Below are 144,179 nucleotides of genomic sequence, written 5' to 3'. Positions count from 1 at the left end.
CAAGCTTCACTGGGAAGGGGGGTTGGATAGATGAGCCTGGGCACCCCCATACTGTCACTTAGTATCAGTGTGGCCTTGGCAAGCAACTCACTCTCTTTAGGCCTCAGTAGCCTCATCTATAAAATGGGGACAATGGCATTACTTCCTAAGATCATCATGAATGTTAATGGACATGAAGTATGAGAAGCATTTAGTGTCATGTTGGGGCGTGATAGCTCAATAAATATTAGCTTCCTATTACTATTAGGGTGTGTGTCATTAGTCTCACTCTGGTAAAAGACCAACGTGGTTCGATAAAAATACATGACTAGGAAAATATATGGCCTGGAATGTTCTTTCTCTCTTCTCCCCTTTCCCCCCATGGCTGACTCCTGTTGATTTTTGAGGTCATGGCTGACATATCATCTCCTGAGAGAAACCTGCCCTTTGAGGCTGTTCTTCTCGACCTTGGCTGCCCACTGGAAGCACCTGGGGAGCGTTTGTAAGCACCGCCTGCTGCAGTCCCCTGAGGTTCTGGTTTAACTAAGTGCTGCCCAGACAGGGGGATGTTTAAATGCTCCCAGGAAACTCCAGTGTTCAGCTCAGGCTGAGAGTCACCACTTTCAGTGGCAGTGCAGCGGTAAGTGTGAGTACAGACCCCGGAGCTGGGGTCGGAAGCCTGGTTCTACAAGTCACTAGCTAGGGGACGTTGGACAACGTATCAAAACTCTTAGTGCCTCAGTTTCCTCACCTGTAAAACGGCTACACTGATAATAACAGAACCTACATCATCGAGTTGTAAAGAGTCATGAGTTTATATGTGATATACTTGGTACTGTGCTTAACACACACATAGACCTTCAGTTATAATTCCTGTTTCAGTTTTTATTTTTTCAATGTGGCAAAAGACACATACAAGCGACCATTGTAACCATTTTTAAGTATACAGTTCAGTGGCATTCAGTATATTTTCAATGTTGGGCAACCATCACTATTATCAATTTCCAAAACTTTTTCACTATTCCAAACAAAAACTCTGTACCCATTCATAACTCCCATGCCCTTCCTCCCAAGTCCCTGGGAATCTCTTTACACTCTCGGGCTCTGTGAATTTGCCTCTTGTATGTACTTCGTATAAGTGGACTCATACAATATTTGTCCTTTTGTGTCTGGTCACTCACCCAGCATAGGGTCTTCAGGGTTCATCCATATTATAGCATGTATCAGAATTTCATTCTTTTTTATGGCCAGATAATATTCCATTGGACAGTAAATCCCTGTCTATCCATTCATTTGTCGATGGACATTTGGGTTGTTTCCACATTTTGGCTCTTGTGACAAGAGCTACTATGAACATGGGTGTACCCAGATCCGAGTCTCATTCTAGCCTACACACCTAGAAGTGGAATTGCTGAATCATATAGTAAGTCTATGTTTAACTTTTCATTGTTTTCCACAGTGGCTGCACCATTTTACATTCCCACCAGCAGTGCACACGAGTTCCAATTTCTCCACATCTTCACCAATATTTGTGCTTTTTTTCTTTTTTTAAATAATAGCCATCTTAATGGGTGTGAAGTGATATCTTTGTGTGCTTTAGTTATAATTCCTTTTGATCTCATCCAAAGTAGATTATCCACTGCCTATTCTCTCACCCACAGACCACAGCTCTTTACTTTCATGGTGTGATCACAGTGTGTCCTTCTGTTTGTTGAATGTTTCTCTTGCTGAGTCGCCCAGGATTTGGCAAGCTCTGGCCTGAGGCTGCAGGTCAAATCTGGCTGCTGTTTGTTTTTGGATAGCCAACAAGCTAAAAATGATTTTTACATTTTTGACTGGTTTAAAAAAAAATCAGAAGCAGCATAATATTTTGTGCAATGTAAAAATTATATGAAATTCAAATTTCATCGTCCGTAAATAGTTTTATTGGTCCATGGCCATGCCCTGGTATTTACAGATGACCTCTGGCTGCTTTTGCATTACCAAGGCAAGGTTACGACAGGGACTGTGTGGCCTGTAAAGCCCCAAAATAGTCACTATGTGGTCCTATCTGTTTCTACATAAAGAGAGGACTTGCCAAATCCTGCACTAGTCCCTGATTTTAGGACAACTCTTCCCGCTATCGCTCCAGTATGGGCCAGGGCATTTGTTGGTCCCTTCTCCTACACTAAGTCCAGGTACAAAAATAAACCAGAGAACTAAATATAACAGTTCGAACTAGACATCTCCTAGAAGAAAACATTGAAGAATATGTCTGTAAACTTGGGCGAGGCGAAGATTTCTTAGGACACATAAAGCACTAACCATAAAGTAAATAAATTGGAACAACATTAAAATTTTAAATTTCTGCTCGTCCAAAGATATGGTTAGGAAAATGGACAAGCCACAGACGGGGAGAAAATTTCTGCTATATAAATATCTATGTATCTATACATATTTATATAGAGAGATATACCTCTCTCTCTCTCTCTCATATGTGTGTGTGTGTGTGTGTGTGTTAAAGCATTTGTATCCAGAATATGCAAAGACATTGTACAGATAATAATAAAAGACAAACACATATTTGAAAACTGAGCAAAAGGCCCAGATACTTCACAAAAGAAAATGTAGGAATGGCCAATAAGCACATGAAAAGGTCCTTAACATTATTAGTCATCAGGGAAATGCAATTAAAAAAACCACAAGGAGCTACAATTTCATACACATGAGAATCGCCAAAAACAACAACAAAGAAAGACAGTAGTAAGTGCTGGTGACGGGAGGAGCAACCCGAACATTTACTGGGCTGTGTGAGTTAACGGCTGAAGGAAGTACAACTACCTTGGAGCACAGTTTGGCAGTTTCTTATACATTCTACTCCTAGGCTTTACCCAAGAGAAATGAAAACAAATGTCCACACAAAGACTTATACATGAATGTTTATAGCAGCCTTATTCATAACAGCCACAAATTGGAAACCACCCAACCACAAAAAACACTTTTTTCTTTCCCCCCTTCTTCACCTCCCCCCACCCCCCCACTCTGGATCAAGCCGTTGTTTCTCAGACTAGTTGTGTAGCTCCCTGGCCCATGTTTGTAATATGGGCCTTGTCCCCCCTGTCCCCAGCTGAGGCAGTTGGTCACCACTCACAAAACACACTTTTAAAAATAAGGTACACTCCTATGATAGAAGGCTACTGAGTAATAAAATGGAATGAACTACTGACGTACGCAACAGCATGGATGAATCTCAAAATAATGCAAAGGGAAAGAAAACAGACACAAAGGAGCACAGGCCATATGATGCTATTTACATGAAATTCTGAAAAAGACGAATCTCATCTATAGCAACGGAAAGCAGATCAGTAGTTGCCTCTTGTGGGGTTGGGTGGTGTTCGTTGGGGTTGCCTAGAAAAGGGCATGGGGGAATTTTCTGGAGGGAATGAACACATTCCATAATTTGTTTGGGGGGGGGCATTCATTATTACGGGGTTGTATATAATTGTCAAAAGTGAGAAATAAAACACTTAAGATCTGTGCATTGTATTGTATGTCATTTATACTGCCATTTAAATTACAGAATGGAACAGCTGATGTTGAAAGGTAAGGAAATATCCCTGTAGAGATGGACGGTACTCGAAGTGTCAGCCTCTCCTTCTGTTCTTGATGAGCAAAGGAAAAGATTTGCAAAGGAAAAGAAGAAACCAGGGTGCCCTGACGTCTGTCAGCTGCAAATGGCCAGAGAACTTATTTCCTGTTTTAACTAGAGTGCTCCTCTGAAGGAAATAACAGCAATCACTCCTTATCCCTGGAACTTGGACACTACAAAGCCACTTCCTGGCCTTGCAAAAGGTCGGTACCCTCCACTCAGCTGGGATTGGCGTCCACCTGTTCCCTTGTGGAACCTGCTGGTGGCTGGGGCCCACCTCAGGGCTGTTACTCCCCATCTCTGACTAGCCAGAAGCCCACTCCTCCCAGCGGGTTGCAGAGACCCCGCGTGAGCACACCCCTCCCCGACTCGCAGGGGAGGTGGAGAAGCAGAAGCAGTGGGTGTTTTAGACTTAGTTTTATTTTTAGAGGGCGAGTGAAACAAAGCTGCCTCCATGAGACAAACTGTCAAGACCTCTGACTTCCTGATAAATCTGAGGTCAGAGTCTGAATCTCTCCTTGCCGTAGGAGTTTCTAATGACTGCTGTAAAAAATTACCTCCACCTGAGTGTCTTGAAACACTATAAACGCATTATCTTACAGTTCTGCAGGTCAGATGTCCAATGCAGGCCTCGCAGCGCTAAAATCCAGGTGTTGGCAGGGCTGGTTCCTTCTGGGGGAAAACCCACTTCCTGCCTTTTCCAGCTTCAGAGGCTGCCTTCACCCGTTAGTTTGTGGCCCCTTCCTCCATCTTCGAAGCCAGCAAAGTTGGATCTGTGTGCTTTCCTCCTGTAACCACACTTCCCCTGACTCCTCTTCTGCCGCTCTCTCCCACTTTTAAGGACCCCTGTGATGACATGGGGTCCACCTGGCTCATCCAGGTTGGTCGAGCTACTTGAAGTCAGCCAATGAGCAGGCTAGGTTCTGCCTGCAACTACAATTCCCGCTTGCCTTTCAAAGTAACATAGTCACAAGGTTTGGAGATTAGGATATAGGCCTCTTTGGGGGGTCATTATTCTGCCAACTACACTCCCTGATGGGCAAGTCTGACTTCAACGCACAAGGTCCTCACTCTCTTAAAATGGACCTGGATTGATAGTTTGGTGCTGAGATTTACACGTTGTATAAATAATAACAGCAAAGTAGCAACAGCGATAATTATAACGATCACACCACGAGAACATGAGAGAAAGCAGGCACAGGGGACACCCATGGTCTCACTTGACCCTGCTAGGACCCCTATGGCGTAGATATCATCCTCCTCATGACAGGTGGGGAAACTGAGGCCCAGGCAGTATAAATAACCAGCCCAAGCCTGCTCAGCTCTTAAATGGCAGATCCAAGACGGGAACCCTAGTTTTTCTGACCTTAGGGTCTCTGGTCTTCATAGCAAATGTCTTTTTTAAAATTTACTTTTAAAAAATTTAAAATTACAGTTGACATACAATATTACATTAGTTTCAGGTGTATAACTAGGCATTAGGCACTGATGTAATTTATGAAGTGGTCACCCTGATCAGTCTCATGCGCGTCTGGCCCATAGATAGTTATTACAGGATTATTGACAATATTCCCTGTTAACAGCAAACATCTTAATAACAAACCCCTACTACATTGCCAATCACCCTTTCTCTGAGCAGGGACTTTATATGAAGATTAAAGGTACTGTCTATGCAATGCCCAGCACGTAAGAGAACCCAAGACATGGACCTTCTTTGGGGAGCTCAGAGCGTTGCTCTTTACACCTCTCCTGTTCCTTCCTCCTTCCCTCCCTTTCTCCCCTTTCTTCCTCCCTTCCTCCCTCCCTCCCTCCCTCCCTCTTTCCTTTCTCCCATCCAAGATATCTTTTAAAGTGGATGCAATTGGTATAATTGCGAACATCTAGGCTTGAAGATCAGGCTACATGGGTTCAACCTCTAGTTTTCGCTGCTTCCACTTGGGCCCCTATTATCTCTGCAAGCTTGCAGTTCTTCCCCATTTGTAAAGATGGGCGTGTAATGACGCTCACTGTACCAAGCTGTTGGGAGGGCCAGAAGCAATTAGGCACGGACACAACAGGTGGCCCACTGTCATGATGAAGCCACTGCTGCCTGTCCCTTACGGAAGCAGGTAGTATCAGCAAAGAAAGGGTGACCCTTGCTCACACTCTTTCTTTCACCTCCCTTCCACCCCCCTCCACAAACACACCAGTCAATGACATAAAATGGGAAATTAGGAAGGACTGAAAGCTGGAGACCAAGACCGTTGATAATATGGTTCTCATTTGTGGTTAGGAAATCTATGAAGGACGAGGTCAACGTGTACTCAGAGAAAGGAAGGATTCACTAATAAAGAACGCAGGGTGAATCACACAAACCGTCATTGTCTGCAGACCTTGAAGAGGCCCCTGACCATCTCACTGAGCTGTTTTAATCACCAGATGTGGTTCGACCACAGCCTCTCTCACCCAGCTGCTCACCTGCGGACTTCACGATTTTCGCCATCTCTGTCACCGCCTTGTCCAGTCGTTACTTAATACTTTAAATCAACCCACTACTTACACTTAGCTGTATGTCACTGTAGTAAGTGGGCCACAGATCTGCTTGCCCCAGATAGAAGCTGTGGGAATAAATACATGGCTGTTAAAAGTACTAGAGTTTTGTCCATACACGGCCTAATGTCATCCTGGACCCCAACAGTGGTCGGCATAACCTCCTTTGGGAGGCACCATTCTTGTGGGAAGAGCAGAGGATTCTGCACCATGAGCAACTTCATGCCTCATTTTTCCATTTCTTGTCATTAGGATGGGAATGTACATCAAAATAGCCACCGTATTGCGAAACGACTTATCACTGTGAGTGGAGCAGTTTACGTCCAGCAGCTCCCTCAGTTCTCACAAAGGTTCCAGAATGACACATGCTTATTACTGAGGTTGTATCAACAAGGAAACTGAGGCACAGAGAGGGGAAGTGCTTCTGCCCCGTCACACAGCTCATGGCCGAAAGAGCAAGAATGTGAACGCAAACCCATCAGAATACAAAGCCTGGACTCGTGTGTACACAGGCTTTGCCTCTGTGCTATGCACTTTACAAGGGCTGAGAGCAATCAAATTAGCTGGGGCTTAAGAAGACGCACTGGGGGGAAAGAGGAGAGGCTCTTTAATGGGTCCTTAGTAAGGGCCAAACACTCTGAAGCACCTTTTCTGTGTTAACTCACCTTATCTTCACAGCAGCCTGTGCTGCAGGTCTTGTTATCATTCCCACTTTACAAATGAGGACGTTTGAGACACCAAATTTAATCAACTTGGCAGCTAGTAAATGGTGAACCTGGATTGGAACCTAAGGGGTCTGGCTCCAGAGCCTACGGACCCATAACCAATAAAGCCATCGTAGAGAGGGCACCCCTGTTTATGTCATTGCCTGTGACAGTTTCACCTCTGCAACTGAACATTTATTCGTAGGCCCCAGGTCTTATCTAGCTCCTGCCAAGCCCCACCATGCTTTCTTTCTTGTTTAAGATGGGATTCAGATGACCTTGGCCTTCTCAGAAATTATCCTGAGGCCAGGAGGGTGCACGTCCATTCATTTATCTAATCGATGTCACGGATAGCTACTTGATGCCGGGCGCTGTGCTATGAGTCACAGGAGCAAGAAAGCAGTTACGTGGGAAGGCTCAGGGGGGAGACACTGCAGCCCTGCAGACCCTAGGTCCATGCCCGGCACTAGCATGTGCCATTGTGGCACTTTTGGTTGAAAAGTCTGAGCATCTTTTCCTCATCTGTAAAGTAAGATTACTACAACTGTCCATAACTTATTTTTCCCCCTAGTTCACTTCTTTGGAGAGAGTTTTTTTTGGGGTTTACTCAATACATCCTTTATTCACTTTATTTTGTTGAGTAGAAAAGCTTCATGATTCTTTTCAAATGTTTTTGTTAGTTTGTTTTACTGACTGTAAAAGTAACGCAGGTTCATAATGCCACGTCCTCCAAGGGGCCAGATACATTTTGTCAGCCGGTATTTTTTCAGATTTGAGATGCGTTTTGTTTACACTGAATAGCAAATAACACATTACTATTTCTTCAGAGAAAGGTATGGCTAGCACCCCACCTGAGGTCATTAAAGCCCTCACATGAACTCAGAGGAGTCCAGATTTGCTGTCAAATGAACTTTGTGGATTTTGGAATTGTGAGTGAAGGATTATCAATGGGACCTGCACGTGGTTATGGTGGAAAATTTGGAAAAACACGGAGAAGCACTAAAAAGAAAAGAGTCACATTAACGAGAGATAATTACTGAAATTTCCATGTATCTTTCTTAATCCATTAAATCACTTGATATTATCAAACAATGGTATATATCAACTACGATATGTTCTAGGTCAGTGGTTCTCACCCAGGGATGATTTTGTCCCCCTAGGACACTTGGCAACATCTGGAGACATTTTGGTTGTCACAACTGGGTGGGGGGAGGGATACTACTGACATCTAGGGAGTAGAAGTCAAGGATGTTAAACATCCTATAATGCACAGGACAGGTCCCATAACCAAGAATTATCCATCCCCAAATGTCACTAGGGCCATGATTGAGAAAGCCAGGTCTGGGCAGACAGCAATGAACAAAACAATGAAAAATTAATCTGCTTACTCTGCATTTATAAAATGTGTAGGATATATAAATACAAATGTATGTTTTACAAATTTGGTATTATTCAGTACATAGTTTTTTACTTAACACTGCTTCATGCACATTTTACAATATTATCCAAAATTCTTCACACGCATGTTTTTATGCCTGTACAATCTTCCTTCAGAGAGATGTGAAATTATTTTGTGAGCCGTTCCTTGATATCAATATTGATTTTTTCCCCCCATGTTCCCTGTCATTTAAAATAATTCGGTGCTGAACACCCTTACGCTTATGTCATTGGTGGCATCTCTGATTGTGTCATTAGATTCTAAGGCTTGGGATTCATTCTAGAAGTGAAACGATCGAGCCAAAGGGCATCAACTTAAGAATATCCTTGATGTACATGAAATTGCTTTGCAAAAAGCTTGTCCCAAGTTTTACTTTGTGTAGGAGTTTACATTTAAACATCAGGAGTCTTGTGGTATTGAGTAACAAACAGCCTAGTTCAAGCTACCAATAACGCATCTAGAAAACTCTGATGACTGGAAGAGACCTTCAGAAAGAGCAGAGAAGTCTGTTGGGTTCAAATTCAACTTGCCATCTGAACCCGAATGGATTGGGTATATTTCCTCTCAGTCAGTCCCGTGGCACTCATTGTAGTTTAATCATCCCAGAATGCAAACAGATTGAATACAGTTCAAAGACTGGGTAACAAAACATAATTAAGAAGTGACTGACTTATGGGAAAAGATGAAAAGAATTCAAAGTCTGAAAGCTGTGTGGCAGAAAACCCTGGAAGGAGGTGATTACCGTTTCCAGGCATTGCAATTCTGTAAATAAAAGGCTGCAAGAGGAACTTCTTGGTGGGGGGGCAGGGGAGGGTTCAAAAGGTAATGGGATATAGCTGAACAATGAGAATTCCAGAGGGAAATCTCAAGAGGGAGCTTCCGTGTGGTTGTCTGTAAGAAGAATGTGTTGAGGAAACGATAGAATTCCTTTTAAAGAGCTTAGTAGGTGAAACAGCCAGGGCGATGCAGGCCCACCTTTTTGAACATCGCTTATCTTGACTCAAAAAAGGGGTTAATCGGAATAGCTACCTTATGAATTTGTTCTCAGAATCAAATAGAACAATGCCTAAATAATGTCCAGCATAGGTCTGGGCACATAGACGGACTGGAATAAGAGAGGGGTAAAGAAGGAATGTAGGTTTTGTTCCGGCTCTTATCCCATGGCTCGGGAGTTTGGGCAACTGTTTTCTCCACAAGCCTAAACTCCTTAAGTCCAAGGACCACATCTTGGTTTACAGGTATCCCAGTGTCTATGCCTCTGCACAAAGTGGGTGATTGATTGTCTTGTAGGGTCTTGAAAAGCAGAGGTGGGGATGGAGATTTGGATGCAGGCTGTTGAGCCAGAAGGGCAGGCAGGAGCAGGGGAGTGAGGGAAGCAGGACCAGGCAGGGGAAGTCGCGGAGCAGAGCTTTCTCTCGGCTGGAGTCTGGCACGAGCCTGGTCCTACAGGGTCTCTGAGCACACACTGCACCACTGCATCCGGCTCACCTGGAAGAAAGGGACCAGCCTTCCAGACCCTGGGACAGTCAGTTACTGGCTGCGGGCTGTCCCCATTAAGGGTGAGGGACAAACTCACTGGTTAATTGGCTCCTGTTGTGCTGAGGGCGATTTGGACAACAGGCAGCTGGGAGATGTTAGCCTGCGGCAGCAGCAGCTACACGGCAGCCCACGAGGGCGTCCTGCCCACAAGGGAGATCCGAGGGGGGACACAGACAGCCTTCCACACAGCGCCCAATTATTGCGGGCTACGTAACAGCCTACGTGTTCTGCGGTTATGCTCTAAGCCACCCATGAAACACAGCTGGCTTATACCAAAAGGGAGATGGGCAGAGCCAATGTGACTAAGTCATCATCTGTCACCCCAAAGACACATTGTTTAGCTTAGAGGCTGAACCCAGGGATGGTGAGAACCTTGGTGGTGAGGCTCTGGTCCTGCAGGGACAGGACGTGGCTTCTTTCCCAGTGGCCTGTGGCATTTCCTTTGCCCAGAGGAGTGAGTGGCATCATCCAGATGATCTAACACTGTGCTTGGCACAAGTGGCAGTAAGGTCACTCTTCACACTTGCCTGGGGTTCTGATGTCTAGTGGGAGTGGGGTTGAATCCTAGCTCTGCCACTTTAGCCATGTGACCCTGAGTCAATGACTTAGCATGACTAAGCCTCAGTTTTCTCATCTGTAAAATGGCAATAGCAATATTTCCTAATTCATAGTTTTTTCATGAGGGTTAGAGTTAAGGCTTATAAGAGAGCAGTGCAGTGCCTGGCACCAAATTAAGATTTGAAACATGGTAGTTTTTTTTTTTTAAATCCTTTTTACTTTCTTTGTTGTGCTTTCTTTTTTTTAATTTTATTTTTGAGAGATGGTGTTGTCCAGTGCACTGTTTCTCAATTGTTACTTGCATGTGACTTTGGACTTTTGCCATATCTGTTAGCACCTGCACTGTTATGTACTTAATATACATTAACTGACTCTAGAAAAAGAGAATCTTAAACGCTATAAATTTGCAAATAAGACTAGTGCAATCATGGTACAGATGAACTGCCTGGCTGGCACAGGGTAAGTTTGCTGTAAGTAAGACTTGTAATCACCATCTGCACTGATATTGAATGCCTGCCAGTTTTGTCTCCTACCTGAGAATCTGCATTGACCACGTTTCATTCCTTTTAGAATCGAGTCTCTTGCACCCCCTCCGTGGAGTGAGGTCACCTGCTTGCTCCTGCATGAGCTCATCAATGTATTCTTGCTTGGCTAGGAATTTTAGGCAGAAATATCAAGGGATTTTTTTTTTTTCTTTCTGTTAAATAACTCGGACTCTGACAGGTTACAAGGAAGTGGTTACTCAGACAAGTGTGCACCACTGATGGCAGGGAGCCGTGGAAATTCCCCTTCCTTGCCTAAAATAACTGGAACATGACAATATGAGCTTTGTCCAGACTTGAAACAATATCCTTTCCAAGTGAATTTTGTACGGAAGTCCTTACCAATATATGGCGGTAGTTTTCACTGACAGTCTAGAAAAGGTTTAGTCATTCTGTGTTCCACAGCTAAAAGGGCCATTGTTAGTAACATGTGTCCCAGAGGGGTGACATTTAAATATGTGGACACGGAAATATTGGATTCACCTGACTTCTCCCTGCCCCTTATCCCATTTGATTTCTTTACTATCACAACACAAAAATCCAATTCCGGAAATAGACGTGCTCTCCAAGGATTTGATTATTTTTATTGCCAGTCAGTTCATGACAGCCTTCCCCCCGACACTCCAAGCAGATTTTGAGGAAATGAGAGAAGGAAATGCCCAGATCCTTATGATGGAACAAAGTTCAGAGTGGCTGAGTCAGGACAAATGTCTGTGAGTTCAAATTCCATTGCAGTTTTTAATCCCATGGCTTGAGCTGGGTCAGAAGGTCCATAATTAGAATGAGGGCAGGTGTCCAGTGTGTGTCTGACTCAGGATGAAAAGGTCTGGGGGGAGGGGTGTAGGAAAGGGTAAAGGGAGTCAAATATATGGTGATGGAAGGAGAACTGACTGTGGGTGGTGAACACACACAATGCAACATACAGATGATATGTTATGGAATCATACACTTGAAACCTGTATGATTTTATTAACCAATGTCACCCCAATAAATTAATAAAAACATACTGAAAAAAAAAAAGACTTGGGATTTGGTTTGGATGAATATCTTGACATTGAAATATTATTCTGACTATTGTAAATCTTACCTGGGACTTTTGTTAGAGCTATTGCGAAAAGGTGTGTGTGTGTGTGTGTGTGTGTGTGTGTGTGTGTGTGTCCTTTGGACTCAGAATCCATGAAAATCATCTAGGCCTGAAACTATAGGTGATTGCTTTGCAGTGACATGGAGAGAGTCGACCTGAAAATAATGCCACCTGGAGGAAAAGAGAGCCAAGAAATGGAGAATGACGTACCCCTGCTAATCATATTTGACACCTAGATCCAGCTATGCCTGAAGTCAGCAGTAAATTTGAATGCTTCGGTTACATAAGACGATAAATTCCTTTTTATTCTTAACCCAGATTGAGTGAAGTTTCTGTCACTTGCAACTAAAGTAGTGTTGGCTATTTTACATTGTCCTCCTCCTGATCTGACTCTAAATGGATAGGTACATACTTATCTTGGTTAATGACCAGACTTTTCAAGAGAGAATATCCACCAATCCAATAGCCTCATCTATACTCAAGGTTGTACATTCATCCTAAGGATATAGCCTGTTTCAATTGCAGACAATTTATCCAAGGGGAATCAAACAGGTATTTTAATTGCTATTGAACAGTTTATGCACAACTTGGCATCAGTCAATGCTATAAAATGTTGCTATCTGTGACAGGCGCAAAGGATTTCTTTAACAAGTGGTTCCCATTACAGAAGTATAAACTCGCCCCCAAGTCACTGGTTGGCTAATAGTTCTTTACCCCCTTTGTGATGATCATTTACCCTCATTTTGTGTTTATGACAAACACACACTCTCAAATATCTGTCCTTAATGACCTTCTACGTAATGCTCTGGCATGTCTGGTTTTGTCTCATGGGTTGGGTTGAGCCCATTTCCCGTGGCTGCCCACTGAGCAAGAAGAGTGAAGTAACAGAACGATCACTTGATGGGGACCCAAAGGAATTCAATGTGTGTCTGTGCCTTCGTCCTAGCCAGCAGCGTGATCTTGAGGAAGTCACTTTTATTTCTCCATCAATAAAAATGCAAGTGTTGGGTGATAGTCTTGTAAGTTTCTCCTATAACTTTATGATTATATCAGTTCCATGTGACTGGTCTAGGTATGAGGGATACAGTGGTTGGAGAAAACAACAACACAACCCTCCACACATATCCAGTCCCTGCCTGGAGGGAGCTTACATTCTATGTGAGGATGGGGATGGGGAGGGGTGAGTGTGTGTGTGTGTGTAAGTGTGTTGGCAATCAGCAAAAATAATAAATATACAATGTCAGAGAGGGGGAATGTCATGCAGAACAATAGAGCTAAAGGATGGTCAAGGAAGGCCTCTCTGGAGAGATGGCCATTAGTGCTTCCCAACTGATGCGATACTGTTTTAGCAAGATGCTAATAAAGAATGTGCCATAGAGGTGGGTGGAGGACTCAGTGGGAAGAGGGGCCATTGAAGGATCTAATGGATACAAGAAATGACTCCCTGGTGAGTCAAGAATAGGAGAGGGGAAAGAAGAGAAAAGAGAGAGCAGTGATGATCAGAATTGGATTTCTGCAGCATTTCTGAGCATGCTTGAGTCAGGCAGGTCTGGATTTGAAACCTAACTCTAAATACCAGCTGTGTGACCTAATGTCCCCTACCAATCTGATCCTTAGCCTCCTTTTCTGTAAGAGGGGATTAAAAGTCCCCCCTTATGAGGGTGAAATGGAAGAATGTCTCTAAAGACAAAGCACAGAGCCAGGCACACTACTAAATGCCCAACCTGTGGTTAATATAATGCTTGCTAATATTTACTGAGCTTCAGCCACGTCATACTTAATCTGTATTACTTCCTCTCCCCCTCCCCCAGACAAGCCTAAGAGGCAGGCACTATTATGATCCCATTTAACAGAGGAGGAGGCTGAGAGAAGTGATTGGGTCAAAGCATGAGTGTTAGTCATCACTATTATTTGTCCTCTGGCAACCCCAAAAGAGGTTACAGTGACCCAACAGCTTAACAAGAATGTTAGCAGACAGGCGAAGGCTGCTGAGGCCGGCTCTTGTCTGGAGGTGGAAAGTAAAGAAATACTGTCTTTCACAGGAAGGCATTTCTGCATCCCCCATGCATGTGTTTTATTGAAGTGTAATTTACACACAACACAATTCACCAATGTTGTCTTGTTTCGAATCCTGACAGATACATACAGCCACGTAACCGTCACTGCAACCATGGCAATCGCTGATTTGTTTTCTGTCCCTACAGTTTTGCCTTCTTTAGAATTTCATGGAAATGAAATTGTACACTTCTTTCACTGAACATGTGCTTACTTGATATTATGTTTTTTTCTTGAAGTATCTGTGTAAATATTTTGCCCATTAAAAAATTGTTTGGCTTCTTATTGAGTGGTAAGGAGTTCCTTATATAGTCTGAACTTCCATCTGACAGGTATGCACTTTGCAAATATTTTGCCTGTTTCTGATTTGCTTTTTCCTTTTTCTTAATAGTGTCTTTTGAAGATCAAGAGTTTTAAATGTTTATGAGGACTAATCTGTCCATTGTTTTCTTTTATATGGGCAATCTTGTATCTTAAGAACTATTTGCCTAACCAAAGGTCACAGAAATTCTTCTCCTATGTTCTTCTAAGAGTTTTGTAAATTTCTCTCTCACATTTAGGTCTATTAGCTCCATTTCAAATTAATAGTTTATGTATACTGTGAAGAAAGGGTCAAGGGTCATTATTTTTGAATATGGATATCCAATTTTTTCAGCATCGTTGTGGAAAAGACTACCATTGTCCCATTAAATTAACTTGGCACCTTTTTATAAAATGAACTGATCATATCTGTGTGGGTGTATGTCTGGATGTTCCACTGGTCTGTAATTTATCCTTTCACCAATAATAATACACTGTCTTGGTTACAGTAACTTTACGGTAAATCTCGAACTCAGGTCATTGAAGTCTTCTAATTTTGTTCTTTTCAACATTCATTTATGGGGTACCAACTATGTATCCGGTCCTGCTCATTTGTTCACTGATTTATTCAAGAAATACATCTAGAGCATCTATTATGTGCCAGGCTTAGCTTTAGGTGCTGAGATACAGTGGTGATAAAAATATACACATTCCTCGCCCTTGCGGAGTTTAGAATCTATTGGGGTGTGGGGGTGGGGAGGTGGGATGATGATCAGAAATATATATTACATTTGTCAGATATAAATTCTGTGTGCATAAGTGATGTGAAGAAAAATAAAGCAACGGAAGGAGAGGCGTGTGGGACGGCGTCTCAGAGGAGGTGAGAATTGAGCATAACCCCACAGAAGTGAAGGGGTGAGCCATGCAACACATTCTCTTCAGGACAGAAGGGAAAAAAAGTACCCAGAGCCTGAGCAGGGTGGGAAATGCCCAGGTGAGGTGTCTGCACTATCTTTGTACGGAGGAAACAATGTAAGCTTTACAAAATTCCTCTTAGTGGTCATTTCTATGAACAAAATAAACAAAGAGAGCTGCACAATATTTGAGGTGAGACCTAAATGAGGGAATAAAGGCAGTTATGGGAAGCACTTATCAAGAGCTTTCCAGGAGCAGGAACAGCAGGTGCAAAGGCCCTGAGGTAAGAAAGGGCTTGGCGTGTTTAAGAACCAAAAAAGCAGGCTAATATGGGAGAGTCTTTGAGATGAAATCCCACAGATAAGCAGAGATAGAATGCCCACAGGATTTTGCGACCTCGAGTAAAAGTTTCGATTCTATTCTTTGGGGCAATGGAAACCACAGAAAAGCTTTAAGGAGGAAGAGTAACAACACTGTTTTCTGTTTTGAAAAGGGTGTGTGTGCTTCAGTGTAACTTAGTGGCCTGGATTTCAGAAACTTCTAGAATCCTGAAAAACCATTGGCTTGTGGCGGCGCCATCAGGCAGCTTCCTGTAAACCCCCAAATTTGGGAGAATTTATGAAAATTATAAAAAATTTATGATAGTTGTACCTCACATTTTGGCTGTTGAATTGTCTTGGGTGCAAACAGGAGCTTGTTCTATTAGAATGAAGAAAGAGTTTTGATATATGGGTGTGTGCGTGCGTGCGTTTGAAAGTCTTAACCTTACGAGTCATGAAGTGTATTTTCACATTTCAACTAAGTGAACATTCGGTTTATTGTTGATAGTCTTTCTCTGCCCTCCCCACTTTTAAACACACTTTTTATTTGAAAATAATTTCAAATTGACCGAGAAAGTTGCAAATATAGAAATATAAAGAATACCTGTATACCCTTTATCAGATTTATCTATTAATAATATACACTACTTGCTTGATCATTTGGGTTTCTCTCTCTCTCTCTCTTTCTACACACACACACACACACACACACACACACACACATTTATTTTCTGAATTATCTGTGGTTGTTATATTCATCATGGCCCCTTACTCCTAAACTCTCTCAATTTGTGTTTGCTCAGAATGAGGGTGGTCTCTTACATACGCCCAGTAGAGCTAACAATGCCATATATTTATATTAATGCTGCCCTTTGACCTAATTTATCATTCACACTCCCATTTCATCAGGTAACCATACACTATTCTTTACGACATGGCCCCCTCTAGTACAGGGTCTAGTCTAGGGGCAGGATTAGCATTTAATATTGATGCCTTTTTAGCCTCCTTTAGCCTGGAACATTTCCACCGCTTTTGTCTTTTGTGATATTAGCATTTTTGAATACAGTACCGCCCCTGACCCCTGTCCTATATAACAGAGTGTTTCTCATTTTGTGTTTGTCTGATGGTTTCTTGTGATTAGGTAGAGGTTATACGTTCTTGGCTGGAATGTGGGGCATAGAGGATGTTTTATCCTTCTCAGGATATCACCTCTGGAGGCACATGATATCTATCTGTCTGTCACTGGTGATATTAAATGCCCTCAAGCTTTTAGACAATGTTTGTGGATAACATGACATTGGGGGAGGGAGGAAGAAAATTGCAAAAAACAAAGAGGCATATGACTCAGCACTAGTTCCATTCCTGAGTCATCTGTGTTGCTGATTTCACCACCCAAAGCAAGTTTTTGTATAATCACAGGGGTGGGCGAATACACACACACACACTCCACACACACGCACAGACACAGACACAAGCTCAGTTCCACTTTGCATTTTTAAAGAACTATCACCAAAATCCAAAATCCTGCGTTAGTACGTGGGGCATCGGAGGAAATAATTTGGAGAGATTTTCAAATTCTGCATTAAGATTTGACATATAATCATTGTTTCCTAATAACTGCTTGGGTCTTAAAGGATCTGGTGCTATGGTTAGGAGGTTAGTGAGCACCAGGCAGGTGAACGCATTAGTTTAAAGCAGTGGTTTTCAGCCCTGGTAGTACGTTCAATTCTGTTGGGTACGTTTAACTCCAGTGCTGTGCAGTCCCCACCCCAGGTGCACTGAATCAGGACCTCTGAGGGTGGGCCTGGGGATGGAAGAGTTTCAAAAACTATGCAGGAATTTCTAGTGTCCTGCCAAGGTAAAGAACCACCAGCTCAAAGGTATGATTCAAGAGCGTCGGTGATCCCCAAACGGTCCTTCCCTTTTGGTCAAGGGCTTCGTTTAACAGATAAAGTGTATTGAGCACTTGCTGTGTGTCGTACACATCCACAGATTCTGTTTGTCCAGCATTCACTTTATTGTCTATGGGTAAAAAGCTCCCTGCTGTTCTCGGGCTAACCACCGCCCCCACCACGGCTCATGTGGTTTTGGGGGGGCTGACCTGGAATTCTGACTTCAAGGAAGGGTACTGATTCCTAGGCTTGGCAAACTGATCAGTTCACGAATGGTGTAAATTGTTCAGAGGAGACATGAGCCAAGACTTTGCTGCAATTATTGGCAAAGAGATGTTTTATTTTTGCTGGGGCTTAAAACTGAGAGAACTTAAATGTGCTATTACCAGGGGCTACTACGAAAAGGAGACCTATCCAAGAGTGAAGTCAACACAGAAGAAAGCAGAAAAAGAGATGATCTCGGGGGCTATGGTTTGAGCCCCAGTCCTGGATCCAGCCATGCCTGAAGCTATGAACTCCGAGATCTTTAAGTTATATGAGTTACTAAATTCATCTTTTGCTTAAGTCACTTTGAGTTGAGGTTTAAAAAGCAGGTAAGACCAATCTTAGCCAAAAGGCCTATAACTTCTCCTAAGGTGGGAAGTTATCAGAGGCAGGAAAACCTTCCAGAAGGAGGAGAGTTCAAATACTGGTTCTCTGGCTGGTGGCTGTGGGACGTCACCATCATTGAGTCTCCCTGGCTCCAGCTTCCTGTTTGGTTGGGGCAAGGGGTGGGGTGGGATAATGGGGTCAACCCCACAGGATTCAATTGCACGGCGTGGTATGGCCCTTTGCAGTGGGTGTTATTGATGCCTCTTTTAGGAGCCTGTCTAAAATTCAAGAGGGCATTAGGGATGTCGATGGAGCGGGAGATATGGAGGTTTCTAAAATGAAAACTGGGCCTCCTCCGGCCACTGCTGCATCCACCCCGTTTGGGGCATACGTGAGCAGGGCACGGGCAGGAGGTCTGGGCTCTCATTTGCAAGGCCCCTTTCCGTGCTCTGTCTCCCCTACCCCCAGCTTAGGCGGCAGCCGTTGCTCCATCACCTTTGCCCCTGTTGCATGGTGTTCTCGCTCCACTCAGCCCTCACCCTCCTGGCCTGATGTGTGGTTGTCACTTTCGGTGATGCCTAATCTAATAGTTGTTGGCAGGTTGAGCCCTAACCGTTTGCAAGGCCATCTGAGAGACCTTAATGTACTGATGGGGTCCTCTCCCAAACCCCAAAGGAGGTTCAAAAGCAAAAATAGATTAAAGCCTAAAATAGAATTACAGTTTTTGAAATGACACACATTATTTGCTATAACTAAGTGATTATTATTATTTTTTAGATGTTCTTTTTCTTTCTGGGGGAGGGTAATCCCTACTGCCTCCACTGTGGGACTAGTTAGCTGCCTGTTGGGAAATTCTGCACCCAGCACCAGCCATTCAGCCAGCTCAACAGCCCTGGAGGTAAGTGTACTCACTGATCCCTGAGTTCCAGATGAAGAAGTGGAGACGCAGAGAGGTGAGGTGATTTGTCCATGGTCACGTGGCTGCTCAGCTCTGGAAGCAGGATTTGATGCCAGGTCTTAATCTCCTGACCCCTCCCCCATCCATCTATCTACCTACCTACCGATCTATCAATCATCTGTCTATTCATTTATCAATCTATCCATCTATCTACCTACCTATCAATTATCTATCTATCTATCTATCTATCTATCTATCTATCTATCTATCTATCATCTTTTATTTATGTATCTTACCCCTGACTTTGAACTTACACCCAGGTCTGGTATTATATTTTCCATACAGTGACCTTATTTGTCATCTAATCTAGGACACTTTGGGGAGTGAAAGGAGTCCCTGTTGGTACTGAGGTGTATGCTGGCTGCCGCAGGCACGCTGGGATGTGTGTGGGGGTGGCCAGGTATATATTTCTCCCTGCTCCTTAGCTCGTCACAAGAACTACAAAAAATTGTATTGAGTGTGTTTTATTAACAGTCTCAGAGGAGGTAGTCGGTCAAGCTCCTTTGCTTTATTCAGAGAGAAACTGAATCACAAAGCGATGACTTACAAAATCACAGAGAGGAAGTCACAGGTGAGGTGGGGCCCAACCTCTCCCACCAGGTTCAGGTAGTCCAGAGCTCCCTCCAGCAAGCATTTGTGTGCAGAAACTAATCTCCAGACTTCCTGAAGGGAGCTCGTGGCAAAGAAATAATAAAATACTAATAGCTGGCATTCGCTGAACACATACCACTTGCCTCTGCTAAGCCCTTCACGTGCATTGTCTTATTTATTCCTCAAGGAAGGTGCAGTTATTACAGAAAAGGAAAACAAGGGTGCTGCAGACATATCACCTGCTGCTACACAGCTGCCAGAGCCCAACAGACCGGCCACAGTCTGTTCTCTTCCGGAAAGGTTTAGTGGAGTAATACTGGGTGTTTGCCATTCAGAAGCCACTTCAAAGTTTTCTGGCAATCTTTAAAAGATGAACATCCATTCAGAAGGAGCTTTTTAATCTCATAAATATGTTCAATGCATCAAAACAGGCAAACAAAATGACCCACGCTCAACTTGCCTCAGCACCTCACCCCTTCGCAAATCACAAATGATGCTCAGAAAGGAATTAGCTACACTGAGGAGCTGAGAGCAGGAATCAAGTTAGCTGGGACTTCAGCCCCCTTCTGTAGGGGGAGGAGAAGGCTACTGCAGAGGCTCTGGCAAGGAGAGTGAGGGGGAGGGGAAGGGGAGAGAGAGGGAGAGATGAGAAGGGGGAGAGGGAGAGAATGAAACAGAGAGATGGAAAAGTGGGGAGGGGGAGAAAGAGGAACAGAAAGAGAAATGGAGAGAGAGGGAGGGGGAGAGAGAGTGAGAGAGCGAAATAGAGTGGGGGAGAAAGAAACAGAAATTGAAAGAGACAGCTTGAGAGAGGGGCAGAAAGAGAGAGGCTGAGAGAGAAAGAGAGGGTGAGGGAGATAGATAGATGATAGATAAATAGATAGATAGATGATAGATAGATAGCTGGATGATAGATGATAGACAGATGGACAGACAGACAGGGAATGTTGACTCATGGTGTGGAGCAGAGCCGCCAAGTAAGCTGAACAAAAGTCCACCTCTGGTCCCCGTAGCCACCCCTTTCGAGTCACCACCATTTTGTTGCCTGGCAGGAGCGTGAGATGCAGGGCTGCTTCCCCGGCCCCCACAAAGAGCAGTGCCATCATCAGGGGGTACTTCCTGGGGGCAGCCCCTAAGTACCCTAGGCCCGACATGCTGGGCAGCACGGATTGTATCTAACACAGGTTAGACCTCGTTTCTAAAGACTTCTGCAAAATGGTGTCTGCCGGTGTTTACACTGGAGGCTGTTGTGTCCCTAAGCCGAGTGGGAGCCAGAGTGCGGTTCCCTAACGAGCTGGCTGCCGGCCGGAACGGCTCTTATCTCCAAGTTTTGACGACATGTCCTAAAAGTGACCTATATTATCTGGTACCTCGTATTGCTGCTCACACAAAAAAAGTATCACTGGAAGGAAAAAAAAAATCGCTAATGATTGTGTAAATATTCTTTCCTAAGAATATTAAACTCAGATGCCCTCTGCTGGGCGAGACAGGTAGGGGTGAAGGCCAGCGAGGGACCGCGCTGGTGGCCAGACGGCGGCGAGCTAACGTCCTGGAACAGAGGCTGTGCCTGGGAGCATAACGGAAAAGCCACAGCGCGGCCTGCCTCCTTCATCCACGACCCACGGGCGTCATTCGGGGCAAAGGGGCCAAGCTGAGCTCTTTCTGGCGAAGGGAAATAAAAAACAAAACTGAAACTGCTTACAAGTAAATCATGCATTTTGGGAGAACTGACATTTCCTTCACCTGTTCCCCCCCCCCCCTTCTGTTACTAATATTGTTAGATTTGATAGGTGGGAGAGAATCAGGAGAAAAAAAGGCAGAAGGATTGCTGACACTGTCAGGTTTTTCTTGAAGACAAAGGGTTTTGGGTCTCAGAAGTCCTGGCTGTGGGTGGCTCAGGGGGCTACACAGAGACGGTGGCCAAGTTCATTTTCATTATTAAATTATATTTCCCAACCAGGACATTTTGAGAGTGAATGAGGGTGATATTAATGATTACACCAGGTCAGTAGGTGTAATCTAGAAGTATCCCAGGCAAGTCAGACTGTCTAGTCAGATTGTCCCAAAAGAACTTTCTGTGATGTTAAAAATTCTAGATCTGTGCTGTTCAATAGTGTAACCACTAGCCATGTGTGGCTATTGACCTTTTGAGATTGTGGCTAATGAAACTGAGACGAAATTGTAACTTCCTTTAATTTTTGTTAATCTAAATTTAAACAGTTGCATGTGTTTAGTGGCTAGCGTACTGGACAGTAAAGCTCTCTGGTTATATTAGTCATAGGAAAAGACCAGAACCTGGATGACAGCAGCTAAGGCCCCAGGCATAGGACTGGCTCAGAGAGACCCTCAATGAGAATTTCTTGGACAAATAACTCAATAATCAAGTTACTATCATGTGTCTCCACAGTGGCGGAAATTCACACCACTTCTCAGAGACTTCCAGGAACTTCGAGAAACACACCTTCGCTGGGAAGACCCAAGAGCCCAGTGACATTTCCCGTCAAATGTCTAAGCCTAACTCCATGGCATGTGGCACTGGGACCAGCAGTCAGGAAGATTATTTGCCACTTGTTTTCACTACTTTCCTGGTAGTGTCCTGAAAGCCAGCAGGGTTTCTGTCTGTTCAGAAAAGACCTCTTTCATTTGGGACTTCACCAGCAACTTTTAAAATCTCTCCCGTTGTCTCTTGGTGTTATAGATTTGGAAAGAGGCATTTTTTGTTTCTAAGTTCCTTGGGTGACCTCATTCAGTCCCCAAACACCCAGTAGGGCTGAACAGGGAGAGACAATACGCTAAGCAGTTATCTTGAGGTGTCAGAGAGAAATGATGAAAAACAGTATAGTTTGGGGAAATGTTTTCCAGCTTTCTTTCTGGTTTTAGCAACTGCACTGGAAGAGATAAGATGCACATAGCTTTTATGGAGGCAGCGGGATCTCCAGGGGACATGAGGCAGGGGAAAGGAATTAGGTTGAAAACATCCAATCGTCACATATTCACTGAGAAACTGATTACAATACAGCAAAGGAAGCTTTTTAAGGAAGGGCTCCTATAGGGACCTTTGGGCCAAAGATTCAGTGGGCTCTGGGACAACTTGACTTCAACTGGATGGTATTTGAATAATCTGCCAGAGAGAAAACAGATATAGCACACACTGTCACATTTAGCGTTGAAACTCTCAGTTTGGTTATGAGTAATATTCAGTCATGCCCAGAGGTCAGGCCTACACTTACTCAGAAACAAATCGGGAATCGAAGCAATTATTCAGATATCCACAGATGTAGCTACTGGCCAGGGTTGCATCCCTAATTGAGCCCAGAAACAGTAACACTATTATAAGCTATTTGTGATTTGTGGAGCGATCTTGAATTTATTAAGGAAAGGAGATGACAGAAAAATCCAGAATGCCAATGGGAGTGCATTCGGATTGAGTCATACAAACAGAGTAAAGAAATTGAGGGCCTTTCACCACCCAAAGGAATCTCTTGCTTTCAGACAAAACGGAAATAAAGATTCGGGTTTCCATTTTTCAGATGGTTCAGGTCTCTATATCACTGTTTACTATATGCACAGTTGATAAATTTTATGTTGGTTTGCAATTGGGCCAATAAAGAGAAGACAATAAAATAGCACATTAAGGATCCTGAGATACTACGAATAAAGTAATAGTATTTATAGCAGTCCCTTAATTAGTCCCTTCCTGTAATTTCTGCTGGGCTAGCCAATTGGGGACATGTGTCCCCCTGCCCCAACCCTGTTGTTTAAAGTAGCTTTGAATAGAAGGCAATTTACTTCATTATAAGGGAAAACCCAAAGACCAGCAGCTTAAATAAGATTTATTTTTCCCATTCAGTAAGAAATCCAGAGGTAGGTGGCTGGCTGGTGGTGTTGTTATATGAACATTAAGGCCAGATTTTTTGGGGCCTTTTTCTCATAGTCATAAAGCTCCTTGGCCAGAGCCATGTTAAATGGTTATGTCTACTTGCAAAGGAGGCTGGGAAATGTAGTTTTAAAAGCTGATGGTTTTAAAGCTGCACCGCCTCAGTAAAGTTGATATTCTGTTAATAAGAAAGAAGGGAGACTGGATATGACGTCGAGTAGACTTTACCACTTCAAAGAATCTTAAAACAAAACAAATCAGAAATACTTTTTTTTCTTGTTTCATCAAAATAATTCTAACTCATAAAGAAAATTGTCTTTATGAACACCTTTTATTTATAACTGAATTACCATGCAATATGATAATGATCATGCCTATTATTAAACATGTATATCTCAAGGAAGAAAACCAGTTAGTTAAGGGGTGTGTGGCTGTGTGTATTCTCCACGCAGCATGCTTACTGGATGGGTGATCTTCAGTACATTTCTCCTGAGGGTTTACATGAATTAAGGGTGACTGCCCGTCAGCTGTACAGTCTCCCTCTATTAGAATCTGAGCTGAGTAGGGCACTCCTGAGAACTAAGTCAAGAGCTTCAGTGGAAGTTTCTTAAACCTCAAACGCACTGTCTAGAGCAAGTTCAATTTCATTAGCGATTTGAAGAGAGATGTATTGAGTCAAAGGGAAGACCTCTCTGAATGGAGTGTGTCTATTTTGATTTAAGTAATGAAAACAGTCGCTGCATTTGAGTGGTGGTTAGGTTCGGGTCTGAAACAATTTCTTTGTGAGTCAGCCATTATTAGTGGTAGGAAAAAGGAAAGGGGGGAAGGGAAGGGCTGGGGCCAGATCATGCAAGGTCTTACGTGCACATTAACAGGTTAAATTTTAGCCTGTGGTGCAGAGGTTGCAAATTCCTTTAGGGCCAGGCAGTAACACATGTGCGTGAGGCTGGCTGTGGTAAGGAAATAAAGAAGGGAGCAAAGCACCTAGTTCCCCAAGGCTACTGGGCTCCAGCCAATTGATTCTATGTGAGACTGCAGGCCCAGTGCTGTCAGCTGGTCAGATCTTTCAGGAAATATCTAAGTCCAGTATCTGAATGTTTATATGAAATCTGATTTGATAAGGTTGGATCACATTTTATAATGCTGGGCCAAGTGCTGCTCAAATGTGGCCATTGTTGGCAACTTTGCTTTATGGGCAATATGGCGCTAATAAGGCTATCTGAGCAGGGGAGGGACATGGATACTTGCCCCTCCTTCCTTCTCCTTCTCTCTCTCTAACAGCCCTGGTGAGAAAATTCTACAATGGAGAGGAAAGTAATGCAAAGGTGGGGGCGGGGAGGTATCAACCAACGGCAGGAAATGGCCAGTTAGGATGCTATAGTGCCAGCCAGGATGCAACTTGGTGAGCACTGGAATTAATGGCATGATGTGGTACATATATACAGGGGAATACTACTCTGCCATAAGGAAAGATGAGATACTTCCATTTGCGACAACATAGATGGATCTTAAGAATATCACGCTAAGTGAAATACGTCAGACGGAAAAAGTTGAGAACCATATGATTTCACTCATATGTGGGATATAAAACTGAAAGCAACAAACCAACAAGACAAACAAACAACAACTCAGAGACACAGACAACAGTTTAGTGGTTACCAGAGGGAAAAGGGGGAGGTAGAAAAGGGTGAAGGGGGTCAAATATATGGCAACAGAAGGAGATTTGACTTTGAGTGGTGAACACACAATGTAATATACAGATGATGTATTATGGAATTGTACATTTGAAACCTATGTAGTTTTATTAACCAATGTCACCCCAATAAATTTAATTGAAAACAAAAAAGACAGTGGCACTGAGGATGGAAGGGTGGGCTGAATTCTGGAACAAATTCTCAGGTTGAATCAAAGGATTAGGGATTGGATAAGGGACAGGCCCAATTTAGGGAAAGGGGAATTTGAAGAAGGGAGTGATTTTTTTTGAGATAGAAGTTACCAACTGACATTTTGGCAGCTGAATCTGTCTCATCAGTGTGTTTTATGGACCACATGGGATTCGTGTTTCTTTTAAACTTACTTCCAGCTATTAAAAAAACGTAAGCATTTACATACAAATCTAGATTTCCAACACCTATTGAAAAAAATATATCTGAGCACATTAGGCATAGATTCCAATAAAGGAGTTAGGGGGTAGGGGTGGGGTTCAGGTGGTGGAAGAGAGAGTGTTGCGAGGACTCACAGTATTTTTTTTATTCTCCCATCTCCTGTAAGTATTTGAGTTTATGCCTCTGAGGGAGTCGGTGGTGCAAGCCATAGAAATATACAAGATCACTCATTCAAAGCAGAATTCCAGGCTGCAACCACATTTCAGGACAGATAGAGGAGGGGAAGATTGCAAAGGAGACTTAGAAAAGATAGGCTGGGAGGATGAAAAAGCAGCAGGAAGGAGACATGGCATAAGAAATAGTAGCAGGTACTGCCCAGTGCTACTAAAGAAATCGGTAAAGGGAGGATTGACATAGGCCATCATGTAAATCTGTGCTGCCACCTTGAGGGGGACTTTCAATGCCCATGAAAGATAAAAGGAGAAAGTGCACACTCAGTGGCCTGGAGGTCCAGTGCTCTGTTGTCGCCTAGAGAAGTGAGAGTCCCACAGAAGTGCATGGAATATACTGCTCCTTGATGCACCCTTGTGTGTTAGTGACGTACTAGGAACACCCCAAGTGTTCATCAAGAGAGTTCCAGGTAAATGGTATACCTATACTGTGGAAACCCGAGGACCTGTTAAAAAGAAGATACACTGAAAAACTTCCCAGCAAGGACCCCCACCTCACTGACAACAGTAGAGGTCCTCATTGAAGGGAAAGTTTCCAAGACCAGGGATAAGTGGTTAAAGTGGTTAAAAGGAAACTACCTTTATGTTCAAGTTATTAATTATTTTAACCAGGAAAATGCATTGCTAGATCACTTATGCAATTAAAAGCTAATTGAAAGCATAGGACCCGGCATTTGGCAGTTTGCAAGGACTTTCTCAGCGGAGAAGTAGGAGTGAAAAACAGATTACAGCATCCTGCGGCGTAAATGGGAGGCAAAGAGTCAGAAATCCAGGCTAAGGGAAGGTTAAAGACAGGCTGCAGGGTAGAAAGAGAGCCCAGGGGAAGGTCTTTGTTGGTTTGCTTTTAACTAAGTGACTGAAAGGCTCGATATAAGGGCATTTTGGCTTCTCCTTACAGGGCCCTGCTTTTACAATAGAGCACTGGGGTTTGCTTCTGAGCGGAGATCACGTCTATGTTTTGCATCTTGACTCTTCTGATGTAGAAAAATCTAGAAGGATTTTGATGATAAATTACAATTGATTGGTGGGATAGGACCACAATACCTGTATAAAGCTGAAATATTCATATAGGGAAAATGCTGCTTGAAATAAGATAAAAGGAATGCCCACCAATGGAAAAATAATTAAATATATTATAATGACTGCTGGGGCAGACTATTAGGTGGTCATTAAAAATCATGTTTTCTAAGTTTTAAAATTGAAAACATAGGGAAATGCCGGTGATACAATGTTTGATTAAAAAATGCACGCTACAAGACTTTTTTGTGCAGTTGAGTCCAATTGCACTTACAAAAATATGTATCTATGCATAAGGAAAAAGGAAGAAGCACTCAATTATTAACAGTGCTTCTCTCTGGCTGATGGGGAAATGGGTGATTTTATTTTTTGTGCATTTCTGTTGACACAACAATTTTCTATCGAAAACATTATTGCTTTTATAATTCCCCAAAGGAACTGTTTTTTAAAACTGTAGTTTGAAAATCATTTATAAGGGAAGACAGCCAAGGAAGGATTCCTGTTTGGCAAAGAATCAGGCAGGCATGCCCAAAGCAGCCTTTTGGAGACTTTTTTTTTTTTGGCCTTTTATCCAAATGTCAAATGTCAGGCTTCCATATAGTTAAAAGGACCTAGAACTATGATAAACTTCCCCAATGCTGGGTGACAAATGTAAACTCCTCCCTCCCCCAACTCAAGGACTGCTGCGTGTTCTTAAATTTACAAGAGAAAACACAGCACTCAGGCTGGAGCCATAAGCGGGCAACTGTTTTGGCCCGTTTTCTGAGGCTGCCCCTGAAAGTGTGATGTAATGCACTGCTCCTGTGCCCCACACCGAATCCCCTTCCTTTCCACCAACATGGCAGGAAGTCATGCAGCCTCACGATTAAGCCTGTAAACTTCAGAATCAAACAAACCCGTATGGAATCCTTGCTCTTTTACTTAACAGCTCTGTGGCTTCCGGCAAATTCTGTAACTTCTTTGTATTTCAGTTTTCTCATGTGTAAAGAAGGGGAGGAAGATTTCCCCACCGCATTGGGTTCCTCTGAAGATGAAATGGAATAAAATACGTAGAGTGGACATGTAACAGTCATTGACCTGGTAGCTTTGTTCTTAGGTTACCTAATTTTATTTTCTTCTCACCCTACCTGACAGCCGTCATTCATGGGATGAACAAAGAAAGGACAGTTTGGGGAGAAAGTTTCTCTTGTTAACCTGCAGATTTTCCTGTGAAAAGCAAAGCCACCCAATTCCACGTGGGTATGATACCACGGGGAGCCAGTGACCCCATTTATTGGGCACTATGACCTTCCAGGCAGCACGCTTAAGGCCCCTTCAGGTACATGACTGGGTTTCATACAGATTATTCTGTCATGTTTTATTCAAATAAGACCTCAAAACATGCACTTCCTGCCACCTCTTAAGTAACCACGCTAATCTAAGCTACCATCTTCTCTCCGGAAGTCAGGGCGACAGCCTTCTCCCCGGCTATTCTTCCCATGGAACATTGGAATCAACCAAAATAGGAGAAGAACCACTCTGGAGAGCTAGCGTTATTGTGTGTGGAAGCCCAGAGACTGTGGAGGCTGGGAGACTTGGGATGGAACCCTGCCCTGGTCAGTTCCTAACTTACTTATAGTCACAAGGTAGCAAGGGGCAAAGCAGCTTTTCAGGCCCACGGCTGCCTGACTGCAGCGACCTCACCCTGCACCACCAGGCTTGCAGTCGCCATCACTACTATGAGAAGTGGGTATCCATGTCCCGCCGCCTTCCTTGTAATTCGCCCTTTCTCCCTGACTCCCCATCACCATCAGGGAGAAATTTACCCCCACCCCCCAAACACCTCATAAGCTGTCTGGGGTCCTGCTTCAGGAAACATAATACATTGCTGAACGTCTTTCTCTGCAGCTTTGTAAAGCTAATCTTGGAATGAACCACAGATCTGATGCGATCTTTCCTTATGTTTATCTCTACTCAGGCTAAATTTGTCTTTTTTGTTCACCAACACATCAAAATTTTTATTGATCTGTGTTGGGGAAGTTGTGGGTTTTAATACGCTTTTTTTCTTTTTTTGAAAGAGTGAAAAGCAATGCTTCAAATGAAAATAGGCTCACCCACCCCCAGGGTTTCATCATCCCGTGGAGTTCATTTTATTACAACCTGATTTTAAGGAAGGTGTCCCATTTTGGGTTCATCTTTTTGGGCTCCCTTCTCAGCTAACTTAAAGGTTTGTCTTCGCATGTTTAATTCCATATTCTATGATTGTCTTAAGAAATTTTTTTAAAAGGCCAAAGGTTTTGTAGAGAACTGTTTGCTATGGCGGTATGGTCTGAGAGTAATTCTATGTATAAAGGCACAGCAAAAGAGAAGTGGCTTAGCCAAAGGCTGCACTTTGATACAATGCCGTATCCTGGAGCCGTACCAATTATAATCATGTGGCTTATAAAACAATGTCAGGGTAATGTGTATGTTATAATTATACTATAATATATTATAACACATATCATATATTTATAACTCAGGTATACAAAGTATAAAAGAAAATAGTTTGCATTGAATTGGACCAACAGCATGGATTTTATTGAGCACCTGCTATGTGCCAGGCACTTTCATAACTATGAAATGAGCAATATAAAAAACATTTGAAGGGGCTATGTAAAAATAAGATTGAGTCAGGGAGTTGGAATTATGATGGACTGTTTCACCTATATTGTCCCCTAACATTAAAAAAAAAAAAGTTACAGGTTCGTAATAAAAAAAAAGGGAAAGAAATGTTTGCAACAGCATAATGATAAAAGTTGCAAATGCTAATTTTGTGCTGACTCAAACCCAAGCACTACCCTGAGCAGTCTGTACATGTTAACATTATCTGATTTCCTTCTATAATGGTGGTACTAGCCCTACCATCACTCCCATTTTACAGTGGAGAAAGTGAGACACGATGTTTCAATGAAGCCCAATGTCTTAGAGCTAGTTTGTAGAACTGGTTCCAAAATGTTCTTGACTACTATCCCAAACGTATCACACAAGGGTACATAACCCATGCATGTGTGATTCCTTACAGTACTTCCTTGATATTTGGCTTTTGGAGTGGATGCCTCCTCAGCTATATTGGAGTGGTCTCTGTTCCTCTTGTTTATCAATCTCCCAGAGCCAGACTCACAGCTGATACTCAGGCAGTGGATGAACCAGTCCCACTCTGATAAAAGAGGCCAGCAATTGGGTTGATGGTTTGTTTTTTTCAGTAATATATGTCAACTCCGTGGGACTTTCATGGAGTTTTTGTTCTGTGTGCCCACCATTCCAAATGGAAACAGATAATGCTAACCCAGTTCATAAGACAAGCAGACACTTAAACTGAGAAGAGGGTGATTAAAGCAGAAAATTATTTCACCATGGGAATATTCTAAAAACCAAGTTTCAATAATTGCTTCATGTTCAGTTGGACACAGGTTCACTCCCAGGTTGACTCACACATGTAAATAAATACTCCTGACTACCTTATGAGTGCTACACACACACACAAGTACCTGTCTATCTTTCCAAAATGCTAACTGTGCAGCATGAGTTAGTCCCTCTTGATTTCAGAGCTCTGATTCCATCATCATTAACCTTGACTCTTCTTTCTCTCACACTCACATCCAATCCGACAGCAAACGCTGCCCACCTCATCTTCTAAAATAGAGACCTACTCTATAGGCCAGCTCATGTCAGTTTTGGTAAATATTCCAGGTGCCGTTGAAAAAAGAATATATATTTTTCAGTTTTGGGTTGCTTTGTTCTATAACTGTCAATTAATTCAAGCGTATAAATAGGATTGGTCAAATATTTTCTATTCCTACTGATTTATTATTGTTGGTTTGTTTATTAGTTACTGATAGAGTACTGTTAAAGTTTACTACTATCATTGTACATTTCTTTATTTCTCCTTTTAGATCTAGTGGCTTCTGCTTTATATATATCAAGGCTATGTTAGCAAGTGTTTGTTGATTTAGAATTGTTCTCTTTCTGGTAGGACTGACCCTTTTTGTTATTATAAAATATCTCATCTATTATACTACTCCTTACCTTAAAATCTACTTCATCTGGTACTAGAATAATTAGCTTTTCTGTTGTTGTTGTTAGTGTGTGCACGCAATATTTTTTCCCACTCTTCTATTTGCATCCTTTCTGTATGCTTATATTTAAGATTTGCCTCTTGTAAGAAGAATATGATTGTTGGGTTTTTAAAAATTTTCATTTAGTATGACAAACTGTCTTTTAATTGAAGTATTTAGTCCATTTACATTTAATGTAATTACTAACATAATACTAATATATTATTAGCTGTTTTTAATTAGTTCCATCTGCTATGAGTTCCCTTTTCTCTCCTTTACGATCTTTTTTTTTCAGCCATTCTGTTGCTCCTATTAGCTTCTTATTGTCATATTTTTTTTCTTTCCTTTTTAAATTACCCTACAGAGTACAAGTATGATCCTTGACTTTTTAAAGTCTAATAAAATTAGTGCTTTTAGTACTTCTCAGGCAACACAAGGAACTTGGGACATGTTTAAGTTTCTTTTCTTTTTGCCTACATTTTGTGCTATTGCTGTCATACACTTTAATCCCACATATAGTTTAAACCCCACAATAAATGATTATCTTTTAGTACAGTCCATGTTTATTTAGATTTCCCAACATATTTATCCTTCTGCTGCTCTTCAGGCTTTCCTAAATGTTTATTGTTCCATCTGAGATCATTTTCTTTCTCCCTAAAGAACTTCCTTAGTCTTTTTTTAGTTAGAGGCTGTTTGTAATGTATTCACTAAGATTTTGTCTTACATGCATTTATTTCATTTTAAATGTTGATGGATATTTTTTACTGGGTGTAGAATTATAGGTTGGCAGGTATTTTCTTTCAGCCCTTATATATATTTTTAAAGAGTTGTATCATTAGATTTCCATCAGTGCTGCTGAAAAGTCAACTGTCAGTCTCCTTTTTGCTCTCCATTGTAGTGGAAGTGGAGCATTGTGTCTGTTCTAGCATGCTTTCAGACCTTTTTTTTTGGGGGGGGGGTGTCTAGCTTTTGTAGTTGTTTTCAGTAGGTGAGATGGTCTGCAACTAGCTTTTGGCTAATTTTCTAAAGAGAAGATTTACATACTACATGGCTTTGGTTTCCCCCAAAAGAGTAGCTGTAGTCTGGGGCCAAAGGAAAGATACAGGGGTCAGAATAGCACTTTTTGAAAATAAATGACCCCAGCACCTCAGAGATGGCAATATCCAATATCACATTTTATATTTCTCTTTATTGTGTTGTACTTCCCTGAAGTAATTGCGCTTTAGAGATGTTAATCAACGTGTCCAATCTCGCACAGCTAGTACACTTACTGAGATTTGAATCCATGCCAGTAGGCTCCAGAGTTGACACGTTTAGTGATTAATATTATCCATAGTGCCTGTAATACATCATGAGATATTCTATTCTAGTCCATTCCATCCCATCCCATCCCATTTCATTTTATATGCTGGATCAACATTAATGGTTTGGTCCCCAGTTTCGGATAAAAATCACTGCTAAAGATAATAAATTACCTTAAGGATTAATAAAGTATATAGCTCTGATTTGCCAGGGCAAGCTCAGAAAGTGAGAAGGAACGGCAAAGGAAGCCACTTATTATTGTCAACAAACAGCTTTGGATCACCCACTTTAGATTCTCATGGCAGGCAGCCTCCAGTAGGTACTTTAACTCTCAACTGACATTGAGAAAGCAGGGAAGTTTTTTGCCTGTTCAGGAGCCTATCTTAGTCTTGTTTACACAGTACAGGGGCAGAGTAAGCACTCAACACATGTTTGCTGCCTGAGTCAAACAAAGGGTCAGATGGGAACTCTCAGAGTCTTCTCTGCTCTGATATTCTCTGCTAAGGCCCCTGAATGAAGAAGACGACACATTTCCCTCTAGGTCAGTATCGACAGCAAAAGAATATCCTGGAATGGTCATTTCTTCCAGAGTTGCTATCTTGGGCTGCTGTGGCACTGAGGGATTAAAGAAAAATGCCCCCACCCCTAATTCCACAATTTCCTGTCCTGTCTTGTGGTTGACTTAAAACATTTTCAACTCCCGCCTCCCTCTTTCTCACCATTTCTTCTTCGTGGTTAAAGAGGTTGATACATTTGCAAAGGAAATGATTAAGCAGATCCAGAGATCTTGGCTAGGGAACCTGACTTTTCAAGGCCCTGGATTTTAAGAGCTGAAGAAATCTGTATGATGAAGGGTTTGCACATGAGTTTTTAGCCTTAGTCAGGACTGGTGCATAATTTCCTGTTTTTGTATCCTCAAAACTGCTAAGCTACTTGTGAACAGCTGGCCAGCCAGGAGAGGGCGGGGGTGAGGGTTGCAGAGAGAGGGTTGGGAGCCAAGAAGGGAGGAGAAGGCTGTTGTTCCTTCAGTGCTGGCAGAACTTCTGTGAAAGTGGATTTTTTTTTTTTTTTTTTTTTTTTTTTTAAGGCAATGAAGTAGAGACTAGAGGCAGATTCTAGACATTGGAGTTGGGGGTTTGAGTGGCAAAGAGAAGAAGAAACAAGTTTGAGCAGGAATTTTAATGGACTGCCAGATATTCACAGAGCAGTTGAAGTTCCAAATGTTCCGATAAGAATGAACATTTTATTAGGCGCTTATTGTGTGCCAGGCACAGTGCTAAGTGCCTCACATGGAACGTATCATTAAATCCCTATGGCAACCCCATGAGGTGGATTCCACTATCACCTCCATTTTATGGATGTGAAAGTAAAGCCTGAAGACATTAAGTGATTTGGGATTCTAACCAAGGCCTTTTGGAGCCAGAGCCCGTGTTCTGTTCTGAAGATAAAGGAGGTGACAGGATTGTCACTGGGACAATACGACACATGCTCATTTATTTAGATCCAGGGTAGGGGGGTGGGGCCCTAATTAAAGTTCCTCCCTGATTTTTTTCTTTTCTCTCAAAGCAGGGCTTCAGAATGTGCCAGCATTTGCCGCTATACTTCTAGCTCCTCTTCCCATGTTCCCCTTCAAACGGCATTACCCAGGTTCCATTGCTAACTGGCTTCTGGTTAGGTTCAGCCAGGGGAGGGCACTGGCATCCAGATATATTTCTCACACCAGCAGAAAGGCAGTATTTCTGGATAGCCCCCTCTGGTCCCAGGTACCCCCACGCAGCCCCCTGGGGCTCCATTTCTCAGAGGGCACCCAGGTTCTCTGGCTAGGGTAACATCACGGCTTCCTTTTGTCTGTCTGGCCCTAATGGTAGTTGTGTCTTCTTCTGTGTCTAATCTCTAGATGGTCTCCTTGTCACATGCTTGTCTTTTTGGCTCTTCCAGCACCTTTAAAACTCGTGTCCATATTGATTTCCCTCCTTTAAACTACTTGGCACGAGGCTAGGTTTTCCTGACAGGACCCTAAGTGAGACACAGACGTTTGTGTCTTAGACACAGACCCTGAGACAAGAACATGGATGCAGATAGTTTATTTTGGGAAGTGATCCCAGGAAGTACATAGGAGGGAGAGTGCATACATGAGTATGAAACTACTGTGGGCAGCTAGGGTTCCATCTTGCTGGGGACCCTGGTAGGAACATGTTGAGGACACCTCAAAATTGTCCTAGTGAGAGATGGGGAAGCTGAGATATTTATCTGCCACCTTCCATCCCTCATTGGTTGAGGATTGCCCCGGGGGTATAAAATGTCAGGCATTTCCAGGACATCCTGTATATGGACTGAACAAGTTCCCACAGCCCTCCGGAAAAAGCCATCAAGAAGGAAAGCAAATAACCAGGGGTGGGGGTGGGGGGGTCCTTTGAAGTGGGAAGCTCTCAGTGCTAAAGGTGAACTCAGAGGTGGGCTGAAGAGAAATGAGGCGGAGCAGCCACAGCCTCGGTTACTATGGCAACCTAATATTATACACAGATAGAACCAAAGGAAGCCAAAGGCAGTCCCCTTCCCGGAAATTCAACTACTTTAGAATGGGATGGACACCAGGGAAAATCAACATTGCTGCTTCTCTCCTCCCTTCTTTCTCGTGCTTTCGATCAGCTAGCCAGTCAACTGATTACCAGGATGGGGAGAGACTAGGACACAGTGTAAGGGTGTCCCAAAGATTGGGTGGTCTTTCAGCCCATGATAAAAAACACAGACAGTCCATCTTGGGCAAATGTCATCCGTATCCCATCAAATATGCTCAGCAAGCACTTATCACTCACCAGGCACTATACGTACAAGCTGTAAATCCATTGTCTCATTTACTCTTCTCAGTAACTCTCTAAGTACTATGATTATTCCCATCCTATGGAGGAACAAACTAAGGCTCTGAGGAATGAAGTAACTTGCTCAAGACCTCACAGCCTTGGGTCAAAGATGTGGGGGGATGGGCCAAACTCCACATGCACATTTATGACCCTTGGAAATAGGCATTTACGTATTCTCTTACGGGCAAAAGCCATGTAGAAGTTTTATGTAAGTGAGCATTTCTTATACTCTTTAAAGAGGTTAGAAAGAAAATGATTATACATTATAATATCTAGTCGACAGTTCGGGTCACTCAATGAATATTAGTTGAATTGAGTCTGTATTAAATCCTACCTGCAACCAAAACACAAATCGTACTCTGTCACTCTCCAGCTCAAATCTCTCCCAGGACTCGCTACTTACTGCCCTTGGGAGAAAGTTTAAACTTCCTACTATGGGCTCCTTACCACACATCCTTGGTCTGGTCTGTGTCTCCTCTCCAGCTTCTACCATCTTATCTGTCCTCTTCACAGCCTCACTCCAGCCATGCGGAACTACTTGCTTTTACATTCCTCTTCTGCTGGGAACCCCTCTGGCAAACTCTTATTCATGCTTTGTGAGTTAGCTCAACTGTCCCGACCTCACATAGCCAAACTCCCTTCCCTGTGGTCTTGTGGCAGCGCCTTCCTCTGAGTTCCACAACACCCTGTATTTACGGCTCTTACATCATATTATTATTGTCTTTTTGCCTGCCTGTCTCTCCCACTAACATGAAAACATGCCTTGAAGAGGTTAGGCTGAGTGTTCAACGTTGGCTCTGCCATGTGTGACCTTGGGCAAAACTGCTTTTCCTCTCTGCGCCTTAGTTTCCTCATCTGTAAAATGGGCAGAAAACAAGGTAATTCATGTGACTCACAATATCTGGCATACAGTCAGGTCCAGTGTGAGCTGCTACCTTTGCATCGTCAGGGCTGGTCTTTTTCAGTCGATGCTCAGTGAAGTGGTAGCTGTAACTAGATCAGTGGCGTTCAACTGCTTTCGTGGATCAGAACCACCTGGAGGGCTTGCTAAAACACAGATTGCTGGGCCCTACCCCAGCATTTTGATCCACTGGCTCTGGAGTGGGGCCCAAGAATTTGCAGTTTTCCCTAGTTCTCAGGTGATACTGATGTTGGTCTGATGGTGATTGTTATGAGGCTGGCCACTTGGGGAGGGGGAAGGTCTGATTAGAGGGACCAAATACTCCAGACTAAAATAAACTCATCCTAGGGGCAAATCACTTCCCAGTGGATGTGGCCATAGAACATTTATCTATCAGTTTAGCCATTCGACCAATATTTATTATGTATCTACCATGTCCAGGCCTTCTGTGATTCCCAGCCCCCGGAAACAAAGATCAGGTTGGTTGGTTTGTTTTTCTACTCCTCTCAGCCCTGTCTTGGAAGAAGCTTAAGGAAGGATGGTGTGATTGCAAACATTTAAGTTGGTGCCATTGCAAAGCGTTGAAGTCGTCTTTACCAGCCCATCATGCTCCATAAAGAAGCCTTCTCTCTCGTGTTTCCACTCTCAACTATAGGGCAAGTGACTTACGCTTTAAGTTTCCTTCCTAAACAATGGGCTAATAACAGTACCTACTTTGTGGGGTTGCCAGGAGCATGGGGGGAGTTGGAGCATAGCTATTGGCCCTCTTGTTCTAGTTCTTTTCATTGAACTGGACCACTTTCTAGAAGTCAATCAACAAACATCCCTAAGACCTGCTTCAGCCCAACCTCCCAGTTAGGCAATCAGAGAAAAGGGCCTGGCTGGAGATTGTAGGACCCCAGGTCCTGGAACTCCCTCATGTGGCCAGATTTAAATAAAAACATCCTTCATGAGAATCAATCACGTAAGCAGTAAACTCCTTCAATGGCCATCTTTGTCAGAAATGCAGCTGGGGGCCATTTTGTCAAAAAGTGATCCTTTGAGAAAAAAAAAAAAAAGCCACACAGGTGCATGCCCCTCCCCTCATAATAAAATGTAACAAAGGAAGAAATTAAGTTCAGTTAGGGGCATACAGCTTTAAATTAGATAATACATTCAAACAGCATTCTATAAACCGTGAAGTGTGATAACCTAACGCATTATTATTATTACCCTGATTTCGGTGAAGCTGCTTGGGTTGCTGCGTCTGCTGTGGCTCCTTAAAGGGCCAGGGGATGGAGACGCTGGAATGAGTAGCTTTCTGGGGAAGAGAAACAGAGGCGAAAGGGTTAAACTTCCCAGAAAACCAATTTATGCAAAGGGCTGGATCCTCACCGGGATTCAGGCCTGCACTAAAGATCTGAATAACAAATTTACAGATTTTGCTGCTCAGTAAGTAATTTATTTTCTCCCTAACGGAGCCCGGACTTTCCAGTGGGTCAGGGCCACTTTATTTTCACGGATAGAGTGAATGAGGTCTAGACCACAGAGGAGCCTCATTCTACTCACCATGGGAACTGCCTTTTTAAGAAAAGGCTGAAAAAAGGGACATGGGGAGGATGGTTAAAAGCAACCCTTATCATCTCACGTTTCTGCAAAGCGCGTTCTCTGCGTTTGCAACGTTGGTGAGTTAATAATTGAAATCACTCCTTCTCTGTAAGGCAGGTAGGCTAGCTGATGTAATTTTTTAACGCTTAAGATGAATTTGGGACTATTTGATATAAGAAATGACAGTTGTCAGGTCCAGTGTGTAGAAATCTGCTCCCTTCCAGGCTCTTTGAGAAGCAGCCAGCCCAGCGGGACTCCTGAAAGAGCCAGCAGACGGATTCTAGCCTCTTGGAATCTAATTTAAATCTGGACTGTTTGCAAACAAACAAGGACAATCCAGCTACAGTGTGTGTGTGTGTGTGTGTGTGTGTGTGTGTGTGTGTGTAAATCCCTGATAATTTGTTTAAAGAGCAGGGGGTACAACAAAACACAAGAACTTCACTTTCTTTCTCTTTCTCTTCCCTTTTGGCATTTCTTTGGGTATGTGTCCTCTTCCCCAAAATAACGAATTCATGAGGGATTTAATGGCTGCTGAGAACAACTGCACTTTTCAACGAATTCATTTATGCGTATCAGTCAAAAGTCACCATCAGCTGAAACTGGAAAGCAGAGTTTTTTTGCTTTTTGTTTTCCCAATGGCGGCCATTTCAGCTCAATAGCTCAATTCTTGGGAAAGGCCACTTCTTCTTGACATTGGAGAAGACACACTTCCCTGTGCACCTAAAAATAAATAAGTAAATAAGTAAATGAGGACACAAATTGTAAAAGGTCACTTTTGCCCTTTACCCCAGGTCTTAATTTCTCTTTCAGTTTCGGGGTGTTTTTAATGCTTTGCTGTGTGCAGTTTTGCTGTCCGAGTGACATATCTAGGATCCATATTTTGAGGAACTTTAGTTTCTCTGTGAATCCTGTTCCAAGAGCTTTGCTGAGCTCACTTGGGGGGAGTTTCTGCTCTTTTTCACTCTAGGTCAGTATGAGGCATGGAAAGTAGTATTTATTATAAATGCTCAGGAATAGGTCCCAACTCAAAAAAAAAAAGAAAAAAGAAAAAAAAAAACCCATAAAATAAAACCCACACAAAACTCAAAACTGGAGTTTTAGCTTGCTTCTTAGGCCACGACTGGATTTAGCATCCCACAAATAATTCATTTTTTGAGTCTGCTCTGGCTTAAATTTTCTTGCCTTTAAAAACAAACAATTTCATTAAAAGGTTGCTGTCTTTTTTGGCCAGGAGGATGGGAAACCAGTTACAGAAACTGTTGGCATGCTTTTCAGGGAAATTCTCAGCAAAAGAACCTCTTAAAAAAAAACGAAACTTTATTCCTCAGGTGGGGGATGGGAGGTCTCCTTCTGCATTAGTGACTCAGTCCTGGGGGGGTGGGGTGGGCATTTCTCATCAGGGCAAAAAGCCCCTGTGCCCAGTGAGGTGAAACTTGCAGATGATACTGTCCCCTTTCTCAATGGATTGGTGTGGCCTGGAGCTCACCAAAGGTCGCAGCAGGCAACCCCCCTGGTGTTTGGAGACAAAGGAATACCCAGCTGCCTGGTTTCCTTGAATCAACTCGGTGCTCTCTGATGACCGTGGCAGAGGGAAAGTCAACCGCACCCCACTATGGGCTTCCCCAAAGGGCTTTTTCCCGATTTGTGCCAAGTTAAGCATTGGGACATGAAGTGGCATGAAGTCATTGTCAACTGGGTGAGTCACAGACCCTGAGTAATCTCCAGGTTTGGGTAGGAGTTCTGAAGAAGCTCACTCGGCTGCAAGGAAAAGGCCTCTGGTCTTGATTTGAAACTGAGCCTTCAGCCCATCCAAGCTGGGAGCTGGCAGGCACCAGCAGTCAGGGGCCCCCTTATCTGGTTTTACCAAGATATATATATAAATACCCCCCCAACACATGTTCTAAACACCTTGTTGCCAAAGCCATGGTTTTATTTGTCTAAAGGGCAGACTTGGGAGAGTGTATTTAATTTTACTTCCGATCAATATGTGATGGATCCCACATGCGATGGATTTGTTTGAGCCAGTGTGTATGTGTGGCTCTATATTAGTTCCGTGTATCTATTTGTATGTGTGTGAATACGAATGTGAGCGTGCATTTATCTGTTCCTGTATGCAGGTATGTTTGTATGTATGAATGTGTGCGTGTGTGGTGTAAGTACATAACTGAATCTGTGTGTGTGTATCTGTAGTGGGCACGGCCCATGCACTCATTCCCTAGCTGCTAAGGGAGCCCACGACTCACCAACAAGGGTACAAAGGTTGGCCCCCGTGCCTCAGGCAGCACCCACTGTGTGCTACAGGTCATGCTGCAGAACCCCCTGGGAATGTGGAACTGCACTGCAGCTGAGCCCAACCTTTGCTCAGCTCCCTCCCGCCCTCTTCTTTTCCTCCTCCCTTTCCCCTGGGAGCCCTTGCTCAGTACATCCATGCATCAGAATCCCTGTCTCAGGATCGGCTCTAGGCAGCCTGGTCCAAACCAGTACTTTTTTACGCATGTGTGTTTGTCTATGCAAATGCACACGTACACATTTGTATGTGAATGTGTGTGCCCATATACAAGGAAATCTAGGAGGAGCTGGGAGAGCAGGCAAGCTGGAGGAAAAACACTGATTTTATACTGGGGGAAGATAAAGGAATCTCAGACATAGAGTGTGAGACACCTGCTTCAAGAGCGGAACATTAAAAAATGCTTGAGGTGTAAATGTATTTCTTTTATTAAATCAAAAAGAAAGATACAGCGTACATGGTATCAGTCAATCACATGCTACGTTTGAATTACATCTTAATCGACTCATGGTCCTATTTACTCCTCTGTATGAGTATTAAAGAAAACTCAGATATTTGAATAATCTGTAAATGTTTATTAACAGGGGTTATGGGGAGGGTTTTATCAGAGCACATCCTGAGAACATTAGGAAATTACAGACAGACTTGAGGTAAGTGTCAGACAGAACAGATGAAGCAAGCCCCTCAGCCATCTGAGAAAATTAATGATGTGTGATTGCCGGGACACAATCTTTGTTAGGGACACAGGATTAAAATGGAGCCCCGGACGCCCCCTTGTGTTGCCAAAGAAACTTGCAACTTCATTTATTTGTTTTGTTTTGAAGTTGGAATCCTCCTTGTCACTGAGCCTCGGAAAGCAATTGTTTCCCCAAATCATTTCAAGCCCTCTCCAGTCAATCTTCTCCCTCTCCTCAGCAACTTTCAAGGGCCCTATTTGAAAAACAACTCTTATTCAATCCCCACACATTCCCGTTCCAGGAAATTGGCAACCTCCCAACACAGAGCCCATGTTCTCCCTCCTTGAAATGTGAACTTAAACAAACAGATTTTCATCTTTCCTCTTCAAGCTTAGAGGATGAGCCTGTAGTGACTACAAAGCTTAATTCCTTCCAGAAGGCATTTCTCTCCTGCACCATACTCATCACTGCCATTTGTCGTAACTTAACCAGAATGCATTCCTCCATGCCCTCCTCCCCCACCCTGCGCACACATCAACTCTTCCTGACTAGTTAACCGGCTAAACCTTCCTCACAGTTATTTCCCAGGAAAGATTGGACCAGAGACGTAAATAATACACCTCAATATACAACAGCTCAGGCTTCATTTGTAGGCAGAATTTCATTTGATGGCCATCAGAAGGAAAGATATGTACACGGAGGGGGTTTGGGGGAGGAGATGGAGTAGGGGGAAGGCATCACGGTGGCAGGAGGAGTTGGTGAGAACTTGAGCGATTTGTTTACTTGGATTTGCCAACTGGTCCAATGGATACGGGGTCTGTTTGCACTTGAGCATCCGACATCCGCTTTGGTCCCTGGAGAAAAACACAAAGAAGGTGCATCCTATTGAAGATGTGTAATAGCAACAGCAACCACTGCCATTTATTTAGCGCTTACTCTGTACCAGGTGCTGTGTTCAAGAAATACACCTGACTCGTGGGTAGCGGATGAGAATGGTCTCCAATCAGACATCCAAGTTCAACGCCCCGTTTTATTACTTTCTAGCTCTCTGAAATCTGGGACAAGTCACTTCACTCTTTGTGCTTCAGTTTCTTTATGTTTAAAAGGGGGCTGATACAACTTATCTCAGAGGGCTGTTCTAAGATAAAGTGAGTTCATACTTGCAATGCACTTAGCACAGTACCTGGGGAGTTGAAAACCCTCAACAATTATAGCTCGCTCTGTCACCCTCTCTAATCACTTTCTAAGTGCACTTTTAATTTTCTTACAGAACGTCTGAAACACTGCCTGAAACAATGTTATTTGTCTAACGTCTGTCTCCACCAGAATGGATGCTCTGTGCATTGTCTGCTGTATCCTCCACACCTAGCAAGTGCCTGGCACACAATAGGTAGTCCTTTGTATTGACTGAATGCGGTTGGATAAACTCTACGAGTCAAGTACTATTATTACTGTTGTTATTATTATTTTACCTTTTCTGCCAAGTATAATTTGCAGACAATAACATTAACCCTTTTTGTGTACAGATCTATGATCTTTGACCAACTCAAGTAGTCATGTAACCACCACCAAAATCAAAATATAGAGCAGTTCAATCACCTCCAAACCCTCTCTTGTCCCCGTGTCGGCAACCACTACCCCCGACCCTGCAGCCGCTGATCTGTTCTCCATCCCTAGACTTTTGTCTTTTCCACGATGTCCTATCAATGGAATCACACAGTATATAGCTCTCGAGTCTCGCTTCTTTCATGCAGCAGAATGGATGTGAGATGCATCCATCTTGCTGCCTGTATCAGGGATACAATTACTGTTGGCCCTATTTTACAGTATAGTGACTACAGTCTAGTATAATATGAGCTAGTAGAGCGTCGATAGTGTATATAGTACTTCGCTGTCCATACAGTAAAGTATATAGAGTGCTGCCTATCGTATGGAGCAGAATATGTAGTGTATATAGATAGGATAGTGTAGTGTAGAGTAGCATAATGTAGGGGAGGGTATGTTGCATAGTATCTATAATATGTACATAGTGAAGTCTAGTATAGTGAGTATAGCATATATACAGTAAACATATAGTATAGTGCACCACGGTATGTATTATATAGTATATATAACACAGAGGGTAGAGTATGGTGTATATAGTAGTGTACAGGATGGGTAGGCTAGTAGAATAGACTACAGTAAAGGGTATATAGTATAGTATACACACACAGTGTCAGGTGACAGAATGTAGTAGAGTATACATAGTATACAATGATATATAGTATAGTATGTACATTTATCAAGCCTCTAACTATATGTAATACGCTGCTGCATTAGTCTTTGGGAACATCAAGATGACAGGACAACATGGCATATGGAAATCCCGGGCTCAGGAGTCAGCCATAACTGGGTTTGAGGACGGCTCTGCTCCTCTCAGGTAGTGTGACCTCTGATCAATTAATTCCTTGTCCCGTGAGCCTGTTGCCTCATCGGTCCATGCATGGGACTGGTCTTACAGCTGGGATCACACCTGGTCCCCACAGCACCCCGGAAGTCGACTCCATTGTCACTTACAGAGCAAAGGAGGAAGCTCAGTGAGGGTAAGTCACTTCCATCGAGTTCTCCACTAGGATGTAGGGGATCCAGCTTCTGTGTCCCGTTTCCCTGAATCCTGAGCCGGTCTCCGCAGCGCTAAGCCATTCCCGACCACCCCGTTTCCACTGCCTGATGCGTGGATTAAATCACAAACTCCTCAGGACACAACGGTGTCTTAGTCATCTCCACAGCTTTACAACCTAGGGAGGGGCTGACTAAACGACTCACAACATAGTTATTCCCTCCTGACAAATTAAAATGTGCCAGGCTTTGTTCTAAGGACACTCTACAGCATCTCATTTCATCTTCATGCTAACCCTGTGACATCAGTACTATTCGCCCCATTGATAGAGTACCTGAAACTCAGAAAGGTGACTTGTCCAAAGTCACATGGCCACTAAGTGGTAAAGCTGGGGTCAAATCTAGGAACAAACTTCCAGGTTTCTAGGGCCTGGAGTGAGGCTGCTGTTTTAGTGTGAAAGCTGCCATAGACAATATGTAAACGAACGTATGTGGTTGTGTTCCAATAAAACTTTATTTACAAAAACAAGTGGTGGCCCAATTTGGTCCATGGGCTGTAGTTTGCAAAGCCTTGGTCTAGCCTTAACATTATTGACACTTTAGGCTGAATACCTCTTCTTTGCAGGGGACTGTCCCATGCACTATAGGACATTTAGCAGCATCCCTGGTACCTGCAATGTCCCAATAGCACCTACTCAAAGTTGTGACAATCAGGGTTGTCTCTGGACATTGCCAAATGTCCGCAAATCACTCCTGGAATGGAACTACTGGTTAGATCCATCCTATTAGATCCTGGAATTTCATGGATAAGGAGACATGAAGAGAACACCCCAGGGTCCTCTGGCAAAAGAAACCGACAGCCACCAATAAAGAGAGGCACTGGAGCTCTAAGCTCAGAACCTTTCTGGAATGCAACCCTCCCCACGCTAGACAGCGCCCACTGCACCACGGCTTGGCAGGTAACGGCAGGCCACGTCCTTACACGCAGGCTCCCCTCACATGCCTGCCTTCTGCCTCCTCGCCCTTCCCACCCCTCCATCCTGTACTTGACTGTCAGCTTCAGCCCACTTTCCCTTGAATCCGAGATCTGATTCTACTTGTTTCTCCTTTTGGTTTATGATTGGTCACCTTGCTTATCATCTGCGTAATGACCCTTCAGACTCTCCTTGTTGGCCAGGATTTACCTGATCCCAAATATAATGACACATTTTCTAGTGTCGTATTTCACCCCATCCACCCTTTCACTCATTCAACACACACTTAAGGAGTGTCTACTATGTTCTAGCCACCACGCTGGGGAGGACAGCGCTTCTGCCTGTGACCGGTAAGGTCACTGCCCTCCCAAAGCCAATAGTCTAGGGCAGGAGACAAAGAAGAACCAAATAGAAATAAAGAAGCACAAAAGATTAATCATCTAATGTCTGGCCTCCACTCAGTCCCGACCGGGCTTCTCTGGAGGGAAGGAGCTAAGTTTTAGTCACCTCTGTATACTCAGCCCCCAGGGTCAGGCTTAGAACAATTTCCCTGATTTAAATTCTCCAAGGCTCCCTTTGGCCATAGCCGAACATGGATGCTTCTTGTGCTCACCTGTCCCTGTCACGACCTCCCTGTCCTTGCATTCTCTTACCTCTCCAGCACAGCTTCCACTGCGTGGAACGCATTCTGCCTCCAGACCTCCCCTTACCACCGCCTCCCACCAGCTAACCTGAAATCCCACATTTCCTCTGAGATGCCTTCCTTGACGTTCCTCTTAAACCCAAGGCCAGGCCACATCCTCACACACAGGCTCCCCTCACATGCCTGCCTTCTGCCTCCTCGCCCTTCCCATCCATCCATCCTGTACCTGACCATCAGCTCTAGACAGCATGGCCCACATTGGCCTGGCTCTCTGTGCCTGGCACAGAGCCTGGCACACAGTAGGTACTCCGTAAATATCGTTTGACAAATGTCCTCCAGCCCCTAGGCCGTTGGTCCCCTTCCGAAGTGGGAACCACACGCCTGGCCCGAGAGCCCAGGAAGGAGAGGTGAAGGGTCAACCTACCAGGCCCTTGAAGAAGCCCCCGAGGGACTGCCGCCGCTTCTCAGGTCTCTTTTGGGGCTTGTCTCCGCCCTGCAGTGAGTTCGCCTCCACCACAACCGGCTCGGCACATGGGGCCGGTTCTTTGGCTTCCTGCTTTTTGCTCTTCTGCTTGTTTATCTCAGCCGTCGCCTTCTTGTCCTTTGAGGAGCCCTCTTTCCCCTTCTGGACTGCCCCAGCCGGCTCTGGCTCTGGTGGTGTGATGGCCTTCTCTGTGGAGTCTGCTGTCTACAGCAAGTTCAAACAAAATGCATTTTAGTGGCTGCAAGACAACTCTCAACAGCAGGTGAATAAATATGTTAAAACAGAGATGTTCACATGTTGGATGGTGTCTACATTTTCAGGAGTCCTGGGTAAAATGAAAAAAGAGAAAAGAAAAATGTGCCAATGCTTAATTATGGCACAAGGCCACAGTAGGGGACACTTATTTATTTATCTAATGATTCGTTAATTAATTTTGTGCATTCCCAGCAAGCATTCTTTCCTCCTTTTCTGGTACCAGAAGCTGGGTTTCCCTTGGGGAACCACTCTTCTTTCACATGCATTCCTTGGCTTTTAGGCAAACTAAGTCCACCCCTGGACAAGGGCATGTGACTCAGGCCTGGCCAATCAGAGCATTGCATGTGAATGGGCTGCTGTGATTGGTTCAGGGTGGCCAGGCAAAGAAAAACTGAATGAGAGTCCTGCTTCCTTTCCATTGGGTTTGAAGATAAAAGCCTGGAGCTTCCAGGGCCACCGCCATTTCCAGAAAGAATGCTTGAAAAGCAAGCCAACACAGAGGAGAGCAGAGCTGAGAGATGACGAGAGGGAGGGAGAAAGTGCCCCCATACTGATGGCATTGTGTATGCCCCTGGATCCAGCTGTTCCTGAAGCCCTCTCAGGGGCGTGCAGCTTTAAGAGGGTTTCTCCACTTGCAAACGCATGTGACTCTTTTCCTGGGGGTGGCTATTCTTTTCTTTATGTCTGTCTTGATTTCAGGGGTGAAACTGCCCTTTTGTTTCATGAAACAGTGATAAAAGATGATGATTGTTTTACTTTTAGTTTTGAACTTATACATTCTTTTGTGCTAAAGTGAAATAAATGTTTACAGTCCTATTTGGTTCCTACAATTTGGAGGGATGAGTCTGTAAAATCCAAAATTCTAGAAAATGCTGGGTAACTTACAGATAACAAAAAAAAATCTATTAAGAAGTCAAAGCCTTTCACCCATAATTTACTTAAACCAAAAGCCCACCCCTTAGAAATAAGTGAGAAGACAGAGGAGATTGTCCAGTTCTGAGGCCTCCCCAGGTTGCAGCTCCCAGGGTGGGGGGCAGAATTCCTTGGAGAAAGAAGCATTAGACATCCGGTGTACCCCAAGAAGCTGTTCTGTAACAACATGTCCTGAATATCTCTGTCAGATGCCTGTTGCCAACATTGTAGCGAATGCTAAGATACAGATATCCAAGTACAGCAGACAGCCCCGAGCAGATACATTAGAAGGAGCCAGAAATTCCCACCACAATGCTGCTCAGAAAGTCCGGAAACCAGTGACCCTGTTCAAACACCCCATTAACTGTTTCTGTTGTGTGGAAGATTTTAAGAGGACAGTGAGTGGGTAAGAGCTTAGTGTCTGGAGTCAAACGGACCTGGTGTGGTTCTAATTCCATCACATCCTTGCCGTGGGGCCTAGAATAAATTGTTTGCTCTCTCAGCCTCCTCACCTGTATGGGGGTAATAAAAGGAATCATACTTCATGGTGTCGGGAGGATTAAATTAGCTAGTAATGGAAAGCCTATATGCCACGGAGTTTGGCCCATGTGAAATGCCAAACATAAGGGGACCGATTGTCTTGGTTTGTCTGGGAGTAAGGGGGTTCCAGGACATCTGACTTACAGTTTTAGAACCAGGCAAGTCCTGGGCAAACTGTTCATCCTGGCTTCACACTGCCAGAGGTGACTCTTTCTGGGACACTGTGAGTTTCTGAATGCCTGGTACAGATGAGGCACTCAGGAAATACTTGTTGAATGGAGTCCCCTGTGACATTTAGGTCAAGACTTGTAGGAGAGGAAGGAGAAGAAGGAAGAGCATGTGTGACAGCCTTGCAATAAGAAACAGCGGAGGGACTGCGGCTCACTCATGCTTGTATCTGCAGAGCCCGAGTCAGTGCCTGATATGCAGTAAATGCCTAACCTACAGATGTTAATGAGTTGGCTGTGGTTGAGAATTGCGTTGGAAATGAGGCTGGAAAGAGGCGAGAATATGCCAGCTAAACCCACCACCGAACCAAATTTACAGGTCACTTACTTGGTAGCTGGAGTCTTTCCCATTTATTTCTTCTGAGTGGGTGATCCCTCCATTCCCTTTCACTGACTAAAATAACAAACAGACAATGGCCTTTCAGCTACCATAAGCACAACAAAATGGAGAATGCGAAAGAAGTTCTGAAATGGAGGGCCACAGGCATTCATATTGAGATTTGGGATCGAGACAAATGAAGACCAATTGGAACTATATTACTTATGAGACATACAATTTCCATGTGGTCTGTACCCAAAGTCTAATTAAATTCAAGTGTTGGCCTCCAAAAATAACAACAACAAAAACAAAAGTCCTGAACCCTGGGGTTAGGTAATTCTGGGATGAATAAATGATGATGAAAATACTAATGTTGGAACCAGGAGGTGATTGAACATGTTGAATGAATGAATCAGTGAACAAACAGGGGTCAAAAGGTACAAACTTCCAGTTATAAGATAAATAGGAACTAGGGATGTAAGGTACAGTGGTAACTATAGTTACCACTGCTGGATGGTGTAAATGAAAGTTGTTAAGGAAGTAAATACTGAGTTCTCATTACAAGGAGAAATTTTTTTTCCCCATTTCTTTTTATTGGATCTGCATGAGATGATGGATGTTAACTAAACTTATTGTGGTAATCATTTCACAATATACGGATGCAAGTCAAACCTTTATGCTACACCCCTGAAACACATGCAGTGATGTATGTCAATTACATCTCAATAAAACTGGAAAAATATAAACATTAAAATGGATAAACTAACAATTAAATCATGGTAGCCTTCCATTGGTGACTGCTAGCGGTAGTTGTTTTATTGTATTTTTACCCCCTAGTGGGGAGATGCGGTATGTGGAACATTCCATTTCCCGCCTTTTAGCGCCCCCCTTTGGCCAATGGCATCACTGACAGGGCTACATGGAGTTGAATTCACTGCTTTGGCTCCTTAAACCCAGACACTCTCAGGGTTCTACAGTTGTGATCGCGGGACCAGCAGCTTCAGCGTCACCTGGGAACTTGTTAGAAATGTAGATTCTTGAGAACGACTCCAGGTCTACAGAATCAGAAACTCTGAGAGGTAAGGCCCAGTACTCTGTTTTAAGCAAGCCCTCCAAGGGATTTTGAGGCACCTTTGAGTTTAAGCATCCGTTAAGCTAACTGGCGGTAGACAAATGGTATCTGGAGTTGCAACCGTGCATTTAGTAACGCTCTATGCTGGAGAACGTTTAGAAAAAGAAATGGACTCTCCTGGTTACTATTTCTCTCCCTACAACCAGCTCTGTCAGCCTCCCCATCTCACTCAAAGGTTTTGTCACTTGGGGATTTCATTTGGCCTCCAGAATTCAGGCTGTGTGGTAAGAGCCCTTCCTACTCACACACGTTGCCCAGTGTCCTTTAGAATATAGTGGCATGTCCACATTAGTCAGCCTTTGGGGAATGTTGAATGACCACCGTTGCCCCTTAAGAAACAGATTTTTTATCTTCCCTTTAGTTGTTTCCATTTGGTGTCCCTTAGATATTCTGTCAGAGTAAGTTTTAAATTTGCTTTCTTTCTTTTCTTGTTGTTTCAATTACAGTTGACATTTAATATTATATTAGTTTTTCCCCCTCCCTTTCTTTGCTCGCCCCTGGAGGAGAATTTGGATTGAATCAGAAAGCTCTCTCCCCAGCCATGGACCTAGGTTGGCATCCTGAAATCAGACCCTCAGGCCGTCAGGGGGATCATTGCAAAAAGTTCAACCTTTAAAAAACACACACGAATATCTCAAGCTTTTCTATGATTTTTCTCTGTTGTTCATTTTGAGGCATATAAACCTGTATTTACGCAAAGGTGACTGTCGGCTGAGCTTACCTAGGGGTTTTATTAAGTCCATCTGAGGTCCTTTCAATGACAATAGTTATTAAGAATTCCTCCCTCCCTCCCTTTCTTTCTTACCTCCTTCCTGTCTCCCTCCTTTGTTTTCTTCCTATCCCTCTTCTCTCGTCTTGGCAGAGCCCTCTTTCAAAGTCAAATTAGAATAGTTCATGTTGGGCTCTGTATTCAAGGGACCATGACCACAGAAGCTTATTTTTTCTAGCTGTCAAAAATAGCAGTTACTGTTGAAGGAGACTAAAATTCTTTCAGAGGCTATTTAATACTTTAAAGAACAGTCTGAAGACTATTAAGTAATTTCAGAGATTTCTCCAGTGTGATGATACTGGCAACTGCCTTCATGGAGTGTATTCTTATTCATGAGAGTGAAAGGGGAAGCATGTCAGGGCACCAGCCTGCAGTGTGCAGATGGCATCTGGTTGTGACATCCAACCCTGGCATATTAATAAAGTCATTTTCTATTCCTTTCGTTGTGTCATGCATTCCTATAGCTTGATACTCTGAGGAATGTTTGAACCATCTCCAATATACTCGTATATCTCTTAGATATCCAAAATTCTAGTGAAAATGTTTGGTGGTCAGTTCACATTTCTTTGAAAGGAATGAAATCTATTTTGATGGACATCTAATCCAACCAAAGTTGAGATGCAAAAGACAAAGAATTGGGATGACATTTTAATGGAGTGTGAGCATATCAGCAAGATTGTTTACTAGATCAGCCTCATTACAACAAATTCAAGGAATAGGACCTGCTAGAAATTTCCAGGAGAAACAAAGGCTGTGCGTCCAAGTTTTGTGTTTTCCCAAGATCCTCATTGGAAATGGAATTGGGCAATTCAGACAAAATTATACAGCAGAGATAAATCTCATTTTAGTGACAAGTATATTCAGAAAACGATGTCCCAGCTTTATGTAAGTCATGTATTAATTCTCTCTTTTGCCTTGCAATTTCAGGTGAGTGTCATTTTAGGTAATTTCAGGTAAACCCAACACATAAAAGTGATGTTTCCACAGAAAACATTACTACTGTGTAAGAGAATCACCAGAATGGAGCTATGGTTGTTCCACCTCCATTTACTCTCAAAGCAACCCCGCTGCCAGGGGCATGGGGAGCAGAAATAACGGGTGTGAGAGTGAGCTTTAGAGTCAACAGGCGTCCGAGTCTGAGTTCTGGCTTTGCCAGTGAGCAGCTCTCTGACCTTGAGCAAGTCGCCTGCCGTCGTCTGCACGGTGGGGCAGGAAGAGAGCTTGTTTCCCAAGGTTTTCCTATTAATAATTGGGTTAATGCATGCCGTGCCCTTATCAGCACAGAGCCAGCCATGCCATTTGCAGGTAACCAATAAGTGGTAGCTATTATTATTACTATTCATAACTGAGAACAGCCAATGACTATAGAATCCCCTTTAAGGGTAGATAAAAATGCAAGCCATTGGTGTAGACAGGAATTGCCCAAACAAATGCTCCTTTCAGAAACCTTTCTTGAAAGAGTAGCTCAGTATTCATACTTAAATGCTCAGGAAAGAATTTGAGGTCGAGAACTTTGGCTAGAGAACTGTTTGTTTTGTTTTGTTTTGTTTTATAACTATTATTATTATAAGCCACTGTCCTTTTTTCCCCTCCAGATAGTAAATTTCAACAGGTTTTCTTAGATTTATCAGATTGAATGGAATCAACCCAAAACTCTGATTTCATAGCTCTCTCCTCTTTTGGGCCTTTAATTTGCCCCATATTGAAGCTCACAGTCTTTCTTATCTAAGCCTGAGAATGTTATTCTAACAAAGAATTTCTTACAAAACTAGTGATCTAAAGAGCCTGGAGGAGGATTTAATGAAACAATGCATGTGACAATAGTTTGGAGGAGGAAAGCACTTTTCAAGTACAAGATGTTATTAATATTGACAAATTATAAACCAAACCTATATGTATGTTTCTGTCTACCACCTTAACGGTTTCATCTGCCTACCTGGTTTGTGGGTACATGAAGACAGCTCTCTACCCACTCACTTTATAAAAATATACTCGCACTTCAACTATCCAATTTCTTGACATACAGTTGAATGAATGCACAGAAGAATCTCTCTCTCTTCTTTTAGGGCATGACAGATGACTTAGCTGTCCCTTGCACTTACGTTGAAAGACTGTAGGAGCCATAGGGTTTTTGTGAAATGGTATATCTACATGTGCAGAATGCAAAGTAAGGGCTTATGTGACTCTGTTTTTCTTTTTCCCCTGAAATACAATTATTTGAAATATTATATGCTTTCTATTTTTACTTTTATGAGGTTAATTTCTGGAAAGAAAAAGATTTCTTTAGAAATGAATGGGACAATGCATTTCTTTTTTTCTGAAGTCAACCAAGAGTTCCTTTGCAATGGGATGGTAGATACCTCATTTGAAGGAAACTTAAGGCAAAGATTAGAAGGTAGGAAAATCAATGATCTGATGAATAGAGATATAGATCACAAAACAAGGGTGACGTACTTGAAATTGAGTGTTCTATTGCATCAATTATTTTTAAAAAGCTGTATTTTGCTAAGAATATCTAAAATCAATTGAAACATGCCCTTATTTGGCTCAAAAAGAAAAAAAGAAAAAAATTCCATTGTGATAGGCCAGATGCTGTATCTAGTTTCAAGCCCTTAGAGTTTTTCTTTTTTTTCTTTCTTGCATAAATACAAAGTCTTTAAATTGGTTGGGAAGCTATGACATGTTACCTGAATGTGTTTCCTGAAAATAACTGCGGAAGCTGACTTCCAGGAGTCTGCACTGTGGGGATAGTTAACACATCTGCGTGAAAGTAGGGGTCTAGGGATGTTCACGCAGGTTAGTGGAGCGGCTGAGATCATGTGTGTGAGACACGTGGTGCGAGCTCACTGGATATGGCATAGAGTTAAAAATAAATGCCTGCTTCCCTCATTCAGCTTTATTCTCCATGAGGACAAGAACCATGTCCATTTCTGCCCACTGTTGTATCCTAGTGCCTGGAATATAGTGGGTAGTCAACAATTGTTGAGTAAGTGAATGCGTGAATGAAATGTAACAGGTTGGAAACAAACCAAGGAGAGCAATGGTTAATCAGAGTATGATAAATCCAGAGAACGTGATTCCATGGAGTTGTGATAAAGAATGAGGCGGCTCTCTGTCAGGGGTTGCAAACTCAAATACCCACAGGGGTAGGGCCAGTAACAGCAATGAATGAACTGGGCTGGGTGTGACAATAGGGAGCGGTGGGGATTGCGGTGAACTGGGAAACCCATGTCCTTTGTGGATTTCAATGAATCACAATGGTAATATAAGGTTATAATGAAAACAGAACAGAATGCAAGACAAGAATCATTAGGATAATTGGAATTTCAGGAGAAATCCCAACAATCATGGAAGCTTTGGAATTTGACCATTAAAAGGAATAATGTTCACGCTCCCAGGCATCACCTTTTCATGGGCAAGAGGTAATAAGAACAATGACCATTAGAAGGCTTGACACTATGGATCCACTGAGGATTGCTTCGGGAAAATGTATCCTTTTCTACCTCTGTCCCTCGCCTATGGAAAATCAATTCCAAAGGACTCTTTGGTTTCCAAGCTTGTTCCCCTAACAGTTCAGACTTACCCAGTTTCTACTGCTAGGAAATATCTCCAAGCAACATGTGATGGATAACTCTGGAGGATGAATTTATATAATATGGAACCTCATTAGAATTTAAGGGTTTGTTTGGAATGGATGCAATGGGTGGTTTAGATGTCTTTCATTCTTTATTTGGAGTCTCTTATATTTTCCTCTCTTTTAAATAAAGACGTCTCGGGTTGGTTACTTGAAAGAGGAAGTCATCCTGTTTGCTTTTTTTTTTTTAATCTCTCAACTCCACTCAGCAATAGGAAAGGTGGACCACCCTCAATGTTATGATGAGCTATTTGGGGATCCCATCTGAAATGTAGATGGTTTTCCAGAAATAGGCCAAATGTTCTTTTCATTCCTGACATCATGTAAAAATTGGTTTAAAAATCTCAAATCTTGATCCCCATTTTTAATGCCAAATTGCAGAGTAAATGGTCAGGAATCCAGATGGGCTTCCAGCCATACAGGCTGCCCACTAGTTACTTTGTGTATCTTACTCCATGAGAACCTAACAATAAAAGAAATTATTCTTGTCAACAATTTCTAACAGAGTTATTTCTAATATGCCTCAATTCCCACTGAGAAGGGTTTTGTTTTGTTTTGCGGACTAGAAAGTATTCCTTAACAGGTTGGGCCTGTGAAAATAGAGTTGCTTTCTCAAAGGATTAAATTCCCAAATACTTCTGAAAATAAAGGCACCCTACAATTAAATTCTTGTTTTTCATTAAAAGAGAATTAAACCAATGACCTTTTACATGTATTTTTTTTTTTGTCTTCCAACTGATTTGGGTTTTATTTCATTATATTAACTTTCTGGATATTTAGATAGTTAATATACATGACTCTTCATAGACACCAAAAGATGTCTGCCCATATTTTTTTCCATTCTACACAAACTGAAAGCATGGTAAATTCAACAACTAAGTTACACCTATGCGTTATTAGGAAATTATGTTGTCATTCCCTTATCTGAATGATCTAAAAGTCAGCTTTGTCCAAGTTTGTGGCACTCACATGTCACCTTCAGAATTTTCCAACTTTGACTATTTATTGCTTAATCCTTTAATAAATGCCTATGCTCTTTATGTAAATAAATGTATTTTCAAAGGAAACCGCATATAATTACCATAGTAAAAAAAAAAAAGCAGTATCATTTGTCATAAACAGAAGGAACCTTTAAAAATAAATAAAATTAAAAGCAAACAGTAATACTAACTTCTAGTAGATAATGTTGTCTGCTAAAACTCAGGACCCAAGGCCAGCTCTTTCCTCGCTACAAAGGGAGTTAGTCAGGGTTAAAGAAAGGTTAAGGAATATTAGCAATAAACTGAGACTTTCTCTGTGATTGAACCGGAAGCACAAAAGGGAATTTTCTCACTGCACAATTCATATTCCATCCATACCTCCTACAATGACATCTCATGCCACCTGTGACACCGGTCATTATTTTCGGAAGCTGACCTAGGTTTTTCAGTGTTTTCTGTGCCAGAAGCAAGTGGCTTACCATTTGTCTGAGAAATGCCATCAGGGAGTTTCTCGGTGACTTGCGGTCTTCTCTCTTGAGTTTGACTTCCGTGGGTTCTGGTGTGGCAGCTCCTTCTTCGTTGAGATCCACTGTTTGTAAGGCTGAGTCTACTTCCTCGGACTTTATAACCTCTACTGGTGATTCACACACCACCTGGATTATTTTACCCAGGAATAAGACAGTGAAAAACACCCAGAAAACATTCCTCCAAAACACGTTTTATGAAGTGGGGTCCTGGCTGCCCCTGTGTCCACATATTTGCTATCGGTTTGAATCTATGACCATTTCCACAGAGGCACATCTTCAAGATGGACCATTCGTGTCATCGAATATGCTCTCAAACAGCCAATTGCTGAACAACTGCCAAATAGACTGACCTGGAAGTGGCAAAATTCCTGCCCTATGAAGGTACAAGGCTTAGACAGGGAGTCCCATTTGGGGACTGCCCCCTCAGAGCATGCTCCAAACCCCTTCCATTCCAGTAGGCCTGCTGCTTCGGTTTGTGTGACAATCCGGAGTAGTCACTCCCTTGAGTCCAACCTTAGAGATGGCGACCATGACACCTTGCATTCCATATCCTAGTTGTCCTGCGACTGTGGAGAAACTGTCCTCTATGCAGACAGGATAGTGTGAAAGCCACTCGGCTTAACAGACCCCACCTCCTCATTAACTCGCTTCCCCACCTCACCCCAGACCAGTCATTTGTTATGGCTGCGTAACTGAAGTTCATGCTTTCAGAAGAAAAATGACCTTGGCAAGAAAGCTCTGGTTAAGTTGCTTATAGTTCCCTGCGAAGTAGCTAGTGAACTCAGTGTCTCTTGACTGTCTGTTGGGGGGTAAGGCTAGCCAGCCATGGGCGCAAAGACGCAAGGTCTGGTTCAGCTGCACTCGGATCTTACGATGTCACCTGTTGCATTGACTCCCTGCATTTGTGCTGTGCCTCAGTCACATCTGGGACAATTTCTGCATGGGCATTGGTCCCTGCAACAGGACAGAGTGAAGTGGCCTGGAGAGGGTTTTATAACTTCCTTTCTGATTGTTTCCTCAGGCAGGGATGGGCCAACCACTACCAAATCCATCGCAGGGTCTGTTTAGATATGGCCCCTGAGCTACGAATGGATTTTACGAATGGGTTGTAAAAAAACATCCTAAAAGATGAAAAACATCTAACAGAGACTGTATGCAGCCTGCAAAATCTAATATATTGACTTTCTGGCCCTTGACCTAACAAACCTGCCATTCCCTGTCTCACAGGAATGCACTCTTGAGTGAAAGGCACCTCTGCGCTTGTTTTTCCTGGCGCCAGCCCCAACTCAGCTTCTTTAGAATCTCGGTTTTGCTGTCTGGGAGTAGGGGAGGGAACTTATTTCCACAAACACAGTGTGCTTGTGGACAAACCATCCGTCCACAATATACCCTTCATACAGAATATACTATCGGTTTGCAAAGGACCCAAAGGATCCGCATTGGGAGGGACCCTTCATCTCTGTTAACTGTCAACTGAAAACCAGAAGCTGACTGCCCATTCCCGAATCAGTCAGCGGGAACACCCCAAAACAGAGCTGTTAAATTGCAGCTGTCTCTCCCCACCTTCCGTGTGTTAAAATATTGACACGACATCGAACATTTTCACTTTATAAACAAAGATCTAGCGTGGGGAGTTACAGAGTCAAGAGTCCCCAGGAGGCCAGGCAGGTGATGGCAGCAGACATTGATCAGCGACAGGACAAAATGGTGATCAAGAAGGCAAGAGGACCATGGTGATCAAAAGTCAAGGTGCCCCATTGAAAGACATTCGGGTCAAATAAAACACATTCATATGGAGACTGCCGCTGCTGGCCTGCCAGCCTGTGACCCAAGCCTCTCTTTAGGAATCCAGGCTGAGGCTGGAGCTTAACAAGAGACTGGGCTTGGCAGTCAAACGTGGACATGGATTTCCACATCTAGGCCTGACTTAATCCAGTTGTATTTCTGAAAAAATAACCTTCAGCCCCAAGAGCCCCGGGGAAAGGCTGGAATGTATTCTAGTCTGACATAGTGATCGCGAGCAGAGCGTCGAGCGCCAGCCTGCCTTGCTCTAACTCTTGATTCTACCTACCCCTTCCAGGGGCTTTGAACCGAGGGCCCCCACTCTGTGCCTGTTTTCTCATTTCTCAATGGGAAGAGTAGACACATCAGAAAACTGTTGTCAGAGAGTCAAATCAGGCAATGCATGGGGAGTCTCTAGAACAGTGCCCGACACACAGTCCGCTCTCAGTTAATACTACTGGTTGTTAGTTGTGTAATTAGGAGACCTATTTACTCCATGGGCATGGGTTATCTGGAATCACCACAACGTCTCTAAGAAGCCAGGCTCTTTCTACCCTTTGGCTCTGTTCTCCATGGCATGCTAGATTTTCATCCTTTTATTTGCTATCTCATGGATATAAAGTAGCTGCCACAAGTTCAGACATCACACCCTCAAACTAATGTCCTAAGAAGGAAGGAAGGTCACAGCCAAAGATTAGCTCCAAACGAACCTCTGTATTTTGATCCCCTCCTTCAGGGTACATTTCATTGGTCCAAAGTAGGTGATGTTCTTATCCGTAGACTAATTATTGGTGAAGAACATGGGATTATTGGTTTCGACTGATCACGATCAAATACTTTGGGGGTATTATAGTAAGTGCCAACCTTACCTGAGATCACGGGAAGAAAGGTGGAGGCATGAGACATGGCCCTTAGGTAGGTAATGGGAGAGTCTGACTCAATGACTCTGGGTTCAGAATTATTCTGTCTCTGAAGCCGCAAATTCTTGTTTTGTGTGTACAAGAGCCGGGAGGGAAAATTACTCACATAATAAAGTGATCAGATTGTACGGCAATACATTTATAAATCAACTTCATTGGATTGCCAATAGTTCTCTTGCTGGGCCTTTCCAAATGTTGACAGATGTCAACTTATAAATCCCAGGACAGACTCCATTCTTCAAAAAGTAAAATAAAATAAAATAAATGACTCCCATCTACTCCTATATATGCTGTCAGGCCAAGAAGCTGGCTTTCGGCAGCCAAGGAAAATGCACTGACACCCGGTGTGGAAACCCAGAAGGATCTCAGCTAAATTGGGAGCTGATTTGCTCATACAGACATAAGAATTTGATTTTTATTTGGATCAAATTTTCCCAATTTCCTTCCAGGCCATGGCTTTGGAAAAAGTTATTCTTTATTTAGAATATATGATTGCATCTGCATATTTTAATGGACATAATTAAAGTCAGCTTTAGCTATAATTTAGAATTAAATTCCCTTTGCTTGATTTCAGTAGGGGATATTAGATGTTGCAGGAAGATACACATTTTGGCAAAATACAGTTTCCCTTTTTGTCCCAAATATTGTGCCTTACTTACTGTTAAATTTGGTTTATACAGTTTTTACTGGATCTGTGGGTTTTGGAAACTGACTTATAACAAGATAGATTTCTTCCACTTAACCTTCAAATATGACATAATAATACTGATATTAAAAAGTTTCATTTTAGAATCATTTTTAGATTCTTTCTGATTTGATTTATAACATGATTGATGATAAAGACCTGGTAGCAATTTTATTTTTCTACCCAGTAACTCTTCCCCCTGCTTCTCTTCACAGCACTCCAGTTTTGCTTTGGGGGAATAATCCTCCCTCACTTTAAAACTGCGTATTTGGATGAAGCCAGTTGAGCAGGTGTAAACCAGTCAACATGATCTAGCTCCTTGACCATGTAGGTTTGGGGATGGCAGTATGTGGCCGATTGTATTATTTTCCTGGTTCTTCACTCCCTTTCTGTAAAATAATTACACATCCATGCCCATGGCTGTGTGTCTTGCTTTGGCAAACGGAATGTGAATAGATATGATGGAAACTATGATTGAGTGAAAGTTTTTGGAGCCGTTGCACGATTCCCCTCTGGCAGTATTTCCTCTCTGCCACTTCAGCTGCATGTCCTTGTCAAAGGGCTGCTTCAGTCTAGATTTCAGCAGGAAGAGGCCATCAGGACCACCCATAGCCAACTTACAGCTGAGATGCAGCACGAGTGAGGGAAAAAAAGAATCTTTGCTGTTGAAAGCCAGTGAAACTTGGGGCTTGGTTGTTACTGCGACATAGCCTGGCAGAAGCTGACTGACAGAGGATGTGAATCCATTTGAGCCAATGAAAGAGAACAAATTCCGGGACCTGTAGGGCTGCTACTCAACAAATCTCTCCTTTACCCTCTACTGGGTGATGTGCTGTTGGAAAGCTGAGCATAGAGCCAAACCAGGAAAGCTGGGCCAAGGGAGAGCCCTGAACCAAGATTTATTTAAAACCAATTCTACTTCCTACTGATGACGGCCAATAAAAACCATTTTATTTTTAATCCAGGTTAAGCTGGGTTTTCTTTTACTTGTAACTGGGAGGTTACTTACTAAGAGAGGTACACAACAGAACTACCTATTTCCTGGATTTTATAGATCACTGGGAAGATTTTTTCCCCCATTAGTTAGAACATTAACTCAATTAACCAACAGAAAAAACATTTCCAGATTACAACTGAAGGATTAGATAACTTCTGTAGTCAAGATAAATAGATTTTACTCTGATAATACCAGAAGCTCATTCTAGGAAAGTGCTCAATTTCCATGGGCTTCAAAAGTCTTATTTTTCTTTTCATGAAAACACTTTGAGAAACACTGAAATCACTCTGTCCTTTGCTTTGCATTGATAGATAGATTGGTTTTTGAAACCTATGGTAGAGAAATTTAACAAAATAACTCAACCATATTTTATCCAGAAGAAGTTGCTAATTAACAAATTTACAATATGTTTAAAAACACCTAATTGTCCTGTATGGAAGGCCTTGCGTCCTATGCGTTGTTTTGACTAATGCCATCTCTCTTCCTTGGGAGGAGAAAATTGTTTCACATATGCCTTCACTGCACGTGGGCATGGAGTCACTGGTGAAATGCACAATTTCACAAGGAAATGTAATCACTGATTACTGGGAAGCCCTCATTCACAATGTGACGTCTCCTATGCGTGCATGGTGACTGCAGGGGACGCCAAACTTTTCCTGCAAAGGGCTCTGTTGCAATGACTCAACTCTGACTCAACTCTGTCATTGTAAGGAACCCAGCCAAATACGTGATATGTAAAGGAATGAGTTTGGCTGTGTTCTAATAAAACTTTATTCATAAACACTGAAATTTGAAATTTGTATAATTTTCAAGTGTTATGAAATATTATTCTGCTTTCGATTTTTTCCCAACCATTGAAAAATGTAAAAACCATTCTTAGCTAGTGGGCCATACAGACACAGGTGATGGGCCGGAACTGGCCCATGAGCTGTAGTTTGCTGACCTCTGAATTACTGAGTTCTTCCTATGCTTCAGGCGCTGAAGTAAGAACATTATATGCATTATTTGTTTAATTCTCACAAGAACCCTAAGGGGTAGATAAAATTATTATTTTTTTTAAAAAAAGTATTCTCTTATTATTATGCAATGTACCTCTTTATCCCTGGAAATATTTCTTGTTTTCAGTTTTTATTATTTTTTTTTAAGGAGGGCACAGCCTACAGCGGCCCATGCGGGGATTGGACAGGCAAACTTGGTGCTACCAGCACCACGCTCTAACCAACTGAGCTACCCGGCTACCCCTAGATAAAATTCTTATGACCATGAATGCACTGTCTTGAAAAGTTTGACCATCGTTCTAGAAGATTAAAGACTCCAAAAGACAGTGAGACTCAACCTATGGCTCTCAGGGGTAGACTCATGGAGTCTGCTCTCTAGCCTGAAATCAGCAGTCTCAGTATCTATTGCAGCAAGATGCTTTCATGCCCGATGCTACTCCCTGTCCTGGGTACCACCCACAGTTAGTAGAGAATCTGGGTTGTCATGGAAATGAAAGTGAAAGAAGCAACCAAAGTAGAGTGAAGCAGAGGGTGCAGTATCCTCGTCCCATAAGGAAGTATAAAGAGGTTCTTATGTTTAGTAGACTCTTTCAGCCCCTAAATAATAACAAATTATTGAAGTGTATGCTGTGATTCTGCATTTAGTTTGCACTCATTCAATGGACATCACAAACATTCACCCAAAGTCATTTCCCACGGGTCCCTAATCATATATAAGGGTGAAAGAGTCTACAGCAGATGAATAAACTTGGAGCATGCAAGAACACAGGACTTCAGAGCTGAAAGGCCCTGGGGTCCAACATGCAGAAGATGAGAATGGAATGATTCTGTCATTTAATGCATCACTTACATTGTCCTCTGCACCTGTGGGGATTGAATCCTCTTTAACTGACTAAAGGGAAGATAAAAACAAAAGCAAGAGTCAGAATGTTACAGGAACCAGAGCTAACAGCCTTGTGTCACCATTCCTGGACATTGCTTGTGTGTACCTTGACCCAAAAAGAATTTGAAGGAGGCCTACATAAGTGTAAACAGTATAGTAAGAGAATACAAATGATGCAGTTTCAAATGCAACAAAGGGAAAATTAACATGCAGATGCAGTCAGGAGAGGGGTCGCTACCGAAAACAAACCACAGTCTTGGTTGTGAGTAAGCAACACGTTTACCTTGACATTTTCAGGTAGCTGATGCAAGGAGGGAAATATGGTCGATCACGCAATACACAGGCACTGCTAGGTAAAAACAAAGGACCGGCTCAGGAAAATTCTGGTAACAGGTGCACAGAAATGTATCCCACGGTCCTCACAAAGCAAGCAGGCACTGTGTAATAAGCAGCATCCTCAGCCTTATCCTGACCATAGCACAGTGGTAAGCGTCAGAAGCTGCCACTTACGTCCGCTCTCAATGGGCACCATTTCATCGTGCCAACGTTCAGTTCAGTGAAAACACTTCTATGGGGGCCAGCAGGCTGGGGTCCAACATATCGAACTTCAAACACTGTTACAGTCCTGTCCAGAATAGGAGATGGGTTATTCCTATGCTGTCAAAAGTCAATGCCACAACCATTATTGGTCTGCCGAGTTCCAGCGTTGGAGCTTATCTTTGCATCTTTCCTGCAGTCGTTCTAAAACTTTTTTGGGTGGTGGTGTTGGTGTTCGCAGACCACTTTGAGAGACTCACTCGACAGAGCTGGACGGTCTTCCCAGAAAACGAAACATGAACAAAATATTTTGCAGATGATTTCAAGGTGTTCACAGACCCCCCGCATCTCTTCTCTTGGATTCCGGCTTCAGAAGTCTTCCCTATACCTCATTGGTTCCAAGTCCTGCCTTTATTTCTACCTTTGAAACATCCAGTGGGAAGGAGTAAAAAGGAACTGATATCTGCAAATACATCTTCTGCACTTGGCACGTTGTGTCATTTTTCATTGGAAGTAGCCCCAAATGGTATGTATGGAGATCCTCCTTTACTCAGTGAGAAGTGGACGGACAGAGAGGGGAAGTCACTTGTTCAGGGTGGTACAGCTAGAAAATGGTGGAAATGGTTCTAAAAGCCAAGTTTCCCCCCTTCTGCCAGGATGACTTTAAGAATCTGAATCACAGTGTTTTGGTGACGGTGAGTGTCTTTCTCCACGACCAGACTTGCTTTCTCTCTAGACGAGATCTTCAACAGGGATCATTCATTTCTTTCTATTTATCTTCTTCTCCTACTGAAGCTGACCTGGGCATGACCATGTCCCTGAAAAGGATCGTCGGTTTTCTGGATGCTTCTGATGGTCAAGAAATCACAGAGCATTCAGAAGTGTTGCTTTTTTAGAATGACATCCCTTCTGCCTGAGACCAGTTGCATGCTACCTAATGTTATGAACAGGTAAAGAATTAAACAATGTTTTAAAAGCCAGACCCCCTCAAACCTCAGCCACAGAAGTTTCATGAGTCAGTATACTGTCTACACCAGGCTGAGAAAACCTTTCCACCCTTTAAGAATAGCAATTTTCGTTTTTCAGAGCCTCTCGCCTGTCCCACTTGGTTGTAATGAGATTAGTTTGTGTCTCTGGCTTCCTGTCTCTGGAAAGTTCTTGGCCATTGATCACTCACTGAATCCCAAAGGACAGTGGGAACTTGACGTGGGTGAGGAAGAGAGCAGCAGGCACTCCTTCTGGACACCGATGTCTCCGTCATCTTCATTATGGTTTCAGACGTCCAGATCTTTCTGGTGTTTCAAAAATTGGCATTATGAATACTGTCTGTTCCAAGAGAAATCGCAGTTTCACATTTTAAAGTTACACTACCCAGCAAAGCATTCTTTATTTTCGGAATCAGTCCAGTTGAGCATTTCTCAAACTTCAATAATTTGCCCACCACTGTCACGATTCTTGACCTGCCCATGGACCACCTGGATTGACTTCATATTTTCCTTTACATTGACTACCTTTTTACTCAAATAAATCTACTTTCAAAGGAAGCATCTTATCACCGTAGTGAATGCAGAATCAGCATCCGTGCTGCAAATAGAAGTATGTATTAAAACAACGGCAATGCATAAAGGAAAAATGTTTATTAAGCTCTAATTATTTTTTAAGCCTTTATAACAAGGGAGATCAGCAAGTGTTAGCAGAGTGAGAAATGCCTGTTAATATTGAGAAGAGACTTTCTTCTTACTGCCATCAGAGGGACGGGCCTAGAATGGAAAAGGAGATAACTTCGTACTAGGTGACTGATTGTATTTCTAGGGCTTGTGTGTCCATGAAACACACAAAATCAGTTGGCACATTTTTGTACATTTGAACATGGGCCTTTATGTAAGTGGTGGCTGAAATATCCAACTAGTATAAGGACCCAAAGATGGGTAATGAGAGGCCAGACTTCTGTTCCCTTTTAGGGTTTGATACACGGAAGGGGAAACCGCATCAGAACCCAAGTCTAGAGCGTGTTGGACTGTGGGTTTGTTAGTGGAGATACCAGAATTTTCTAGTGTTTCTGTCTCTTTTTCAAAAAAGTTTTACAGGAATGATTTTATAACCAAAACTTATTCTAATTGAAAGAAAACAAAGGTCTCCATTGTGTTTCCTACTTGAACATAAGCTCCCCCAGGAGACTGCCAGCTGATCTGTTGACTGCTGTCCTTCCAATGCCTGGTATGTAACACAAAGTATTTAGTATTAAAAGAAAAATCAGTACAAAGAACGTGAAAAGATACTATCGAATGAGTGAATCTTCCGTATTTGACTTCCATATAGACCTATTCTTTTGGATTGGGTGAAAGACAAGATTTACAAGTGATTTGGTTTTCAAATTCTCTTAACTGCATTATTTTTGTAATGTACTAAAGAAAGAAAGCCAGATAATGGGGACAAAACAGCGAAACTGAAATAAATGAAATTTCTTTCATTGGGAAAATAAATGTCAGGTGGTTCTGCCCTTTATTTTCAATGGGAATAGCTTGAATTTCAAAGACCCAACGTACTGTTGATAGATCGCAAAGGTAAGGAAAGACAGAGTACTTGAGCCTTAGTAGCTTAGACGCGTCGCCAAACTGGATGGGACGGAAAGATAAAGAAGTGGATGTGGTTCTTGTCTCAACCCCCCTGAGTACAAGGAAATCAATGACCTAGGGAACAGCAACCGTTCACTGGCCACTTTTGCGCTTGGCCCAGTGTTACTGGCATTATTTCCTTTAATCGTCACTTCATTTCCACGACAGGGATCCTATTATTACTTGCATATTATACATCAGGAAACTGAGGCTCATCAAGGTGGGACTCAAAGTCAGATCTGTCTGACAACAGCTTTTAACTCTTACGTAAGCGTTCCTCAACCTGCACTCATTTGTCGACCTCCTGTGTGGTTTTGGCCATGTTGGATGCGGCAGTCATGGCAGTCATGGAAATGTGCCATTCAGATTTCCCTGCAAGGACAGCCTCGGATGGCCATGACCTTGGCATCCACTAGAGTGAGGTGATGCTGAGGGCATGTGCTCCCTGGCAGCTCCCAGCCGACGACTGAGCATGGGGGGTGCTGGCTGTTTCTGCCCAACAGAGGGCTCCTGGAATGGGCGGTCTCTGCAGTGGGACTTCCCACTGCTGCAGTCCACCATCTCCGTCTTCCTCCCTGCCCTCCCATCACAGCTGTCAGACCCTCACTGTGGTGGGCAGGCTCTCTCTCTACCTACCCCTGCACCCTCCCCTTTTTCCTTCTCACTCATTTTCCTCCCATAAATCTCCTGCTCATCCGTTCTGTCTTGGTATCTGCTTCTTGGAGGACCCACATTTACCATGATTCACTTCACATCACTATTTACTTCATATCATGTCTGTACCATTATTTATGTAACGCTTTCCTTTTAATTGGGTTACTTTTTAAAACTAAATACATACAGTCTCACCTTCAGCAAGCTATATGTTAAATTAAGTGTAATGTGCCTGTTCTATTTTTCCTAATACACTTGAAATTTATATAAATGCGTACACTCATATATGTATATATATGATTATTTAAATAAAAATATTTAAATATGGGTCACCTAACTCATCTCCTTTGTCACCAATGTATGCACCTCACTCTCTTCAAAATTGTTCTCTACATTATATTGCTGATCAAAGATTTTTCAAAACCAGTAAGCAGCGGTTGGTGAGGAAAGAGGATCAGAACAGAATGCCAAATGACATCATCCACCGTTTTCATTAAGTATTGGAATTTGTGTTCTGGGCAGACCCCAGAAGGAACATTTCTGTACAACATGAAACACACAAGAAAGAGTTTCAGAAATCCAGCCGATTATGGAGAGGAGAATAAAACTAACGTCACAGTGGCATTGGTTTTGTGTGCCAGCTGGCGTGGATTTTGATGAAGTGAGTAAATTAGATGTTTCCAGCTCTATAAATTGCATCCCATTGCCTCACCCCCAACTTCTTGCTCATCTTTGGGCCACATTTAAAACAGGCAAGAGTTCTGAAGGCAGCTGGGGTTTACTGATGATGAAGGAATACGTCTCAGAATTACTCAGCCCCACCCAAACCGTTTCCTTGCACCACACCTTAATTCTAGATGGGGAAAAAACAACCAGACGGTGGTTTGAATTTTCCTATCACGGACCACGCTGTATGCTGGCTCTGGTGGGGAACTGGTGGACACCTTGCTTTTCCAAAAGGGGAGTGAAGTCTAACGGTTCTTGATGACTGATTGTCTCTGGCTGGGGACACAGAAATAGGGAGCCCAGTGGAAGTTCATCTTACCCGGGTGAGCGCGCTCAGAGGAAACCAAGAGGAATAAATACTGATGACTTAAGCAAGACAATGAAGTCGTGAAATACCACAGCCCTTTGTCACGCATCGGAGTAATTCCAAGAACGAAAAATTCTAGTTGTTCATTTCCTTTACTTTGCCGCGAAACACATGTTTGTGACATGATAGGCTTTTCATTCTTCCCAGGAATAAATTCAGAGCCTCCAACTCTATGCCTAGTGAAGTCATTTTGGAGAAGAAAAAGAAACTCCATACACCACTGAGTACACCAAAGAAATCATTTTTCAAGTCATCTAGCCCTAATTATTCTCTACGTCTTGAAAATGGGACTTACCTTTTTCCAGAACAGTTTGCTCAGGGGCAGAGAGGTGGGTCCCCCCTTTTCCTTGGCTCCTTCCTTTGCTGTTTCGGTGGATGGAGGATTCTTTGCTGCTCCTTGGGTCTCCTGGGGTACGAAGTTGGCTTTGTCTGACTTGAGGTTGTCGGAAGTGGCCGGTGACTTTTCAGAACTCTATAGAGTTAAACAAATTCAAAATGATCTCCAGATTTCAAAAGTGAAGGATCTCTTTTTTATTAACATGGACTGGGGTTATGCATGTTAATTCTCATCTTCATAATTTTCTGTATTTCCCAAATATTCTGCTATGAATGTGGGTTTGTGTTAAAATTTCCCTTTTGGAAAAACGATCTATAGAACCATTACTTGTCATGTTCATGTAAGTGACTCGTTAGGATTCAAGGTGATCGCAAGAGGCACTTTGCTGCTAGATTATTAATTTGTACCAAGGCCATTGATCTTCAAATGATTTTGATCATGGTCTCATCAATCAAAACACCTTGAACACGAACCTCCAATCCATGCATATTTGTTTATTGTACAAAGATGTACTGTGTTACTAATCCAAATTCAAAATTAAAGAAGGGTTAAAATAAATATAATTTAAAATAGAAGTTCTCCAACTTTGCTCCCATACCCTGGAGCTCACGCATCTAGGCTCTAAAGTAAGTATAAGACAGCTAGATTGGAGCTCAGAGATGGGCCTTGAATTGGAAGAGCGCCCACAGACCCTGGCTCTTCCCTGTTAGATGCAGCCTCTACATTTAAATGAGATGTAATTGATTTAAAACATCAAATATTATTCATTCGGCCCCTATTCTCTGTCTCTCTTTCCCTCCTCTCCCTTCTCTCTCCCTCTCTCTTTCACTCTTTCTTCCTTATTCCTCCCTTTCCCTCTCTCCCAACTTCTCCTCTCTCTGTCTCCCCCTCTGAGTGGCCACGCTGAGGTCCAATTCCAGGACCTCTGATTTCCTCATTGTGACTGGCCTGTTACCCTCTGCCACCTCCTGACGCGTGGGATAAAGGAAGAGTTGGGAGCATTCTAGTCTCCATCTATCTTGACACGAGTGACTATTGGCGTGACAACTTTTAACACCGGGTTCATCTGACCTAACCTCTTCTTAAGCACTTTTGCTTTAGGGTTTTTACACCAGGGAGCATGTGACACAAACCCTTTACATTCCAGGGAATTTGGACTATGTTTTCTGAGTAAAACAAACAAACCTGGCAGTAAAAATGGGGTGTGAAAAAAGTTTGGAAGTTTTGTAGTATTTTTGAAGTCTGAAAGAGTCTTAGAGACCATCTGGTCCAACACGTGAATTTTCACGATGGGGAACCTGAGGCCCATGGTGCCCAACATTAATGAAGGGCCACAGCGTGACTTCAGATCTGGGCTTTCGGTTCCTCCTAGTGCTCTTTCCACATAGCACATCACCTCTCCAAAAGTCATTGCAAAATCACCGTGAATTTGACTATTTGAAGTAAGACACAATATTTTCTATGCTGAGTTGTTTGGTACTAAGGAGGAATCACTGACTGAGCAGATTCTACGAGTTCCACTGAGAAGTGTACAAACCTGCCGGGATTTAAAAGAACCTCTGCATTTTATAAGCAGTGAAATCCAAAGGGCTGAGCTTATCAGGTTCTGTATTTGCACATGTCCAAACGGTCTTGGGCACCTGGTGCTGGCTTAGCTCTAAACGATAATTAAATTAAAGAGGACTGATTCAAGGGAAGGTGGGCTCCACCAAGTACCTTGCTTCCTTTTTCAAAAAATATGAGAAAGTATAATTTATTCATGAAAAATGCATCGCATGCTCCTATGATAAGGACTCAGTGTTGGGGTTATACACTCTCATGGAGAGAAAGATGCTGAACAAATAATTCCGCAAAAAAAAAATTAAAATTTCAACTGTGGTAAGTGCTATGAAGTGAGGGGAAGACGGAAGGACTTGGTGTTAAAACGAAGCTAAACCAGGGAATTAGACTTAGTCATGACAATCTGGGAAGGTTTTACTGAGAAAGGGGTGCAGTGCTCTGATCTGGAGCGTGACTGGAAATTAACTGGAGAAGAAAGCGTGTCCCATGCACAGGGGACAACATGCCCTAAAGGCCTTTGACAAGCACCTTGAGGAATGGGACGGAAGCACAAAGAGCAAGGAGTGGCCAAGCGTGGTCACCTCCCCAAGTCAACCTCCTCTTCTGCTTTCCTGGGAGGATTCCCATTGCCCAGAGTCCATTTTCGATGAAGAACCTGGGAAATTGCGCTGACCTCATTTTCACGTCTAAGAAAGGGGCTGGTTTAAGCCAATCATCTACCCTGCTAATTCATCACTGGAGATGTTCCATTACCTACTGATCCTGTGCGGTTTTGATTTAAAATCTGTTGCTTGGTTTCTTACCCTGGAGATGCTGTGATCTGTCCAACTCACGCCTGCCCCTTCATAGGGCACAGCCTACGCAACCAAAGCCACATGGGGGTACAGGAAAAGCCCTCCAGGTTCTGGAGTTCTAGAAATTCTCCAGGACACGTCCAGTTTACTTAATCCATCACACACCTCTGGCTTGGCTGGTTTTCCCCACTTCCTTTTGCTTCCGCCCACTTCCTCTCTCTCTGCCCAGTCCCCTTGGACCATAGTCCGCTCTTCAAGACACAATTTCCAACTTTTATCTTTGATTCAACAACAACAATTAAAGGTACCAGTGCCGGGCCCTGTTCTAAGCCACTGAATGCTTTAACAACAGTCCTATAAGGAAGGAACTAATTGTTATGTCTATTTTACAATTAGGCAAATTTTGGTCCTAGGTGGTTAAATATTGTGCCCACGATTGCACTAATAAGGGGGTGGAGTTGATACCTGCATTCAGGGAGTCTGATACCCAAACCCAAACTCTTAATAACTGCTCTACAGTATGCTGCCTCCAATGAGTAAAGGTCTCCCCACTACCCATCAACGGGTGGAACAGTCTACACCATGCATTGTCAACAAGGGCAATATCACCTCCAAGGTGGGGACAGTTGGAGGTCATACTGCTCTTACCCTTGGCAGGGGATGCTATGAAAAATATTAGATATTAACACTGTCTATGACCACAGTACATAAACAGAGATAGCTGCTGTATTAAATGTCACCAACCACCATTAATCAGTCTTTTTTCTTCCTGTACACCCAGTTCCTTACTTCCCAAAGAGGTGCCCCAAATAGTGTTCTGCCAGCATGAACTAAATTCATACTCTTTGCATTACAAAGGAGATTGTAAAAATTCCCTCAGTATCTTTTGGAGTCTATCTCATGGATAGGGTTTTCAGCTTTAACAAATAACAATGAGAATACAGGATGCCCTGTGAAATTTGAATTTTAGATCAACAAAGAATAATGTTTTAGCGTAAGTAGGTCCTAAATATTGCCTAGGACATACTTACATTTATGTTAAAAATTATTTGCTGTTTATCTGAAATTTGAATTTAACTGGGTGTCTGCATTTCATCTGGCAACCCGACCCATGAAATGCTAAAGTATTCGAGTTGGAGATTGCTTACCAGATGACTTTCTTTACTTTCTCCACAATAAGTTTCTCTTGTGTTCACATTTGGCTGTGGGAGAGGGGAAGTGTTAGTAAGATGTAAACATTACACCAAGAACCAAAAAACAATGAATGTGTGGCAGAATCACGTGAGCCCTCTGCTAATATTTCAGCTGCCTTACAGAGCAGGTGGGCGTTGGGCAAACCTGAGTGGGGAGAGGGGCATTTCTGGGCCTTGTGTGTATGTTGTCATGTCCAGTGTTTACAGGACATGTGAAAAAGTCTGATTCTGAGGCATTGCATGTGACGTGGCCAAACAAAAAGGATTCAGATTCAGCAAACGAAAGCTGACACCCTTATTATTTATCACAATTAACTAATTTCATTTATTAATCCCAGGCTTCTCCACATTTTTAAAGTAAGAAAATTCATTTTATAAGAAGGAAAATTGAGACTCAGAGAAATGTAGCTACGCATTAACCAGAATCGGTGATGCCGATTTTTTCTGTTCTTTTCTTTCTTTTCTTTTTAAGAGCAAAAGTAGAAGATAATGTTTTATCCTTATATTTGCTTGGATTTCTTCCTTTCTGTCCTAGTTACAATGAAATCAGGGAGGGTGACAATCACACCTCCTATAATCACACCACAAGGTTCACTGATAGAACCTGGCTGGTCAGTTTTAATGGCCCTATTTTCCTATCTTTTTGGACAACAGAATAACTAAGTGAAGAAAATAAATAAACTAGCCTAGACGTGGAGGTAAGAGCCAATGAGATCCAAACTGCTACATAAATGAAAATGAAGAACATTTGGGAATTGTCCCCTTACTCTATTTTTATGTGAAAAGTAGAATGAATGTAACTCAAGGGCAAAACCCAAAAGTCCTTCGGCCTGTATCACAGAATCCCAGAAAGGGATGCTTCCTCTCCAACATCCCAGTAGTTCCAGAATCCCATGCGATCCCAACAGGATGCGAGGCCAATGATTTGGGGAAGTCCTAGGAATACTGAACTCGGGTGGGCCACTTAAGAGGTAGGGAAGAGATTCTGTGCATGAAATGAGTATCATAATGAAATACAGATCTGGGGCTGGGGAAAGTCATACACTTCTTAAACTTTCAAGGCCCCCGACTCACAGAAGCCCCAAGAGGGCTTCCAGCTGGATTCCTTTGTTCCAGATCGATGTCATGTTTCAGGAGCAGTTACCGAATTGCCTACCACATACAGTAGTATAACTTTTATTTTCGCCTTCCCCATTGCAGTATCTACCCCTTTCTCTCTTTATAGAACAAGAGAAGCCTGTATGGAAATTGAAGAGTGGCTTCATAACAGTTTGTTTATGCAAATATAGATTCACCCAATGGAACTTTCTATGGAGCTTTTATTTGCGTACACAATCCTGGGACTGTCACATCCAGCTGGGGAAGTTTTTGTAAATCAGTTCATTCAACTAAGGGGAGAATGGTTGATATTTTAGACAAACTTCTAAGCATGCTGGACCAATGCAGGGGTTCTTTTAGTTGATGCTTTCAGACAATCACTGGTGTCTTTTTAGACATGGAAGAGTAAAATCTCCAAAACCGACTCCGATGTTGCCCTCCTTCCCAAGGGAATGGAAGTAGGACTTCCTCTGCCTTCGTTCATTGTTTTGTTCTGCCTGAATTTTTAGGTGGGTTCAGTATAAGCTTAGTTAATATTGGGAATGGATGGAACAGACCACAGAAAGACAAAATGGTTATCTTGAGGTTAGAAGAGTATTTCCCCAAATGTGGAAAGCATACCATTGAAGGAGGTTATCAGAAAAGGTTTTACACTGTACAGAGGTATGACACCAAATCACATTCAAATAATGAAAACACTTTTCCTTTTTCAACTCTCATTTAATCCCTCTAAGAACCTTCTGGGGAAATCTTGGTCTGGTGCTGCTACGTCTTTACAATTTCTCTACTGCTGGCTAATTGCCTTCTGATAAAGCTTGAAAGAGCATTAAATTCAGAGCTTAACACAAACAAGGTAACTCTAATGTAGTATCTTTTATTTTTTATTAGCCATATTAATAGTTACCTTCCTCTTATGATGATTCTGGCTTTCTGTGTATGATGTAATATAAATTCTCTTTTAAAGATACCCTTCAGTAAGGAAAAGGTCCACTTCAATATAAAAATATCAAGTAAATAATAGTATATATGACAAAAATGATGAACGTGGTATGTATACTTTCAACATTTGGGGAAATCCTGAGTTAGAAGAGTAATTTCAGAACCCTGGTCCTGAAACACATCTGAGATATTTATAACTTTGGAGACTTGTTTTTTTTCTAATTACTGAAATTTGATTCATAGACTCTTTAATTCCCCTTTAATGATTTCAACCACCCAAGGCTCTGTCTTCACTGACATGGAGTTGGGTGGATACGGAATGGCACGTGTATCATGTGGTGAAGACCAGGGTTCTTTTTTTCCCTCCTAGTTTAACAAGATACAGACCTTATGCCTAAAGAGTTTTCTAAAGGTGAGTCCCAGCCTGGGGCTATGCAGGTGTTTCTTCTTGGTGCCTTTAGCCTGGATCTCAGATGTCTTCTGGCCAGCTTGTCCATCACAGACAATTTCTATTTTGGATGCCTTTCGGGCAACAGCAGTCACAGCTTAGAACTTTGTTTTTAAACAAAATCCATTTCTTTCTGTTGTTTTTCAGTGCATTGAAACACTTGGACAATTAACTGCTGGTATATTACCCCATCCCCCACCCACAAGACATCATATAAATGTTTATCTTTGTGAAACTCTCAAAGTTGACTTGCTAAAGAGCATACTCATAGTCCATTTCAGGTACACATTGATTTTCAACATGGTGACCTATTTAAATGACCCAGGTTAACACAACTCCATTTGCTAAAGACAATGACAGGGCATTTAAACACTGTCTATATGACATAGGGGAAAAATTCAGGTGAAAAAATCTAAAAGATCCAAAAGATAATACAGTCCCTCCTTGATAGTTTTAAATATCTACATGATCTTGTCACATGGGAAAGAAAAAAAAATACCTGAAGACAAACAATTCATTTTTGCTTCCTGGAGTCAAGGCAAATACTGCCACGGAGTGACTTTCATTCTCTCACTGATCTCCTTTTTTTCATTATTATAAACTTCAGGGAAGCAGTATCCCCACAAAAATTCCAACTGACTTCTAGATGGGCAGATCTCCCAGGCAAAAGAAATTTCTAGTATGAGCCAGTCCACTGAGCCAAAGTGGGGGAGAGATTGGAACTGAAATAAGCCAGCCACAACCATTCAGAATTGTTGACTCAAGTTACAAATGGCGGGGGATTTTGTGAGGGGCATGTCGTATACTAAAAATTGCCCGGGTCCAAATGGGAAGAAGGACAAATGGGGTAGACATCTCAAAAGTGCGATTCCAAGCACTTCAGTAGAATAAAGATGTTAAAAAGGCAAGGCATGAGGACCAGGGTCATAGAAAGAGGTCTGTTTGTGGGTGTTATGGACAACCTACATTCACAAAATCCTCTTTTGAGACCCAGCTTCACCACCCACGACCCCACAGCTCTCTGGGCAGAGCAATGAGATTTTATCAGCTAGCTCGGTTCAGTTGGGACCGCATTCTGGGTGGAGGAAGAGTTTTGGTGTGAGAGCCACAGATCACTTGGGAGGCCACATAACACACCCACATACCCCACTATTTATAGCCTATGGTGCTGACTATGTGATCTCAAACAATGCAAAACACAGGACTAAAAGAGAAACATTGGACCCAATCGTTCATTGAACTTGACCCTAGCTGCCTTGTAGCAAATTAATAAATTTATAGGCAAAGGCATGTAGCTGTCTCAGATACATATATTTTTTTCAACAAAAGAAAAATGTTCTAGAGGAAGCAGTCAATATAACACAAATGTAAGCATGGTGTTTAGTCTGTCTTGCACTGATTATGGAAATAGGGATCACCCACGTTGGAATAACAGCTCCAGGGTTTACCAAGCATTGTCACACCTTCATTCAATGTCGGGCTGGGGAGATAGAATTTTTATTGTCCCAATATGACAGATGTGGAGATTTGGGTTGAGACAGGTTAGGATTACACAGCTAGCAAACAGCAGGACCAGAGCTCAAAAGTGGGTCTTCTGAGACAAATTCCAGAATCCTTTTCACAATGTAGGCCCTTCAAATATGGGTAGCAGATGTATCGGCTGGTCAAGCCATTTATTGGGTCCCAATGTCTTTCGAAGCACTTTCACTTATCAAAAGAAGGACGCAAGACACTTATCTGTCACCAGGTTAAACTCTCCTCACGATTCCTACGAAATGTAAACCATGTGTTCCACTAGAGATAATCAATTCTGTCAAGTGTAAAGGAGAACATCTCTAGAAAGTAGTCATTCCAAACAAAATTTATTTTGAAGGGAATTGGCTGAATTTCCAGGATGACAGTGAAAAAACCCAGGCTCGCTAGGGCATCCTAACTCCTCTATACGTCCCTTCATTTGGCAAGTATCCACTGGTGACTATTTCATTTCACCAAATAATTGCTTTGGCAGTGGAGATCTATTTTTTTCAAGTTGCATGAAAAACAAAGAACATATATATTTTTAAAACGAAAAAATATAGAAGCCTTTCCTTCTACCGCTTTAAATTGAGTCTTACTTCTTCCTCATTTCCAGCAGCTAATTTTTACTACATTCTCTGGGGTTCTCTACAACGAAAAAGACTAAGATGACAGAGAATTATTCATATTCTGTTCTTACTCTATATAAGAAATTAGTTATTGTGACATTATTTAACCGGGATTGGCAAATAGTTCAAGCTCCCCACTGAAATTTTCACTAAAATACCACTATGTAAATGAAACAGTTAAAGCCAATCTAACAGCACCATTAAATTACTAAATATAGATACATGTGCATATGTATACATACATCCACACACAAAGAAGCAGAAACAAATCCAAATCCAATTCAATCCATAAATCCAAACATAAACACACTTCAAACTACCTACCGTGTCTTCCAGATCTTTTTTTGTTTCAGTTTTGTTAGGTGAAACCTTCAAAGATTGAGAAAAGCAAATGTTAAAAATCATAGTTCTTTAGGGTGATTTTATTTCATAGGTACATATTTTTTTAGGGTGGTTCAATTCACTATACAAATGAAAAATCAGAAGTCCTTTTAGTACAATAGAAACCCACAGACTTCTGGTATACCTAGGCATACAAAAGCTAACAAAAATTATTTTTTTTGTTATAAAAAATACTTTATATTTTTTATAAAAATATAAAAAATATTATAAAAATATTTTATAATGAAATGCATCAGTTCTTATACATTCACCAAGAGTTTGACCACATTCAAAATTGTCTCCTGGAAGGCCACAGATTTCCCATCAGTTCTGCCACTAATCCAAATGAATGCACAACATTTTGGTGTTTGTGGCACATTCTACTGTCTTATTTGGTTTTATCTTTTGAAGTTAGTCTTGGTCTTTGGAAATAGTCCAGACACACTTGGGCTTAATCTGCTTAATTATGCATTCACTCACCAGCCCTGTTTTGAATGTCTGGCGTGTGCCAGGCCATGGGCTCTGCCCTGAGGAGTCAGAGATGAGCAAGCAATGCAAGACATGGGTCCCTACCTCCATCCATTCGAATGGTAGACTTAGATGGAACAAGATAGAAAGTGGTTTCTACAGTTTTATTTGTCATGTGAGTGGCAAATCTGCTTCGATAGGTAAATGCCTCGAGGAGGTATTTCCTAAGTATTTTTATGATCAATGACCAAACCAATTGCAATAGAGTTCCATTACGACACAGCTCACGTTACACAGTTTGGGCACCCACTGTTTGTATGTCTGAAGTCTCCCTCAAGGAAAGCCTCGGGTAACACAATTCCCTTACGAAACACATCTTGTCGCTGTTCTCAGCTGCGTCCCAGCTGTATCATGGTGACACCCGATTCCAACCAAGGACACTCAAGCGTGTATTATTCTTAGAATAACAACACTTTTGAGCAATAGAATTGAGGAGAAAAGGAAGAAAACGACTTACCAGTGTTTTAAAGAAGCTCATGATGGCGTTATTATTCTCGGGTATGTCTGTTGTCTGGGGGTCCTCCTTTGCGGTCTCCAGTTCTTCAGAGTCCCCGAGGATAGCACAACCCACAGGAGTGGTGTCCCGTCCTTCTTTGCCCTTGTCAACTATGTCCTAGGAGCAAAACAGAGTTTTCACAGTTGCAAGTTGTTGAATGCGGACTCTCAAAGCAATATTTTCGCTTCACACCCCTTTCTCCTTGACCCTCGAATTCCAGCCATATTTCTTCGGCCCACGAGTGTGTAGAACAATCAGGAGCTTATAAGCATCACTCTTCCTCCCCCTCCCCCTCTCTCTACATATTCAGCATTTGCAGTTAGTTGGAGGGACATTGTTTGGAGCCAGAGGGTAACAAACATAGCCGTGCACGTTGCATTCCAAACAGAAACCCTTTTCTCCCAGTTCTGCAAAAAGGCTGTATATGATACCAATAGTCTCCATCTTTGTGGTCTCCAAGTCCAATGATTTGTACCTGATCCCCAGAGACGTGTCTATTTCGGTTCCTACAAGCTTCACAACCGCGAATCATATCAACATAAAAAAAGCATTTACATTTAAAACAATAATTCCATTGTCGGGATACGGTTGCTCATTGGTGCAAGGAAGGTGATATAAGGACTGCTTTTCTCCTAACTCACCCCAGAGGATAGATGCATTCAGAATCAGACCTCCTTTGCCATCTCCACGCCCAGGACCTAAGGTCACGCTATGGCCATCGCACCACCTCATGACTGCAATGGCCCCCTGGTCTGTCTACTTGGGCTCTTGGACCCTTCAATCCATCATTTACTCAGCACAGCCCACCTTCCCATTCCTTACCACCCTTCAAAGGCTTCCTATGTCCCATGGAGTCAGGTCTAAACTCCAATACAGGGTCTCCAATGTCTTACATGGTCTGGCCAGGTCTACGTCTCTACCTCTCTCCTTCACGTTATTCTCTCTGGCCACCATTCTTCATGAGTTTTTCAAACACACCCCAATCTAGCTCTGACCTCGAGCCTTTCTGTCTGGCACGTTCCTCCTCTCTATCTGCCTGTGGTTAATTTCCGTTCATCCTTCAAGTCGTAAGTGTCACCTCTCCTCCCCTCATTATCGTCTCTACCATTGTACCTTGTCCTTTCTCCATCTCAGCTATTACAACATTTTCCTTTACTTGCTCAGTACCTGCCCTTTTCCTCATCCGCCACCCATCTGTCATCTTGACAAAGACAGGTTACTTCAACTTTGCCCACTGTTGTTTCTTTAGTATCTAGAGCAGGGAGTCCACAGCAGGCATTCAATAAGTATGTACCGTTTGACTACGTAATAGATGACTGGATGTAAATAAATTTTATTTAAATGAGATGGGGCTATTTGTAACAAGTTGTTTTGTGTTTTGTTTTGTCCACACAACGGACATCTTCCCATTGCCACACAGCTAGATCTGCTTCCGTCTTTATGTCTTAAGTAGTATTCCATAGTCCGGTTGTATTTATAACATTATTTATTGTCTAATATCCTTATTCGTGGGCATTTATGGTGCCTATGGTCTTACCTCTAGGATGCTATAAGCAGTGTTAAAATTGACCTCCCACAATTCTATTTTTAATTGATCCAGTGTATCTATATTTCTTTTGGGTAAATTCCCGGACGTAAAATTTCTGCGTCAAGAAGTATGCAAATTTAATAACTTTATAAGTATTCTCACAAAAAAAGGGAAGATTTCACTAGGAAGATCCTCTAGGTACATCCTTGGATCTGAAAAGCTGTTTGGTTCATTGGTAGGGGTGGCAGGTGGTACAGAAAATACATCCTGGGGACTGTGGATTTGCAGTACAGAGTTTGCTCTGGAGATGGGTAGAGTGAGGGAGAGCTGACTTGCCGACTGCCCCCCAAATATAAATAAACCAATAAGTGTAACATGTGACTCAGGTAGTGAAGAGTGTAAGGGACAAATTGAAGAAGATAAGGGAACAGAGAGTAACCAGGGAGCTGCTACTTTAGACAAGGAGCAAAGTACTCAGAGAGGTTGTGTGGCAGGATGGGGGAGGCATCTATTCTGGGAGGCCCCAACCGGGAGATGGGGCCAGCTGCTCCGAGCCACTCTGGTTTCACAGCCCACAGCACTAGCCCAGTACTCATCACCACGTATGGAAGGTTCCATGTCTAGGTTGCTCTGCTCCCAGACTGGGTGTTTCCTAAGCAGAGCAAGAGGCACTGATTCTTCTCTGAGACCCCAGGGCTAAACACACAGGGCACATTCACCACACTTCTTGGAAATGACGTGGAATATAGTGATGTCAACTGCAAGGAAATGAACTGGTAGGATGCCAGGCGGTGGGCATGCACCAGGCTGCCATCAGTGGAAACCTGCCACAATGCATCTCCTCTGAACAAGGGAGAGGGCTGTGAGTGCTTCTTCACCCAGGATAAGAGCTCTGGCTGGAACTCCCTCTGCCATGGGGCACCTTCCCCAGCCACCTGAGGATGCTGTGCTCTATTTCCCTGGTTTTCCAGGTGCAGCTGTGTCTCAAGACTTGGACAGCAACTGAGGGATGACAACGCTTGCTGGCTGAGGTTTGTTTACCTGGGGGCCCTCCTGAGCAAGAGTTCCAGGGCCTTTCACATTGAAATCCTCAGCTTGAACTTGAGACCCTTTCCTTGAAACACTTTTTTCTTCTTAGACTGACTTTTAAAAAAAGAACGTAAGACTTCTGCTTCCAGGAAAATGGAAAATACACACTGTTCCTTACTCTTCCACTAAGCACCATGGGAAATTCCCAATATCACATAGAAAACAAACACAAAAGGGCTCTGAAAGGTGGAGAGGAGAAGGCAGACTACTGGGGACCTGAGGAACAACATGGGGGTGGATTCCCTGGCTTTTCTTTTGGCCTCGTACATCCTGACTTGGAGTTGAAGAGGCCGGCAACCTGAAAATACCAATGGGCACAGACCAAAAAAACCCTCTCAAAAAGCCTGCTCTCTCAATCAAAGGGCCCAGAAAGGACCAGTCTAGCAACATAAAACTCTCAGATGATAACTGCTTTGTGTCAGCCGAACACCAACTATGTGACTCTACAATAATTTCAAGATTAAAAAGTTTTTAAAAAAGAATTATAGGGTAGTGCTGCGAAAAGGAAGCATGAATAACCATTAAAAAGCCTGGAATAGGTAAATAAAGCAGCATGTGGTATTAACATGTGAGATTTACCTATTTTGCAGCCATGAATTCTTTAAGGAATAGGTAATAAGAAGGAAAAATATTCATGATAATAATAAAAATGACCAACCTTTATGTGTTAGGCTCAGTGCTCAGCTCGTTAAGGTTTCATATTAATTCTTATAATGGTCCCATGAAGTACGTACTATTTGTAATTTCATTTGCACCGATGAATCAATTGATGAGTGGAAAGAATAAATCACTTGCCTGTGGTCATAGAGGAGAGCTCGGGTTTGACCCCAGGCCCAAATGATTTCAGAGGCAAAAAGCTTTTTTTAAGCACCACGCTGCATTGCGTCTGCTACCTCCCGTCTTTCAGGAAATCAAACATCATCTTCTCACCAAAGGTTTTCTGTTTTAATTTCCCTTGTCTCTATGTCCATTTTTGTCAGCATCGACAGACAACACATTTTACCCAAAGACATAGGAATATAGTGTGTGATAAAGATGACACCTCAAATCCATCAGAGTGAAGAAGGAATTTCTAACAAGAGACGTAGGGAAACAGGGCGGCCATTTGGAAAAAAAAAATTAACTTGTGATTATTCAACCCCATGTGAGGATAAAATCCACATGGATAAAAATACTAGAAGAAAACATGGAAAACAATTTGAATAATTTAGGATTAAGAAGGTTTTAGTAACCTTGACTTAAAATCCAGAAATTGTGAACAGAAAGATTGAGGGTGGAAAAAATCCAAATGTTTGAAAACATACAGTTTGGAAGCTGGGGTAAGTAAGAAGCAGGAACTCTCTCAGACATTGCAGAATGAAGTGTAAATTAATTCAGTCCTGCTGGAGGGGTGAAATTTTGGCATTATCTACCAACATTTAAAAAGAGAATGTATCCTTTTACCCAGCAATTTCACGTCTAAGAGTTAATGCTATACCTCAATTCACATGTGTCTGAAATAACAAATGCACAAGGTTATTCATTGCAGTGAGGTAACAGCGAATGTTTGGATACCAGCCACATATCATGAATAGGGTCCTGGTTAAATAAATTATGGTATGTCCATTCAGTGGAAAACTGTGCAAGGGTTACAAATGAGGCAGCTATATAGATATAGAAAGCAGTGTTAACCGAAAAATGTACAGACTAGAACAGAGTGTTTATTATATTACCTTTTGTGTAAAAAGAAAAAGAAAGAACTTATGCTTGTATTTGCTTGTGTATGCCCAAAGAAATCCTAGAAGGATACATTTAAAAATACAAGCAGCAATTATCTATTGGCGGGGTGTGTGTGTGTGTGTGTGTGTGTGTGTGCCCTGGTGGACAAATATACCATTTTATAATTTCTTATTTTGTTCTTAATTTTCATTAAAAATTAAAATGAAAACAAAATGTGGGCAACTAATTCCAAATTTTAAAAAACAATCCAGAGGACCGAACTAAACACAGTTGGGAAGGTTATGCAGCCCGAGGCCACCAGTTTATGGCTTATGCCTTAAATGTTGGGTTATTTGTAGGATCTTTGTCCTTAACTACACATATGGTTTTGCTATTCTCATCAGGCCTTCAGATCATTCTCAGCAAACAGAAATTTTAGACAGATGCACAAACGTTCTCCAGGAAATGTCTGGAAACTTCTTTTAAGCAAACAGGTGTTCATGGTGTCAGTTTGTTTTTCATCTGTGCAGAAGAAGCCTATATTTTCTCCCTTTTTGTTGGCTTCAAAGGGCACCCAGACAGGAACACTAGTTCAGTGATCATAATTTGTCATGTTGAAAAATAATGCCGCCTTATCATAATTTCATTGTCTATAATAAAACCCATATGGAACTTTCAACTGCAAATTGTCAACTGGATTTCAGACTCCTTTAAGCAAAGTCTCCGTTGTCAACGTGAAAATGTAAGTTAAGGCAGGATGATCAAGGGTGAAACAAAACAAAACAAAACCAAAAACCTTGTCTGGAACAATCTGTGAGGAACGTCTACCTCATCTTGATTTCCCCATGGATGGTACCTCACTGGTTTCGTTTTGAATTTTTGTACCAAGAATCAGTGCCTAACATCCAGTTGAACGCAGGAAAACTTGTCTGAGAAACATGGAATGGTACAAAAACCCATCGCTCCACTCCTTTCCATCTGTTAGAAATTTGAGCCACATGCTGCCTGAAATAAAAAGGAAAGCTGTTTCCTCTCCCACTTGGATGCCCTCGCAGCACAAAGAGCATCATTTGCTAGGTGACAATGGTCTCCAGACAATCGTTAAGTTTTTACTGTGCTTCTTCTGAGAGCATTATCACCTGCATAGAACCACCTTCAGATGTAGGAGGAAAAAATGGCACTGGGTTGATTCTTAGTGATAGAATTTACCTACAACGTGCCTAGAAGGGAAGACAAATTAGTAAACAGACAGGAAGGAACTCCCAAACCAAAGTCTCCCAAAAATGTTTTGTGGTGGAACTTGAACATTTCCTAAGAAGATTGGGATTTTTTTTTTCTTTTTTTTATACTTGGCTTTACTACAAAGGTGAAATCTACCTAAGGAAGGTCTCTCACTGTAGTTAATGTTGTATTTTTATTTTCCCCATTATTCCTGTCCAATTCACGTCAACTGATAAAGATGGATTCACATCTTTTAACCCTTTGGCAAAATGAACACAAATAGCACAACCGTCAGAAATGCTAGTTATGAAAAGTTTCCCCAAACTGCCCATCCATATCAAAATTTCTTTCCCATCGCCTACTGGAGATTACTACACACTAGCTATAAATATATTTTTAAAAGTCAGTGTTATTTCTGAACAAGGAGTTGCCACACAAGCTCTGGATTGCATAGTTTGGGAATTATTGCCAGCAACATTAACCTCTTGTTGAAGCTGTGACGAGCTGCCTATGGCCATTTCTGATGAACTCAGGATGCCTCAAGCCTCGTAGCGCACCCTAGTGGAGAAATCAGGAAATTATCTAGAGTGTAGATTTTGGGGTTTTTGTTTTTGTTTTTGACTTAGGTAGGCAGTAGACTGTACTTTTTCCTTTTATACGAAAGAGAAAATATAGATGAGGGAAGAGTAAAAACACAATGCACCCATTATCCTATTACTGAAAGAAACTACTACTAACAATTTGCATTTTTTCATCCTACTGCCCTTTGGATGGAAGAATTACTATGGATGGCCAGGTGGGCAGGTGGGCAGGCAGGCATCGTTTTTACCCAAAGGGGAGCATCCTGCAGATCTATTTAAAAACCCGCTCTTCTTGGTTAACATTATATTATGGCTGTCTTCACAGGTCAATGATTCTATTTCTCTGTCATCCCGGTTTCTGATGTCCAGTGTATCCTAACAGTAAAAAAGCCATCCTATTGGATCTTATAGCTCGTCCCAGCTTCTCTCTTGCAACGCTGGAATTTTAAAACAGAAGTCTTGTGCATAAAATTTTGCTCATTTTCTCAATAAATTCCTACACGTCAAATTGCTCGTTCCAAAAACATGCATGGTTTAGGACTTTAAAATTGTATCACTGCCCAATTGCCATGGTTGAAAACAAGCTTCCTTGTGACCCAGGTGGCTAATTAAGAAATTATCAGAGACTTCAGAGGGCAAGGAAAATATAAAAATAACATAAAAATATTGAAACGTGAAATCTAGATTTTCATTGCCTTCTGGCATGTTTTATGAGAGGAGAATTTAAGCTGCACGACACAGATCTAAAAATGCTCCAATTACCCATTTTCCCTCCTCTTTTCAGAAGAAGGTTAACATCGTTCTTTTATCTGCATATACTAATTGAATCAAGTTAGGCTGGACCAATTATCGAGTATGATGCTCTTTCTTGTAAGTTATAAGATCAGCACCTGTTTTAATTCTCTGTCGACATAACCTTGGGATGCTAAAAATTCCCCTCTCGGCAGAAGTGCAACACTGGGCCTTTACATCGTAGGGCCTCACTAGCTTACGGTATTGACTGACGCAGAGATGTTTTAAGATGAAATAAACCGGTTGTTTATTAGTCATAGATGGAGGGTGGAAAGAAATCTATCAAAGAAAGCAACTCACACCTGCTTCGTATAAACATGGGTTTTTCATTTTCTCTCTCAGCAATTCCTGCACTTAGGAGGTAAGTGAATTTGTCAAGTTGATTTCCAAGGGCAAATGAAATGTGGCTAGAGAATTAAGCAATAAAGTGTTTTTCCTTGCTTCTTTTCTTCCTCTTCACCTTTTCCTTCTCCTTCTCCGTTTCCTTCTTCGGCAGCGGTCATTACTTTGGGGATACTCCTAAGGACCTACAAGTGGGTACACTCTTAAACAAAGCCCATTATGTATGACTTAAAATGGAAAACTACGTTTGCTGAGAGCAAAGAGTGGGTGGAGAGTGATTCTCAGGGTAAGTGACATCGGGCCAAAGGGATTTGTGGAAGATTCTTCTGTTCCATGATTAGTTCCAGCGGGTACTGATAATGGCATTTCACATTTATTAGAGGAAAAATACCCAATATTGAAAAAAGATGGCTTCAAAATACAAAAGCGAATAATCCACAGCCTAGAACGTGTTTGTCATCTGTTTAATAAACATTTCCCAATAGTGAGAAAACTGTTTTCGATGCCAGCAAAATTAGGCTGCAGACTTTCTAAGAATGATTTGGCCTTGTGCAAAGAAAAAAAAATCCTTTCCCTGAATTTTTAGAGACCAAACTCCTTCCCGATGTTACCCCCTCCATAATTTGAATTATCTGCCTCATCTCCACTCCACATTCTATTCCAAAACTGTTTATTTCATGCATAATCTTTTCTATGCGTTGGAAGTATTTGTTTGTTTATAAATTTACTTGTTTATTGTTTATAGAATGAAAGCTCCCATGAGGTACATCGTTCTAGCCACCCTAGAACCTAAAATCATTCCTCACACAAAGAAAGCACTCAGATGTTTGTTGAATGAATACATGAAAGTATTCATGTCTGCTACTTATTGTTCAATGCTTGCCAACAGATTGACTCTCAGGCTGGATTTATAGTTTATTAACCAGATGGTCACTTAAGTAACTCCAAATTGTGGTAAGTGCTGTGAAGGAAGTAAAGTATCTATAATGGAAATATTTAACTTTACTCTCAACTCTACCACAAGAACATTACAATATAAGTGTATTAATGAAGGACAGCTCACATGGTGTCCTGCTGGGAATCAGTGGAGGGGTGGGAACTGGGTGAACTGGAGAGTGAATGCCCCAGCTTAAGGGTGGGCATAACACATCCCACGTGAGAAGACAGGACGAAACTTCCCATTTTTCAGAAATGTCTGAATTAGGGGGTTGTATTGAAATCTCAGAATTTTAAAATATCATTGGCTTTGCCAATTTAATAATACTGTCAGTTAATTAAAATACTATTTAAAACATGGTGAAGTTCAAATAAAACCTATCTGTGGTTTGATGCATCCTAGAAGAAGCATTTTCCAACCTTGGTCTGTATGCCTGGCTCAGAATTTCCTCAAAGAACTGTTCCTTGGAAGACAGATATGCCCAACTGGCTAGACAGCTACTAGTTATTTGAATAATTAAGTTTGAGAGACACTCAGCTAAACAATGTGAAGCGGGCATGCTTGCTGCAGGACTTCTCAGAGCCTTTACTAGACTGACGTCCATTGTGAATCTTCAGCAGACAGTTTAAAGTAAGTAGTATTTTCCAAAACTGTTTGCTAGTGGAGCCCTATTTCTGGGCTGACCTCATTGGACTGATGTTCCCCATCTGTGTGGGAAGCACTAGCTTTGGAAATTTCAAACAGATATAAGATATCTCACAAGGTACAAAGTGTTCCCTCTTTTTGGACTTACAGGCCCAGTGGCTAAGCATGAGGGCACTGGTGACAAATTCCAGCTCTGCTGCTTTTGCTGCTTTCTAGCCATATAATCTTATGCAAGTTTCTTTACTTGTCTGTGAGTTAACAAACTCTCAATAAATTAGGGCTGTTATTATAACCTTGGAAGGAGTGAATCAGACTGGGTAACACCAAAGGGACAGTTAACTCAAGATTTATTTTGCAGACTCATTGCAAAATACAACTCACTTTGATATCTCATCCATGACTAACACCATAACGTGTTAAAGTCTGAGTGAAAAATACCAAATAAATGGTATAGATATGATTCTATGTAGTTTATCTAAGTGAAAGCATCTATACCAGATGTATATTTCAAAATCATTTTCTATTTAAAGGTGTGTCAGGCAGAGCTCATAACGAGATTGCAATAATACACCCTAGCAGTCTTTGAAAAGTTGTAACGTGATGTGTACCATCTTTACTCTTCTCAGGTTCATCTGAGAAACATTATGCATGCCAGTGTATCGTGCCAGGCACTGGGAATACCCAGCTGCATAAGAAACAGTCACGTCCCCTCAAGACCACTGCCTGCATAGACGAAAAAGGTGATTATGGTAGAATAGAGTTTTTTGAAACTTCAGATTGTGACTATTAATAGGTTGGAAAATAATTTAGTGGGTTAAAGCCAGCATTAAAAAACACCACACAAAATAGAAAAGAATAGAAAATAACCAGCCTGTAAGAAGAGTATTACTTTGTGAATACTTTGTTTCATGTATATACATGTATATCAGGTCAAGATGTAAAATTGAATTCTTACTGTGGGTCATAGTCAAGTTAAAAAGCTAGTGAAATAAGTATATTTAAATCGATTACACTGTAGCAGCCTCCGTTAGCTTCATTCACTTAAAATTACTTCCTGATATAAAGTTGGATCGAAAAAATGTGTCTGGTTTCTATCCGTGGTCTGTCATCTTTCCTGGAAGAGCCTGATTTCTACTGGAGACACTTTCCAAGCTTTCCTTCTACCTCAACACAGGCATGTGACTCAGTTTCGTCTATGGGTAAGTCTTAGGAAACCCCAGGGGCCGGCCCGGTGGCTCAGGCAGTCGTGCTCCTAATGCCAAAGGCTGCAGGTTCGATTCCCATATGGGCCAGTGCCAGATGGCTCAGTTGGTTGGAGCATGTCCTCTCAACCACAAGGTTGCTGGTTTGACTCCGCAAGGGATGGTGGGCTGTGCCCCCTGCTACTAACAATGGCAACTGGACCTGGAGCTGAGCTGTGCCCTCCACAACTAAGATTGAAAGGACAACAACTTGACTTGGAAAAAGTCCTGGAAGTACACACTGCTCCCCAATAAAAATCCTGTTCCCCTTCCCCAATAAAAATCTTAAAAAAAAAATCTTAGGAAACCCCTCTTTCATTTGCTAGGACATTGAGACTATATACACTATGGCAGCCATCTGAAAACCCCAAGGGCCAAGCCTGCGAGCCAGGCCAATACACAGAGGACACTGGAGAAGACTGAAGCATCTGGGGCAGTGAAGGTACTGAACCAACCTAGATCACTGCACCTCTAGACTTCTTACTCTGTGCAAGAAATAGTACCTTCACCTCATTAACTAAGCCACTAGTGATGGGTGATTTTTTGTTTGTGTTTTTTCACCCATAGCCAAAGGCACCTTAAATGATATAGAACTCAAACTGCATCAGGCTATAAGACCATTCATCTACTTCATAATTCTTCACGTCTAAGTTTCTGACAATTTAGAAAGTATACTGTTTTATTTAGCATCACCACTTCCGACCAACTGCCTGTTTCATCTTCTACCCTTACAATAGCCCCTTGGGCAGGTAGTCTCTTCCTTTTGCGGATGAAAACACCACGTTTTGAAATGACTGAGTATAACAGGCTTTGGCGACTGATGGATCTTGGTCCTGGTTCTGCCCTTTATTTAGCTGTGTGACCTTGGACAAGTAACTTAACTTCCCTGAGCCCCAGTTTCCTCATCTGTTAAATGGCAATAATGATTTCTACTTTGTTGTGCTGTTACAGAAATCCAAGCAGATAAGGTATGCAAAAAAAATCCTTCCTTTATCACCTGGAAATAATAAACTATTAAAAAGTAGGGCAATTATTATTATTTGACTCCACCATGAAACAAGAATTTGAACTTGTACCCAACTCACTCAGGCTCCTAACACTGGCATGTCATCTCTGCTGCTGTAAACATTTCATATCAAATGTTCCTTAGTGCTCAATTCATGCGATTCATTAAAGATATACTCTTACTACTGAAAACTGCTTACTCCACAACTTGTATAATTTAAGATGGAGTTTCTCTTTGTACTGACAAAGTCTTTTGGGTGCATAGTTCTCTTTACCTGTTAAAATGGCCTGGCCTGTGGCGCTAAGCTAAACAAAACAAAATTAAAAAACACAGATTATAATTCACTTCACCTTCTAATGTTGGAATTAGGTGATTCTTTCTTCATTTTTAGTTTGAGATTAATTTAGTGTTTACAATTTTCCACTTACTAACATTTTTGAGTAGCACTTCCTCAAATGAACAGTATTCCATTTTGCATAGTTGTATAGTTGTAACCTGATTGCACAACTTTCAAATAATTGGTAAAAACACAATCTTGAGCGGTGAACCTATGGAGTTGGACAATTCTTTTTTCAGCTGTGCAACTTGGAGTAAGTGACTTGGTTTTCTTGAGGCTTTGATTTCTTCAAGTGTAAGATGGTAAAAAGATAGGAATTTCCTCGTAAGTTTTGATGTTTCAATGAGATGATTTCCTTCAAAGTGATTTTATCCCAGAATTTGACTTAACATATAGCATACAGAAAATATACTAGAGAGAGTCATGTCATCAGAAACCACCCAGGAGTGAGGACATCTGGTCAGCTTCATGGATTTGGCACTTGCAAGTGAAGTAAATTTTTGATAAACAGAAAGAGATACAGGCAGAGAAAGTACTGGGAAGCAGATGGCATCTGCACGGGTCATATGTTGGCCCTGTTGATTGGAGAAATGTAAGGGAATAGTGGAAAATACAGTTGGAAAACCAAAGGAAAGGTTGTAGAGACCCTTAACCATCAGACTAAGAAACTAGGACTTGTGGGTGGGCATGGGCTTTTAGAGTCTAATGTTTCTAAAATTATTTTACAACTCCTGCCTCCCTTTTTTTTTTAACCCAAATTAGGACTTCTGCCTTTGGTTATGTAGCGTTCAAATTAGATTCAATTGTGCTATCTTGGTGAGTTTTGATGGAGGACCATGGAAGGGAAGAATAAAAAGACTGAAATGTGGAGTGATAGGGAGAAAAACCATGATACTAATAATAGTTAAATTTTCTTTGTCTCAAAATGCAACATCTCTGTGTTAAGTACTTCACGTGGCTTACCTTATTTAATTTTCACAAGTGTGAATGATGTGATAATGTGCTGGATACTATTATTATCCCCATTTTACAGATGAAGAAACAGGCTCAGAGAGGCTGAGTAACTTGGACAGGGTCACACAGCCAGTAGGTGACAGAGGCAGAGCTGACACCAAGGCTACTTGACTGCAGTGCTTATGTTTTGTTGACTACATATAGAGAGAAGGACTCTGAAGATCTTGATTCTTTAATTCCAATTCTACCACTGAATAACAAGCAGTGTCAGGATGGAGTTGTCATTAACTGAGATGAAGAGGCTGGGGACTACATAGATGGGCATTTTGTTGTTAGGAGTGAATACAGAGCTCAGCTTTGGACATATTGAGGTTGAGATGCTCAGTGAGCACTTGGATGGAGACGTAAGCATAGAAGCAGACACGCAGGAGAGGCAGCTGGATGTTTACGTCTGGACTTCAGGGGTCGGTCTTGGTGAGAGATATAAATTTGGGACTTGTCAGTAGATGGCTGTGTTTAAACCCTTGGGACCGGTGGAGATTTCCAAGGAAGTAAAGGTAGTTAGAGAAGACGTGTAAGAGCTGGTCTCTGGGGGACTCCAACCTGCAGAGGGTAAGATCCAGCAAAGGAGATGAACGGACAGCAGCCAGGGAGGTGGAAAGACCTGGAGACCAAGTGAGGAAGATGTTTCAAGAAGGAAGGGGTGGGCCCCTGTGTCAGATGTGACTGGCAGGTCCACCAAGTTAAGGACTGAGTCATATCTGACGTGGCAGCTGCCGTGAGGGGTTTGGGGAGGGGCAACATCCTGGCAACTTTGACAAGAGCAGTTTCTGTGGAGGACAAAAGCCTGAATGGAGTGGCTCAAGAGAGAAAAGGAAAAGAGGAAGCAAAAACACAGCATTTTTCTTAATATCTGCAGTCTGAAGGAGCTTGCAGATCAATGCATTTAGCACAATCTTCCTTTAAAAAATGATGTCTCTGACTAAACGATGTGATCTTTGGAGGACTAGGACCGTGGCTTAGCTTTCAAACGCCTTGTACAAGGATGGTGTTTAACTAGCAATTGCAGAATTTAATTAAACTTTTCAGAGAAAAGGAATATTCCTGTTTAAATCTCATGAATCCATGCTTGGCAACACTGAAAGTACCTCCTCCTACCCCCAACACAAAGACATTTCTGGAAGTACTACTGGTTGACAACAGAAATTTAGTGGTTTTTTTTTTTTTTTTCAAGCAGTAAAGGTCAAATTTTCATGATGTGACCAATTTTTCCCCCTGGTGAATCCTCAATGCATATCTTATAGCTCTGGTTCAGTTGTTGCAAGGAGAGAAAAATTAAAAAAAAAAAAAATCTTATCCTTGCCAACATGCTGGTTTGTGTGAATCACACAGCTCAGTGAAACCTTTCAGGCATATAATTTATCTTTTCTTTGGCCTACGTAGTAAATGCTTCATTTGTTCATGAATTCTGGCCTTGTTTTAATTATGCTATGCTCTGAATGTAGTTTTCTAAGGCACAAAAATAAGATTGTCGTTCTGAAAACACAGAAGATTTGTGTGTTTCCCCCCAGAATGAAATGGTGGCATCTTTCTCCCAATTCACAGCTCTGTGGGTTTGTGGTTGGAATTCCAATCCATTTAGGAGCATGCAGTGAAATTGGGGGGTGCGGGGAAGGCCTATGTGGGTGGGAGGGGAGGGACAGCTGACACAACTGAGCCCAAGGCATAATTTACCCAAAGAATTCTGAATCGATACATTGATGGCCATTTATTCATAATGTGGTCCTTCCACCAAGTAGGCCATTGACTGGGAACTTTTATTCGTGTTAGTTTCCGAGGGCTGGATTCTCTTATTACACTTACAGAACAATTGCTTTTTTTTTTCTTTTGCCCAAAATACAGAACTGTGCAGCCAGAAATCAGATAAGAAACCTTAACCGGCAGAAGGCTGTTTTTTGTTGTGAAAAATCTTTGTAGACCTATGTATTTGAATATCCACAAGTTCATAGACTGAAGGAGAAAGGATTGGCTGTTTCATAATTTGTCTGTGTTTTATATGCATATCGTGCAGAGTGGGCTCTCAGTATTTCAAATTCCAATGTTAGGACCAACAAAGAATGGAAATTGGTAATGGAACAAAGTCAGATGCAAATTTCGTTAGTGAATCTAAGGGAGCTAACTCAGAAAAGAAGACAAGTTATAATTTTGGGGTCTTCTGAGCAGTGACTACAACTTTAAAACTTCTCCCACTGGTTTAACCATATTAGATACCTGCCGTGTTCCCAACATAAGCCCCCATCGTCTGACTCCAATCTTATTTTGAAACTCATTCTGCTCAGAGTGAGGTGTTCTCCTTAAGAGTCTTCAAATAAAAAAGCTGAGTTGATAAAGTACAACTCTAAACTTTTTCTGCATTTTTCTTAAAATAGAAATGGATTGAGTTGTTGGGGTTTTCTGGTTAAATACATACATGCAAGTTGGTAATCAGATGCTGAACTGGTTTTCTTAATTAAGATGGGGATTCGGATGAGCCACTAGACACTGGTCCAAAGAGGGGTCACGTGCAGTCCTTCATTTTCTTCCCACAAATACCTCAGTCTTTTCCTACCTCAGGCAATGGGTTGGCTTTGGATGCCCATGTAACCAACACGTGTGACTATTGAATAAATCACAATCTCAGAATGGCCTTAAGAGCCCATGAACAAAAATGGGAACTCAAACCAGAGTTTTGCCACTAAGCGTAAAGTAGTCCACAGTTTCTCAAATCCTCATGAATATTGATGACCAGTTTATAGCTCAAAGACAAGTAACTTTCTGCTCCAGGTTTATACATCGATGGACGGTTCCCTGGGCCAGGTAGGCTAATTCTCCTGTGTCTGCACGTCCTCTCCAACACCTGGCCTCCCCCAGCAGAACACTTGGCACCTTGCATAATAATTGTGGGGTTTTTTGTACCTCTTCTCTGCTGGACCACAAACTCCCTGAGGACAGGGAGGCTCTGTCCTGCCTACCGCTGTGGCTTTGCCTTACCTGTGCAGTGTCACCCTCAGTAAAGATTTGATGTCTGGATATATTGGAAGACTTACTTTGAAATACACAGAAAGCAATTCAATTGGTCCCTGAACCTGGTTCATTTGGGGAAGTGAACATTTCAAGGGGAATTTTCTTAAACTTTTGAAGCGAAATTTGAAAATCAGCTCTTGGAGTCAAAATTTACAGAAATAGCAAAAATGCTGATCGGAAGAGTGTAAACACACAAGCCTCATTATCTCCTCCCCATTTTAACTGTCCAGAATTCTCTGCTGGTGTCTAATATTCACAATATAATTCTTGACACTACCCTGGATGCATTAAAACCAGAGATGAATGTGATACTCATTTCCCTTAAGGAAAATAACATATGTGCGTCATTTTGAACAGAGCCTGGTATGTTGTAAGTGCTCAATAAATGACAGCCGGTGTTATTATTAGCAACTTTGCAATACAGTTAGTTGTTATTAAGACAAATATATCGACAGCCATGATATACAACCATATAATAAAAAACTGAGCCGTCTAATTTTTTTCCTGGTTCTAACCTCAACGAGCGGCACTTGACTTTAATCCCCAAATTTTGAAAAATACTATTATTGAAAAGTCCATTCACTAAGGAAACAAGTGCCTTAAAATACAATGTATTAACTTTATTTCCGTCTTCATTCAAGGAGCTCTATTCTTGACCGGGAATACAAACTTTCTCAAAAGAAAATGCTCTTTTTAGGATGAAAAGAACTTGCCTTTCTCTGTGCAGGAACGAAAAAGCAACTGATTCTGGCTACCTCCTTAAAAAAAAATCTAGTTTTTACAAAGGTATCACTCCAGGTTGTTGAAAAATAATTAGTACATAAAAGAGCCTGCTCAGAGCTGTAAAAGCTCTTTATTCAAACCTACACTTTAGTGCAAAATACAGTTAAAGATTAATCCAGGCTATTAAAAGTCAGAAATGAAATGTGTCCCAAGGAAAGCCTATAAACACACTGAATGTGAAACAAGCTACTGAGACCGGACAGTACATTTTCGCCTTTCAGGAACCGTTTTTATTCTGCTAATGCCGTTCCCTCCAGACTCCATTGATCACAGAGGCTACCTGTCTAGCTTCACCTTTGATAAATGGAAGGACGGATTCATCTGTATGTAACTCGCCTCCTCTTGGCTTTTACATAAAACAGATGCCACAGCTGTTATTGTTCTGTAAACAGATGTTTCTGCCCATCCTAACATGGGGAGACACGACAGTACAATATGCTATTTAGTCGAGAGGGGTCGAGCGCCTGGTACCTTGTCAGGGCCCCTGGGGGGTGTCAGAGCAAGCCTTACCCCAGCAGTGCCCCCTGAGCTTGCCTGAGGAACAAAACGGATTGTCCATTTCCAGCACTCACCCTCTCTGCAGGTGCATCATTGGCTCGCCCAGATAATCCAGGAATTGCGTCGGCCTGGTCCTGACACTCCACCTTTTTGGCTTCCTGTTGGTGGTCAACGGGTGCCTTTTCCCGTCCCTTGTCCAGTTTGAAGAGTTTGTCAAAAAAGCTGGAGTCCTTAGGCTTGGAGGGGGCTGCTCCCCCTGACTCAGGTGGGAGAGGCGCTGGTCCCCAAGTGGCAGAGAAGCCCTGGTGTTGGGCCAGGGTCTGGCCGGGGGTTTTATCTGGGTCGTGGCCCCGTGCAGCTGCTACCGGAAGGGCCATGCTCTCACTCGGTTCTTTGTTCCCTACAGCGTTAGTGGAGCTGACATCAAGCGTCAGTGATCCAGGGGATGAATCCGTGGCTTGGTCTCCAGCGCGCCCTGGTACGGCCCGAGAGAGTGTCAAGAAAAAACGAGATTTAGCAGCTGGTGCCTGGGGCTTGGCCTCTTTCCCAAGATTCTGTCCGTTGGCCTCCGCGACAGTGCTTATCTCCATTGTCTTGGGGGAAGAAGTGGCCACATTATCTTCCTTGACACTTATTCCCAAATCGACTGTAAACACAAACATAAAACAGCCGTTATTCAACCCCAGTAGGAAACTCAAGGGTGGCTAATGGACTCCCCATGTTTTATACACAAAGGCTGCCATGTTCACTGGTGCTCTGTTGTTCTCCGGTCACCCTGCAAAGCAGAAGTTCCTTATCTACATGTCTTCTGACCCTGCTCTTCCTCAGAGAGGGGAACAGAGGGCTAATGAGGATGGGAGCCAATGACTAGACGGCACACGCCAGGCGCTGGACCAGTGAGTGACGCGTTACTCATCTTTTATTGCCACAAGAAACCTGTGAGAAGCAAATGGTCACAACTTCAACCGGGAGTCACTCGAGTGGTTAGGAGCTTAGGTTCTCCATCTAGAACAATGCTCCTCGCCTTGGGGCTACGGACATTTGGGCCGCACCCTCCTTTGTCGTCTTGTGCCCTGTAGGGTGTGTAGCAGCATCCCTGGGCTCTACCCATCAGATGCCAGTAGCATTCCCGGGTTGTGACAACCAAAAATGTCTCCAGACATTGACAAATGTCCCCTGGGGGGCAACAGTCACTCACATTTGGGAACCACTGAGCTAGGCTATCTATTTGAGTCCAAGTTACTCACCTAGTCTGTGCATCAATTGTCTGGTAAAATGAGGCAAATGTTGTGTTAATATTCTTGGAGCACCTAGAACAGTGCCTGGAATCTAGTAAGTGCTCAAGAAATGTCATGATGGGTAGCTAGTGTCCTGACACCTGAATGAGAAAACCCACAGCCAGAGACATTGGACGGTTCCCACAACTGCCCAGGGGGTTGGTACATAAAAGATCTGGTGATGGTCTGAAATCTGTTGAGAAGACTGAAAGATTTTCAAAAGTAATACTCAGAAAGCTTCCATTTTGAAGGAGGGAAGACAGATGCCCACAGAAGCAGGCAAATTAGGCCCCAGGCCTGCGTGGAACAGGAGTGGAGGGTTACCTGCCAAAGCCAGTGTGTGTGAAGCCGACTCTGCTTCCGGCATCCACCTGTTTCGTTTTGACCTCTGCACTGACCTAATTCAACTGCCTTCTTTACTAGGTCCCCTTTATAAAGCAGTGCAATATTCAGGGGAAAAGAAAGATATACTACTAAGGTTGGAATCACAGTTCAAGATCAAGATTCCTCCCTACTGCTAAGCTGTGTGACCTTGGGCGAGTCACTAAGCATCTTTGAATTTCCTCATATGTAAAATGGGAATAATAGTAGCTCCCTCGCAGTGTTGCTGTGATGTTTACAGGGGAAAACTTGCCACAGGCTGGCACACGGCCTTTTCCATAGTAGGTGCTTAAGAATTGACCGATACTGTGATTATTTTGAAGGTTTCTCCCATGCCTTTGCCAATATCACATTCTGCTTCATATATTTGTATAAATGTATAATATCTGTTTGCAGGAAGACACAGGAAGAGAGGAAAAGGAAAATCTTTTTGTCTGTTCATATTGTCCATTAATATGGAGTGGGAAATACACACACACACACACACACCCACATCCATTAACAATTGTTTCTGTCAAACTCTAGTATTTCCCAGGGTCTAGAGTCAGGAATAAACAAACAATGGGGGAGAGAGCTGGATTCTGGTGCAGAATGCCTCCCCAAGTCTCCCCATTGAGTCCTGAGAAACAGAGAAGAAATGCTACAGACCAGTGGCAAGGACCCGGGTCTCCACAGACACTCAAACCACAAGGAAATTATGCAGCAGAAACACTGGCTATATCTTGTAGCTCTTCTTAACTGTTTTCTGCTGTCCAGAAATTCATAATCATGGTCAATATTATACTCAGGGATGGAGGGAGAGAGGGAAGGAGAGGGTGGGAATAGGGAAGTGATAGATGGATATGTCAGGGTGCCAAGTAAGCAGTGGAAGTGTCAGAGTGAATATAAATGAATTGTGGGGATGGTCCATGCCAGGAGGAGAGTAAACGGTTGACAAAAAGGGAGAGACACTAAGATTCAAAACAAGGAAGAGCTTTTCAAAATGCCCAGAGCCTCACCAATCTCTTTCAGTCTTTTTCCTCTCTTCCTCACTCTCTGGCTGAAAACCAGAGAAGTAGTGGTAATTCCGAGTGTTACAGCCATAGGAAACATCTCTGCTAAAAATCTTCCCGTGGACAGACTTTTTGAAAAGTGCCAATACATTGCTCTGATAAAGGATACATTCGTTACATCTGGTATCTAGACTGGACTTCAAAGCATTTAGAGATCACGGCAGAAGCAAAACCTAGCTCTTGATATCAGAGAATGGGTACAGTGTTTACGATACCTTGTAAGAACTAGAAGAACTTATTTTGATGGGACGTCCCTATCTAAGAAGTGAAATCCTGCCCCTCCCCAAACTAAGTGCAGACCCGAGTCCCTCACCTGGAGCTTCTATTCCCCTTGAAAAAATGCTCACCACCCAGGTGGGCACATGACCTAAGCAAGACTAATCAAAAGAAATCCTGTGACTTTTGCTGAACTTAATTAGGACAGAGTTGCACTCCTTGTGCTTGGATTGGCAAACCAGTAGGGGGAATATCCGGAGGTGGTGGCCCTGGCCATTACATTTGAAAGTGCATGCCTGGGAACCAACACAGATAACAGCAGAGCCCAGAGATCCAGCCCGATGACAGCATTTGGACACTTGGATCAAGCTGTGCCTGAAGTCTGTGGAATTACCATTACGTGAGCCAACAAAAAATTTCTTTTCCACTTATGCCAGTTTAAATTAAGTACATACTCAGCGACTTGGAGAGAATGTCAGGGACTTAGTCAGTACCTACTTCACTTGTCAATTAGTAGCAATCAATCTTCTCCTTGGGAAGTTGTCCCCAGGTTCTACAAGTCTGTCTACGAGGCATGTAGGATTGGAGGAAGCAAGGTAAAGAGAATGAAATGGGAGGAAGTGAGTTCTAAGCTGGACAGAGATAAAAAAACACCCACCGATGCTTTGTCTTCTCGGTAAAAGTAAAGGAAAACATTCACTTGGGGAAAAGAGATTACAGTCATTTGAGAACTTAAACATTACAAAGAAGCAAAGTATGTTCTAAAACATAAACTTACACACACACATCCAGTCTGTGTGAATGAGTGGGAAAGAAACCCATTGGCGTTATTGATTTTATACTCTTGCAAAGATGGAGATAGTTGACACGATTTCCTCAAGTTATTTTGGAAAGACTAAAAAGTTCCTTCCAGATGACCAGAACCAAGCTTTCAGTTCCTATGAAAATCTTGGGAGAAGCCCATCTGGAATCTGGTTTCAATAAAAATTTTCTCATAAAGCAGACAAACAGATGACATCCAAAGAGTTCTACTTTCCATGAAAAAAAAAATATGTAAGCGTTTAAGGAAGATAAAAAGAAATCAAGAAAGAATGCAGATGCAGCTCCCAAATTGTTAGGAGAGTTGGAAATTTCGATGTCTTTAGTGCAGAAAACATATTTTGTATTGTGTGTGTGGTTTTTGTTTTTAAGAAACTCGTCTGTAGACACGTGACTGAGAGCCTATCAATGGCATCATCGTGTAAGTGTTAAAGAACCTAGATTGCAGATCAGAAGGGCCTGGGTTTAACTCCTAATTCCTCATGTATTAAATATGTGACCTGACCAAGTTACTTCTTATCTCTGTGCCTCAATTTGATTATAAAATGGGCAAGAAAATAGCAGTGCCTTCTTCAAAGGGTGCTTGTGAAGATTAAATGGCATATTTCCTATAAAGGGCTTAACACAGCAGCTGGTGTGTGGTGGGTCTTCAGTAAGCATTGGTTGTTTTGCAACATTAATATATTATTACTATAATTATTCATTTTATTATTAATATATGTCTAAATATCCATCGAAAGAAAAGGAGTTATTCCAATGGTTTAACCTACAAACTTGAATACGCTGGAAAGACTTCTTTAAATAGTCATGGCATGAATTAATTTATCCTCAGAAATCTAAGAATCTGGGCCAGAGAAGTTTCAGGGATGCTTATTTTCCAACCACCCAGTATTCTTAGTCAAAACAAGCTGCTTCCTCAGAGTTCTAATTATATATTTAAAAAACATACACAGTTTGTATTACAATATTCAGAATTTCTGAGGATTATCTTTTTCTTTGTTTTGTTTTGTTTTTGTCATGTGCCAAAGCTAAAATTTTCACTTGGTACAACTGTAAAAACAATACCTAGTGTTCATGTTATGCTTCCCGCGTGCCAAGCATTATGGTAAATGCTATGTATGTAACAAGAAGCATTTTATTTAGGTATTAGGGCAAACCTACAGATTAGGTACTATCATCACTCCCATTTGACAGGTGGGGAAACTGAGGCTGTGAAGTAAAGTCACTTTTTTAATGTCACCCAGCTCATAAGTGGTGGAGTCAGGATTTGAACCCGTGTTTGCCTGATTCCAAAGCTCAAAGTCCTAACAACATGTAGAAGAAGACGCGAGAACAGAAGAGAGGGAATGAAGCTGACGCCATTCGGTTAATAGAATCAGAAGATTTTCAAGAAAAAAAAGAAAAAAGCATGTACAAAAGGAAAAAAGTACGTGTTTTCTCATATCTGAGAACACATTGGTATGTGATTTTTCAAAAAAACCCTAAAAATTAAATCATGCCATTGACCTGCATAAAACTATCCAAAGAGAGCTCAGCACAATAAAATCAAGTCCAAACTCTCCCATGGACCACAGCTCATGCCGCGTTCTTCCTTTCACCTCTCCACACGCCCCCCCCCGCCCCCCCCGCACCCCCCCCCTTTTTCTAAGATCTCCCCATGGTTACCTCATTATCATTCAGGCCTCTCAGGGTCTCTGAATCCCTCCCACTCACCCCATTCACTCTGGTTCTGCAGAGCATTCCTCAGCCTCTGAAGAGATCTCATGAATTCATGGTTTACTTGTTTGCTCCCCACTCGAACATAAGCCCCCAGTGGACAGAGACTTGGTCTATTTGGATTTCAGCTGCATCCCCAGTGTCTCCAGCAGTGCTTGGCATATGATAGGATTAAGTCGGGGGATTTGATAGGGGCTGGCAAGCCCTGTGTGACCCCCACCATGATCCTAACAGCTAACAGCGGCAGAGTGGTGACCTTTGTAATAACGGTGATGGCGGGGATGGGGTTCTTTTCTTCTGAGAATTCATTATCCAAATCCTCCCAGTTCTTAAAAGTTAAAGAGCAGAAACTGGCATCAGAATTTTATTCACAAATGAAAATGATTCCCCACTCAAACACTCGGTGTGTCAATATCCTGTTAAGTCTGGACAAGGATAAATAAAGTGGAAATGCAACGCACACGGACTGCAAATCTTGTAAAAGATGCAGGAGGTCGTGGAGTCATGTGAACTAACGGAGGGGATCACGCACATGGCTGTTGCTGCACTAGGATCTGGCAGAGTTTAAAACAGCTCGTCAAAGGGGAAGGAAAAAGAGATGACGACACACTAAGATCTTCCAAAGAGAATTATATTTGGATATCAAAGGATTACCATAGGCCCTTGGGAAAAACTGATGAAGACCTCCAAAAGTTCTGCCAAAACGACCCTTGTGCGGGTACACTGGGGAGTCAAATAACACTTTAAACCACTGTGGTTTTCTGTGTTGTGCAAATGCATTTGTTGTTTCAAAGGTCTTGAAACAAGGATTCGTGTGGCAGGTACGTACGGCTTGGAGAAGATGTTGGATTTGAAAATTTCACGGAATGATCAGATTTCAGATGCTTTCTTTTCATCTCACTGTAAGAAAACCAGACATCTTGGCCAAAACATTGTAGCACACAAGAAAGGAAGGGATGGATTTTACCAGGAAGGAGAGGGGAAGACTTCTCAACAATCAGCTTGATACAACATGTATATATGTTGTGTCAAGTTAGTTGTAACATAGTTACGTGGTAACATAGTTAGTGATGAAAATTTTTTTCATAGAAATGACAGTGAGTTGCTTTTGACAATATTGATTTTCTTAAAGACTTCATTGTACCTTGCTAGGATTTTAAAATCAGATCTATCTGGTTGAAGTATTAACATACAATAAAATTCTCCCACTTTCAGAGCATAACTCAGTGGGTTTTGACAAATGATACAGGCGTATAACCACCACCATAATCAAGATAGAAAACCTTTCCATAATCCCCAAAGTTCCCTCGTGTCCCTTTAAATAAACCCCCTTCACCCACCCCTGCCCCTGATTGTAGAAACCCAGTTGGTGTCGTCCAATGGCTTGGTATGGAAAACCCACACCTCTGGTGTCAGAAGTGGTGTGAATGGTAGTGTTGAGAAGGGAAACAGAAAGGTGGTTTTTTTCTTACACTAGGAAATTCTAAAACCTCTGAGATGATTCCTCTCCTCATTGTTCAGGATATGAAACTGCAGCCCAGAAACTCACATGTAAATGACAGCAACCATCATATAATAATGACAGCTAATCATACAGAGCACTTACTATGTGCCAGGTATGGAAATGTGGGCTTTTATTATATCTCATACTATGTTGTAGGTACTTTTATCATCCCACTTTACAGACAAGAAGGCTGAGATTCAGAGAGGTTAAGTAACTGGCTCTAGGTCACACAGCTGGTAGGTGGCAAAGCCACAGCCAGATTCCAGAGTTTTCATGCTCAACGACTGGGCTGAGCATAAGAACTGCTTCTTCTTATATAATTTATACTTTATGTATATATTCTTCACATAGTAGGGCCCAGCCACTTTTGATGCATTGAATTTATAGTCTTATACCCCAGGATAAAAATCAAGCAGATAAATATCTTGTCCAATTTTAGAACTGTCCGCATATCAGGACATTTCTGTTGTTTTATATACTTTCTCAGTTTCTGAGGAATGCCTGAGTGCTGGGTGATATGTAATATGCTTCATGAATGATCTCCTTTAATCCTCCCAGCAATTCTTTGAGGTAGGTGTTCTTATCCCCACTTTAGAGATGAGAAAACTGAGGCTGAGAAAGTCAAATGACCTGCTCCAGGTCACACAGCTAGTAAGTTGCAAAGGAGGGATTTTTACCTACGTCTGTCTGACTTCAAATGGCAAACTCGCAGTGTTTTCACTCAATTGCTTTCATCTGAGCTGCTGTAAATCCACAGCCTCTTCCATCTGTCATTCATACTCAGAAGAGATGAGTGTTGTTAAGAGTTGAATTGTATACCCTCCCCCGCAAGAAGATGAAGTCCTAATAATCCCCAGTACCTGGGACCTCATTTGGAAATAGGGTCTTTGCAGATGACCATGTGAAATGAGGTCAAGTAAGGTGGACCCCAATCCAGCATGACTGTGTTGTTATTAAAAGGGACAATGTGGACACAGAGACAGACACGCATAGAAGGAAGAGGCTGTGAAGACACGGAGGGAACACCATCTACAAGCAAAGGACTGCCTGAGGCTATGGGAAGCCAGGATGGAGGCAGGGCACTGATTCCCCTTCAGAATTATCAGAAGGCACCCACTCTGCCGTCACATTGATTTCAGACCTCTGGTCCCCAGCACTGGGAGACAGTAAATATCTGCTACGTAAGCCACACAGTTGGTGACACTTGGTGAGGGCAGCCCCGAGAAACTAACACAGGTGTTTACAGAGCTTGCTGGTGGCTTCCACCCCTCCCTGGTGTCTCGCCATAAGCAGCATTGCAGGCCCTTCCCCCCCAGCGAGGAGCAGGCTGCTTCCCAACGTGACACTGACCTTCCTCGTACAGTTGAACTGTGTAGGTCGATACGATCATCCCGTTTTGAGCACACTCACCCCCGGATGACACCTGCAACACAACATGGGCCAATAGCAGTCAAGTCTTTCCGCAAAACCAGAAGAACTCGAGGCCGCAAGGGTCCCTCACAAAACTGAGCTGTGTGTTTAGAGACTGCCCCGGGCTCTCTCATGCCTCGGAGAAACTAAAACGCATCCCAGGGACTGGATTCCCGAGATCACCGAGGACACTTCCTTGTTGATGCTTCAGCTCAGGCGCCCCACCCGCGGGACGGGACGCCCAGGCTAACTGGGGCACTTGTCTGATCAGTGGGGAATGAGGGTTTAGCACGCTGCCTGCCACACCTGGGAGTCCTGCACACACAGGCACCGGCAGCCAGGACTTCCGTCAGCAGACGCGACAGGCACAGGAAGCTCATTGTAGCTTTTTTTCTGCTCCACACCCACCCCCTCCAGCTTCCCTGTTACCACCTCTTTCCAATTTTAGGCCACTGCCCTGATTTTTGTTCTCTTTGGTGATTTATTGCAGATAGTAAACAAAGATTTATATATGTGTATGTATACTTATGCACACATATACAAGCGCATATATACATACATACACATACACTCACATGGAAAGAAAAATGTTGCAAAAGAATATATGTTCTAAAAACATCATTTTCATAAGAAAATATTCTAAATTCTACCACTAATAGTTGACATTATTTGCATATTAATTGTATGCTATCTTCTTTGCATATTATCTTATTTTGCTAACTCTATTAATAGTATAATATATGTTAATGAGCATGGAGAAAAATATTAAAAACTAAAGACTATATAGCAACCTCCTAAAGGTAGGAACCTCCTGGGGGAATATGGAAGACTTTTCCTTTCATTATGATCTTGTAACAGTTTTCATTGTTTAAAATAAGCCTGTGTTCTTGAATTTATCTTTAACTCTACCAAAAAGGCACAAAAATCTAAACATCATGTGGCCATTTGACCCCAAGGTCATGAATGGCTTTCCTGGGCCAGTACTTGGTATGCAAATCTGGTTTATTTGGCTCACAGAATTTTTAAAAGTATTTTGGAATCAGTTGCTAATATCAACACTGTTTTCCAGCTCCTAACGAAAAGTATGACTCTGGAACATTCTGAGGGTATATGTCGGCTAGAGCCAGCAGCTTCCTTCCAGTGGGCCCCACCCAACTGCTGCACTCAGTTTTGTGGCTGCCTCACCCCTGGAGGCCAGAGGCTCCCAGACTTGGAGTCATTTGGGGAGTTGGAGAAACTGCTGATGCCCGCGCCCACCCCCAGAGGTTGTGTTTTGTTGTTCCTGGGGGTTAGTCATTAGGAGTTTTAAAAGCATCCCAGGTAATTCCAATGTGCAGTCAGGTCTGACACCTGCTGTGAGTTTTCAGCCCATTTCCTCAAACCCTCCTCAAACCCATTCTGCACAGGAGTTCCTTCTCTGACGTGATTACTGTTAGTTTGTAGGTGTTCTCTTCCTCTTACAGGGATTTCCATGTTTAACTGGGTTCCAAGTCTTAAGCTGAATTGATCTCAGAAACAAGGATGGTGGATATTTAGACTTCCTGCCACCTGGTCACAGAAGAGCTAAGGAGAAGCATTTGGGGGTCCTGAGGCTCAGTCTTCCAGAACAGTCTTTTAAAAGAGGGATTCCTAAACTAGGAGTCCATCCCGTGGCTGCACACGCTACAGCTCGGGAGCTTTGAAAGTATGGGAGCCTGCCCTCCCTCCTACAGGCAGATTCTGATATAACTGATCTGGGGTGCAGCTCCCGCACTGCAGGTTTTCAGTTTGCCAGAGGACTGTAGTGTGTGCAGCCACAGCTGTGAGCTACTGATCTAAACCTGGGTTTATCACCCTCCACACGCTGACATTTTGGGCCAGGTCCTTCTTTGTTGTGGGGGCTGTTCTGTGCATTACAGGATATTTAGCAGCATTCCTGACCTCTACCCACTAGACCACTAGCACCACCTGAGTTGTGACAAACAGAAATGTCTTTAGACATTGCCAAGTGTCCCCCGGTGGGGACGGGCAAAATCACCCACTGTAAGGAACCACTGGTCCAAACCTACCTGGGAGCAGGTACCAAACTGGCTGTGGGGACAGAGCCAGGAGTGCAGTTTCCAGGCTCTCGGCCGCATGTGGAAAGATGCTGGCTCGGGTAATAAATGACCATCAACTGTGATTGGATGGCCATCAGCTGTGGCTAGATGGCTGTCAGCTGTAACCAGTGAGCCATTGGCGACTAATATAACTGTTGTGGCGACGCTAGCAGAAAATGGGGGTTAGCAAGAAGATGGTGGCTAACAAGCGTGGATTGTGAGAGGTGGATGCCGCCAGTGAGAATATAGTGATATGACTTCCCTACTTATGGCTCCGTGGGTGTTCCTTTTTGGCCTCATCATATCCTGCGTTCTTATGTGGGGAGCGGGAGCAGAGAGCCCGCAGGCTGCCCTGCATGACACTGGCTCCACAGGAATCACCTTGGAGGTTTTTAAAGACACAGGATCCACAGACTCCCAGCCCTGCAATTCCTGATTCAACGAGTCTTAGGTGAGGCCAGCATTTTCAACAAGCTCCGTGATGGATTCTGGGGGTTTGACTACAACTGAACAACCCATGGGAAGGGCAGCTCATCATCCATCATGTCTGTGATGAGCACTGAGCAGCCCGTTTATTCTGCTGTCACCCCCAACTCTGTCCTCTAGTAGCTACCCAGTGACCGTAACTACGCTACCTTGCACGTGTCTGTTTCTGAATCGTTCTCTTGGTCTTCAACTCTTTGTGGAACACTCATTTGGTTACCCATTGTTCCTGCAATGGAGAGAAAATGAGAGAGAGAAATTAAAACCCAAGACAAATGTAAGTCTTAACTCATACCTGTGAAGGCGATGTGAAGAGAGCTGACAAGGCTTCCAAGGTCTGACAATTATGTTCGCGAACTTGTTGCAACGATATTGCTAACTTTTTTGATATCAGAGGGATTATTCATGATGAATTTGTACCAACTGGACAAACAGTTAACCAAGTTTACTATTTGGAAGTGCTGAAAAGGCTGCGTGAAAAAGTTAGACGACCTGAACTTTTCACCAACAATTCATGGCTCTTGCATCACAATAATGTACCAGCACACATGGCACTGTTTGTGAGGGTGTTTTTAGCCAGTAAACAAATAACTGTATTGGAACACCCTCCCTACTCACATGATCTGACCCCCAAAGACTTCTTTCTTTACCTGAAGACAAAGGAAATATTGAAAGGAAGACATTTTGATGACATTCAGGACATCAAGGGTAATATGACAACAGCTCTGATGGCCATTCCAGAAAAAGTTCCAAAATTGCTTTGAAGGGTAGACTAAGCGCTGGCATCAGTGCACAGCTTCTCAAGGGGAGAACTTCGAAGGTGACCATAGTGCTATTCAGCAATGAGGTATGTGGCACTTTTTCTAGGATGTATTTGAGAACATAATGGTCAGACCTCCTTATGTGTACTCCCACCAGCGCAGGATAGACCAACTGTTTAGTTTCATTTTGGGGAGTGAGGGGAGATTTTGGACTCACTATTCAAAGTCTAATGTAGCCCCAATTTTCAATTGCAGGTCATTGCTGGGGGCAAATAGTTATCATCATGAAAAGTGTATTTAGTGTAGGTAACATTTTCTTCCCTCTTAGCTGGTCACAGCTATTATATCAAGGAGATATTACGATGAGGAGACTTAAAATAATACTTAGAATTTTCAGTATTCTCTGATCCTCTAACTTAATTAAGTCTCTTGTTAAAACCCTTCCTAGCACTGGCATTTTTTTTTCATAGCATTCAGCGCTACTTGTAATTATAAACTTATCTGGCTATATTTTCATTCCTTCATTGATTCAACAAATATATGCAGAGCACCAGCTCTGCCCCTTATGCTGTGCTAGGTACTAGGGTTACAACTGTAAACTAAAGAGTCAAGTCCCCCTGACCTTCCAGAGCTGCAATCTAGCAGGTGGACAAACAAACAAATAGACAAGAAATCCACAACCAAGGTCATTTCTGATGACAAGACAGCTTGATGCAGTGGTTATGGACAGAAAGCTGAGAGCCAGACAACCTGGGCTTGAAACTTCTTTCTACCCCTCATCACTGTGTGTCCTTGGATGAGTGAATTAGCCTCTCTGTGCCTTACAGGACTGCTACAAGGACTTGGTGAGGTAATGCTTGTAAAGTGATGAGAATAATGTCCAGCTCATAATAAGCAATATATGATATTTGTTAAGCACAACACATAGGGTTCAATGCTATGAATAGAAGTAAATTAGTAACATAACAAGAGGGGGCATGGTAGAGGGCACTAGGTGGCAGTGCTAGGTCGGATGGTTCTGGGATGAAATAACAATTGATCCAGACTTGGAGGGCAAAACAGAATATTTAACTTCTGTCTCCCTTTCCCAAAACATTGTAAGCAGCATAAGGGCAGGATTGTCTGTCTGTCTTTATTCACCACCGTCTCTCCTATTCTCAGCAGTACATTTGCACTTATCAGGTGCTAATTATTACTTATTGATTGAATGGAAGGAATAATCATTGATAACTATCTGCTCCGGGGGCTTTCAGAATACAAGCCAGGACTTTTGCTTTTTGGTTGAAAGCAGCCAGTGCACCGCCAAGGCTTTCCATGGGCTTCTCGCCTGCAGAATGAATTTTTATGTCCTGGTAATTGACACACCGACTAATTAGATCTTACAGAGGCCGAAAAAGGGTCATAGATCTCACCACCTGCTCTCTTGGGGGAATTTGGTAGAGAACAGAATCTGGCGGTTTATATGTTTTCTAATCACACCATGCGATAAAGCTGAGCTGTGCGAGAACAGGACACTGGTTATCTTGCAATATTTTCTATTTATAAAACCCATGGTGTGCATAGTTACAATCGATCCTCACTTCAGCTACACATGGGACATTATGAATATAATATTGAATCTTTAAGACCAGGGTCAGCAAGTGACAGCTGTGGGAGAAATCCAGCCAACCTTCTGTTTCAGTACGGCGCGTGAGCTCAGAATGGGTTTTACATTTATAAGCGGTTGAAAAAAACACACAGACTCATGGATTGTGACACATAATAATTACATGAAATTCAAACGTTGGTATTGATAAACGAAGTTTTATTGAAAGACAGCCATGAACATTCGTTTCTGTGTCGTCTGCGTCTGGCTGCTTTCATGCTGCAAGGTCAGCGTTGGGTAGTTACAGCACAGACTGTACGGCCTGCAAAGCCTAAGATATTTACTCTCTGGCCCTTTCCAGAAGTTTATCCACATCTCCCTGGGTAATGTATACCCATTTTGAAAATAAGGGGATTGAGGCAGCTGAGAAATTAAATGTTATTCGTAGTAGGACTGACCAGGATGTGAAGCGACTGTGTATAAAAGTAGTAACAACAACGACTCTTACAACCATCATAATGATAAACAGAAATAGCAATAGCACCACAACAAATTGATGAGTGCTTGCCATGTGTTGAGAAACTGTTCTCAGAGCGTTACTCATAGTAAACTAATTTAGCCCTTACAGCAAATCAACAAGGCAGTAGGTAGTTCCGTCATTCCAATTTTACAGATGAGAAAACCGAGGTTCCTAGATTAAATGCCTTGACCAAAGCCACATGTACAAATATAGGCATACTGGACTGTGTTTCCATCCAAATCCAGCTTTTTACACAATTAAAATGTATTTACCAATGGGTCACAAACTTTGAAAGCTCCTATTAGTCGGTTTAATTTCAGTCCCAGTTGGGGGCCACTTTCAATAAAAATGTCTGAGGTTAGAAAAATCTTTGGGCTGGGAGAAGTGTGACGTGTGCAGGCAAAAGAGAAAGTTTTTCATCCCTCCGAGTTGGGGTTACATGACTCTGCTCATTGCACATTTTAAGTAGCCTGTCAGGACTTCAGGGCCACGGGGGCGCAAAGAAGAAAAAGCCATCTATTTACATGTCTTTGATAGCGAGAACCTGGATTCACATAACATTGCTTTCCGCCAGCAGTGATAACATATGTGTTGTGAAATTGTCCCTGCCTTTCCTTCAAGTTTACTGAAGACCAGGATTTTTATGGGACAAAAACCCAAAAGGTTACTGCCACCTACTGGCTGAAGTCAGTCTCAGCAGAAATGAATGTATCCAGCCTGCAGGTGGAGGTCAAAATGTCTGGCGAGGTCAAAGGAAACGCTTCTACGTTTAGCAGTTAAACCTTCAGTTACAAGTTGGCAACAGAATGGCTAGTCTTTTAATGCCCCAAAGGTAGGACCGCTAATAAAACAATGATGATAATCACATCGGACGTGTATGTAGAGCTTGTCATGCGTCAGCCATGTGCTGAATGAAGGCTCTAGGTAGAGAGCAGTGTAGCCTGTAGGGTAAGAATGGGGGCTCTGGAGACAAACCCCAAGTTTGGAATGAGTGACCCTGGGCAAGTTACTGAAGGTTGCTGGGTCTCAGTTTCCTCTTCTGTAAAGTGGGGGAATAATCATAGCTGTCACTTTAAAAGGTGGTGTGACAATGAAATAGATGGGAGGTGCCCTGAAGAGGACCTGGCATATGATAAGTGCCCTGGTTAGGGTTATCATCATTACTGTCACTGATATTTTCAGTCAGTGTCCCCCAGATTTGCCTGATAGTGATAATTACCTGAGGAACTTGGCAGCACTTTCGACGACCGCCAAAAAGTCAGGTCAGGGCCCTGGATCTGTAGTTGTAGCAAATACACAGGTGATTCTCACGCTTGGGCACATATGGGGAATACCGCCTGGTGACCACCTGTCCAGGGTGTTCCGGGAATGAGGGTGTTGTGGGATGTAGGACCTTCATGTTAAAACTGGGCAAGTGCCGGGCAAACCAGGGTAGGCTGGTCATCCTCTAAGCAGTTCAAGGATTCTGTGAGGTAAGGGCACTATTTATCCCCATTGAACAGATGGCAAAACTGAGGCTCAAGGCGGTTCAGACAATAACTCCTGTGATGTTTTTCTCTGGTCTCCAACAGATGAGAAAAATAAGCCAGACAGAGCATTTTTCATCCAGGAAAATATATTTGTTTGAAAGGGCTAGCTTGTATTTTGAAAAGGACAGAGTTTGAAGGTGATATCAAAATGCCCTTTTTTTCATGAGCCCATGGTGTTAGTTGCTTTGTTTTTATGACCTTATTTGACATTGAGCATAAGCTGCCATATGGCAGAGGGTTTTGTTTTTGAAATTGGAGTCAGGTCTGTGGCCCTAGCATTTTGGGAATGTGGGGGAAGTCTTTCGCTGGGGCTGGGGTGGGGCTTGGTCACTTCCCGGCTCTGTCCTTGAGGCCGGTCCTCAGATGGGGCCACACATAAGAATCACCAGTGAGGTTTAAGTGCCTGTGCTCAGGCCCCAGCCAGACCGATTCTATCAGAGTCTCTAGGGCTCAGGCCTGGGCGTTGGTCTTTTTTCAAGATATCTAGGTGATATCCATGACAGCCAAGGTTGAGAGCTGCCGTCTTGGATATTTTGGGGTGAGCAAGCGTCCCCCAGCCAGGGTCTCTCCCGGGTGCCACCTACCCTGACACAGAGAACCAAGCTGGCCATGCTCAGATGCAGGCAGGGCCCACAAATCACGGTCAGCCTGGACATCCGAAAACATTCCCAATGCTTTTGGGGCACTCCTCTGGGCCCTCTGGGCTGTCAGACTGCTGGTGAGGACAAACCTCCCGGGTCTCCAGCTTTCCTTCCCTGAGAATGGGTGTGCAGGGCTCCTGGACAACCTCACCTTTCTGCGTGGCTGTGGAGAAGTGAGGCCCCCGTGCCCCAGGGAGGAGGGCAGAGGGCTGCCTGAGTCGGGAGCAATCTCGCTCCCTTTCTTGTCTGGGCACCCCCTTTCCTCTGAGGAAAAGAGCTCTCGAGTGAGCTAGGCCTCCATAAACCTCACAAGTGTAAGGCTTTGAGGGAAGCACTGTGCACCCTCCAAACACATGTTTCCTGTGGAAAATGACAGGATTCATAATGACGACAATGATAAACATTTTGGAGTGTTTTCTATGAGTCGTGTATGTATTGGCTTCCCTGGTCCTTGCAACAACCCTCTGGTTTGGATGCTATTATTTTCTCAATTTGCTGATGAGAAGCTGAGGCACAGAGAGGTTGTGGCACATACATACCACAGTGCTTATGGGGAAGAATAAATGAGATGGGTGTGTGCCTGGCATGGAGTGAGTACCCGACAAATGGCAGTGAGAGAGAGAGAAAGAGAGAGAGATGCAATGTCTGTACTGTTTGGCCCCAATTCTCCAGAGCTATATATTACTATTTCATATTTTAGATCTTGTCCTATGCCTTGATGTTACATTACTATATTACAATGTTCTCTTCAGAAATACACTTCTCTTTGTTTCTGATGCACAATAATGCAAGAGCAGTGTTTCTCGAATGGGGAAGAGGGGCATTGCCCCTCAGGGGTCAGTTAGAAATGTCTGGAGACCTTTTTGATTGTCACGACTCAGGGTAGGGGCAGGTACTGGCATCTCATGGGTACAGGGTGGTGATGCCGCTGAATAGCCCAGGGTGCACAGGACGGGCCCCCAGCACAGAATGGTGTGGCCCCAAATGTCACTAGGGCCAAGGCCTAGGGACCCTGTTTGCCAGGGGCTGGACTTGGTGATTTTCTCCAGTGCCCCTAGGGACCTCCATTTCTGAAGAGCTGGTTAGAGAACCAGTCCGTGGTGGCGGCAGAGAGCACACCCTCCCGCCTGGGTTCAAATCCAGGCTCAGGCCAGCTGTGTGTGGAAGCCTCCACCCCTGGTCTGTAAGGCGAGGGCTGAGAGGGCCATCACAGATCCATCCTCATCAGTGTCCTGGGAGGGTGAGAAGGACGCAGTCCAGGTGGTACTTAGCCCAGTGGCTCTGTCACACCAATGACTGTGTTCATGTTGTCCCATTTTAGTTACAGGTTAATCATAAAAGCCCTCCTGGAAACAGTTGCAACAGCACACACGGTACAAGGTGCCCCAGAGAAAGAGCAGTCCTGCAGCTGCCTTGCCAGCCGGCAGCCAAATGACTGTCCAAGGGAAGGGGGCGGTCCTCGAAGGGTGGAATGGTGGCAGAATTAGTCACCGAGTAAACAGAAACACCTTTGATCAATGCAGTGGAATGTAGGCAAACTGTGGGCCCTCCTCACCACCCAGCCGAGGGCAGTGCCAACATGGCCAGGCTGGCACACCCAGCAGAACAAGCCCTCTGCCCCCCAATTCAAAAGGCAAGGCTGATATAAGTAAAGAGGACAGACCTGCTCTGTCAGGTCCCGTAATCCTGCATCTCCCCTTGTTCCCCAGCACGGTGCTGGGACAATGGTAGAGGCTACGAGGGCAGCCATGCCCAGGGGTACAGGCTGCCTCCTGCACAAGTGGACGTGTGAGGACTGAAGTCCACCCATTACTGTGCTCCCCAAGCCCTGCGCCCTGCGCCCGGGACTGTGTGGGCCCAGAGGGAGGGGTGGCGTTATCACAATGGAGCTGGGTGTTGTAGGAATGCTTGGTAATTGATGTCTCACTGTGGCAACACTCAATTATGTTTGGATAAATGGTGGATGTTCCTAGAAGGCTTAGACTTCACTATCTTCTTCTTAGTGTTGCACCAAACATGTTAAAGCTAATAGTGGTAGCAGGTAACATCAACTGAAGTCTTACTCGGAGCCAGGCCGGGCAAAGCGCCAAGGTGCAAAATGCAAGAGGCGTCCTCTCGCAGTTGGGCAGGTGCAGAATCCACACCTGAGAATGAATGTCTCTCTGCATTTTGTCCCCAAGGTGCCTCTCTTGCATCACCCTCGTCCTGGCCCTGGGACCTGACACTTTACTTCCATTGTCTCCATTTTCTTTACAGCAGCCATTACTTGCCCATTATGCAGATAAAGAAACTGAGGCCAGTGATGTAATCCCCTCACCCCTAGCATGTAAAGTCCATGAGGGCAGGCAGCTCGCTTGTCCTCCTTGCACATAGTGAGCCCTCAATTCACATTTGGCGATTAAATAGATCAAGCAGAGTAATCATCCCCAGAACAGGAAACTATGAAGAGGCAGAGAGCTAGATTGGGCCTGTTTCCATGTGACTCAGGCACTCAAACCCTTAACCGCTTTGGGCCCAGCTCTGGGCAGAGGTGAGAGAAGCTGCCAACACTGACACTCAACAGTGTCTAACAGTGGAACCTGAGTGGACTAGTGTCCTCGAGCTCCTTAGGCCTTTCTGTCCATCTCCCGTGCATCCCCTGGCATCAGACCCTGGTCTCAATGGGCTCTAAAGGGCCCAATGTGCCCCATGCCTTTTTCTAAAAAGACCACCTTTCCCCAATTTCAGAATTCTTGGGAACAAGCAATCATCCGCGATTGGGGACATTGGCTTGTTACCCACTCTCCTTAAATTGAAAACTACCTTGGCGTGCCCACTCTCTTGGTTTTGATTTAAGGGGAAAGCAGGATATATACACCCCAGACCTGAAGTCAGCAGGGTGTGGACGAGGGTGGGGTATGTGAGGCACTCAGCAAGGAGAACCCAGAAAACTCAGCCACCAAGGTGAATAAAGTATTTTTAGTACGGCATTTAAAATCACCCAAATGAACGCTGTTACTGATGCTATCTTAACACATTCTGTTCATCATAGATCTATTGGCATTACTTTTAAAAATGTTTAAATGTTGCCTTAAAATATAATTTATCTTGATGACTGAGTTTTCTGGGTGTCCCTGAAATTCTGCACCCGCGATGAGCGCCTCACTCGTCACTCAAATCCGGACCCTGATTGGATCCCAGCTCCACGATCTCCTTTCTGTGAGACCCGGGAGGCATTCCTCCCCCTCCCCCACCCCAGGCCCCCAGCCTCATCTTCCTAATTGTGAAATGACGATGATGATAACAGCAGCAACAATAACAGCTCACATTTATTAAGAACGTAGGCCTGGGTCCTCTCAGCCCTCATGAACTTCACTTTGATCTTGGTACTGTTCTTATGTCCATTGTGTAGATGGGGAAACTGAAGCCCCAGAGCACCCACCCTCTAACCACCACGGCTCTTCCAGGCAGGAATAGGTTCTCCAGAGGGCAATGCAAATTTTTGGAGTTGTGCCCCTGGTATTTGTATCCAGTACTATTATCAATGGGTAGCCTCGAACATTAAATAAGGCAATTTATGGAAAGACCCAGATTCACAAAAGGCACACAAGGAATCCTCCCTGTCTCCTCCACTTCCTTAGACAGTGCCCCTTGGCACAGACTCAAAGTCAGCTTTACCACGGGGTGTTCTTGTCCTGACCGTGGTCCCCAAATTGCATAGCTTCTGCTGATTCTCCCTCCCCCCAAGTTTTATACTATAAATGACCTTCAATGGTTCCACGCAAATAGGAGCTATTTCTGTTGCTTTGTACCTGACACTGCCCACATTGTCCCTTAATCCTTACATAACCCTTTTAGGTGAGGCTATCATTGGGTCCATCTCACAGGTGGTGAAACTGAGGCTTACAGACACCCAAGGCCACACAGTAAATCAATGGCAGAACTGGGGTCCAACTCACCCGTCTCTGACCTCCAGCTTCTATGTTTCACTGCCTGCCACAAACAATAAACCCTCATGCCGTGCTTAAAGGATCTGGAAGAGCTTACCTGTTGAGCCCCTGGTGGGAGTGTCTTCAGCCCCCTTGTGTCACCTGGAGCTGCTCCGGCACAGGGTCCCTTGTCTCCAGCTGGTACTGTCCAGTAGCAGGCTGTCAACTGAGCAGGGCTCCCTGCTTTTTGCTTCCTCATCTGGAGCCTGCCGGCTGAATATACAGGGCAGGGCAAACACAAGTCTGGGTGGGGCCCTCCTGTCCCCTGACCGCCCCATGGAAGCAGGTGCTCTTCCTGAATTCAGGGGCTGTCCTTGGCTCTCCAATAGAAGCCGAGCACCTGATGGCTCTCATGCCTATGCCTCCCTGGCACTCCAGGCATCCTGTCCAGTGCCCCTCACCCACTGCAGCCGCTCAGGTTGACCTGGTAGCTAATTCCCTTCCCCGGTAACCATGGGTCATGGGCAGAGCAGGGAAAACACGTTCTGTGAGGTTTTGCAGTTCAGTCTGCCTTTCGCCTGCATTTACCTGAGAACACCACCTCCACCACCACCTGACCACCCAACTGGAAGGAAATAGCATCTCCCCCACCGCCCTGCCCCCACTCACATAAACATCGCTCCCAAAGGGCTTTGGACACCAGACAGCAGGTAACTTGAGGGTGACTCATTGCTCCAGAGACCGGGCATGGCATTGGAAAGGGCGTTCTTTTCATCTGTAGGCTAGAAATTCAAGGCAGGCTGTTCGATTTATTTGATTTCAGCCAGGATATGTATTTAAGTGTCTCACAAGGACCCATGCAATACAGTCTGAGAGCATAGGTTAAAAATAGCAAAAGGAGACAGAAAAATAAGAGTGGGCACATCAATGGAACCAAGGTCCTAAAAGGATGTGTGTGTTGATTCACGGACTTGCGATGAAGATATAGCTTTGAGCTTCCTGACAGCCAGTGCAAAAAGGGAAACGTGGTACATTTTACTATTTAGTGTTCTTGAGAAACCATTTAGGAGCAATGCAAACTAGTAATTATTATGGCTTTATTCATTAATATGCGCGTCTAAGCACCTGTCGTGAATACTTGTTGAATGCCAGGCTGTATATAGGCCTGGGTTTAGAGAGAGGATGAAGGAGGCCCTCTCCCCACCCTCCCTGGGCTCATTATAATTGAACAGAATCCTACAAATCAACCTGGAACCACAGAATATGATCCTCATTATGAAACAAAAGCCAAGGCTGCTGAGAGAAACAGGGAGAGCCAGAGAAAGCTCCTTTCGGAGAGCAACATGTATGGGACAAAAATACTATTTAAATAAACACTGAATTCACAGTGGAATGCACCACAGTTAGAGCTATAAGCTCAATTCCAGCTCAGTGGTGTCCCTTTAAGTCTGGAATGGCACAAACCCAATGATTAAGCTGCTGTCAGTCACACACACCGTGCCGATGTGAGCACAGAGGCAGCCTGGCCTGCAAGTTCAAGAGCTCAGGCTGCAGCCCTGGGTTCAAATGGTGACTCTACTGAGAAGCTGTGTAACTGTGAGCCAGCCACCTTACCTCTCCAAGTCTCTGTCGCCACCTTGGCTGGGAGTGCCTTTGTGTTTATTTTTGTATCCCCAGCTCCCAGCATCCTGCAAAACGAGATGGCCGGCCTCCTGCCACAGAGTAGGTGCTCGGACCAGCACTTCCTGGTTGGACTGGCTCACTCTGAATTCTTTGTGACAATAACGGCCATGGCCATGGCATTTCCCTCTTTGCAAAGCATTTTGCATCCATCCTTCTCGGTCATGTCCACACAGTAATTAGGGTTTTTGCAGAAGAAATATGAGGTTGAGGGATACGAGTGGCTTGGGCCACTAAGGGATGCCGTTCCGGTAGGTCACCTCGCAGCGTGTCTGGAGTATTACAGATTCTCATCAAGTGTTAACTTAGTCAGTGGTAATGGTGGGGGCACAGTTGGTGACACAATTTGCAGGACTCAGTGCAAAAGGAAAGCCTCTTCTAAAAGCAGGGAAAACTACTGCTGACGGCACTAAAATATGTACACAGGTTTTTCCTTTCTTCCATCACCTCTTTCTCTCTCTCTCTCTCCCCTCATGTCTTTTATTTGCTATTCAAAGTCATTCTAAGTGAAGAAAAATTAAAATTTTAAATAATTAGCATAAATGTTATCACTTATTTGTACAGTATGCAATGCCAATTTTAAATGCAATGAACTCACATGAAACCATACAGCTCGTATTTTGTTCTTACTAAGACAGAGGGCATCCCACACAAACAGACTTAATCATTTTTACTTCACCTCTCGACACTCACATGGTCTAACCAAATGCTCCACCTCCAGCTGACTGATGAGTAAGGAAGGAGTGAAAGGAAAAGAGACTATGGGTTGCCCCATCTTTTCCTTTCTTTGTTATCCTTTCCAGCACAGTGGCTATTAGAGGTGACGTGATGGCAAAGGACACGAGAAGGTTCTTTAGTTGTTCCTGTTTCTTAGCACGCATTGCCTTCTTTCTGCATTTAAGACAATTTCTGATTTGAATGGCAAGCGTGGCTTTTCATGGCTGTCAGTGGCCCTATATAAACTCACTAGTAGATGTGACACACTTACCTTATCCTCACTTTGAGGCTTGCTGACCACCCACCCATTGTGGGTGCACTGGAATTCTCTGCCTATGGGACATCGTAAACGCTACATGTGAGTGAGGTGGCAGCAGACAGTGGACATGGATGTTGCATGTATCTTTCATGCTTACGTACATGCCTCATTGTCCATAAATTTGACCCCCCTTTTATTTAATTAGCCTTCTCCCCACGTCATTCCCCTCTAGTAACCACTCATTAATCTTTTAAATGTCTCCGTACTCTTGCCTTTCCCAGAAGGTCATATTGTTGGGATCGTACAGCAGGTAGCCTTTTCAGGTTGGCTTCTTTCACTTAGTGATAGGCGTTTAAGGTTCCTCTACGTCTTTTTGTGGCTCGATACTCATTTCTTTTCAGCACTGAATACTATCCCATGGTCTGGATGGAGCACAGTTTATCCACTCACCTACTGAGGGGCATCTTGGTTACTTCCAAATTTTGGCAATTCTAAACAAAGCTGCTATTGACATCCGTGTACAGGGGTGTGTGTGGATATAAGTTTTCAGCTCCTTTGGGTAAATACCAAGGAGCATGGCTGCTGCATCACATAGTAAGAGTGTGTCCAGGTTTATAAGACACTCCGACACTGTCTTCAAAGTGTCCGTACCATTTTGCGTTCCCACCAACAACGAGTGAGAGTTCCTGTGTCTCTATCGCCTCGTGAGTGTTTGGTGTTGTCAGTGTTTGCACTGGACATCCTGATAGGTTGTCCCATCAGATTTTACTCCCACAACACAAGTTCAAAGATACAATTAGTAAGAATTCCAAGATGGCGACCACAGATCTTTAAACCAAGCTCAGAGCCCCGGCTGGAAGCAGCCGTAAGTCCCCGGAAGTACGAACTTGTCGGAGGAAGAATTTCCTTCCTCGTGTCCACATGGTAGGAGTTCACTGAGAATAGTCTCTCTCGGCCGTACATAACTTTAGGTGGTGTCCATCATCACATCTCCTGACTAGGTTTGCTTCTTAATCTTCTCGTTTTACGGTCTCCACCCTTCTTCAAATATTGACACACTCATGAAGCTGTCAGCGGCTATCAACCTGCTTCCCTGGACTGCAGCAGGTGGCTGTGCCAAAAAGGGTCATTGGAAATCAGAAGTCTCTCTAGCACCCTATTTTAGGCCCCCCCCCACCCCTAGCCTTGCAGACACTCCTTCCTCCTACATGCAGGCCTCTCACTCTGTTTGATCACTGAGCCAGAGGCGGGCACATCCCAGACATTCCACATTGGTCATGCCCACCCTGCTTTGGCCAAGACAGCAAATCTAATGTTCACCCTTGTCTTGTTGTGTGCACCCATCACTTAGCATTTCCAGATCACTTTCTTGTACATTATCCAATATGCTCTTTCTAATCCTATGACACACAAAGTCTGACAAGTTTGTGAACTCATGCTAGAAAAAGTGCTACCTACTCATTGCTGAATATCACTACAGTCACCTTTGAAGTACTTCCCTTGGGAATCTATGCACTGATGCCAGTGCCTAGTCCACACTTCAGAGCAATTTTGGAACTCTTTTTCTGGCATGGCCATCAGAGCTGTCATCGTATTACCCTTGATGTCTTGAATGTCATCAAAATGTCTTCCTTTCAATATTTCCTTTATCTTCGGATAAAGAAAGCAGTCATTGGGGGCCAGATAAGGTGAGTAGGGAGGGTGTTCCAATACAGTTATTTGTTTCCTGGCTAAAAACTCCCTCACAGACAGTGCCATGTGAGCTGGTGCATTGTCATGATGCAAGAGCCATGAATTGTTGGCGGAAAGTTCAGGTCGTCTAACTTTTTCATGTAGCCTTTTTAGCACTTCCAAATAGTCAACTTGGTTAACTGTTTGTCCAGTTGGTACAAATTCATAATGAATAATCCCTCTGATATCCAAAAAGGTTAGCAGCATCGTTGCAACAAGTTCACAAACTTAATTATCAGACCTCGTAAGAAGTATCTATCTGGGTAAAGAGAAAACAAAGGCTCAGAGAAGACACATATCTTACCCCAAATCAAACCCTGGACTGATGCTGGAGTCAGTCTCTCAAGGCTAAACCCAGAGCCCCGCCTGGTTATGAACCCAGGCTCTGGAGTCACACAACCTGAAAAAGAAACCTGACTTCAGCAGCTGATTAGCTGTGTGACCTTGGGCAGGTGGCTTTCCCTTTCTGGGTTTCAGTTTTATTATCTGTAGAATGGGGATATTGGCAGCACCCAAATCATGGAGTTCTTGTGGGAATTAAATGAGATCATTCACAGAAATTACTTAGCACAGTGCCTGGCACACAGTATGCTTAATAAAATGACATAGCCACTAATGGGTAGGGTTGGGGTTTAAACACACACCATCTGACTTCAGCACCTGCACTCTTAACTACATTTTCAGTACCCCTATATAAAAATATAACATATACACACATGCATAAATACAAAACCCACAAATACATATAATTAAAGGGAAAGGAAAAAAATAGTGACAAAACTCACACATGCTCTAAAAACCACATGCAGACTGCACTGGATGTCGATTGCTTGACTCTGCTCGTCTACCTGCAATCTCTGATTCTCTGAGTCACATTTTGAATGTAAGCAGTATTTTAGGAATTACATGGATGTATCGCATGCCCCAGTGAGACAGTCTGATCCTCCAACCTTGCAAAACACAGGGCAGGGAAACACAGCTTCAGTTCAGAGCACTTTCTTTTTTCCGTCAGTCCCGCCTGCCCCTGGAGGTAGAGCCTGGAGATCGGCATATACTGCTGTCACCTACAAAGGTCCCATCTGCCATTTCCCCTCATCCAAAACCATGGTTTCCATCATTCAATGCTATTTATTGACCTCCATGAGGGGGTCGGCCATTAGCAGAGTGGTTGAGAGTGGGGTCCTGGCATCAGACCCCACTTTGGGGGCTCGTGGTGTTGAGCACAGTACGGTGTTAGGTTTGGATCCTGGTTCTGCCTCAGACTCGCCATGGGAATGTGGGCAAGTCCCTTACACTCCCAGGGACTAAGTGTCCTCGCTGTCACACAGGGATCGATGCCTAATGTATATAAAGTGTTTAGCTCAGTGCCTGGTGCATAACTTGTAACCAGCAGAGGGTAGGCCCTGGTTATTATTCTTATCGACATGATTGCAGCGTGAAAAGGTAGAGTTTTCGCGACGTTGACACTGTTGAACTTTGGGGCTGGGTCGTTCTCTGAGGTGTGACCGTCCTGTGTACTGCAGCATGCTCAGCAGCACCTCTGGCCTCACTGAATGCCAGCCCTCCCGCAGCCGTGACAACCCCAAGTATCCCTGGACATTGCCGAATGACCCCTTGGGCACAAAAGCGCCCCAGCTGAGAACCACTGGAGTAGAAGGATGGGTGAGAGCTTGGTGACCACTTTGCAGGGTACGCACGGCCTTTAAAAGCTGAAAACCGAGGCTAAGAGGCTTGGAGGATGGAGGGCAGAAGTTCCAGGAAGGGAAGGAGGCAGAGAAATAAGAACATAGCGGGCTCTGGGACTACCAGGCGGCCCAGCGGGAATGTAGGATGGAGTGACTGTAATTGTGTTACCACTGTCCACACCACAGAGTAAGGCTGTGAATTTGGCCAGGGCCAGACTGAGACAGTCTGATTGTCACGCAAGCAATTTGGGCTTTATCCTGAAGGGCCATCCAAGGTGTTTACACTGCAGGGGAATTTGCAGTTGTGTTACCAGATAAAATAATGAAATTCTCACACACGCCACAACACGGATGAACCCTGAAGACATTAGGCTAAGTGAAATAAGTCAGATATGAAAGGACAAATGTTGTATGATTCCACTTATATGAGATACGTAGAATAGTTAAATTTATAGAGACAGAAAGTAGAACGGTGGTTGTTAGGAACTGGGGTGATGGGAAAAGGAGAGTCATTGTTTAATGGGGACAGAATTAAGTTTGGGAAAATAACACAGTTCTAGGGATGAATGGTGGGGATGGTTGCGTAGCAATATCAATGTATTTAATGCCACTGAACCGTACACTTAAAATGGCTAAAATGAGAAATTTTATGTTCTGTACATATCATTGCAATAAGAAAATACAGAATTTCAGATAAAATAGCAAATAATTTCTTTAGTATAAGCATGTCGCAGTTATTTCATAGGTGCAGCAGGAGTGTGTCCCATTCACTATTTTGGACCTACTTATGCCAAAGAATTATTTATTGTTTATCTGAAATTCAAACCTAATTGGGTGTCCTGTACTTTTATTTGTTAAGTCTGGCTACCATAGCTTGGGGTTATTTCTGAGGATGGATTGGAGGGGAAGGGAATGGTGGCAGACAAGCCAGTTCGGATGTATTTAGCCACAAGGAGCAGGAAACCTGGCTGACAATGGCCTAGATGTAAGGACAGTTTTGTTTAGTTAACAGGAAAACCACAGGAAGGTGCTGCCATGGCTGGTACAGCAACTCAACAGTGTCTTCGAGACTTGGTGTCTTTAGACTCTTAGCAAAGAGTCTCAATAGATGCTAGATATTTTTATTAGGTGTGGCTCACTTTTCTGTGATCCAACCTTGTTCAGAGAAAGAATTCCCGCCACTTTGGGTTCTCTGTTTGGAAAGAGAGGGACCACATTAGGTTCTATGTGACAGCCCCGCTGGGAAAGCAGATCTCGACCTCACAGAGTCTAGCCTAGATGGGGACACAGCCAATTTTTCAAGCATGACAGGGTAAGGGAGCTCACCCAATCTAACCCCTCTGATTTTGCAAGTCTGGGCTCCAACACTAGCTTCATGGTGGTCTGCCCACCTCCATGCTTATTCAGAATCTACAGGGAGATAAACACCATAGGAGGGACACACAGCACAGATGGGGGAGGCACCGAGAAAGAAGACAAATCTATACAGATCAGGGCGGAAACCAAAACCATGTTAGACTCCCACAGTTTTAGTCACTTGGTTCTTTCTCTTGTAATCATTAGAATCCACGGCTTCCCTGCTCACGTCTGTGCTTGGGGGTGGCAAAAGGAAAGGAGTCTATTTCCCACCATTTTCCTAGCTTGCCCCAGATTTCATTATGGTGAACACGGAGTAAAATAAAGTTGTATAAATATTGCAGTCTTATCAATGTACGCTGCTAACGGGGAGACTTGGGTCAGAAGGCTGTTTTAAATTAGAAGCATCTGTAAATACTTCTGCAAATAGAGTTGGAAATAGGGCCTTATGAAGTGCTAATAACTTCCCCTCCTCATGTGAATTCTCACGGGGTTTTCTTTCTCACGGGGTTTTCAGCAAATGAAAGAGGAGTCAGAAAATGCAGACTCAAGGGCAGCCCTCGGTTTGTTTTGCTTTCTTTTCTGCTTTTGGGAAGGTGGATGGGGTTTCCTGAGCAGGAAAGTCAGAAAACAACCTCAGTTTTACCTCTCTGTATCAGAGCAAGCATGAGCTCAAGACAGAAGTCAACTAGAGAGTTCTTTATGTGGGTGCTTCCAGAATAGAGAAAAGGTTACTGTGTCAGGGAGACACAGGCAGTGACTGTATTCGTTATGGCTCTGTGAGTGTAAGAGACATTTGTAACCCCAATAGCTACCCACCTCTAGTCTTATATGATAGGCATGGATATTTTGATGTCAAATATTTTACTTTATTAATATTAGCACCTCAGAAACAAGATGGGTTTTTTTCAAGGCAGTTTCTGTAGTTTGCTTTCCCCTTCCTGGTCAATTGGCGTACTCCCATCAACATGGGGAAAGTGTGTGAGTCTTCAGGAAAAGTCCTCCACTTTCCCAGAATGCATCCCATGACAGCCCAGAGAGAATTTGCACATGAGCCTGAGGATCGTGTTTGCAAATGACAAGTGGATCCGACTCTCACAGCCAGAGGAGCAGAGAGCCGAGTGCCAGCTGTGTTTATGCGGGGTTGGGTGGTGCGTAGACCCGTCTTCTTCTTGTAGAGGTTAGCTTAGCGTTCATCTAGTGTGAAGGCCATCCACAATGTCTCAACTAGAGCCTGCATGACATGAAGAAGTATTGAGAGGGTCCCTCTAGGAGGCTCCAGAGTCAAATGGAGGGACAGGGTTTCTAAGCCCAGCTCCGGCATTGACTAGCCTCGTGGCTGCAGGGGAGGCCCTGCCCAGACCGCCCCTCCAGCACTGAGGGCTCAGTCCCCAGCTTCTGGAAGGGCTGGCTGAGGATAGCTCTTTCTCTGGAAACTGCCATCTCCCCAGATCCTGTCCCTTCCCTGGGCAGTCAGCCTACAATGACCAGTGGGTACAGAGATATGAAGACCTGGTCATTTTGCTTCATGAGGACAGGTCTGGAATATGACTCAGCCCTTGAGCTCCCATCAGATGGACTGAGGGCTTGGTGGAGACTATATTGCAGTGTCTACCTTCTCCCTCCACCCAGTCCGGCTTCCTTCCCTCCCTCCCAAGTGTAGGTTTACAAGAACACACCCTGATAACTTCCCTATAGGAGTTGTCTCCATCTCAGAGGCTGCTTCCTATGGAACCAAACCATGACAATGGCCTTAGAAAAAGTGATTTTTTTAAATTGAAGCGCACGTGGAAAAAAGTTCCATACACAATTCCGAAGCGTATCCAAACAAACGCAGACCAAAAGAGTGGAGCTGTCCCTCCAGCTTCCCTAGGCTTCCGCCCTAGAGCCACACTTTCTTGTGCACAATTTAAGACAGTGATTCTCAAAGTGTGATCCAGGAACCTAGGGGTGTCTCTGACCCTTTCAGAGAATCCAAGAGGTCATGCTATCTCCATAGCAATACTGACATGCTGTTTGTCTTTTCCTTTCGCATCGTCTCACAGAGAATAAAGGGTGCATTGCTCTAGTTTCAGGATTCACACTGCAAATATAAGAAACTATCACTTGTTGAGTTTTGGTGTAGTGTCATGGCACGCTTTATTATTTGAGCTGGCTATTAAAATACTTCTTCCTTTCCAACCACATAACGGGGTAGGGCTGGTTTTTCTTTATCTATTTTAGCCAAAACAACATATGGAAACATACTGAATGCAGAAGCAGATATGAGAATCCAACTATGCTCCATTAAGGCAGAAATTAAAGAGATTTGCAAAAATCTCTTTAACCATATTATATTTTGTTCTTTTTTCTTTTTTTCTTTCTTTCTTTTTTTTTTTCTGTTTTGGAACAATCCAAATATTGTTAGGATCTATTGGAAAAATAGCCATTCTTCATTAAAATATTATTTTTGTTGACATGGAATGAATGGGTTTATTACCAGGACTTTAACATGAATTTATGAATAAATATTTTTAAAATACTTGGTTTTAATTCTAATATGGTAAATATTGATAGCTCTAATCCACATAAATAAAAGCACTTTGGGGTCTTTGGTAATTTTTAACAGTGTAAGGGGTTCTAGAGAAAAAACTTTGAAATCTGCTCCTTTTATTTCTTATTACAAAAGGAATAGATGTTTCTTATAAAACATATAGAGAGCTAACATATAAAAGGAATAATACTGTGTTTCCCTGAAAATAAAACCTAACCAGAAAATAAGCCCTAGCATGATTTTTCAGGATGACATCCCCTGAACATAAGCCCTAATGTGTCTTTTGGAGCAAATAATTTTTTTTTTTAAGTTAAAGTTTATTGGGTGACAATTGTCGGTAAAGTTACATAGATTTCAGGTGTACAATTCTGTATTACATCATCTATAGATCCCATTGTGTGTTCACCACCCAGAGTCAGTTCTCCTTCCATAACCATATATTTGATCCCCTTTACCCTCATCTACCACACCCCCCCTTACCTGGAGCAAATCTTAGTATAAGACCTGGTCTTATTTTCAGGGAAACACATTAAATCTATAATCCTATCACTGAGAAATACTCTCTTTTGGTATTTCTCTCCTCCCACATCAACGTCACACATATATTAGTGATTCTGAAATACTGTGTTGAAGCCAAGACTTTTTATTTTTATTTTTTTACCATTATATACAGTGGCAAACAGTAAAAGGGGTCTGGGAGTTCCTTTGAGCGGCTGTTTCCCAGAGGGAGGAACTACCTGGTCATGTTGTACCTTTAAATGCCTGACATATTTTGCTATTATCAACACGACAGAGATAAATATCTTTGCAGCAATATTTTTGCAGTCATTTCCTAAAGTTTTCCCTTGGAAGCATTTCCTAGAAAAAAAGGGCCATCATGTTTTAAAGGCATTCTGTTACATGTGGTCAAATTCCAATCCAACTAAATGTCCCAGGGGCTGGGTCTCTATCACTCTAATCTGTATTTCCAGGTGGATGGATGGATGGATGGAAATACATGAATCAGTGTGTCAAAGGAACAGTTTCTCTGTATCCAGGTTAAAACTGTGCATTAGCAGCTGAAACGTTGTATTGTGTTTGCTTAGTAAGAAAAGATGGCCTCTCATCAGTATTCTGTCTTGTAATTTTTCCCCCTTTGTGACGTGAGGTTGACATTGTTGTCACGTGTTTATTGGACACTTGTCTTTATTCTCTGTCAACTGCCAAAACCATCGACTCTTGACACCCAGTTCCTTTCATCTTCCAGCACAGGGCTCCTTACTGATTAGTTTTCATTACTGAACTAGGGCAGAGGGAAAAAAATAAATGGCGTGAGGGGCACAATCGTAGTGCTTAATCTTCCATGATGTTGTTAGAGGGAAGAGTGTTTTTAAGATCAGGAATTAATTGCCAACATTTAATAATCAGGGAACCGTGTAGAAACATTCGCAGTTCTAACTTCCCATTAACAAATACAAGGGCTTGCCAATATTCTATCATCACAATTGATTGGCACTGGATATTGTCTCCACCTTTGAAAGGGACACTTGTTCCCCAGTTCACCTGGGTCCCTACCACCCCCTCTCTGGCCCCACATTGCAGCAGCATCTGGTCATTTATGCTCAACCTTGGGCTGCCATTTTTCTTAGAGTAAATTTACAAAAGCCACGAATGGCTTCTTATGCGCAGGTTTTTATCAAAAGTACAAAAAAGGAGAGTAGGGCTCCTCATGTCTCCATGAAAATGTGAAAGTGTCCTTGTGAAAATAGAGTTACATATATCTTATATATGTTACTGAATGTAATGTAATTTAATGTTATGTATTTAATATATAACATAGTATATATATATATAGTAGCACAGAATTAATGTGCCAAGTGTGTCTGTATTTAACAGAAATGTAATTTTTTGAATCCAATACATAACTTATTTTTTTAAAAAAAACAAACACATAAACTCTGACAAATGCCCAGGCACTCGGCATCAAGCTCTTTTCAGATGGAGCGTTGAAACCAATGTGTGTATTAGGTGCCCCGGGTGTTTCAGACCCTGTAGACACTGGAGTGTGTGAGTCCTGATAGCCAGCCTCTGTTACACTTGGACCGAAGTCTTAAGCTGAGCTCTGTGAGTGTTTTTCCTTCCCTCAGGAAAAGGAGATTTCCCAACTCACTAGCTGTGTGGGTTATCTTTGCCTCTCTGGAGAGCTCTAGCTGAGAGAATGAAAAGCCGTCTCTGGGAAGCAATAACGTATACTGCTCTGATGGATTAGAACAGAAACTTAGAAAAAACATAGGGCAAGTTCTTCATAGGTGGAGCTGAACATTATCCGTGTGGCTGTACTTGTTTTCTCTCCCCCTTTCGTGCAGGGTTTTCCAAACTTCAGTTATTCACCTATGATTTTGCCATCCCCCCCCCATGCTAAAATTTTATGTACATATTTTCTTTAAATGTGACTCACAAGTTTAGTTAACAGATTTTTAAAAATTGAATATGACTACAACAAAAGGAAAGCTGGTATTATTTCCCACAAATAAAAGGTTAACGTTAAAAAAATAAGGTAACAAATGTAAAGAAAGGTCTTACATTCCAGCTCGATTCTGTTGCCTGCCTAAGATTCCTGCCTAAGTCCTGCTCTCTCTGTTAAAAGATGTTCAAGAAATTCCAGCATCAAACGAAGCCATTCTCCTTGACACTATGAGAAACATTTGTTCATAATTGAAAGAAAGTTGCACAGGGAATAAGTTTCTCATCTTCTTCGTTGGTGATTTAATGTTATTTAAAAGCCCACTTTATATGCAACATAAGATTTTCTTCTCTATCACCGCTGGTAAGTATTCCATAATTTGTGAAATGCCACCCCAGTGTACTATTAATCATTTACTAATTGAGTTGAAAATATTTGTATTGCTACTTGTGTGACTTCCACCTAGCAGCTACTGTATCAGCCTATTTTTGATTGAACGATTACTACACTATGCTATTTTTCTTAAATCCTGACACAACTCTCTGAACTAATCCTTCATACTGTTTTCCAATCATCCCTACGCCCCATTTTACAGATGAGAAAAGAGAGGCCAAGCTTCTCACAACTAGTAAGCGATAAAGTTGAAATTCAAACGCAGATCTGATACTACTTGCAAGAGTTTGAGGTTATTTACCCTTCAAACTAATCAGCAACTTCACTAATGTTTTGCCCCTCAACCCCCCATAACTTAAGAAACCAAGAGTGGTCCAGTAGCTTTCTCATGTCAGAAAGCCAGGATAGAAAACTCCCTATAAGTGTTATTTTTCCTTTAACAAGAAGGGGAGGTATCGTTTCAGTCTCTTAGGATCAATCATAGATGTGAGCCACACGAAATTATATTTTAATCCAGGTGAAATCTGGTTAAAATTAGCAACTAGACCATCTTGAAGGAGAACAAGAGTCCCAAAATAAGACAACTTCTGTTCTGAGAAAGGGGAAGTGTGGCTCGGTCCTTCTTCCCCAAAATGGATTTACAGAATTTTATGGATTAATTATAGTGGGAGAAGACTTGATTTCTTTGAATTCCAGAACATGGAAACTTCTGTCACTCCTGTACCAGCTGCCTTCTATGGGCATCTATCCATCCATTCAATCATTCACTCAACCATCGATTCACCCATTTACTTACCCATCCATCCAAGTATGGTCCATTCACCCGACCATCCACCCACCCAGCCAGCCATCATCCCATTATCCATCCATCAGCTAACGGCCAACCATGCATCCACCTATTCATCTGTCATCCATCCATCCATTCATCCATCCATCATTTATCCAACTGTCCTTCTTGATTTCCAATATTTATTAAGCACTTATCATGTGCGAGGCACTGTACTAAATGCTAAGATAGGAAAAGAATACAAAGATAAAAAGAGTTCCTGTCTGGGCCACAGACCAACAGGAGGAAAGACGTGTATAAACTGAAGAGAAAAAAAAAAAGTTCAACTAGTAGTGGACAGAGGGGAAATATGCCCCATCTCACCCTAAGGTGGGGAGGAGAGACTTCCTGAGAAAGCATCATATACATGAGTTGAATAAAAAGTGGCATTGGTCAGGCAAAAGCTAGGGTCTGGGAGAAAGTTCTTTCTAGCACAGAGAGCCACACGTGCGAAGGTCATGCACGTAGGAAGCTTCAGTAGCACACTGCTGGTGTATAAGGCCCCAGATTTTGGGTTCTGGGGGGACTGCCTCACCCTCAGCTGATCTTCCTGGATATTCAGATTCTCGCTTGGACTCTCTCTGCCTAAGGACTTGAATTTTTATGTGTGTTTGCCTTCGGATGTTGGCTGAATCTTGGTCAATATTGTCTCAGTTCATTTGGCACCAGGATGAAGTGCCACAGTATTACTCAGAGCAATTAACCTTTAGTGTTCAGCCCAGCATAGCCACCGTCTCCCTGTCGAATAAGACACTGGGCTCTTCACCAGCTCATTTCTCCTGGCCCAGGGCTGTTGGTAGACATTTAATGCAGAATTATTTTGCCTGCAGACAAATATGGTGGCGGTTCTCTCAGATGTCTGAGGTTGAACCAGCACAGGGCTTGCTTTTCGTCTTTTTGACATTCCCACGGAGGCCGTCATCCACCCCCAGCTGTTTTATGGTGAGGCTGTGGGGTTGAAAACCAGTATTCTGTTTTCTTCACCCTTTTGCAAAGGACACAGTTTTACAGCATGACAGTACGTCTCAATAAGTCTGTGGGCATCTCAAGCCTTTCACTCCCAAAACACTATAGTTCCTGACATTGGTTTCATTTGTAAACTTAAGAAAAAGTGGGTTTGGAATTGCTGTGTGATCTTGGGCAAGTTGCTTAACTTCTCTGGGCTTCAGTTTTCTCCACCTGTAAAAAGGAGGATGATAATAATACCTACCTCATGACATTTTTATGAGGATCCCACAAGTTAATATTTGAAGTGTTCAAAACAGTTCCTGGCATAGAGTCAGCATAGAAATATTTGTTAAATGTAATTTAAAAAAATAGATACATGATATAGGGCAGTGGTTAGGAGAAAAAGTGCAGGAGCGAGGCAGATTTGGGTTCTAAGGTGGGTTCTGCCACCTCCTAGCTGTGTAGCCTTGGGCAAATTACTTCATCTCTCTGGTACTCAGTTTATTCACTGCTAATACAGGGGTAATAACAGTCCCTCCGTTTTAGGGTTGTGTGGGGTTGAAATGAGATAGCGCATGCAGCCCTCTTGGCACAATGCCAACATAAAATAAATGATGGCTGGTTTGTTCAGTGTTATCATTATTCCTCAATTTAAGCCTTACCTCAGTTGGCCAACGTCAAGGCTTGCAAAACCAGATGTGTAAAAGCAGAGAGAACCTCCGTGTCCTTGCACTTGTAACGTCATTCACATCCTGGAGCACCCACTCTCCAGGGGGCAGAGGGAACTTTGATTCATCTTGACAACAGTCCTGGGACACAGGTAATATTAGCCTGATCTTAAAAAATCATGGATTCTGAGTCTTGGTGACCTTGATCTGAGAAAGGTGACCCAAGCCTAAGGGACAAAGATAGCATTTGAACTCAGTCTGCCTCCCGCCCAACCCCTGACATGCCCCTTGGTGGCCTGGAATCAGACAAAGGTGGGTTTGAATCCTGTCTGTACCATTTACCACCTGTGTGACCAATTGTGAGTCCTTTCGCTCCCTCCAGCCTCCAACCCCTCATCTGTGAACATGAAGAACAAAAGCAGTTACTCTTAGGGATTTGGTGAAGCTATAGCGAGATAGGGCAGGGAAAGCATGCAGCATCGTGCCGGGCGCACAGTAAGCGCTTCATTGGTATTTGCAATGGTCGAATTTGTGATTATTAATTTCCACTACTCATGATTCAGCGCGTTCTCAGTGTTGCTCTAAGTTCCCAAAAGAAGAGAGAGGAGAAGAGTTTTGAAAACTGGGGCCCACCGTTTGCTCAGCCTATCATGTCATTTGTGATGACACATTTATTGCTGCTGATTTCCTGGGAATCATATTTTTTCTTGTCTCAGTTACAGCGTGTAAACATTCATAAAAGGACTCTGCCTTGTCTGAAACCAGGAACAGCTGGGCACAGAGTGTGTAAGGCGTGTCTGCAACAATCCCACATACTTGCCACCACATTTGCTCTCCAAAGAGCAGCTTTGGATCCTTGACAATTATCTGTTACTAAAAGGAATGTGTTTCGGGCACTGGATCTTCCCTCATCGGTTTTCTCCTCCTATGACTATGGAATCATAAGAGAGTGGCTAGAATCCAAGAGAGCCGTCCAGTGGTGTATCAGTCAGGGTCAAAAGGAAACAGATGACATATGTAAATGAGGACAATTGCAAAGAAGGTTTATCTCCTACAAGATGGATTTCCAAGGTGCGGGTGGGGACAAGAACAGCATGGAAACAAACCCAAGGGTAGCAGCACCGGACCGAGAAAGAAAGAGAGTGGGAGAAAGCTGGTGAGAATGGTGACTTTCGGTAGATGGAAAACGCCAGCCTGAGGTCACCTTACTCTCCTCCCTTCCTCTGAGTTCCTACCTGGTATCTCCCCTGGCCAAACCCAACCAGAAGCCCAAGGGTACAGTACTACATCAAGTCTGTATTGACACAGTCCCCACAGACTGGCCCTGGGAGGCAAAGCGCAGATGGGGAGGGGTGGACAATGGACCAGCACCAGGAGAGATGAGCTAATGCTCTGCCTGGCTTGGAAGGCACTGCATGGAGATGCTGGTCCTGTAAGACCAATTGTAGTATCGATCAACCGTTGAGTTAGCAGCTCCGGGTACCAATTAAAGTTGGCCAAATCTTCTAAGATGAAAATATCAGGCTGCATTCCCATCCACACCATGTCAGTCTCAAGAAGCATATTACAAAGCTCAGATAACAGAGTGATTGACTAAAGTAAAATCGATCTTACTATTCACCTCTGGATTAACTTTTCCTCCATTCCCTCTGTAAACAGGTGATTCTTTCTTTTTCGCACACACACACACACACACACACAGAGCCTGGAAAATACCCTGAAGCTGCCCCAGCAGCTGTCGGTTCATCGGGGTTGGTTATTCCAAGGTCTGGGCACCTTTGTTCGCACCTGCTGAATGTTATGCTTACCAGGACTCATTGGGTTTGTTCCCACACCTGCTTATCCCAGTACCACCCGTTAATAATAATTAAAATAAATAATAAATAATTTTGTAAATGATAAGGATGAAAATAATGAGAGTTGTTCTTTTGGAGAAAAAGTAGTTAAATTCCTCTGGGGGGAAAAAAGCTCAGTAAAGGTCAACTTTAAAAAAACAATTGCTGTCAGATTATTTGGCAACAGTGAATGATGGGAAAAACATAAGAAACTAAAATGATCTATTTATAATTTATGGTCCTTAGTCCCAGATTTTCCCCAATTCAAGCTAACAGCCAGGCTTTTAAGTTCTCGCTGTGGGGGATTTTTCCAGAAGGACAGAAACCTCTGCTCTGACGTCACTTGCTAAAGCCTTGGTCCATCCTAGAATCTCTGGCATCCTTTTCCATCCATCCTTTTCCCAAACTGTCTCATTCCCTTTCCCTCTTGTGCCTCAGGGCCACCTGGAAAACTGTCTTTATTGGTCCTTTAACACTACCAAGGGTGGGACATGCCCTCACTTCTGCTCAATTGCTGCTTTATACCAAGAGGGAACTGAGAACATTTAGAGTAAAAGCGTCCGTCTTCTCGGCTCACTTAGAATCTTCTACGCTCGTCCTATTATATTCGAGACTTTTCCTTTCCATGCCCTTCTCTCCACTAGACAGTCAGCCCCATGAATACGTTTCAGGCATTTTGGTCCCCTCGTTTTCCAGCCTCCTCCTGAATGTTCTAGATGGTCAATACATGCGTGTGGAATTATCTCAAGCATTTTTGAAGAGTATTGTCGGAGACACAAATGGACCCAAAGGCTTTTCATGTGTAGGTAATACCTTATTGTCCCAACTCTTTAAACTTGAAGAAGCTCTGGGGGCAAAGCTTGTTGAACGTCAAGTCTGAATAAGTGAACAGGCAAAGGCAGAAAAGATCGAGACCCTGTCAGGTCGAGGAAGTCAGTACCCTCACGTGTGTTCAGACTTTTCCTCCTAATGACTTATTTTTAACCTCTTTGCCTGAAAGATGTAATTGACCTCTAAGGAATATTCTTGGCTGCAAGTAGCAGAATGCCCAACAAACTGCGCTTTACGCCAGAAGTCCACTAACTTATTACTTGAGAAGTCAACAGATTTTCAGCCCCAGGGATGATACCGTATGTTAATAATGTCATCAAGGAAAGTACATCTTTCCACTGAACTGTCCTCAAAACATTCGCTTTTGTCCTTGGGCTTATTATCTGTGGTTGTACTGATCCTGACATGGCAGCATCCAAAGTATGGAAGAGCGTCTTCTGTGTGTGGCTCTCTCTGATGTGGGCAGGGAAGTATTTCCAAGAATCCCCAAGAGAGCGCCCCTTCCCTCATTTATCAGACCGGAGCCAACTGGGTGAATTGCCGACCGGCAGACAAATTCCTGGCAAATTGTCATCTGTTGCCAGGTGTTCCGAAGGTCTGGAAGCAAGCGTGGTTCATTGCCTAGGGAGGAATGAACCTCTGTCTAGAAAAATAAACAGGGTCCCATTTGCAAAGAAGAGGGGAACCAACAGTGTCTGCTGCAAGTTACTTGTTGCCGTGGCATATCTCAAATATCGGGACATTTACTTTCAGTGTAGGAGTTTTGAAATCATTAGAGTTCCCTCAAAAAAATCAGTCCAGCTATCTGGGTTCAGTTTTTGCACTCCCCTGCGATGTAAATTCTGTGACTCAGGATCAAAGGGAGAAGGTCTCAAACATTCAAGGTACAGCATTTAGGTTTTTCTTGGGAGATGGAGGTGCTCAGAGGGTCCCAGGAGGGAAGCTGCACTGGTGGTTGACAAAGGGGAAGTGATTCCATCTGGGTAGATAGAGGGCGATGTTCCAAACCAAGAAAGGGCAACACTTCTCTTGGGGGTTGCTGTTTCTGTGAGTTCCCCGGGGCCAGCGCCAGCCTTGCGTGCGTGTCCGGTAGGGGTGGTGGCTGTGGGATGCAAACGGAGGTTCTAAGAGTAGCAATGAGGGTCTCAGCCCCGAGCCTGTGGTCAGGGTAAAGATGTGTCGAGAGGAGCATCTCTGAGCCCACTTGAAGCATCCGGGAAGAAAAGCAGGTCAGGAATTGAGGTAATTGGCAGAAACAGCACTTATAACCTTATAGTGAATCCTCAGGGATTCACTGACGCTCTGCTGGAGCCCTGGTTTCCCATCTCTGGAAAACAGGGCTTATAATAGCATCTCGTGCATAGGCAGGATTAAACAATATAATATGCTTAGCACAGTGCCTGGTGCATAATACAGTTAATAAACAATAGCTATAGTCACATGATTATTTTCTAATATTACATGATGACAAAAAGAGCTGAGACCCTATACCCAGGACTGAGATTGCATTTCTCAGCAATCAAGGAAGTGGGTGAACATTTGCAGCTGGATTCATTTGATAAAGAAGAAAAAAGGCAAGATGTGACATTTCTTGAATCCGAATGTGGCATGGCAATTTCCCACTCATTACATCAGGGAGTTAACTGAGGGTTCAAGTCCCTTTAGAGATCATGCTCTGTTAAGAGCGCACACCTTTCGACTCAACCACCAACGGTGTCCCAGCTGAAATGGTCACACTTCATCTGGCTGTCACGCTGTCATCTGTACTCTGAATTAGACATATTGTGCTTTCGAAAGCCTGTCTCTCACCTAGCAGCCTATCTGTCCAGCTACCCAGCTATTGACCCTCCTAATCTAATACTTCATATGTGACATGTACCACAGCATTGCATCATTTAGAAACCTCGTAGCAACAACAGAGGCTTTCAAACTTTTCTGATGGTCACACACAATGAAGGCATACATTTCCTATTAGGAGCCTGTTCATAGAAATGCACGCATGCACACGTGCACACACACACCTAGAAAAAAACACACGCTTATACTTACTCTGTGTAATATATTCTCTTTCAATTATATTCTACAGCATTGTATCCTGGTCCATGAAAAAAGACATCTCCTGTGAATCACAATATTGATTTGTGAACCACGATTATGAATCATTAGCAGATGGAATTGTTATCCTTAGATAACAGAATAGAGGATCAGGCAGGTTACAGAAGAGGCCTGAAGAATCCCTGCCCGTCAGAGTCAGACTGGAATCGGACCCAGCCCCTGGCGCTGCCCCCACAGGAGAGCCCAGCTGAGAGCCCAGATGGAGGGCAGTCCAGTCCCGCCCACCCGTCCCAGCTGGGCTGCGATTGGCGTCCTCCAAGCCACCCTCCCAGGGATTAAATTTCCATAGGTCCCTAGTAATAATTGGATTATTTTAAGGCTACTCAGGTCATTTCAGTGAGTACCCGGGGTGGGGGTGGGGAGGCATGTCAGGCTGTCTTCTTATTTTGGTGGGGGCTGAGATTGCAGTTTTGCTAGTTTGCTGGGGCTTTTATAACCAGGGAAGAGCAAATAATATGTACAAGCAAAAACACAAAGCATATCACAGCAAGCATGTGTGTACAGCACAGCGTTCTTTCAATGGCAGTATTGTTTCCCTCTTCCCCAGCTGGCTCACAAGGATGTAATTCCACTGCACAACCGCGGTGGGGAGAAAAAGAGATGGAGTGTGCTTTCTTGATTTTGTCTGGACCCGTCCACTTTCTCTCACCCTTCCTCGAGGAGGGTGGAACAATACCCCCCACTGAATGAGCTTTGCAGCTTGAATCTACATCTGCTTTAATAATTCTGGCTTTTCTGTTTATGTATAATTAGTTAAACATCCTGGATCGTAAGGTCATCCGCTAAATTGGAAGGCTGCCTTATATTCATATCTATGGCATAAAAAGCCCAAAGAATACAGTCAAATTGAATTTTCTCCTCCTGAGTGAATTGAAGAATTTATGAATTCTAAGTGGTTTCTCCATACCAACAATTTATTCTTGGAGTCAGAGAGCTGTCCGTCATGAATCATGGAGGAGAGAGACCATCCTCCACCAGGCTGAGTCCATTTTCTTCTTAGGAAGCAGCATTAAGAATTCATGGTTTGTTTGTCTGTTTCCTGATAGGGAAAAAAACGCTCACCTTTTTCACAGTATAAACTCCCAACCCACATAGTTAGAAAATAAATAAAAACCACCTATTGATTCCAAGACTTGAAATTGCCCCTGTTCCTATTTGACGTGTGTAAGAACTTTAGGACACTTATTAATATTATCATGAATTTCCATAAGCCTCTGTGTGTCCAGCTGTGAAATGGGTAGCAGTTCTCTTTCAGAGAAAGGTCCACGTTCTCAAAGAAAACGATCAAGTGCCAAACTGATGACTCGCCTTGAGATTCACAGTTCTTCATTTAAAAATGATACAATGTCATGCCTCAGAAGAGCAATCATTATAGCTCATTATAATACTGGTACTGATTGGATACTTGCTATGTGAGAGGCATCTTGTCAGATTCTGACATGGATTATCTCATTGAATCCCCATAATGGACCATATCAGATAGGGAATGATATTAACCCCTCTTTCAGATGACCAAACTGGGGTTCAGTGAGGTTAATAACGCTGCCCCATGTTACACGACCTACAGATATCATTGCCAGGAGAAGAATGCGGGTCCCAGGCTGCTGAGGGAAGGCCCTGCCCCGTCCCCCAAAACATGGTGGGAGGTCACTGGTGGAGAGCTAGATGCTTTTAGGCATCACACAAGTGAGTTCTGTGTGTTTCCAGTGAACAGATCAAACAAGAAGTGTATCAGGAAATGTCATACACAGTTTGACAGATATTACTGAGGACCAGGGCAAATAAGAACAAAATGAATGCATTACAGAAAAAGTATTGAGTAAATAATAATCCAGGTAGTACATGTCAAAAATGTTAATAGCTTATTTGAATGACTGGAAAATAATTTTTAAATGGTAGAATAAAGACTGTGGTAGGCCTTTGATTATATATACTGGGAGTGACAAAAAAAAAGTATACACATTTTAAGAAAGGAAAAAACTGTATTAAAATTGTAATACTCAATATATACCAATAACAAAAGATGAATACAAGTCATGTTTGACTTCTGCAATTACAAGAGTTGTTCAAAGTGGTTCCCATCAGCCTCCAGACACTTCTGATTATGGCAAACTACTGCTTGAGCAACGTTGACCAAAGGGTCCACTTGTATATATATTTTTTGGCACTCCCAGTATATATTTTAATGAGCTAAGTCATTATTTCTAGAGTCATAGCCACCCAAATATAACTCAGTGCTGGAGATCTGGTATTTTACCATCAGTAAATGCTGCTGAAAGTATCATCTGGCCGAAGCAGCCCAAATGACCTTGCTGATCTGTCACCAAGTTGCTGTGTGACTATAGGCAAATCACATCACCTCTCTGGGCTCCAGGTGGTTTTCTTCTTATAAAATGAAGGGGGTGGAAAAGTTTGGATCTAAAGCATATTCCAGTGCTAAATTTCCAGGTGGGGGGCAGTTAATTAATCTAAAATATATTTATTGAACACGTCCTCCAGCTATTTTTGCGGCAGCACAGCAGGGAACTCTGAGGGCAGACTACCTCGTTTGAATTCTGTCTCCACCACTTGTTTTTGCTGTGTGACTTTAAGGAGGCTTCTTAGATTCCCTGCACCTCAGTTTCCCATAGGGAGCCTGGGAGCAGTAGCACTCATACACAGAAATTGCTGGTGTGCCAATCTGACACATTGCAAATGTTAGCAAATATTCACTATGACTTTTTTTAGTATTAGTTTCAGGTGTACAAAACAATGTAATAGTTAGACATTTATAGCCTTCACAAAGTGATAACCCCCGTCCCCCGATCTACTACCCCTCTGACATCACACACAGCTGTTACGTTTCCACTGTATTTCTTATGCTGTGCTCCACTTCCTGTGAATATATATATAAAATTATAGTTGATATTCATTATTATTCAGCGTCAGCTTCAGGTGTACACTGCAGTGGTCAGGCATCCATGAAGTGGTCTCCCTAATAAGACAAGTGTCCATTGGATACCCTACAAAATCTTTACAACATTATTGATTATATTCCCCAAACACTTTTATTTCTCTGTGCCAGGCACTGTTCAGGAGAGAATCAGGGGACTGATTTCTTATCCCCAGAATTCATGTTTATTCTCTAAAGGAAGAGGCGAGGGGGATGGTAGTTACTGTGTAGCATCCCATTATGTTTGCCAGGATAAACTGGCAACGAGCCATTTTCGCCCAGGACGTTGGACATGCTTTGCACTTCCTGAGACAACCAGCAGGTGGCGGCGTTGCATTGTATTTAAGCTCGTCAGGGCCCCGTTACTCCTCCAGCCCGGGGGTTTTGTGAAACAATAAATAATTGTCCTTTTTTCCTCCTTTATCAACACCAGGAATCGTTAGCATCCAGAATAAACAGGCTTTCTTTGTCACTTAACGCGGTAGAAATATCAGAAAAAGTTCTGCAAGTTAGAGCACCGGTGCTCAAAATGTCAGCATCATTTGCATCACCCGAGGGACTTGTTAAAAATGCAAAATTTCCAGCCCTACGTTTGTGGGGCTGAATCGGAAACGCTGGGGGTGGGGGTGGGGGTGTTGGGGGTGGGGGTGGGGGTGTTGGGGGTGGGGGTGGGGGTGTTGAGGGTGGGGGATGCTCAGGGCTCGGAGTTTTCACAAGCCCAAAGGGGGATTGGGGCGTTGGGGTTGGAGAACCACCGTGCTAGAGCAAGGCGGCCCTCGGGTCTCGGTTTTGACTCCAAAGGTGAGTCGGTAAAGACGTGTTTGTTGAGTCCAGGGACCGAGCAGTTTCGACACCGCTGTGGGGGTTTCAGCAGCGCAGTCTCTTAGACCCAGACGTGCTGGGTCATTATTTGCATTTTAACCAGATCTGTAGATTCTGTGCAATCTCTTCCTCTCCTCTCCCACTCCTTTCCCTTTGCTATCCCCGCTTCTCACTTTTCAGCAACAACGCTGACTGGAACCCCTAAAGCAGTTCTGGCTGCTAAGAAGGAAAAGGACCAAAGGAAGGAGAAAAAAGAATTTTCCACGCCCTACTCTGGAAAAACTTGCTTGCGAACTTTGTTCCTCACTTTTAAACACCATCTGATTTCGCCCCCAAGGAGGTTGGGCACGAACGGGTGGAGCGGGCAGTCAAGAGTCTCTGCCACCCTCCAAAGCTGTGTGGTTCCCTAGCCATCAAGTGCATCAGAATCTTCTGGGGGGCTTGTTAACATGGCTTCTGATTCGGTGGGTCTGGAGTGAGCCTGGGAATTCATGTTTCTATCAAGTTCCCAGATGCTGGAGGCTGCTGGTCCAGGGACCACACTCACATTAGGTTCTAAATCATCCTGGGGATGCTGAGCTGGGAGAAGAAACTGCCCACAGGTGAAAACTGGTGAAGTCAAAAAAGAGCAGCAGATACACAGGGAGGGAAGGATGGAGGGAAAAGTGACGCTTTTGTCTGTGAAGCTTTTGGCCGTGGAGACTTCCACCCTTGAGGGTTCTCCCCTCCTCTTGGTCTGCAGCTCATGGCACATGCTGTCTTGTGTTGTATGTTTAGCCCCTCAGAAGGAATAGAATCTTCTCCTGGCCCTAGGGGGGTGAAATATGATTGGTCTGCATCGTGATTCTGCTTGGGCAATGACTGGTTGTAGTAAATCAGGGCCCCAAGTACTAGCAACGGATGGAACAGTCAAGATAAAGTGAGTAGGGGCTTATTTAAACTAGACTATTTATAGAGGTGTGACTATATGAGGTCCAAGGCTTAGTGAGGTAACCATAGAAGACTAGTAAGGACTGAGCTGTTACCTCCCCCAGGCCAAAGGGAACAGGAGAGTCTTAAGAGAACTTATGAGAGTCAGGTAGGGGGACCCCCTGGGGAAGAGCAATGCCTTTGGTTAAAGTCCACAGCCAGCCTGAGGTCACGTCCAGGGTGGAAGTCAGGGGGATCAGTCCCCTCCCCCAGAACTGTCTTCTCTCCCTCTGACCTTCTGCTGGGATCCCCACTGGCTGAAACCAGTCGGGAACTATGGGAACCCCGAAGTCCTCACAGGTAGCCTTACAGGTACTCCTTACAGGTAGCCTTACTGCTCTCCATAGGGTGTTGAAGAGCAGAATGTGGACCTGGTGGGCAAATGGGAGACATGCAACTCACAGGTCTAGGGGTGGGTAGGTGACCCATTCTAGCTAATGAGCTATATGGCAAAGTCTGCTGGGTGCTTCAGGGAGAGATTTTCTTCCCGGACTGTTATAGGAAGAAGGATCTTTCCTCTCCTTCCTGCTTGGGATGCTATTGAGAGGATGTCCTTTTTGGATTTCTGCAGCCACCTGTGACTGTGAGGGGAATGCAAAGAGAACTGCAAAGAATGCGTAGGTGAGGTCAGCAGGTGGAGAGGGATGGGGTAGATGAGGTGGGGTCTTGCTTGAATGTCTCCTGCTTTCGTCCACCTGGGATTAATCTCTCCATCCTCTCTGCTTGCTGGTCTCTGTCTGTTTCACACTGTAGCATTCATGATGCAGAGTCAAACCATACATCTCTCTTACCCCCTTGACTGTGAATTCCCTCTTTGTTGTAGTGAAATCGGTGTAAAATATCTTGAGTTATAATGAAGTTATTTTTTGATGGCAGATTGTGTTTCTTGTGTTCTTTGGCAGACTGTGACTCCTTTCTGGACTGAACCACATGGGTCATGATTTAATAAGGTTACATTGTATCATTTCCATTATCGTCATCATCATTTATCATCATCATAAGAATCCAATCCATAATCGATTTCCTATGACACAGACTGTACCATGTGCTAAAAGAGCTTGGGCTCTGTGTCATGTGGACCTGAGCTCAAATACTTTGTACCTTGCTCACTATCTGTGTCCTGAGATACCTTTCTTGACTTCTCTGAGCAAATTAGGATAATAATGCTGTCTTCAACGAATTAATGTGAGGATTACCTGTGTGTACTACATCCTCACACAAAAACCCACGATGCTCCTCACAAAAGAGTTCCCTTTTGCTCTACCCCCATTTTCCTTCTCACTAGAGATACAGCAAAACCCCAAGACAAACCTTGGGGTTAGACAACTAATGCAATTTAGAAACCCAAGGTGAGTGAAGCCTCGCCAACTCAGATGGAGAAGTGGTGACTGTGAGCATACTGCATCTAGTGTCAAGCTGAGTGAATCGACAGCAAGTGAAAACAGTCGTAAGTTGTGGCATTAATCAGTAGGATAAGCATAAAAGATGAGAGTGAGCAGACGTTTTGAAAATTCCAGGCAGGCGATTCCCACAGAAACAGGGTCAGCTTCTGACAAGCGCTGAGCTTTCTTTTGACCTTTGGATGGTAGTTGACAGTCTGCTTTCCTCCTGCAGATGTGGAGCTGCGAGGCTGGCTCTGCTTCCGATAAGGGATGTAGTCCAGCTGGCAGTGTGACACATCCCCACACAGAGTCACTGAGGGTTTTTGAGTAATCATTTTTTCCAGGTCACTCTGGTCACCGAGGGCATAGGTGGCAGAGTGCCCCAGCCTGGAACTGGTCTAGATTGACAGTGATGGATGGAAAAGCATTCCCATTGTCAGTGTCAAGGGTAGAAATGCCAGCTGGTTGGGGCATTGCCAGGAAAACCAAGTCGAGGATACAAGGAGGCAAGGACCACCAGGCTCATAAAAGGAGAAACAACTATACCATGTACTGAAGATCACATATGGGCCAAGCATTCTGCCAGGTGCTCCTTTCTCAGATGAGGAAACTGAGTCTCAAAGAGGTTCCATAACTGGGACGCGGTGGCACCAGGATGCAAGCCCAGACCTGGCACGAAACTCAAGTTGCTTCTACTACCGTGTTTCCCTGAAAATAAGACCTAGCCAGACAATCAGCTCTAATTCATCTTTTGGAGCAAAAATTAATATAAGACCCAGTCTTATTTTACTATAAGACCGGGTATAATATGATATGATATGATATGATATAATATAATACAATACCGGGTCTTATATTAATTTTTGCTCCAAAAGATGCATTAGAGCTGACTGTCTGGCTAGGTCTTATTTTTGAGGAAACAGGGTATATGTTGATGCTAAGAACTGCTGAGAAGATGGCAATAACATAGTTTAGAAAATCCCTGAAATTTGAAGAAAGGTAGGATTTTGGAGCAAGATCCAGGCTGTGCCTTTAACTTTCATGAAACTAGAAATTGATTTACTCTCCCTGAGCCTTTATCTATCCTGTAAATTGAGACGATGTTCTCTTTGCTTGGCAGAATAACTAACAAACAATTGTGAGGTTCTTTCCTCTTCTAGAGCACTATTGTAAGCCTTGCTAACCATCACTAATAAACAGGCTATGTCAGTTTAGTGCCTTACATGGAAGGAGCAGGGCTTTCGAAGGGGCAGATGCCAGCTTTGCTGGTTTTCTTATTAAACCTCAGTTAGTTCATCTATAAAATGGGGATAATAACCTCCAGGCTGTAAGAATTAAATTAATGATTTAAGTCAATTAGTTCAGTCCTTAGCAGGTACTCAATAGGTGGTGATTATAATAGTATTAGCGTAGAAGAGGAGGGAGAAAGCCATTGTCTCTAACCGTAGATGCTGAGCTCTGTAAGAAATGTGACATTTTTTCTGGGCAGTGGTTGGTAGGAAGGTTAGGTTAGCTCTCATTTTCCAGAAAGAGAAATGGTGGCATGATGGAGAAAGCGTTACATCTTGTATTGGAGAACGCTGTCCAGCATCTCCCCACTTGCTTCTGGGCCTCAGTCTTTCCGTGCGTAAAGTAAGAAGTTTCTTTAGATCTTTGACCCCTCAGGTGTATGAGGTCTGTGGCATATTTGTTCCCGAGAGTCGGCATGAGTCTTACTCATTAAAGCATGCTGTGATCCAATTACTTAGAGAAATGAGGTGCTAAGCAAATAAGACATATTTTATAATTATTATGGGACTTCTCAGAGCCTTGAATGTGCCAATGTACCTGGGTCTCCAAGAGGGGGTGTGGTAGACTGTACTCCTATTTTCCAAAGTCATTTGGAAGACGGGCTGGAACCATTGTGCTCTATCATCTCTGAAGCTCCTCTAGACCCGGAATTCTAGAATTCTGATACTTGTGTCATGTAGAGTGGCTGGTGCATTGGAGGACAGCAACAAAATTGTTCTAGTTATGACTTACGGTGGCTGATAAGGCAGTCTCTTGACCTTTTCTCTCTGGAGGCATACGCAGTTCCTCAGTTATTTCTCCCTCTTTTGAACCAGTTGGACCTGTTCAATTGTATCACTTGTTCCCATGGATTTTAATGGTAGTGGTATTCTGAGTAATTAGTGAAGATGGTTACAAGCCAGCCCCAATATTAGCACAGGCTTGCATTAATTAAGAAATACTGAGACAGCAAGATGGCAATCAATTATCTGAAGTTCTTAGAACGGGACCATTCTAAGGTCTCCAAATGCAGCATTTCCCTGTAATATCATCTTTATTCGTAATAGTGTTAGATGATAGTACTGCTTAACGGAAAGACAGTGATAGCTAATAATTATTAGAGTGCATACTATGTGATCGGTACTATTCTGTTTGCATCATCAGGTCCATACTTATGAAAGAGGTCCTATTACTTTCTTCCTTTTTACAGGAGAGGAAATAGAGGCAGAGAAACTAAGTACGTTTTCCGAAGTTATACAGCTTATAGGGGAATCACCCCAATCCTGCGTCCACTGATTCTTAGCTGTGTGGCCCTGGACACATTGCTTATCTCCTTTAAGCGCCTCTGTACAACTGGAATCATAACAGTATCTAAATAAGAGGGTAGTTGTGAGGATTAAATGAGGTCTTGCGTGTATTGAATGCAGAAAGTTCCTGACACACAGTCAATCCCCAATATATGTGAGCTGTTATTTTTCAGTCATTATTATTGTCACTATGTTAACATATGGGTTGGTTGTTATTCTATCTCAGAGATAGGAGCCTTGTACATAAAATGTAAATACGGTTATGCGTACATGGAGGAAGAAAGAAAAGTTGTGCTGTTTTAAATCATTAGTGTATGCAGGTTTTTCTCCCCCCTAGTGATTTAAAACTGTTAAGAGTTTGATGTGGACTAAAATTTGGAAAAAAATCCTACTGAAATGTACAGCAGTGGGAATTCAGAGTTCTGGTGGGGGCATAAAATGCCGCGATCACTTCGGAGAGCAATTCGGCAAGATCTAATAGAGATGGTGGGCCTCTCTGTGACCTGAAAATCCCATGCACATGAGGAGACACGAACGGACTGTTGATGGCAGGAGCATGTGGAATAGGAAAATATGGAAACAAACTGGAAGTCCAGCAACAAGGTGATGGCTAAATAAAGTGGGATAAAGTCATTCAGTGGAATATTATACTGACGTTATAAATAAATGAATTGGGGCTCTGAGTCTCAGCAAAGTAAGATCTCAAAAGCATAATGTTGAATAATAAACAAATGGTGGAAAGAAACACACCAAATGAAACCTACATACAACAGCACAGGGGCGGCTGGATGGCTCAGTTGGTTAGAGCGCGAGCTCTCAACAACAAGGTTGCTGGTTCAATTCCTGCATAGGATGGTGGGCTGTGCCCTCTGCAACTAAGATTGAAAATGGCGACTGGGCTTGGAGCTGAGCTGCGTCCTCCACAACTAGATTGAAGGACAATGACTTGACTTGGAGCTGATGGGCCCTGGAGAAACACACTGTTCCCCATTAAAAACTTAAAACAAAACAACAGCACACACTGCTTGCGTATCTGTTCCTACATAGTAATTGTATAAAACATGTTTGGAAATAATAAACAACAAAATGAGGAATTTGGGATAGCCATTATTTCTGGGAAAGGAGGAATGGGACTCAATTTTTTTAAAAAATAAATCAGGGCAATTCCACTGTATCTGTATTGTTTTATTTCTTCTAAAAATATTGGGGCACAAATGACCAATGTTAATATTTGACAAAGCTGGGTGGTAGATATTTTTGTGTATGTTTGAAGTGTTTCTTAATTTAAAAAATCATGTATTATGACTTGTTTTGTCTGCTCATGTTCCTCGCTTTCTTTCTGCCTGTTTTACGGTTTCCACGCCTTTGGCACGTTATGCTTAGATGTGCATTTTTCAGAACACCGTTTGCTTCCTGCTATGAACCTTTTGAAACAGGTTCGGGCTTTACAGATTTCAGTTCCGAGTGTCAGGACTTGTTTTCTGCTGGGTTCGGATGAGAGGTCAGAAAGTGCAAGCTGGAGTTGGGGTTAATTATTTAACATGGCTCCCATGTGGTCTGTGTCAACTCTGTGAGCTTTCCTGACAGCTGACTCCTTCACACACCGTGGCCACAGAGGGAGAGGGGCTAGGGAGGTGACATGGTTGGCGAGAACAGAAGGATGGGTCAACAGCATCCCTCCTTCCTTTTATCAGTGTCTCTGCTGCTTGCCTCAACTAGTCACTGGCATAGATAAGACTTACTGAGGGAGTCAGGTGCCTGTGGAGTTACCATTGACTTATTGAGGGCAGCTTCCAAGGGGACAAGCAGGTGTGTGACTTTCCCATTAAAATATGACTTCACCAAGGGAAGGGGAGGTGGACAATGGGGGCAGGTGAGGTGGAGTTCATGCATGAGATCAGTGTCAGTGGTGGGGGAGGGGGCAAATCCAATGGGGTAACTGTGTGTGTGTGTGTGTGAATACGGGAAGCAGTACATGCAAATATACACATGAAATCTAAAGTAAATAGCTTTGTATATGATATCTTACAAGTTCCCAGCTCAGTCCCTGGGAAATGTGAACTATCCTACCACCAACTGACACGGTAACAGTGAAGTGACTCACCCAAAGCAGGGAGGGCTTTTGTCTTCTGTAAAGAGCTTGTATTCCAAAGAAGCCAGGTGACCCACCTGGGGTTTTTTAAAAATGTAATTGTATTGTGGTCAGAGCCCTGAAGATGAGCACGCAGCCCAGTCCTGTGACCTACAGGTGCAATGTTGGCCAGCAGCTCTTCTGAAGTGACTCGTCTTGTGGGACCGAAATCTTATACCTGTCACTTACCAACGGCCCGTGTCCCCTCCCCCAGCACCTGGTCACCGCCATTCTATTCTTTGCTTCTGTGAGCTTGACTTGCATCTCACATAAGTGGAGCATGTGGTATTTGTCCTTCTGTGACCGGCTTCTGAGGTCGGACAATTAAGTTCGCGAACTTGTTGCAATGATGTTGCGAACCTTTTTCGATATCAGAGGGACTATTCATTACAAATTTGTACCAACTGGACAAACAGTTAACCAAGTTGACTATTTGGAAGTGCTGAAAAGGCTGCATGAAAAAGTTAGACGACCTGAACTTTTCGCCAACAATTCATGGCTCTTGCATCACAACAATGCACCAGCTCACATGGCACTGTCTGTAAGGGAGTTTTTAGCCAGGAAACAAATAACTGTATTGGAACATTCTCCCTACTCACCTGATCTGGCCCCCAATGACTTCTTTCTTTCCCCAAAGGTAAAGGGAATGTTGAAAGGAAGACATTTTGATGCCATTCAGGACATCAAGGGTAATACGACGACAGCTCTGATGGCCATTCCAGAAAGAGTTCCAAAATTGCTCTGAAGGGGGGACTAGAGGCTGGTGTCAGTGCATAGCTTCCCAAGGGGAGTAGTGATATTCAGCAATGAGGTAGGTAGCACTTTTTCTAGGATGAGTTCCCGAACCTTATTGTCAGACCTCGTATGTCACTTACCACAATGTCCTCAGGGTTCACCCATGTTGCTGCAGATTGCAGGATTGTTTTCCTTTTAAAGGCAGAATAATACTCCAATGTATGTATAGACAGTATTTTCTTTACTCAGTCATCCATCCATGTGCTTTGAAAAACACTTTTCAAATTTTTATTTTGAAAATGTCGAACTACAGAAACACTGGAAGGATAGCATCATTAGATACCTGTTTCCTTTTCACCAAGATTCTTTGAAGTGCTGACCTTTTGAATTGTTAACAT

General features: G+C 43.1%; 1 protein-coding gene across 14 annotated transcripts; it reads right to left on the bottom strand.

The window, feature by feature from the left end:
* Nucleotides 1-40,270: 40,270 nt before the first annotated feature.
* Nucleotides 40,271-112,663, bottom strand: BCAS1 (brain enriched myelin associated protein 1). Of its 14 annotated transcripts, XM_019726056.2 has the most exons (14): nucleotides 112,333-112,656; nucleotides 103,423-103,499; nucleotides 100,650-100,722; nucleotides 92,409-92,980; nucleotides 75,581-75,736; nucleotides 74,539-74,583; nucleotides 72,010-72,144; nucleotides 69,541-69,594; nucleotides 65,997-66,173; nucleotides 60,770-60,811; nucleotides 54,490-54,663; nucleotides 47,505-47,570; nucleotides 45,183-45,446; nucleotides 40,271-41,397 (listed from the first exon to the last, which is right to left on the bottom strand). In XM_019726056.2, exons 2-14 carry the CDS (start codon nucleotides 103,492-103,494, stop codon nucleotides 41,323-41,325), a joined length of 1,905 nt encoding a protein of 634 aa, XP_019581615.2. In that variant the 5' UTR covers nucleotides 103,495-103,499; nucleotides 112,333-112,656; the 3' UTR covers nucleotides 40,271-41,322. The 14 variants fall into 14 exon arrangements, with proteins under 14 accessions (XP_019581615.2, XP_019581618.2, XP_019581619.2 ...); XM_019726059.2 differs by lacking the exon at nucleotides 47,505-47,570 and having other exon boundaries at nucleotides 112,333-112,659; XM_019726060.2 differs by lacking the exon at nucleotides 72,010-72,144 and having other exon boundaries at nucleotides 112,333-112,659.
* Between the last annotated feature and the right edge of the window lie 31,516 nt (nucleotides 112,664-144,179).

Source organism: Rhinolophus sinicus, linkage group LG13 (assembly GCF_036562045.2).
Source record: "Rhinolophus sinicus isolate RSC01 linkage group LG13, ASM3656204v1, whole genome shotgun sequence".
Classification (NCBI taxonomy): domain Eukaryota; kingdom Metazoa; phylum Chordata; class Mammalia; order Chiroptera; family Rhinolophidae; genus Rhinolophus; species Rhinolophus sinicus.
Note: the sequence above shows the minus strand (reverse complement) of the source record. Positions and strands in the feature narration are given on the sequence as shown.

Excerpts from the sequence above, each read along its gene's own strand:
- BCAS1 (XM_019726056.2), bottom strand. The coding sequence starts at position 103,494 with ATGGGTAACCAAATGAGTGTTCCACAAAGAGTTGAAGACCAAGAGAAC. Across the intron at positions 66,174-69,540 it reads AAAGTAAAGAAAGTCATCTG|AGTTCTGAAAAGTCACCGGC; the intron begins GTAAGCAATCTC and ends TTAACTCTATAG. Across the intron at positions 54,664-60,769 it reads CCACAGGTGCAGAGGACAAT|GTGGTGTGTGAATCACCAGT; the intron begins GTAAGTGATGCA and ends AAAATAATCCAG.